Genomic DNA, 144,179 nt, shown 5'->3' with positions numbered 1-144,179 from the left:
GTGTCTGTTTTTATCCTGTAAGAAAGCCAGTAGTCCTATCTGCTTTCTCACGCATGTGATGTTATTGTACTTTACTTTCAGTTCTGGCTCGAGAGATGCTAGACGCTCTTATGCACAGCTCTGAGTATCTGAGCTGGCTAGCAGAGACACACTCTGCATTTACCTATAGTAAATAGTTTAGCCTCATCAATGGCTTGTGTGTGTTGTTCTTCACACTGGGGAACAATCGCATATTGAATGTGCCACCGGTCTCGCGTAGCCGGGAATGTGCAGAAGGCTTTGTTCCAGGTTCGGGGCAGTCTCACAACTGACCCCAGGCGGGACATTTGCCAACAGTCGGTACGGCAAAGTACAGTACAAGGAGAGACTTTGCCTGTGTGGGCAGCCTTGCATAGAGGACCTGTACCACTATTTATTGCAATGCCCGCTATATATAGAACCAAGAGACCGATTTATAAAACCCCTGCTTACAAACGGAACACACTCGAACAGGGCGGAAAGGGTGAAATGGCTGCTGAGTGATACTGATGACTTTGTAACTTATAAAGTAGCACTATATGCATTGGCAGCTAAGAGGATCAGGAGAAAAGAACAAGATAAAATAGTAAGGTAAAGGTAAAGGTACCCCTGACCATTAGGTCCAGTCGCGGACAACTCTGGGGTTGTGGCGGTCATCTCACTTTATGGGCCGAGGGAGCCGGCATACAGCTTCCAGGTCATGTGACCAGCATGACTAAGCTGCTTCTAGCAAACCAGAGCAGCGCACGGAAACGCCATTTACCTTCCCGCCGGAGCGGTACCTATTTATCTACTTGCACTGGTGTGCTAACTGCTAGGTTGGCAGGAGCTGGGACCAAGCAACGGGACCTGACCCCGTCAAGGGGATTCGAACCGCTGACCTTCTGATCGGCAAGCCCTATGCTCTGTGATTTAGACCACAGAGCCATCTGCATCCCAGATAAAATAGTAGTCAATTGCAAAGGTGATTCGGACATTTAAGGTGCCACATTCTATCTGAGAACCCCCTGCTATTCTATTGTATGCAACAAATAATTTCTAGGAGACGTGACCGTGGTTTATTGTATTTGCAGTGCCTGATTTTTTTAATGGTTTTTATGGTCATTGTTGTTTTTCTTTTTGTTTCCTTTGTGAATGATACCATCGCCTTTGGCTAGTGCAATAAAGTTTATGATGATGACAGTGGTACCTAGGTTCTCGAACTTAATCCATTCCAGGAATCTGTTCAACTCCCGAAACTGTTCGAAAACCAAGGTGCGGCTTCCGATTAGCTGCAGGAGCTTCCTGCACTCAAGCGGAAGCCATGTGGGACGTTCGGCTTCCAAAAAACGTTCGCAAACCAGAACACTTACTTCCAGGTTTGCTGCATCCAGGAGGCGATTTGTTCAGCAACTAAGCTGTTCAGGAACCAAGGTTTTACTGTACGCTGAAATGTGTCAGGCCTGAATGAAATCTTTCCTCAAGCAGCTTAGCATCTTTTCCTGTTAGTGCTATCTCCTTGGTTTTCTGGTTGCTTGGGACCATAGTTTCCACCATCCTTGTCTGTTGGCCACGCTGGCTGGGACTGATGCTAGTAGTAAGCTGGAAACATCTGGAGGAGACCCCCATCTCCGCGGAAAATCTTTGAACTTTAATTGCGTTTGAAATTGACTGTAATTGCTCTCAGAAAGAAGCGCAAACAGCCAAAGAGGGAGATTTTTAGCTTAGAAGCTGTCACAATGCACCTAGTGAAGGCAGATATCCTGAGGAATTACAGGTTTATTGTACTTCTGGCTGCATTAGCCGCCCAAAGCCAGTTTGGATATACCAAATATTGCATTTGGCTTCCATGACAACATAAACTTTAGGAGTCCAAACTGCTTGGCTGACATATTTACTGCGATGTTTTTCTTTACTTCTGTTCCCTGCCTTACAAGGTGTCTGTGAATCCTGATTACTGCCAGAGACAGGTTCAGATGACTGCGGTATATTATATTATATTATATTATATTATATTATATTATATTATATTATATTATATTATATTATATTAACCATTGTTTCTCTTGCCCATCATGACTGTATTTGGCCTGGAATATTTTTGCATGAAACTGAAATGGGGAGATGTAATCATAGTGTTCATGTTGTTGTTGTTCAGTCATTCAGTCATGTCTGACTCTCAGTGACCCCATGGACCAGAGCACGCCAGGCACCCCTATCCTCCACTGCCTCCCGCAGTTTGGCCAAACTCATGCCAGTCGCTTCGAGAACACTGTCCAACCATCTCATCCTCTGTCGTCCCCTTCTCCTTGTGCCCTCCATCTTTCCCAACATCAGGGTCTTTTCTAGGGAGTCTTCTCTTCTTATGAGGTGGCCAAAGTACTGGAGCCTCAACTTCAGGATCTGTCCTTCCAGTGAGCACTCAGGGCTGCTTTCTTTAAGGATGGATAAGTTTGATCTTTTTGCAGTCCATGGGACTCTCAAGAGTCTCCTCCAGCACCATAATTCAAAAGCATCAATTCTTCAGCGATCAGTCTTCTTTATGGTCCAGCTCTCACTGTTCATACCACCTTACAATGGAGGGAAAACTCAACTTTGGTTGCATTTCAATGAGAAAGTGGCTAATATGTACTTCTCACCAAATTGCAAACTCCAAAGCAGCTATACTTCATAATTTGCACATCTCTGGGTTTTTCAGTACAGTTTTCCAAGTAAAAAGTGCCTAAAGTTGTATTGGTTAGTGAAAATAGCATACGAAAATATTTGGGGAAATTGCTTCAGATGTTTTCTAAAAGTCAGACAGTTGTTCATTTCCTTGACATCTGATGGGAGGGCGTTCCACAGGGTGGGTGCCACTACCGAGAAGGCCCTCTGCTTGGTTCCCTGTAACCTCACTTCTCACAGTGAGGGTACCGCCAGAAGGCCCTCGGAGATGGACCTCAGTGGGTGGAGATGGAGCTGGACAATGGGGGTGGAGACGCTCCTTCAGGTATACTGGGCCAAGGCTGTTTAGGACTTTAAAGGTCTAAAGGTCTCTTTACGTGAAAGAGAATACCAGAGGGTTATGACAACATCTCTGTAATCTAACTGTTTCTCTGCAACCGGGATAGCTAACATGGTGCCCTTCAAACTACAACTACTCTCCTCCTCCCTGACCATTGACCATAATAATTAAGGCTGCTGGGAGATGGTCTGACAGCCTGTGGAGACCACCACGTTGGCTACCCCTAACAAACACATTATACAGGCAAGCAGCAGAATACCAATCTCTGAAACCCAAAGAACAACAGCAGGTTATTCCCCTTGCAGCCTCCCCAGACGGCTACCAGCTTAACTTAGTCCAGCTAAGAACTCTTGGTTCTCTGCCCCCCCCCCCTCTCTCTCTCTCTCTCTGCATCCCATTCCAAAGGCAGGAGAGAGAGGGAGACATGGAGCCATCAAGGAACCTCCCCGTTCTTTGGTTAGCCGAATTCTGTTAGATGCCCAGCTATAGGCTCATTTGCAGTAATCGAGATAGCGATGCTCCTAAACAATATCTTCATATCATTCTTGCAATCCCTTCGCTCAGGATTTCCAGCTGTGTGGAGTGACACCTAAGTAAGACAGGCAGGTTTGGCTTTAAAGTTCATTCCTGAGGGAAGAATGGCAAATGAAGCTAATGGACTTTATGGAGCTCGCCGAACTGACCGCGAGAATCCGAGACCAGAGGGACGAGAAGGTGTCGCAGGATTGGAAGAAATTTAAGGATTATTTAGTTAAATGTGTAAAATTGAATATTTGAGCAGAATTAGCTAACAGAATCGGCTTTAGTTTGTTTATGTTAGATAAAAGAGTGTAGAAGAAGTTTAGATATGAATGTTATGAATGCTTAAGAGTATCTAAAGATATTGTGTTCAAGTGAGAATCCATATGTGTTTAATTAATTTAAAGTTTATTGAGAGATAAGGTAAAGATTTATGGAAAAAGATACAAAGCTACCCAAATTATATATTAGTCTTGAATGCAGTGGGGGGAACGGGGGAAGTCTTAATGTATGTAAAGAAGATAGAATAAAGAAGATGAATAGGTGTATGTTTAGGTATGTATTTGTGTTTTCTTATGTATATTGTTATTGTTATTGTTATAGTTGTTGTTTATTGTTTATTGTTTATTATGTATTTTTGTATTTTTGTATTTTTCTTTTGTTTATATATGGAAAATAATAAAATCTTTATAAAAAAAAAAATAAAGTTCATTCCTGAGGGTTGGGAGGGGACAAGGTTGACGGTGTGTGGGGGGGGGAGAGAGCAGTTTCCTCTATTCCCCCCACCCCACCCCACCCCATAGATGTCATTACATTCTCACTCCTTGGAGAATTAGCCAATATGGAAATACAGAGGCTAACACACAACACTTGGCCTTCCGTCAGCAATGAACACATACCACAGAGTTCACATTTGCTCAGAAATAATCTGGGCGGGGGGGGGGGGAAGCAGGGTGGAGGAGGGAGAGACGAAGTGGAGCACAACTGCAGATCATCAGTCTGGCTTAACCTTGTCAAGCAGGGATGAAGCAGGAAGTTCCTTGTGACAATGACTGGCAGGTATACAAATGGATGAAGGGAACATGCTGCAAAGCAGAGAGGGTCCCAGACAGTCAGCTGGAGCACAGGAAGAAGACACAGGCAATAGCCAAGATCAGAGGGAACTGACATTGGTAGCAGACATTTCTGCAAAAAGATCTATTCCAGATGCATTTTATTGGGGTTGGGGTTGGGGTTGGGGAACCTTTCCAGCAACGCTGTTTGCTAAGTGGCTGCAGTGAAGATCGAAGAATTTCATGGGTGGGTTGGGGTAGCTTTTTAAAGTATACTGTTACAAACATGGAAATGATAAAATAAATTGTAGGAACCTCAGAAAGAGGAGGGTGGAAGTCGAGGTTGGGACTATTGTTAAACTATATAAAGTAAAATTATAAATAAAATTATTATTTTTAAAAAAAGCATACCGTTACAAAAGTGGGGTGCCTGCCCCTCTCTCTGCCGAGCGGTGGCAAGACCCCACGGAGTCACAGGCACCCACACAAGGTCTGTGTCCCTTTGCAGAATAGAAGACGCAGTGGAGACTGTTGTGGCTTTAAGAAATATGGTTTATTCACCTATTTACACCTTCAGTCTGCATGGAGGGAGTCAAGATCTTATAACATGGTCAATTCAAGAGGCAGCAGCTCAAGCTGCCTGCAGCCAGCCTCCTGCAAAGGTGGATCTCAGCTCTTTTTCCTAATTCTTCTTCCCAGAAACCCTTTTCCTGTCCCCTCAAACATACACCTCATTGCCTTGGTAACATCTCTCTACCTAGTGGCCCACCACCAACTTTTGTCATGTTAACAGGTTTGCTCTTCGTCCAGCCAGGCTGGTTTGCATAAGCCAGCCTAGGAATTCCCTGAATTCCTTGTCCGGCACAGTTCTGCACTTTAATCCATATCCCAGTTAATCAAAACCATGGCATTTATTAATTTCTGGGGGTAAAGGTAAATGACCCCTGAGTATTTAAGTCCAGTCAAAGGTGACTATGGGGTTGCAGTCCTCATCTCACTTTTCAGGCTGAGGGAGCCGGCATTTGTCCACAGACAACTTTCCGATTCATCTGGCCAGCAGGACTAAACACCGTGACAAGTGCCAGAGTACACGAAAACACTGTTCACCTTCCCGCCACAGTGGTACCTATTTATCTATTTGCACTGGTGTGCTTTTGAACTGCTAGGTTGGCAGAAGCTGGAACAGAGCAACGGGAGCTCACCCCATTTGGCGGATTCGAACCGCCAACCTTCCGATCGGCAAGCCCAAGAGGCTCAGTGGTTTAGACCACAGCATCACCCACATCCTCCCCTTAAAGGGATCCTCCCCTTAAATCTATAACATAACATAAACTTTTATTGTGCTAGCCAAAGGCCATGGTATCATCCAAAGAAGGGAAGGGGGGGAGAGAGAGCAGCTGCTACATGTGCAGTAAAACCATGATCAAATCCACTAAAATTCCTTATTGCACAGAATAAAAAGTAATTCTCAGATAAAATGCTCAAGTTAGATCTCCGAGTCCCCTTTGCAACTGACCGCTAGCCCATCCAGTTCTTTCTTCCTAATCTTCCTAGCTGCCAAGGCATCTTATAAGTTAAAGAGTCATCAGTATCACTCAGCAGCCATTTCACCCTCTCTACCCTGGTTAGATTTGTTTCCTTCGTGAGAAGGGGTTTTATCAATCGATTTCTTGGGTCTGCATATTGTAGTAAGTAATGGCAAATGGTTGTTCACACAGAAAGAGTCTCTCTTCATTAGGCATTTTGTTGTATCGTCCATCTAGGTAAAATCTATAACAATGCTTATGCCATTCTTGATGTCATAATCAAGTGACAAAGTTGGTCTCTAAGGTGCTACTAGAAAGAATTTTCGATTTTGTTTTGACTATGGCAGACCAACACGGCTACCCACCTGTAAAGAGAAACAGGCTCATGTTCCTTGTACACACACTGAATTCTATCACCTGAAAAGTCCAGAGCTTCTGAAGGGATGAAATATTCATCAGTCTTCTTCTTTGGTCATCATTCGTAGCCAAGTAAGATTGCCTTCCATGAACACGGTTTTAACAATGAGTCCGTAAGTGACTGCGGAGGCCAATTCTGGACCCACACGTCCTTCCACAGTGGGGACATTGGTTCCCGGGCAGCAGTTGATCATGGTGAGGGTTTGCCAAGCGTGCCTTCCTCTCAACATGTTTCTCCCTTTCGTCCTGAGTTCAAGCATCTTCAAAGCTCATGACACCTTTGGTAAAGGCTGTTCTCCAACTGGAGCACTTGCAGGCCAGTGTTTCCTAGCTGTTGGTGTTTATACTACATTTTTAAAGATTTGCCTTGAGAGAGTCTTTTAACGTCTTTTGTTGACCACCAGCATTATGCTTTCCATTTTTAAGTTCGGAATAGAGTAGTTGCTTTGGAAGACTATAATTAGGCATCTGCACAACATGACCAGTCCAAAGAAGTTGATGTTGAAGAATCATTGCTTCAACACTGGTGATCTTTGCTTCTTCCAGTGCACTGGCATTAGTTTGCCTGTCTTCCCAAGTGATGTGTAACAATTTTCAGAGACACCATTGATAGAACCTTTTGAGGAGTTGGAGATGGTGTTTGTAAGTGGTCCATCTTTCACAAGCATACATCTGAACAGATGAAATATCCATCAGTAGAAGGTGGTTGGTTCAATAAATAACAGCTGGTTCGCACTTGTACATATATCTCTTATTTACCCAACCCCTGATAATTCCCAGTGGAATTTCCATTTTAAAAAAAATATCAGAGCCAGGCAGACTCAGGCAGCAAATAACAGTCCAACACCACAGAAGACACATGCACTCATCATGCCAATTGTAGCTGGACTTCAATAGTCTAGATGGACACATTGCTGGCTGGGTGAAACCCTGAACAAGAAAGTAAATATTGTTAATTTAAGTCCCGCTTTTTCTGACCTAAATTCAGTCTGGTCATTCTTGGCTCCAAGTTGGTCCGAATTCGAGGGCGTGGTCCTTGTTGCGTGCAAAATTGAGTGGCGGAGCTGTGTGACACTGGAAAGCAGCCTTGAGGAGGCTGTGGTTTGGACCGGTGGGGCAGGGAACAGGCATGTCAAATTCAAAATCACCCTCCCCAGGTTGCTCCCCCCCACACACATAGCAGATCCAGATGTGTTTGCTCCGAGGGGCTCTTTAAAATAAGAGCTTTGTGGGCGGGGGAAGGCAAACCGACAGGTGCTCAGGAGCACTGAAGTCAGACAAACATCTGCTGTGGATGTCAGGAACGCACAAAAGCTGCTCTGTGTTGGATAGTGAACCATAGGAGCAAAGGAACAGCTGGAGCAAAGGAAGGAAGGAGCCCGGAAAAAACAACAAGGTATCAGATTAAAAGAAGACAAGCAAGAAAAGCTACTTTAGGGGCCTAGTAAACAGTAGATAGATAGATAGATAGATAGATAGATAGATAGATAGATAGATAGATAGATAGATAGATAGACAGACAGACAGACAGACACAGAGATATTGGAGAAATGTAGCTCTGTGGCTGATCTGGAATTATTTCTTTGTTTATTTGGTTTATTGTAAGGCTGGACAAATCTGTTAAATTCAGTTCTCCACATTGCTAGTGATTTGTGGCTTGCTTGCTTGCTTGCTTGCTTGCTTGCTTGCTTGCTTGTTTAAAAAACTTCATGAAAGTTTGCCAGCATTTTAATGCCGATTTCTCCCAACATACACATTTTTGCAGCAATTCTCCCTAATTTCTGTATGTTACTTTCACTTATACCTGCATTTTTATGCACACCTTTGACGTGTGCATTTTTGTACGCATTGTCTGGTCATTGCAGAATTCAGAGAAGAAGGAATTTCAAGGCATAATTATGTTTCGGTTCTTGCCTTGGTCTGAGAGGTGAGAATTGGGTGGTTTCACGTTCAGCTGGAAACCAGATCAAACTCCTCCCCGGCCATAACTGTAAGTCTCCCAGTGTGTCTTCAAAGAGAAAGACGGGTTGCAAATTGTAGCATAATAAGTAGGTTGGTAGAGCACCTGATCAATTAATACTCTAAGGCAGTAGTCAGTGCTGTCAAGTATCCTGTTTTCCCCGGGATTCTCCCTTATTTCAAGCAGTTTCCCGCTGCTCTCCCTTATTTTTTATTTCCCTTAAATTTCCCGTTTTTAATGGAAGCAGCTCCTCCCCTGCTGGCCAGGGACTGGGTGGGAAGACCTCGCCTACTTGGAGAGAAAAGCCTCAGTCCTCAAAGCAAGTGGGAGACATTTCCCGTGCTTACAGGGGGGTGTATTCCTCCCCCTGCATCAGCCCCTATCCGTTGCCGCCGAGCCCCTCAGCCGGCCAATAGGGTTAGCTGGTGGGTGGAGCCTGGCTGCCTTTGAGCAGCTGCTGCTTCCTGTCCTGTTTTGATGGGATCAGACAAGAAGACGATGGGGCTCCATTGCACGGAGCACATGGCTGCCCTCCTCTTTGCTGGCTGCCTCCTCTTTGCTCCGCTCCAAACCCGAGCCCGCTTGGAGTTTACATTGCTGCTCTACCCACTCTTGCTTCTGGCTCCGCCCACCACTGACATGTGACTGTCCCTGGGATAGGTGAGACTACTGATCCCTTATTTTCAAATCCGAAACTTGACAGCTAAGGCAGTAGTTCCTAATTGGGGGTCTGTGGACCCCCCAAGGGGCCTGCATAATACAGCCAGGGGTCTGTGGCACTACTGCCAAGATATCAACGTTTTCAAATGTAGGGGGTCCATGGCTTGGCTTTTGAAAAACGGGGGGGAGGGTGTCCCGCAGAACTTAGCTAATTGGGAACTTAGGTTCCCAATGAGGAGATGCAGAAGAGAAGTGTATCCTGGCTTCTAACATCAGCCAGGGGATGGAGAGACACTGAGAGACTGCACTCCTCTGCCTCTCAGGAATAAACATCAAGGCAACGGGGAAGCCGACCTGGCTCCATCCATCAGCCAGAGAAGCAGCAGCTGCAGGGAGCTTGCTTTCCCCCTCCATGCCTGAAAGAATGTTCAACTCTAGTTGACTGTTGCAGAAGCCAAGCCGGAGAAAGAGGACACCCAGGCTTAAGGACTGGGGAGAATTTCTACTCTGTTTGCATTGAAAGGAGAGGCTCTCAAATCCACCCTTTCCGACACAATCCGTGAACCAAAACACAGCCCTCTTCCAAAAAAACGCACTCCTCCAATTTTTACAATGCCGTTCTCCGGCCCGGAAATGTACACAAGAATGCACAGCCCAAGAATAAAAATGTGCATCTATTAGTGGGGGGGGGGGACATGGCAGGGGCAAGGGTTTTATTAGAGCCATCCAATACTAATAGAACAACCTGGAATTGCTGACTCGTTTCATGTCAAGGTCCTCCTTGAGGATAAGTTTGATACTATTACGCTGGCTATAGCAGAATTTCTTTCGGAAGCAGTAAAAATAAAATAAAAATCAGTATGTGCAGCCCCTGTTGACTAGCAAGGACGATCTTACACCTTAATAACTGTTGATATATACTATCATTGTACTGTGTATTTTGGGTCTATGGACAGCAATAAAGCTCTGTGTGTGTGTGTGTTAGAGGGACTTTTTAAAAAATAAAATAAAATGGCAAGTTCCATGAGATTCACTCATCCCTCCTCCGACCCCATCCATCATTCAAAGGAGCAAGAGAACACCACCAAGGGAAGACCAGTTTCACCTGAACTGCATTCTTATAAATATTTGATGGAAATGTAAAGAGAAGGAAGGCACTTTCTACCATATGTGGTGGACATGCAAGATAACAAAAGCATACTGAGAAATGATATATAACGAGTTTAAAAAATGTTTAAAATAACTTTTTGTGGGGGGAAAACAGAAGCTTTTTTACTAGGAATTTTAGGGGCAGAAATACCAAAGGAGCAGGAAGGGCTATTTATGTATGTGTCGACAGAGATGGAATGAAGATAAAGTCCCTACATGAGAAGAATGGTTGTTAAAGATGATGGACTATGCCGAGATGGCGAAAAAGACCGGGAAGATTAGAAACCAAGAAGATAAAAACTTTAACAAGGAATGGGGGGAAATTATAAGTTATCTTGGAGAACACTGTAAACAATTAAAAACACTAGCAGGATTGTAATAGCACAAGAACTATGGTAAGAATAGGATTTTGAACGAAAAGTGGAGAACATTATTAGATGCATTTGAATAAGATTAGCAATGGAACCCACGGGGGGGGGGGGAGTCCAGTGATTCAGGGAATCCCATATTTTTATGATTATGGTTTTTATTTAAATGTCAATGTTATTTGTAAAACTGAATAAAAATAAAAATAAAAAATGAACTGCATTCTTACAGATGACCATTTTTATTCCAGCCCTGAAGAACTGATCTCCTTCCTCCACCTTTCCTCTCCTCTCCCCGTTTCAGTGTATGTCTTGCCTTTTTCGTTTGTGATTGATATCGTTCATTGGGACTTTTATTCATTTTGCTATTACGTTACTTTGCTGAACTTTGTTGATTTCTACAAGGGAAGGGAAGGGAAGGGAAGGGAAGGGAAGGGAAGGGAAGGGAAGGGAAGGGAAGGGAAGGGAAGGGAAGGGGAAAAACATTAGAAATAATCAAGACAAAATAAAAAATTCTTTCCAGTAGCACCTTTGTTGTTGTTCAGTCGTTCAGTCATGTCTGACTCTTCGTGACCCCATGGACCAGAGCACGCCAGGCACGCCTATCCTTCACTGCCTCTCGCAGTTTGGCCAAACTCATGTTAGTAGCTTCAAGAACACTGTCCAACCATCTCATCCTCTGTCGTCCCCTTCTCCTTATGCCCTCCATCTTTCCCAACATCAGGGTCTTTTCTAGGGAGTCTTCTCTTCTCATGAGGTGGCCAAAGTACTGGAGCCTCAACTTCAGGATCTGTCCTTAGAGCACCTTAGAGACCAACTAAGTTTGTTCTTGGTATGAGCTTTCGTGTGCATACACACTTCTTCAGATCAGAAATAATAACACACACACACACCTAGTAAGGTTTTCCCTTCCCTCAGCCTCACACTCTAAGAAAATCCCATTCTTGCCTGCCTTCCACCCAGGCCCCCGTCTTCTATCCATCACCTATTTATAATTCCCAGCACATTTCTAACCCCATTGAATTCAATGGAGCCTACTTTGGCCAGCATTGCAGCTTTAGTGTGTGCATATGATAATAAGACAAGGTGGGTGATGAGGCGAGGGAGAGTTGGAAATTGCCCAGAGCGGCAGAAAAGTAGTCATAATCTTGTGCCGGCCCTGATCCTAACCGTGCTTTCAGAGCAAGCTCGCTGCTCCTTTAGCCCCTCCGAAAACAAGTCGGAGGAATGTTCACAAAGTCCAAGGAATACAGGTAAAGCTTTGGGTGAAAAAAAGAAAGATGTTATGCGTGTGAGGGAAATAAAACTCGGGATATTGGGCGTGGTGGAATGCGTCCGGGAGCACAAAAGACCCATTGTTAATGTGGGATGAGCCTTTCCCCGGTAGGGGAGGGAGATGAGAAAGTGAGAGTTTCTAGCAGATCAGGGTAAAAGCGTAAATGCTGTTAATACGGCACACAGCAGATGTATAGAAGGTTTTGGAAGGGTGTGTTTCTTTTTGCTTTTCTGCTTTTCCCATTTTTTATTTTGACAAAGTAATAATCATAAATAAATAAGAATAAAAATGTTCATCCCGCCACTCAGACCATTCCATTGTCACTATCCAACCTCCCAAAATTTCAGCACCCCTTGCGATGGTTTGACCCCTTTCCGTTTTAACAGTACAAATTCTACAAACACCTTCCATATCTCCTCAGAATTATTTCTCCTGCATATTCCCCATCTTGCCTTAATGGTACATGTTAATTTATCATTAATAGCTATATCCCACACCTCTTTATACCATTCTTCCATTTTATATTCTGCTTGCCCCTTCCGGAAGGGTGTATTTGTATGGCCATCCTGAGACATGGGTGCCCAGGTGAGGTAAGGAAGCCACAAAAGTTTGTGGAACACTTAGGAAAGAGCAGAAGGACTCATCTATGGTTAGGACCTTGATTCCAGACCATATAAGAGGGAGCTAGGCTCCATCTTCACCATATACCACTTTAAGCAGCCATGGCTTTCCCCAAAGAATCCTGGGAACTGCAGTTGGTTTAGGAAGCTGAGAGCTGTTAGGAGACCACTGTTCCCCTCATGGTGCTACAATGTTTGGTGGGCAGGGATGATGGGAACTGGAGTCTAAAAACCTCTGAAGGTCATCAGGTTTTCCATCTCTACAGACATATATTCAATGAATGCACTTGGCACAGGCCTCCATGAGGTAGCCAAGCTGACAGAGAGCTACGTTCAGGGGTGTAGCAAGGGGGGGTGTAGAGGGCGGTCTGACCCCTGTTCCATAATGGAGGGGTGACAAATTATCAAGGAACAATTACTGCCCTACTAGGGCGGTTCATAAAAAACTTTTTTTTAAAAAAAAATGCCTGCTCCAAAGGTCTTACCTTACTATACTAGGGATTATATAGCTATATATGAAATTTCATGCATATCGGTTAATATCTTGACCCTCCTCCACCAAAATACCTGTTTACTTGGCTGTTTTCCTATGTCATGAATGCTGAAGTTTCAGTCCAGTGGAGCACTTACTGTTCCCAACCCTAACCCTGTGGAAAGCCATTTAATTAGACTTTAATTTGATTTTGAGATGTTTTTAGGAGGTAATTTAATTATTGTTTGATTTTATACCAATGTTATATATCTGATGTTAGCCACCCTGAGCCTGACTTTGGCCAGGGAGGGCAGGATATAAATAAAAGTTTTATTATTATTATTATTATTATTATTATTATTATTATTATTATTAGCTATTATTCCTTTGTAATAAAATATGAAATAACGTAAAACCATTTTTGCAGGGAGGGAAAATCAATGGGGGGGGGGGGTGGCAAGAAATTTTCCGCACGGGTACCACCTGACCTTCCTACGCCTCTGGCTACGCTAACTTTAGGAACCAAGGAAGAGCCAAATATGCAGCTCAGAAAATAAGTGGGTAGAGTTTAGCACTATGTTCATTGCAGAAATCCACACTGGGCCAATCTCAGCCATCTCGCTTAGCATGACCTTAAGGGTTGCATATCTCAAGTGAAGCCACCAGTCCCCTATCAAACTTTATAGCAGTAAACAGGAGGATCTCACTGAGAAGGGGCTTATGGCCCTGGCTGGGTAATGACCATGGCTCTCTGGAGTAGGAATGCAGGGAGAGAAATCTGATGAGCTTCACATTTAAAGGCGAATCTACCGAAATGGTGCTTTCCAAAATGCTATGCAAACCAAAATGCAGCCAAACTTCTCCAAATTTTGCAGTTTCTGGCCAAGTAATGTGTGTGATCATGCCTATGCTCAAGTGTGCATAAAATGCAAATATTTGTAGAAATAAAATATAACAAATGCATTGCATTAGAGAAGGCGGGTTGGCAAAAATGTGGAGAAATCCACATTAAGCCCGGATGAATTTTCGTGAGGGCTTTGCAAAGAAAATCTCAAACTAGTGTTGAAATGTGGAGGTGTGGATTTAAGGGGGAGGAAAAACAAGAAAAGGAAGGAACCCCAAACTGACAAATTTGTCCACCATGCTATGGCGGAGAGGATGTCAACATTTTCCCCTTCTGCCATTTTGTTCAGTCATTCAGTCGTGTCCGACTCTTTGTGACCCCATGGACCAGAGCACGCCAGGGAGGCCTATCTTTCACTGACTGCCGCAGTTTGGCCAAACTCATGCTAGTCGCTTCAGGAACACTGTCCAACCATCTCATCCTCTGTCGTCCCCTTCTCCTTGTGCCCTCCATCTTTCCCAACATCTGGGTCTTTTCTAGGGAGTCTTCTCTTCTTATGAGGTGGCCAAAGTACTGGAGCCTCAACTTCAGGATCTGTCCTTCCAGTGAGCACTCAGGGCTGATTTCTTTAAGGATGGATAAGTTTGGGCTTTTTGCAGTCCATGGGACTCTCAAGAGTCTCCTCCAGCACCATAATTCAAAGGCATCAATTCTTCGGCAATCAAACATCCCTCTCTGCTCACTCACCTGCTCTTTGCCTTCTTAGTAAGCATCCAGGTACACAGTCACAGATCTCCAATGTCTCTAATTTTTTATCCATGGGTCTGCATATTAGCACATGCCTCCGAATCCTAAGCAGCATGCAGAGATTTTCTGGCAGATGCTCAAAAGCTCCTTCGTGGACAGATCAGTGTGGAAAGTGAGCTGTGAAGTTGGAAAGTTGGAAAGCCATTGACCATGTGGTATAAATGCATTAAGTATTTAGCACTAGCAGCAATGTCTCATGATACAAATATGAGCCAAGCTCCACTTTCGGGGTCTACGTATATCAAACAGCAGCATGGGATGGTGAGAATGACTGCATGTTCAGAATCACTGCATCGCTTGCCATTATTCCTTCTATCGACACCAAGCTATCTCCGAAGACAATAAGATATTGTTCCTAGTACATGCAAAAGGGTTTTGTTCTGGCAGGTAGAGGCTTCCATCCAGCCAGCTTAAAATAGTAGGTTAAAGAGAGGCTTGACTTGTTGAAACTGGGCTGTCAGAGCACTTGATAACAGCAATGATTCACTACTGGCTCGAGCTGTTTTGTGGAAGTATTGCAAACAGAAACCAGACATTGAGTGGAAAAGAGACTATTTTGCAGGGTTGGGGGGGGTGTTCTAACAAGGAAGAATGCCCAAGGTAACAATGGTGTTTCAAAACAAATACCTGCAGATCTTGACGTTACAAAGCTTCCCGACTGTGTGTTTTGAAATTCTCCTGCTTCCAAACGTTTTCCCAAGACTGAATCAAATTAAACTCGGCTCCCAACAAGGAAAAGCGAATGCTGTGCATTCTACAATTTTGCACTAGCAAAAGGGGGAATGTTGCCCTGAATTCAACTGCCGTAGAATCATAGGGTTGTAAAGTTGGAAGGGACTCCAAGGGTCATCAAGTCCAACTTCCTGCAATGCAGGAATCTCAGCGAAAGCATCCATGACAGTTGGCCATCCAAAATCTGCTTTAAAACCTCCAAGAAAGGAGAGCCCACCACCTTCTGAGGGAGACAGTTCCACTGTCGAACAGCTCTTACTGTCAGAAGGTTTTTCCTGGTGTTTAGTCGGAACCTTCTTTCTTGTACTTGAAGCCATTGGTTTGAGTCCTCCCATCCAGAACAGGAGAAAACAAGCTTGTTCCCTCTTCCATGTGATGGTCCTTGAGATATTGGAAGATGGCTATCATATCTCCTCTCAGCCTCCTCTTTTCCAGGCTAATCATAAATCTCATTTCTTTAAAAAAGTTCCTAGTTCTTACTGATATAATGATAGACTTAGAAAAGCATCTGAAATTCTACCGCAAAAATAAATGATGTGCAGCCCTGTTGTATCCTTGTTTATTTGGAAGTCAGTCCTGTTGCTCAAAATGCATCTCACTTCTGATTAAGGCTGTCATCTTACGCATTACTTTGTTGTTTATTTATTTTTTTATTATTATTAGAGATTTTCTAGGTTTACAAGAGTACAGTGTCTCTCGCATTTTTCCATGTAACATTTTTACAGATCAATTTTGGTTGTTGAGACATTAGGCAGAAAAAGGGGGGAGGAGGTGAATGGGATGAGGGGGGGATTGTTGTTGTTCAGTCGTTCAGTCATGTCCGACTCTTCGTGACCCCATGGACCAGAGCACGCCAGGCACGCCTATCCTTCATTGCCTCTCGCAGTTTGGCCAAACTCATGTTAGTAGCTTCGAGAACACTGTCCAACCATCTCATCCTCTGTCATCCCCTTCTCCTTGTGCTCTCCATCTTTCCCAACATCAGGGTCTTTTCTAGGGAGTCTTCTCTTCTCATGAGGTGGCCAAAGTACTGGAGCCTCAACTTCAGGATCTGTCCTTCCAGTGAGCACTCAGGGCTGATTTCTTTAAGGATGGATAAGTTTGATCTTTTTGCAGTCCATGGGACTCTCAAGAGACTCCTCCAGCACCATAATTCAAAAGCATCAATTCTTCAGCAATCAGCCTTCTTGATGGTCCAGCTCTCACTTCCGTACATTACTACTGGGAAAACCATAGCTTTAACTATACGGACCTTTGTCAGCAAGGTGATGTCTTTGCTTTTTAAGATGCAGTCTAGGTTTGTCATTGCTTTTCTCCCAAGAAGCAGGCATCTTCTAATTTCCCTTTTTGTCATTGCTTTTCTCCCAAGAAGCAGGCGTCTTCTAATTTCGTGACTGCTGTCACCATCTGCAGTGATCATGGAACCCAAGAAAGTGAAATCTCTCACTGCCTTACTTATCTCTCACTGCTTTACAATGCATTACTTACTTGGGATTATTGAACTCAGTAGGAATCACATCGGAAGAAATAAGCATAGGATTGGATTGTAAGTGGATGTAACTGCAACTTTAAAATAGCCTCCAGTGGCGGGGTTTTGGGGCCCCATGATGTTCCTTGCTCGTCTTCATGCCGAGCAAAAGGAGAAAAAAAAATGTTTTAAAAGTATATAAAAATTATGCGAAGCAAGCCAAAGGTATGTTGGTCACAGAATTCACCTGTTATTAATAAATACACCTTTATTTAGGCTTAGCGTGCACAGAACCCTGCATATAGCATGTATGTGGAAGTCTTTTTTGGATACTGGTTGTACTGGGAGGAATTCCCCCAAAAAAAGACAAAAATTGAGAAATTCCTCACAGTGCAAATAGCAGCTTCAACGAATGTTTTTCATCAGGACACTAGAAGGCAGGAAAGGGTTAAAGTCCCCCACCCTGCATGCTGTGACCCCATTAATCCTTGCCCTCCTCATTTGCATTAAAAAAAAGCCTATGTATTTAACCCCTCTGTTTGGGTCCCAGTGTAACAGATGCAAGAGACTACATATCACAAAGTCTGAAAGTTTGTGTGTCTCCTTCCACATTCTGCCAGCTGACCTCCTCCTTGACCCGCAAAAGCTTTGCCATTCCTGTCTCCCCTGCCAAGTTATGCGGTGGTTTCGCGATGCGCACAAATAAATGATCAAACTCCCCGGGACATCCGCTCCAACACGTTTGAAGTCAAGTCTGAAGTCAAGTCTGAAGTCAAAGCTTCAGGCGATGCAGACCTTGGCAAGATCAACACTCTGGTATTTGAGGGAAGAACATTGTTTTTTTTTAATCCAGAGTTCGCCAGTCACCTGACAGGGTCACCTGAGAATTGCCAAAGGATTGTACGTGCAAGGCTGCCACGAGGTTGCTCAGAAATTGCCGTTTCAAATATCTAAAGTCTGCAAACGCACACTGGAGTGTTTTGGTTTCTGAAAGTGCAGGTGAAAAGCAGACACTTTTCTCTATTCAGAAACATGTATTTATACAGCGATTTCCTTAAGAGCTCTAGGATCATCTCAGAAATCCTTCCAGACAGGGGCGTAGCAAGGTAAATTGGTACCTGGGGGCAAAAAAAAAAAAAAATTGTCAAACCCCCCCCCCCAGGCATGGGAAGGTTAGGTGGTACCCGGTGGGGAAAATTTCTTGTCAACCCACCCATTGATTCTCCCCCCCCCCAAAAAAAATGGTTTTACGTTATTTCGTATTTTCTTACAAAGGAATAATAACAAGTAATAATAATAATAAACTTTTATTTATATCCCACACTCCCCGGCCGAAGTCGGGCTCAGGGTGGCTAACATCAGATACATAATATTGGTATAAAATCAAACAATAATAAAATTGCCTCCTAAAAACATCTCAAAATCAAATTAAAGTCTAATTAGATGGCTTTCCACGGGGTTAGGGTTGGGGACAGTAAGTGTTCTCTGAAGTGAAATTTCAGCCTTTATGACATAGGAAAACAGCCAAGTGAACAGCTATTTTGGTGGAGGAGGGTGAAAAGATTAACTGATATGCATGAAATTTCATATATAGCTATATAATCCCTAGTATAGTAAGATAAGACCTTTGGAGCAGGCATTTTCAAAAAAAAATCCTTGATAATTTGTCACCCCTCCATTATGGAACAAAGGGCGGCCCACCCCACCCCCGCCCCCCTTGCTATGCCCCTGCTTCCAGCAACCTGTAATGTAGGCCAATATTGCTATCACCGTGTTGCAGACCCAGGGGACTGATGTTGAGAGAAACAGTGGTGGGTTGGGGTTACTTGGGATATACCTGTCATGAACCACCTAGCCAAGTATCCACGATACATCTAAAACAAGCAGGACAAACATTTCACACGGTGTGAATAATGCAGGCACACAGCGTGCAAGTTTATTCTCTTATAAAGTTCACATGCAACTTGTGAAGCAAAGTCATGAAACAGACTGCCTATGCAAGGAGGCATTCAAAAGTTAAACAAATGAAGGGGGGTGACAAACATTCTCCTTGGCTGCCATATTTCAAAAAGTAAAAAACAGGACACCCTGAAAGTTGTTGACAAATCCATGACTATACTGAAGTGGCTCTTGATGCAGACGGTCAGGCCGTGATTCAGAGGTCAGAAAACTTTTTCAGCAGGGGGCCGGTCCACTGTCCCTCAGACCTTGTGGGGGGCTGGACTATATATATTTGGGGGGGAGGGAATGAACAAATTCCTATGCCCCACGAATAACCTAAAGATGCACTTTAAATAAAAGCACACATTCTACTCATGTAAAAACACATTGATTCCCGGACCGTCCGCAGGCCGGATTGAGAAGGCGATTGGGCCACATCCGGCCCCCGGGCCTTAGTTTGCCTATCCATGCGCTATGTTATTCCTGCTTTAGAAATTCCAGGACAAATCTAAATTCCATGCATCTAACTTCAGATGGCTCTGATACAGTATGTCATAAGGGACAATGTGTTAAATAAGGGGTAAGATGCAAGCACATATGAAACGCTCCAAGAACACAGAGCCAGCTGCTATCAAACTGATCCCATTTGCTGACAGGGATCAACAATGGCTGGGCAATCACACATAGAAATAATTTGGATGTTAAGGAGATAAATAACTACAGTATACAACTTTTAGAAGACATCTGAAGGCAGCCCTGTATAGAGAAGTTTTTAATGTTTGATGTTTTCATATGCTTATAAATTTGTTGGAAGCCGCCCAGAGTGCCAAGGTGCAACCTAGTCAGATGGACGGGTACAAATATTTTTATTATTATTATTATTATTATTATTATTATTATTATTATTATTATTATTATTATTAGTTTCCCCTGCCCCTCAGTGCCCAATGATATTTTGTGTTCCAAAATGCACATACACGAAAAGGTAAAGTTTCACAGGAATATAATATCCCTATTTGCCTCACGGAGCAACAATTCTCAGAGAACAGTCAATCCCTGTTCCTAAGGAATTTTGGGAATTGTAGCTCTGTGATGGAAATAGAGGCCTCCTGACAACTCTCAGCAGTCTTCACAAACTATACTTCCCAGGACTCTTTATGAGAAACCAGGGCTTATTTTCCCCCCGCCAGAACTCAGTTCCGGCACCTCTCAGGTGGAACGCCATTTCTGTTACAAAAGAACAAGGTTGGTGTTCATGGAGAACTCTGGCACCTCATATTCTAGAAAAATAGCACGGGGGGGGGGGGAACCGCTGCTGTTTAAAACGGTATGATACTGCTTCAAATGGAGCCCGAGGGGGATTGTCCTCGCAGCTTTTCTTCTTCTTCTCGGGGGTCGTAAATGTAATTTCTAGTCCACACTTTCAAAAATGAGCCACGAATGATCAAGATGCTAAACTTGCATGCTTTTCCTTCTCCTCTCACTGTGCATGGCCGATACAACTCAGCTTGAGAACCCCCAGAATATGGGTCCCTCACTGTTTTATCTGACAATGTGATTGCCTACCAGTGCCGAATTTACGTATAAGCTAAACAAGCTATAGCCCCACTCTCTTGGGGGGGGGGGGCCAAAAAAATTAAAGGGAAAAAAACCTGGATAAAATACACATATTTTGTTATGTGCAAATGGCTTTAGATACCTATTAGGTCCATAAATTGCCATATAGCATATATTCAACACAAAAAACAGCGACAATTTGTTGTTGACAAAGGACAGCTGGACATATAAAGCGCCCCATTACCTTCAGTAGTAACCTAAATCCAGCCCTGTTATCTACCTACTCCAAGGCTGGGAGGTGAAGCAGGTTGTACGCTGCAAACAAGAACATCTGTATTTGTAAACAGGGCTGCCATGCATCCGGAAAATCCCAGACATCGCCAGGATTTTGATCCCAAAATGGCATCTGGGCGGAATTTTTTACTGTTCGTTTCAAATGTTGTATGGCAACCCATTCTGCAAGTTGTTGGGGGGGGGGGGTTGCGAGTTTTCTTTAAACTAGCAGAAAACTTGGTTCAAAAAAGGAAGGAAGGAAGGAAGGAAGGAAAAAAGAAAGGGAGGGAGGGAGGGAGGGAAAAAGAAAGGAAGGAAGGAAGGAAGGAAGGAAGGAAGGAAGGAAGGAAGGAAGGAAGGAAGGAAAAAAGGAAGGGAGGGAGGGAGGGAGGGGGAGGAAAAAAGGAAGGAAGGAAGGAAAAAAGGAAGGGAGGGAGGGAGGGAGGGAGGAAGGGAGGGAGGGAGGAAGGGAGGGAGGGAGGGGGGAAAAAGGAAGTAAGGAAGGAAAAAAGAAAGGAAGGGAGGGAGGGAGGGAGGGAGGGAGGAAGGGAGGAAGGGAGGAAGGAAGGAAGGAAGGAAGGAAGGAAGGGTGAGTGAGTCAACAATGTTTTTGTCTGGATTTTCACTTTCTGAAATGCAACAAAACCTGCTAGGGGATTTCTCAGTAGCTGAAATCCGAAAGCGTCCCACATTGGCTCAATATTTCTCTCCCCACTCGCCCCCCTCCTATTTCCCCGCTCAGTCTGATGACAGTTAGGTGAGAAAAGCTGCCGACAGCTATTGTCAGCGCGGCGTTTCAGCCCTGCGGTAACCTGTGCCATTTCTGCGCTGGTCACATTCCATGCAGGAAGATGGGGTTATAAAAGGGAAAGGCTTTCGACATTCCGCATCCTTCTCTCGTTTGCCAATTCGGAAAACTGCCTCGCAAATAGGTCACTCATTAAATGCTTATATAGCTGGATTCAGGAAGGCCACTTCTCCGGAGAACAACGGAAGAGAGGAAAGTGGTTTATTGAGCCTTCTGGGTGGTCACAACGGTCACGCAGAAAACCCAAGCTTAATGAACTCATTACCCTTCAGGTCCTCATACGGATACTCATTACGCAACTGGTTATTTACCCTGTGTAAATATCTGTGGGCATTTTTTCCCCTTCTCGTCCATGTTCTGTACTCAAGTCAAAAGAGAGGGAGGTGTTTTGTTTTGTTTTGTTTTTGTTTTTTTTAAGTGGCTCCCGATCTTGCAAAGTTCTTCAGTTCCCCTGTGTATCTAATAACTAAAAGAACACTATTAAATTATAGTGGAGTGGCCCGGCCGGAAACGAGAAGGGAAATGATCAGTTCCGACGAAAGGTCACCGTTAGAAAGATTTCCCAATAGGTGAACTTCTAGAACTGCAGGCTTAACAAATGACAGTGCCCAGAATTCTTTGAGGGTTGGGGGAGTGCTTTGAATGTGCTTTAAAACTATAGTGTGTACACAACCAGAAGGGGGAAAGGGTACGTCTGTTTCCAAAATCAGCATCTCGGGTGAGTTTGAAAAGGATTAAAGCAGGATTCCTGCATTGCAGGGGGTTGGACTAGAGAACCCTTGGGGTCCCATCCAACTCTACAATTCTATGATAAGCTTTCTGGGCAGAGGGATACATATAGGGCTGCATCAAACCACAGCCAGAGGCAGAGTAGACCCACTGAAATTTATTCAGTATGGCTTTGTTGTTGTTGTTCAGTCGTTCAGTCGTGTCCGACTCTTCGTGACCCCATGGACCAGAGCACGCCAGGCACGCCTATCCTTCACTGCCTCTCACAGTTTGGCCAAACTCATGTTAGTCGCTTCGAGAACACTGTCCAACCATCTCATCCACTGTCGTCCCCTTCTCCTTGTGCCCTCCATCTTTCCCAACATCAGGGTCTTTTCCAGGGAGTCTTCTCTTCTCATGAGGTGGCCAAAGTACTGGAGCCTCAACTTCAGGATCTGTCCTTCTAGTGAGCACTTAGGGCTGATTTCTTTGAGAATGGACAGGTTTGATCTTCTTGCAGTCCATGGGACTCTCAAGAGTCTCCTCCAGCACCATAATTCAAAAGCATCAATTCTTCGGCGATCAGCCTTCTTGATGGTCCAGCTCTCACTTCCGTACATTACTACTGGGAAAATCATAGCTTTAACTATACGGACCTTTGTCGGCAAGGCGGTGTCTTTGCTTTTTAAGATGCTGTCTATTAATTTGACATGAGGGTACTCCACATAGAAGTCAGTTGGATAAAGCCAAAAGATCCTAAAATGCCAAGGTGCAATGCTGATGAACCAGACAGCACAGCAGAATGCTGCCCTGATGCTCCCCCCCCTCCAGTTGCACAGCTCCCAGGAGGCCATTGGCACGTTGCACAGGTAACTCACAGGCAGAAGCTGCAGGCAGGCCCCATACAGTGGTATCTCGGGTTATGTACGCTTCAGGTATGTGTACTTTTCGGGTTACAAACTCCGCTAACCCGGAAGCGCAACCCGACACGTGTGCGATTTGTGCGTGCGCAGAGCGTTTTTCGCATTTCCCCCCTGTTTTTTCAGGTTTTTTCGGTCTGCGCACGAATTGTTCGGGTTACATCCTTTTTTGGGTTACGTACTGTAACCCAGAACGAATCAAGTACATAACCTGGGGTACCACTGTATTTCTAAGTCTCCAAAGCTCCTTTACCCGCTACAGCAGTGTCTCCCAAACGTGGGTCTCCAGCTATTTCCAGACTACAATTTCCATCATCCCTGACCTGCTAGCTCCGAATGATGGGAGTTGTAGTCCAAAAACAGCTGGAGACCCAAGTTTGGGAAACTCTGCCCTAGAGGGTTGCAATCTCTTTTGCAGGTGGGATTCAACCAAATCCCATTGCAATCTGTTTGTGCAATTAAAGGGATCCGGTGCTCTTTCTTGCACAACAACCTCCTCCCCCCCCCCCCCCCCCCAAAATGAAACATCAAGAGTTTACGCGGTAAGGAAATGAACGGGAAAATACAAGATAATTGCTGGGTGCAATTTGCATAACCTCGCTGCAAAGTAGGAAGGGACGTGCAATCAATAGGTGATCCAGAAGCGACCGGAGAAATTTACTAGGCCCATTAGTGCAAACTGGGCTCAGCCTGCCCGCAGCTGGTCCTCCCTGATCCACCTTCATGTTTGCGGAAAGTCCAGAAAGGGGCTCTGCCAGCAGCTTCTTCCCTCCAGACTCTGAGTGTTGCAATTGAACGCAGCAGGGAGAGGGTTGTCCCATCTCCCAAAGTGAAAATCAGGACAAAGTTGTTGAGCTTCCCCCCCCCCCCCGAACCCACCTGTAACTGGAACTGTTGAGTTTTTGTTTGTTTTTAGTTTTCCCAGTAGTAATGTACGGAAGTGAGAGCTGGACCATAAAGAAGGTTGATCGCCAAAGAATTGATGCTTTTGAATTATGGTGCTGGAGGAGACTCTTGAGAGTCCCATGGACTGCAAGAAGATCAAACCTATCCATTCTTAAGAAATCAGCCCTGAGTGTTCACTGGAAGGACAGATCCTGAAGTTGAGACTCCAGTACCTTGGCATGGCATAGCTCATAGCTTCCCTGAGTTCTTCAAGCCCCTTCGCCATGACAAGGCAGTGATCCAGTATTTGAGGCTCCAGTACTTTGGCCACCTCATGAGAAGAGAAGACTCCCTAGAAAAGAACCTGATGTTGGGAAAGATGGAGGGCACAAGGAGAAGGGGACGACAGAGGATGAGATGGTTGGACGGTGTTCTCGAAGCTACTAACATGAGTTTGGCTAAACTGTGAGAGGCAGTGAAGGATAGGCGTGCCTGGCATCCTCTGGTCCATGGGGTCACGAAGAGTCAGACACGACTGAATGACTGAACAACAAAGGTTATTGATCTGCAGGAAATTTGGAGCTTTGTTTGGGCATTTTCAGCACAATTAATCCCCGTTGCCGGTTTCATGGGACATTTGCCCGACTTCGAGAAAGAATCTAGGGTGCTATTTTCGGAGGTGAATTCCAGGACATGTCCTGGAAAATCAGGACATATGGCAGGGAGGAAGAGAAAAAGACAAACTAGAATCAGTTGGCTGCCTGTCATTGGCTCTGGCTCCCCCTACTGTTCACCTCCCTGCCTTACGCCCTGCCAGTCCCAAATGGGGGACCAGCCGCCCTCCGAAGCCGGCAGAGCTTTCTCTTGCTGCCAATGAAAACCAATAAATGAATGGAAAGAGAACATACCCAAGCTGATGCAAAAACCTCGCGCATGCACTAAGTTTTGAAAAGATTAAGTTACCACCACCCTCTCCCGCTACTTGTCTTCCCCTCCACCTTATACTGACCATCGATGTCTTGCATTGAACCTAACTAATCTATAGAAAAGGCTCCCAGACCTGAAAGAGGACGTTGCACATTCTTTTGCAATCCAGGAAATCTTTACTGATAAACTCGTATCCAAGAAAGAAGAAGGGAGGGAGGGAGGGAGGGAGGGAGGGAGGGAGGAAGAAGGAAGGAAAGAAGGAAGGAAGGAAGGAAGGAAAGGAGGGAGGGAGGGAGGGAAGGAAGGAAGGAAGGAAGGAAGGAAGGAAGGAAGGAAGGAAGGAAGGAAGGAAGGAAGGAAGGAAGACTTTAGAAAAAGCATCACCTCTGTAATTTCTTCGTCAGGCTCTTGTAAAACACCACAGGGAGGGAAGGAGATGACAACCCTCTCCTGGGCCTTGAATAGGACTGACTTCTTTTTTACTTACAGGTAGGTAGCCATGTTGGTCTGCCATTGTCAAACAAAATAAAAAATAATAAAAATCCTTCCTGTAGCACCTTAGAGACCAACTAAGTTTGTTCTTGGTATGAGCTTTCGTGTGCATGCACACTTCTTCAGGTATCTTCAGGTATCTAAGGTGCTACTGGAAGGATTTTTTTATTTTGTTTTTTCTTTTCTCTATCAGGCCTCTTTTGTGCCCTTAAAAACTGCAAGGCCCCTCCAACACTTCTCACACGAAAATAGCGACGTTTTATTCTGCATCAGGAAGTTTCTGCTGCATTTGATCTCGCCGCACACAGAGACGTCATAAACGCATACAATCTGTCTCCTCAAGCCAACGACAGCCTCTCCTCTGAACTTGCCTCGCAGGATTGTTGTACAGAAAAAACAATGTGTGAGGGAAGGGAACACGTGCAATGCCTTCCACAGATAAAGGGAATGAAATTAAATTCAAGCTGCCTCAAGTCACTGTCAGGGAAATAAATAATAATAATAATAATAATAATAATAATAATAATAATAATAATAATAATAGGACATCCCTGTTTTCATCAGAGAAAAGTTGTGAGACTAAACTGTGAGAATAATCAGAAACATACAGAGAGTAAATCCTATTGAACCCTGTGGGACTTAGTTCTGAGTAAAAATGCTTACGACTACAGTGTAAGGCTGCCCAGTGTCAACCCATTTACCTGGGAGTAAGCTCCATTGAATACAGTGGGACTTCCTTCTGAGCAGACAGTGTAAGGCTCCATTGCAAGAAAGGAATCGACACTCCCACCCTTTCCCCCCCCTAAAAAATCGCTAGCTGCTGAAGCATTGCAATTAAAGAATTTAAGGTGGATTGGTGACCTTTTCCGTCAAAATCATAGGAAGGGCTTTGTATGGCAGCTTCACCATTTCCTTCATTTGCCGCAGATATTTTATTTGCAGTATAAATAGGGCTCCATTTTTGCGCACCCACCCCCACTACTTTTATTGTTCTCCACCAATTTCGCCCGGACACTGCTTGTGGCTGCAGTATTCCTGACATATATGGCAACCCTAGGGATGGGGGACTCCAATAGTTTACACTTCTGCCTATCGTAGCAGAGAACAATGCACTTTGGGAACGTACAGAATTGGATGCCACTTAGTTACTGTCTGGGACGTCAACTCTTTATTCAGAGCAAAATAGGAAATTCTTTCCAGTAGCACCTTAGAGACCAACTGAGTTTGTTCTTGGTATGAGCTTTCCTATGCATGCACACTTCTTAAGCTCATACCAAGAACAAACTCAGTTGGTCTCTAAGGTGCTACTGGAAAGAATTTCCTATTTTGCTTCGACTATGGCAGACCAACACGGCTACCCACCTGTAACTCTTTATTCAGAGAAACCAAAACAGCGCAGGCCTCGCTGATCCCATTAACTCTTCCCAGTAGGTCTGTCCCAATGAGGCCGTTGTGAGGAATGAAGGTCATCACCTTCCCACCGCTATCTAAGATACTTTCCCCAGCAACCAGAGGCTCCTTTGCCTGTTTTTTTTATCTTGTCTCCCGTGTTCTGGGAGACCAGGGAGGAGGGCAACTAGACACAGAAGGAGGGGTAGACTCCTTGGCTTCTTCAGCAGCCTGCTCTCTCTCCTCTCCAGTCTCTGCTTCCGCCTAGGAGTCTGGACTGTTCTCTGCCACAGTCACTTCCTGCTCACTAAAGCCTGTTGCCTCTTCAGCTTCCAACACCTCATCCTCCCAGTCTACTCCCCTCTCCCACATGCAGCTGTTGGGTGACCCTTGGCCTAGTCACACTTCTTTGAAGTCTCTCAGCCCCACTCAACTCACAGAGTGTTTGTTGTGGGGGAGGAAGGGAAAGGAGAATGTTAGCCGCTTTGAGACTCCTTCGGGTAGTGATAAAGCAGGATATCAAATCCAAACTACTCCTACTCCTCCTCCTCTTCTTCTCCTCTCTAACCACTCGCCATCATCCCACCACCAATCGCCTGGCTCTTCAGCCTTCTTCCCCAACTGCTGCTCCACAATAAAATACCAAATCTTAAAAGCCAATCCACATTCAGAAGATTTCTCAAACATCCCAATACCCAGAAGCTATGATGGGGCTGATATCTGTCAGGATTTCCCCCAGACATTACTGGGATTTCAAAGGTGCAGCTGGATCTTAGACAAGTCAACTGAAAAAACCCGTGTTTTTTTGTAAAAAAAAAAAAAAACAAACAAAAAAAACAACAACACAACAACACACCTCAACAACTTTTGGGTTTTCCTTAAAAAGCTTTCCCCAAAAGACTTTCGGGGTGTCTTGGCAATCCTAAGCTATGGGCCTACATCTTGTTACATGTGCACAAGTCCCATTCAAGTAACTCTCCCCAATGATGGAGATTCTGTATGGGAGTCAATCCAATGGCAGATTTAAACTCTTCCTATGATACTAGCAGCTTAATATAGATGTAAAAAAAAAAAGCAGAACTTTCTGCCAACATGGCAATAACAAGAGATACAGCCCAAAAACCATAAAATGTTCAGAAGAGATCGTCTTAAGTCCTGTTTATTTGATTTCTCCTCAAATAACTCTTTACAAGAACAATGTCTACTAATCGCTCGGCTTTAATATCTGTCTGAAGCGAGCACCAAATGAACTTGAGATAAGTTCATAGATATCCAGAACTGAAGTCAAAGAACAAAACTTTATGAATGGGCTGTTTAAGGTCCTGCTATTTTGATCTCTGATGCAGAAGGACTTTGGTCCCAGGAACTGTAATGCCTGTTTCAAATGTAAAACAGATTATTTTAAAAATCTGTATTTAATATAGGACGCCTGTTAAACCTCTTTAATTACAGTAAATCTCTTAAAAGCCGTCCATGACCCTCTATTAAAGGCAATTCTACATTAAAAAAAAACCTATTGAGAACAATATCCAAGCATTTGACACTATAGATCAGTGTTTCCAAACTTGGGTCTCCATCGGTATTGGGACTACAAATCCCCGTCTTCCTACAATTCCCATAATCCCTGACCGCTGGTCTACTAGGAATGATGGGAGTTGTAGTCCAAAAACAGCCGGAGACCCAAGTTTGGGAAACCCTGCTATAGATTATGTATTATTGTGGCAAATTAGCATGTTTAAATTTTTTTCCCACTGAAACCAGCGCAGCTATAATAAAAACCCTTGTAAATAATTCAGGTTGTTTTTCTTAATAGAAGAAGGGGAGAAGATGAATTCATAGTCAAAACCCAAGGGACCTAAAGGAATTAGGAGCTTGTACTTTGCTTCCTGTTGAGACAATGTATTGTCCTCTACCAGTCCTTCCCCCTTATGAAACTTCTGAGCTCTTGCATCTTGAAGTATGCATGTTTTTCAATGTCTGTTTATGTGTACAGAGAAACCCAAATAATTCATTTCATTATTACTTGCCCTCCCACTTATAAGGGCTTTGGACTGCACTTGTGGGTAGAATGAAGCTCCTATTTAGCTGAACACTTTCCCATGGAGTATACATGGGGAAAACTGATTCTAAATAATGTCTCATCTATATCTTTCATTTAAAAATAATCCACTCTGGGGCAGGTGTAGGTGTGGAGCAGACACAATAGATTCAAGAACTTAGCCCTACAACCTCATTGTTTTTATTTAAGGGGACTGCAAAGTACATATACACAACAGAAACTTGCAGTGCTTGACTTCTCAGGGAAGAATAACGAATGCAGTCACTTCCGCAGCAAGATCACCCCGAATGAGAAATTCCTTTATTGCCTTGCAGTTTCCAGGCAGGAACCAGTTTCTTATAAACAGGAGCAAACCTAGGAAGCCGCCTTAAAATGAGTTATTCTAGCCATGGGAAATAACTTTCTACTAGTCTCAAATCCCTATATGTTTTCCCTTGTGGGAAAATATCAAATCTCTTTCTTTCTATGTGCACAGTGTTATTTAAAAACAGGACACTGCCACCGGAATGGGGAATCAGGACACTATTCCTTAGTGCCTTACCCCTAATATCTCAATGTTTAAGGACTGGGACATTTGCAGGGAAACCAAAATGCTGTTTACAAAGCTATTGTACTACCAACTGTATGCTTGTGAAACATGGACGACTTATGTCATTTCCAACTCCTCGAAAAATTCCACAACAGTGTCTCTGAAAAATTAACCATCACTTGGGAAGACAGGTGAACTAATGCCAGTGTACTGGAAGAAGTAAAGATCACAGTGTCAAAGCATGATTCTTCAACATCAGCTTTGTTGGACTGGTCATGTTGTTTATCAGATGCCTGATTATCGTCTTCCAAAGCAGCTACTCTATTCACAACTCAAGATTGGAAAGCGTAATGCTGGTGGTCAACAAAAGAGGTTTAAAGACTCTCTCAAGGTAAATCTTAAAATGTAGTATAGACACCGACAATTGGGAAACACTGGCCTGTGACCGTTCCAATCGGAGAACAGCCTTTACCAAAAGGTCATGGGCTTGAAGATGCTTGAACTCGGGACGAATGGGAGAAACATGCTAAGAGGAAGTCATGTTTGGCAAACCTTCACCGTGATCATCTCCCACCCGGAAACCTATGTCCCCACTGTGGAAGGAGGTACGGATCCAGAATTTGCCTCCACAGTCACTTACGGACTCAGCGTTTAAGACTGTGTTCATGGAAGGCAAGCTACTCGGCAACGAGTGATCGCCAAAGCAGCAGCTTTAATCTTAGATAAAAACACCACTCACACAAGTATATTCTATCCTCTCTCTCCACACACACACCCACACGTTCACAAATCATCCGCAAACTTTCACAAATGTATAGAGTTTTTAAAAATGGAACCAAGCAGAAAGCATTCAGATGAACCACTGGACCTGATAGAAACTGTAGCAGGTTTCCTAATGTGCAACACAAAACAGGAGCTTTATTCCAAAACAAAAACTTTTATTCATCTGTCTCTTATGAGAACAAATAATGCAAAAAAGGAAGATAAGATAAATAAGAGAGATTAGAGAGGAGAGAAAATCATAGAAAAAATACTGATGAATTCAGAGAGAAACACATGGGAATTCCCAAGAGAATCTTGTTTTCATGAAAGCAGGTAGTGGGCTTTTTGCTTTCAAACTTCGGCCTTTTTAAAAATTATTAATCCTGAAATATTAAAGAATATAAACCTTATGCATACAATAGATACAAAATTGGATACAGCACTAAATGAGACATATAATTCCTCTACACATTAGTATTAAAAATGCAAGAGTTCAAATTAAGAAACAAACTAAAGAATAAATGTGCATTACCACTCCCAAAATGCAGAGTGATTAGTGATTGGCAGCAACTGAGATGAGAGCTGTTGTGGATGTCTGGGAGATTTTGTCTCCCATCATGCCAGAGTGCAGAGTCCCAGAGATGTTTGGGGAAAAACACATGTGCTTCAACATTTGCCTCCCCATAAAAAGCCCTAGATATATTCCTTTGAACGGGAGGGCCACCATTACTGTGGTGCGGATACCACTGACTGCGAATTGCTTCCATTTTTGCAAGGAAAATGAAAATGTGCCTAATGGAATTGACCTAAACTTAACATCATTCCTGCGAAAGCATGGTGAGTAATCTTTGGGGTTAAGGAACGGCAATTATGGAAATACTTCCACAAAACACAATGAAATGGAAAACTGACACTCCGGCTTAAAGAACTAGGTTGTTCATCCACTGGTGATGTGCAATGTCCGTTCCTTTCAGCTGGAACGGAGCAGGGCTCCTTGACAAATTCACCTAGCAGAGTGGAGGTTGTGCAGTCAGAGTCAGAGAGTGTACAGTCCTGATCTCCAGTTAGAGCCAATGATTGTAGGGCTGGGTGAGAAAGAGGAGTGGGGGTAGAGGTCTACCTACCTAGAAAAAAAGTGCAGGATCAGACTCGCAATTATCTTACGCTAGCCTTTCCAATGAGATGATGAACATGACAGTGAACCGAGTGTAAGATTCCCCCCCCCTGCAGGACTGGGACTCAAAATCCATCAGATTTGTGCCCTTAAGGAAACATCATTGTTCTGATGCACGTCTTAATTTTTGGCTCTGTGCAGATAGTTGCCAAAAGCTTTCTTGCAGGGCTTGACGCTCATAGTTACACAGCCCCAAAGACCCGTATGCACATCAAACTGCTAAGACATTTGAGATGAAGTGATATTGCTAATATTTTGCCATTGTTTGCAATCCGGACACTTCTTTTTGAAGTTTAAGGGCTGGTGGGAATTTTGGGAGGCGCAGCCACTGATCCAACAGGCTCAATCCCATGTTGCTCTGCTAAGGCAGAAATGGAGAGGCCACATAGGGAGAGAGAGCAATCCCATTACTTCCTGATCTGATAACTGAGGCTACTGCCCCCATCTCTCTTCGGTTTCCTAGATCACTAGAACAGCATGGGATGGTGTCACACTTTCCTGTAATATACTGGTAATTATCAGATCAAATATTGAGACTTTATGAACTACAGCACATGCAGTTTTTTTTAATACTTTGTATGCTTACTTTAAGAATCTGTTCAAATTGGGCTTAAAATGGCAGTGATTAAGGCTACTGCTTTTAGGGCCCATATCTATGTGGGGGGGGGGGGGTGGACCCAAATTCACACCAGTGTAAGAGAGGTGCACTAGGGAAACCTTGGTTAGCCCTCAACAGCTTTTCAATGTGTGTTTACAGAAGTACATATCATGTGATAGAGCAGTTTTTATGTGCATAATTGGATGAATGCAATTTACATACTAACAGAGTCTGAGTGGCTTACTGTGAGTCATTCGGTACAAATTACTTGTACTTAATGAAATTCTGTTAAGTAGATAGTACATAATACTGTGAAAACAAGTTACCACTTTAAATCTTCCAGATACAAAACACAAATTAGTCAAGTCTGGCTGTATTCAACTGCTTAGCAGACCATATGCATGGAATTTATTCTTTTTAAAGTTCTTGTTAAATTAGCACATATGCATATGTGCAAGACAAAAGGCAATGCTTAATATAAATATTTAGTGGAATGAACAGAAATGGCACTTAAGCACAGACCACCCTGTCATTCCCTAAGCGGCAAAAAGATCCTGCTTCAGATTTATCTCCTGTCTAGTAGTCGTCTTTCCCTATTCGCTTGGAAGGTTACAGATTGGCTGGAAGTTCACATTGGTATGAGAAAGGAATGTCTGGTCGATGCAGTCTGGGAATAAAAGAAAAGAGCTGTATTTTAGTTAACTAAAAAAATCAGTGGGATAATCAAACAACATGTTTAACAATACTGCATTCTGAAATTTATATGTGTATAGTCCCTTGGGGATATTTCAGTACACGGGAGAATTTTTCACCATTACAAGAAGAACTCCGGTGGAGGCAAATTAGTTTCTGGGCTTAGTTCAAGGTGCTTTAATCTTTAAAACCCCATATGCTTCCCCCTACGATATCTGAGTGAGCATTTCCCCCCTACATTCATCCCCAGGTCTTAAGAAGAAAGCAAGGCTTTTCCTGCAGGTGTAACCACCATCAGAAATGTGACTGGCCACCACCTTGGGGTTGTGGCCAACGACTGTGGAATTCCCTTCCTTCAGAAAAAACCCAAGACTCATTTAGTTGCCCTTTCTAAAGCCCATGGAAACCTCTCTGTTTAGAAACATCTTAGGTTTGTAAACCCTTGGGAGACACAGTTCACAGACTGCTACCTATTCCATGTCAAGAACTGTCAGACATTCAGCTGCTTTTATTGAGAATTTATGCTATGATGTTGTTTTCACCTATGCTTTAAGGGCTCCAGTCAGTTACACATTTTGAAAACAAGCACACAGCTCATTTACATTATTCTGAAGCCATATTAAATTGGTTGGTCGACATTCTTATCTGCATCCCCTGAATTATATTCAGAGAGTGATACAAAGAGTAATTAATACTAGATTATAGTATAGTAGATTATAACAGATAAATACTGAATATTGATAACTATTTAAGTGTGAAGATTGTCTTTGCCTTAAACACAGCCTTACCACACTATATTGGGGGTCCCTTTCCTCATTTTATCACTTCTATGCATCTGCGCATAATAATAAGATAGCTTTTGTGGTCAGTTTAGGGGCATGATACTCTGGGGATGTTAAACTCTGGAAAATGTCATTTATATATAAATTAAACAGTGTGGGAGCTAGGATGCAACCTTGCTTAACTCCCATTGTGGCTGGTACGGATCCTGTGAGCTGCCCATTTGTAGAGCAACACACTTTCAGCACTGTGTTTTTAAATAGACATTTAATCAAGAGCAACAATATTTTATCTATACATGGAAGAGTTCAGCTTATCCCACAGTCTTGCATGAGAGATTGAATCAAATGCAGCTTTCAGATCAATGAAATCTGCACATAGCACACCACCTGGTTTCTTAACATATTTATCTATAAAATGGGCTAGTACAAAGCAATGGTCTATAGTGGATCTGCTTCGTCTAAATCCTGCTTGCTCTTTGGCAAAAATAGCTTCATCGGCTATCCAATCAACTAGCTTACTGTAAAGACGCTTTGAATATAATTTGCTAATTACAGGTAGTAAACTAACTGGTCTATAACTTGCTGGTTCGGATGCAAGGCCCTTTTTGAATATAGGGATGACTACTGTTGTGGCCCAAACTTCAGGAAATAACCCAGATGAATCAATAAATCAGACTATTATGCATTTAAACTACTCTGTCCTTTCCTTTCCCCCTCCCCACCCCATGAAACAGCCTTCCGGAAAGTGAACATTGTGCATGCCACCCCTCTCTTCTTTCAAATCCCTCCTTACAACCCACCTTTTCCACATGGCTTTTTGTTTATCCTCTTAATCCTCATCCAAACTTCAAGTGTTTGTAACAGCATTTGCCCACATTCTTCCCTCTTCTGTTGCCCCCCCCCAACTCTCCCTTTTAGATTTTAAGCTCCTTGGGAAACAGGAACCTATCTACATTGCTGGCATAATTCTGTAAGGCACCACTGCACACTGACCGGTTGCAGTTTAAACATCCTCTTCTTTGTCAAGGGAGATGAGTATGTTTGGAGTCAGTATTGTGATATGAATATTATATTAGGGCCGCAAGTGTTGCAAAGGGAAAGCCTCTAATTCAAATCGCACTTGGGCAATGAACTCGCGAGCTACTTTTATGCACCTTGCTATTTTCTCAGCCCGCATGACACACACTCCAAAACTGAAATATGGTCTAGCTTGCATTTTGTCAGCAGGCCTTGCAAAAGCCTTATGCCAAGCGATCTGAAAAATGAAAAGGGTATGCAAATTCATGGGCAACATTCAATGGGGCCATATTCCATCAGTTAAGGCCTGATATATCTCTTTTCTATAGAATGTGGGTTGAAGTTTAAATGCTCTTTGACTTTGAAGACATACTAGTTAAGCCAGCCAAATGTTTAAAAAGGTGTTATGGGAGTTGATTTATCCTCACTACGTATAGAAGAGCAGACATTTATGTAGAGGCCTACAACATTTAACAAAGTTGGGGAAATCAGATATTAACAGGTCGCTTTCTGTCAGAGGAATGCATGGGATTTGCTGTTGTGTTTTTAAAAAAAAAGAAGGGGGGGGACTAAACCCTGACATTGCAGAAATAGGCTTGAAAAACAAAGGCAACTATCAAGCAATAGAAGGCAATATTTGTGCATGCATACCCAAGTGTGCAAAACTGAGAAAGCAATTTGGCTAAAGGCATTTTCTGTGCCAAGTACTTACCTACGAAAGGAGCGACGGTGCTTACCTCTAGTACAAGAAGAAAAATCTTGTTCTATGAGCAGCTGCCATACTTTCAGACATGTTTCTGACTTTCAGGTAATTAACAAAACCTCGGAAAAATAGGAGGAGCCCTGAAAGCAGAGGTGCAATGTGAAACGTTGATTAAAAGATGCATTCTCATACGAATCGAAAAAGAAGCAAGCTTTCAACAATTTGCCATTTTACACGTACAGTACGTATGCCAGGGAACTTTATAGAATCGCATCAACATACCTTGGCGAGTGCAAGGAAAGAATGCTTTCCTAAGCAGGCTTTCTAAGTAGGAAGTCGGGGACTGTGCAGAGAAGCTAAAAATATACGGCAAGTAGGACGAAAGCCTAACTTTCCTACGCAATCAATCACAGTATCTCCAAAAGGAACCTATATTAAGATTTTGGTGATAAATTACTGAATCAATCAACGGCCTTAATTTTAATTAGACCTGTGTTTACTTCCAAGGTATGTATGGGATATATGGGCATTTATTTGCATCAGTGGTGCATCTACACATTGTCGCTGTTTACATTTACATTATATTTTATTGTTTATGGGCCGTTTCAAGAAAGCTGGCACAGAATTTTAAAATAAAGTGGTAGGAAGAAGCTATAAATAGTTAAGGTGATAGTTACACCACAAGGCAAGATCACCAACTGACCCAAGCCAGTGAGCCAAGCTTCGGACATACAATGGACGCTCAAATACATTTAAAAGCCTTCTTTTCCCCAGCAACCTTCCCTGCAGCTGCCCCAGAAGCCTGAAGCTCAGCAGACAGCTTTTCAAAAGAAAATTGAGGGAACAGAAGCACTGTGTTCAGCAGCATAAAGCCCTTCCCCTTGCCTGAGTGAATAATGATTAATGCACAGTGCATTTCTAAGGCAAAAAGGATACCTCCATGGATTGAATACAAAGTGACAGGCACACTCGCATTCAAAACCATTCATATAGTCCAAGAAAATAATTATAAAAACTAGGTATCTTAAAAGGAAAGCTTATACGTAAACTTTGACCTTATATACTTGAATAGTCTTAGTTCAGTTATGATGCTGTGTTTTAAACATAATGAGATCAATTCAGAAATTCAGAAAGCTTTATCTTATTAAGATTTAGAAAATGTAAAAAAAATTATTCAGAAAAATCTACCCTCTGTCTCTAACAGACTTCTATTTTTCTGATTTTTAAAAAGGAGTGGCGGTAAAACAAAGAATATCAATGAAACCCACAGAGGACGAGAAATATAGACCAGATTGTCAAACAGAACGTTGAGGATAGGAATCACGACGACCCTTTGCATTAGCACGTTTGGGATTTTGCTTTTAAAAGTTAAGTTAGATATTTAATTGTTCAAACTTTATTTATTGAGGACTGGTGCCACATTTAGGTATGAACCGCCTCTTGTGAAAATTGTTTTGTCTGTGAAGAGGCAATAAGGAAATTCTATCTAACGTGCTTGATCTGTGATAAGTTCTACCGCCGCTACAGTAAGCCCTTGATTTCAATGAGCATACATGTGCAAATTTACTGCCAATCTTTCTTAAACCCAGTTAGGATTGACTACTCAGTTATCAAGTTATTTGGAAATTCAAAAAGTTTTTGACTGGGACTTACCAAGTACAAGAAATATCCACCAAAGCCAGTATTGTCCATTGAAATAACCAGTAAAGTAATCGGAGAACTGGAAGGGGAGAAAAGCCCCCAAACATGTTAGCTACATTTCAAATCATGCTTGTAACATATGAGGATTACTGAAAATACATAAGACATTACAGAACATACACAACAAATTTTAAAAAAATCGCAATTGGTGCATTTGGGAAGACAAATATACTCTGTGCGGCTGTAGAATAAAAGAGGAGTGATTTCTTTTACTTTCTTGCAAGCAAAGAAGTCTCAACCAACCTGTGAAAAAATGGTTTATTAAGCATTGCTCATTAGAATCAGACATTCACCATAATAATGGCTGCGTTCGTAAATCCGTCTTCCCCCCTCCCCTGTCTGCCATCTCAAACACATTACAGGAGCCTGCTGCTTCGATATTAACACCAAAAGTCACATTAGTTTAATCTTATCAGATGGGGATGTTTGGCTGACCCACAAAAGGAGAGCTTTTGACCTTCTGTACACCCCCTACTGATAATCGCTGCCAAGAATACCAGTTCCATAAAGACCCCTGATTCATTAAACTCTTTCATTTTCAAACTAGATTCTCCTGCATTCAGTTCCCAGCAGTGAGCTGAACGCAGCTAAATGACCTTGAAGGGCCAATTCAATCGTTCCTGTTAGCGAGCACCGTAGACAGTTTTGTCTTCTCTGTGATGTGGGAATCTGAACAGGCAGCTGGAGGGTAGGGTGCGATGGTTTTGGAGACAGGTATCTGGCCTTCAGCAGACTGCATGCTTCACTGATAAAATGGGTTGAATCAAATGTCTCCAAGAACTCAGCACAGTTACAGCCTGAAACTCAAAGTAACACAGAACGTCCACTGCAACTTTTAGAGGGTGGTAAGAAACAATTTAGTCAAGCAGGGGCTATTCAATCACTTTCTTCTCTGTTGCTACAATTGCCCCCAACTTGCCAATCAACTCTAGGTTGTTTCGTGTCAGTAAATAATTGGCTAATTGGCTAATGCAGTATGTTAAGTCAAACATTTAAAGAAACAAGGCAGGGCCAAATGCTCTTACAAATGATTACATAGCAGAAAAATAAGGCCAGTTTGCACATAATCATTTAAACTGGCTAATGGAGCATTTCCATTATTAAAGCTTGTTAGTGTATTTATGGCATTTGCAAAAAGAAACACAGTAAAAGCAAAAAATACTTCCAACAAGGTCTAACAATACGCATTCACGAAATGCAGAAAAGCTTCCCACACTATTTACAACACATTCACTACACTTTAGTAAGAGATGGCTACGTTATTATAGCTTGGCCAACTATAAATGTCTCATAGGGCCATGAACAACCTGTTCCTGCCAACTGCAACCAAGCAGTACACTTGCCTCTGTTTTTGTGTGGTCCCACCTATTTATATCACCTAGATTTGGCATCATGATGCAACTGCTGTGCAGCAGAGGACACACACTGGAAAGGGCTTAAGCCTGCTGTAAGTCCAAGATTTCCCCAGGCTGTGGGCAAAAAAGTGGGAGCTACAGGAAACCCAAACAGGCCAGCAAGGACGGTTTGTAAAAGCTGTAGGCAGAACAGGTCAAGTATCTGACATCTATTAAAATTCCCATGCCTGAGCAATTTTAAGGGGGGTCTCTGCTGCTGTGTTAACTGCAACAGACTGCCTTTGCTTCACCCCTCCCACTGCTTTCTTTTGGATGTGACCTGCTTGTCTCACCTTTGCACCCTCTCAAAAATGTGTCAGGAGCAGGGAATCTGTGGCATCCTTAAGTAGCTGCTGGTGCCCATGTGCCCTGGGTGTGCCCAGACCCTCACACCTGACCTAGGCCCAAATTTTAACATTAATAGCACTTAGAAAAACTTTTAATGGTTTGGGGCAAAAAGGTACCATATTGTATCATTTATTGGCAGCTTCTGTACCCTGTTCCACAACATCTTACATACAATCAATTAAAAGAGGACACTTCCAGACTTCAGGCCAAAAAATCCAAAATGCATGGCCCAAAATGAAAAAGGGATCTGAAGGGAAGAGGGGGAAAGCTAACTCAGGCACCAATTCTTAAATGTGAATAGTATGTCTTATAATAATGACTAGCTAAAATGGAATACACAAACTACCAAGTTGCTTGATAGACATGTTGTTCCTCTGTAGAAATATCAACATCATAGTTCAATAAAATTAAAGCATTAAAAGATAACCAGTTAAACAAAACAACTATAAAGGCAAAAGTTCCCACGCCATAAAAAAACCACATAACTCAAAATTTGTTGCATTAAACTACAACAAATTCTTGGTCCTTTAAGTAGATTCTTGATCAAAGTGGAAATAATTATCTGCCAATATTCATTTTAAACAAAAAAAAGTAATTTTAAAATTCATTTTAAAATCTGTAATTGAAAGAGACTTACTCGAACAATGAGAATCCATTTGATCAGAGACAGCCCAAATCCACAGATGGCACCATATCTTCCTGCTATGGTGTTCGTTATGCAGAACGATAAGCAAAATCCAATCCAGTTGAAAATGAATGCCACTAAAATGAAACGAACGTCTCGTTAAAACTTAATTGCATTTCTGTTTAGCTGAATTCATATATGTGTGTGCCTGTATGAAAATTGACTTTATCAAGATACTTATTTAAGACTGTTTAAAAGGTAAAATCAAACAATAAAAAAGAAACCGCTAAGAATGGAGAAGCAATGGTGTAGCTTGTAATACTTAGGGTGAACTGGGATGAACCAAACCAAAGTTCTAAGGCGTCACAGACACTCCTGATAAAATGTCCAGAGTGAGCAACTCTGAGGATCTCCCAATAAATAGCAAAAAAACTTGAGTCAAAAAATGTATTATGGACCTATGGACTTCCTCACTTCTAACATAACCAAGTTTCCCCATGAAAGATGGCTTTAAAAAAAGCACTCGTTGTTTTCGCATCCCGGGAGGTCATCCAGAGATTTGGAGCAAGGTGTCACTAACACGCAGATAACATCCAGGTGTACTTTCGCTTTTCATTCAAGACAGGTGAAACTGTAGGGATGCTAAACTGATGCCTGGATCTAGTAAGTGATTCATGAGGGCCAGAAACCTGAAATCCAGTCCAGACAAGATGGGGGTGGTGTTAGGAGGTGGTTTATCTGCTCTAGAAGTTCAACCTGTTCTTGATGGGATTGCATTCTCCTTGTCTTTGGAGCCCTGAGTAGCTTCCACAACACAAAGCAGCTTTCACCAGCTTTGGCTATGCAGCAGCTCTAGCCCCTTCTGGACACAGAGACCCTGGCGATAATTTGTCCATGGTCTATTAACATTCCCGTTGATTATAGTGTACTGTACTGCCTTTAAAAACTCTCAGAAAATGTAGTTGGCAATCTAGCCATTACATTTTGAACTAACTGGGTCTGGTTGAACAAAACATTACACCAGCTTTAAAATGGTGTATCAGTATTGACCTTTAACATGTATTAAGATCTGCCTTAGAGACCCTCCTCCAGGATGTTAGGAAGATAACAATTAGCAATTGGACCTTCTCTATAGCATCATCCTGGCTTTAGAATTCTCTTCCCAAAGATTTTCCAGATACCAAGTTTATCTTTTCAGCATAGGGGGGAAACACTTAACAGGCTTTTTAGGTCACCAATTTCAACTCTATTTTTAGCTGGCTGCTGGCTGCTCCATCTGTGTTTTTCATTGAAGATATTTTACCCTTTCAATGTTTTTAAGGATTTTACATTGCACCCCTCTCTGGAAATTTCTCTGTTAAAAGTGAGGGGCTTCAACTGCTGAGGATGAACACAACCCACTATCCGAAGATTAACAGATTTAATGGTCCTTTTCTTTCTAGAGGTCCAGAAATTGCAGGGAGGGTTTGTGTTCCCCACCCCATTGCTCAATACTGCTACACTGGAAAAGCAGCCTCCACAGTGGTGTGCTAAATATTTAAAGGAGCATCACGTCTTATGCCTTGCGCTAACGAAGTGCACAAACTCACATTGCCATTTACAAGTGGCAAGTTCCATCATGTGGAGCTCTTATTTTTATTAGAGTACTCAGCTTTTCGAGAAGCTACTCCAGTTTCCCAGAAACATTAATCAGTGCTGCCAAAATGTAATTTTACTCTTCCACCAGTTCCTTGTTTACATCTAGATTGCGCAACTTGAAACCCATTGAACTGAACATAGCCTAAAGGCCATATATGGTGACTACCCAGAGCTTGATAAATCTCCTGATTTTGCTGCCTGTGAAAATTAGGGGCGGCAAAACCATTTGGTATTATCATACGTGGGCTCATCTGCTGTGCTTGGGCAGTGCTGACCTGGCTGACATGAATTGAAAGAAGCCCCTGCCCCATTATCCTAATGCAGAGCTTTCCAAACTTTTCATGTTGGTGACACACTTTTTAGGCATGCATCTTTTCACGACACAGTAATTCAGTGTTACTAGCAAACCAGAGGCTTTCCAGCCACTGGAGGAGCGCTGGGAGCGTTCGTGCAACACACCTACGGACTGCAGCTGACAAACTGACGTGTCGCGACACACAGTTTGGAAAGCTCTGCTCTAATGTGCTTTTTTACTTTGCCAACAGCACCCAAAGATATGCTTGTATAACATATCTGTAGTATTCAATTTAAAAAAAACCACAGAATCTCTATGCTAAAGACCTGAGTTATTGCAGGTAATTTCAAGTATCGACATGAATAGTTGCAAAACATTAAACACTTGTTGCATGTAAGTCATGCAATGATAGCAGCTGCAATACAGAGAATTGTCACAGGATGGCAGTCACGTATCATGATCCACAGCAAGGGCAGAAACTAAGTTAACTTCAAAAGTACGTTCAGTGTGTGTGACACACTATGAAACTACTGGACTCGAATTACAATGCTTCAATTACTGTAAATTCAGAACCGGGTGCTTTTAGCATAGCACTGGTCTACTGGGGAGGAGGAAAGGATCTGGGTGAGAAAGATTATTCATCCTACTCCACATAGCAAGAACCCAGCATATGTTATTGATCGTCAGTAAAAACTCTGATATTTCAGAGTACAGATAATCAACCTACACTATGCCTCCACATATCCAGCCTCGGAGGTCAAGTGCAAATATATAACTGGCCACTCATGGTGTTAAATTTGCTCAAACCGTATGTCAATGGCAACTCTTAATAACACAGATCTCTCTCAGGATTCTAACATGCTTTGCAATTTGACGTATACGCCTAAAATCGTAAAACGTGAAGATCAAGGCTGGTTGTGGCTCCTTGTGGCGCACAGGGATCTAGGTCAAACTGCAAATTGCCACTGCCTAACTTGTGGAACAGCCCTCAGAAGAGAGCTAAATTATGAACAAGACTTTAATATATTTATCTATTCTCCATTAGTAAATGCTGCATCTTGTGTGGCTGGGAAGAGAGGATTATTAGAATCATAGAACTGTAGAGCTGGAAGGGACCACAAGGGTCATCTAGTCCAAACCCCTGCAACGCAAGAATCTTTTTGCCTAACATAAGGCTCGAACCCACAATCCTGAGATTAAGAGTCTCATGCTCTACCAACTGAGTGGCATCAAGAATCCTGCTGCATTTACCTTATACCATGGAGGAGGAACCTCTGGCTCAGGGTCTGAGTGTGTCCCCAGGACTCAACCTGGGCCCTGTGCTCCCCCCTCCCTCTACATCCTCCTCTGTCGATTTTACCTGGCTGGAATGTGTCCTTGAACTGTGATGAAACCTTTTGCATGTCTGAATGGAGGATGGCCACACCCACCACTGGTATGCAGCTGTCAGAAAGTTGTTTGCAATGAGAAGTGGCCCTTGGGCTGAAGGGTGTTCCCCACCCATGCCTCAAACAACTGCTGCAAAGATGTGTTACTTACTGAAAAAAGCCAACATGAAGATGCCATCATTGCCCACGCGAAGCTGGTCTGCGTCACTGAAATCATCCCTTGGGGGATACTCTTCTTCCTTTAAGATCATGATGGTGGTGATTAATAAACACACGTTGCATGGAATTAAATTAATACTTTTCAAACTGCTAATTTAAGTGGGAGTAGGTATCTATGTAAAAAAAAACAAGGTGACTTATATATGTACACTTCAGTTGCTTAGATTGCTTGTTCATAATGTTATTTTTATTTATTAAGTGTGCATGGCCACACATCAATAAAATTGTGACTTACAAAATAAAAAATGAAATATTTAAAAACATAATATTCAATAATTAGAAAAGTAATAACTAAGAAATCCCTAGTCCAGTATCATTTATTTTAATATTGTACTGAAGCCAAGCTAAACCTATTTACTGAAAAGTGTTTCTAAATTGCTTCATATTCTAAGATTTCTAAGGACAAACAGAAAAACGGTATCATTAAAAACAAATCTTGTAATGGCAGGGTCGAATCTTATGGGTCTGGGAAAACTTGGGACAAGAAGTTATGTCGTTGTCAGATGTTCAAAGCAACCAATAGAGGACATTTCAGGTGCAGTGGAGGGATGCAGGATGCAGAACACAGGAGCAAGAGCAGAAAATTATGATTTTCCGGTTACTGCTTGAATGGGAAACCTGCAGCCTTCCGATGTTGCTGGACTATGAATTCCACCATCCCTGGCCAAACCACGCTGGCATGGTTTGATGACAGTTGGAGTTCAGCAGCCTCTTTTGTAGGGTGGGGTGTGAGTACAGGACTTTACAGAGGCAAGCAGTCCTTTAGGTAAATAATTTACAGAAGCCCTGTCCAACTGGAACAAGTCCTTGAAAATGACCTGGCAGCTAATTGGCAGCCAGCGTAGTTCTCTCTGTAATATGTCTGCAGCCATGTACTCAACTCAACAACCTGGCTGCGGTGCGGTGTTCTGCACTGGCTACAGCTTGTGGAGCTGTCTCTTGAAAGGCACATTAAGGTAGTCCAATTTGAGATTACCAACACACACACACACACATCAGGCGGCAACGCTATCCTTGCTGAGAAAAAGGCACAATTGGTGAACCAAATTAAGCCAGTAATAGGCATGCTTTGCCATCAATGTTATCCAGACCTCCCTCGGCAAAGATGGACGACAGAGCACACACACACCCCCAAATGACACATCTGGTCTGTCAGAAGAGTGCGGTTCCATACAGACCTGGGAACCGCTCACCAACCAAGTCTCCCTCTTACCAAAGTATAGGCCAGGCTTCCTCAACCTCGGCCCTCCAGATGTTTTGTGACTACAATTCCCATCAACCCTGACCACTGCTCCTGCTAGTTAGGGATCATGGGAGTTGTAGATTCTCACAATCCTCAGCACTTCCTCTCTTTCCCAAGCTAATGGGTTAGGCCCACATTCCTTCCTGGTTGTTCCTTCATCTCCCTCAAGAGTCAACCAAAACAAGCAGCAAAGGGTGGTGGCCTCACTGAACCACATAATTTTATAAAAAAGTTGCGCTCTAAAATTACTTAGTCGCTGAAGTCAGAGAGCCCCTTCACATTGTTGGGTTGCAGTATAACATGCATGACCAAGACACCGGTTAAAAATGCACACACGGGAGGGAGCAGTGACTGGCTGCTCCCCCAAAATGTACTTTTATGGGGAACACTAAAATGTCAACGGGCCACCAGTTTATATATGAATATTTAACACAACACCCTAATGTCTGAAACACCTGTGTGCTTTCTGGTTAACTCAACAGAAAATTCAGGTGTGTGTCTTTCTTCCCTAAGGCTTGCTACAATAATTAAGATTTTAGATTCTGTTGAGTTTGTGTGTTTCAACGAGGAGCCATAGTTACTGAGGGACTGCAGAAAGGTCTAAGTTGGTTCCCCGACTTCTGTACTGAAAAGGAAGTCAGTTTCGAGAAGATTATTTCCGCTGTAGAGACAGATACAATGAAGCTCCACCAAAGCCAAATGTTTAACCTGCTCCCTATGCTTACTGAACCTTGGCCTTCAAGTCTTAACTTCTGACTTCCGCTCCTCAGTAAATAAAGTAGGTGGTCAGAAGGTATCCAGTTGGTATGTCAGGGTTCGATCAAAACACACAAAAGTTTGAACTACAGCTAAGACACTTCAGCAACTTCCAAGGATTCTTGTCATTGTTTTCCTGTTGTCTTAGTGGCACTTTGGGAAGTTTGGAGATTATTTTTGTTAAGGGAACTTTGTCATGAAAGAAGCTGGAGAACCCCTAATTCTACAGCATTCCTGGATTTTATTTTGAAGATGCATGTAGAGCATTATTGAGCATTATTTAAAATGCTGCAGCAGCCCCTGTATAAGTATAGACAGACCTATCAAAATATTTTCTGATTTCTACCCTCAACTATTCACATATATTTTAGTAGTTAGGGACTCTCTCTAAATTCCCACTAAATAATATGAACTTAAATCTCATTGATTTTAGCTACGCAATTGAAATATTCAACATGTGTTCATGTGATTGTGCAATGTAAGACAATAGTTCATCCGCAAGTGTGTAATGAATATTCTAAATCAAAAGCTTTGCTGCTATCAGACAGCAGAGGGTGCTAACATCCTAAAAAATACAACTTCAGTTGAGGTACCATAATTTTGGTGCTCATGCCATTGCAATGTTAAGTGGCAGTATGGTGTCCCTACATTAAAGGGATATTTATTTATGATCTTCCTCTTTTTTTACTTGCTAGTATGTACTATGTAATAGTGAAAATTATACCTATTTTGACTATATGGAGAAACATTATAACAAACATATATTTGTTTCGCATTCTGCCTGGTAACGTTTGGTGGTTGCAGCATGAACAAGTATTTGACAGAAATTAGGACAAACACATCTTCGTTGGTATTTTAGAAATACCAAACAATCATCATTTGGAAACATAAAGGTGCCGCGTAGTAACACCTCACAGAAACTTAATGAACTGAAAGCAAGTGTTGCATTTAATTTCCTTTCATCCTTCCTACTGGATACATTTCCCGCTCCAACCCCCAAATATTGGAAATTGCAACAATATCCAATCCAAAGGCAGAAACCTTGTTCAAAGCAAGATACACTCTAAAATGGGGGGGTGCTCAATTGCCCACACAAAAGATGCTAGTTTGAATGACCATGATCAATGCTCCCCACACTGATGTTATCCAGTTGTTTTGGACTAGAACTCCCATCAATCACAGCCAGTATGGTCAATAGTCAGGGATGATGGGAGCTGTGGTACAATGCACACAGTGAAGGCTCTTCTAGAGCAAGGATGCCGAATTTACCAGGTATTCCTGGTTATTTCCCTCATGTTTTAAAATTTATTTCCACTACTATAGCAGATGAAAGGATATTTTCATAACAGCACAATCTTATGCATGCTTACAAGTAAACGTAAGTCCCAGTGTGCTCCGTAGTTCTTATTTCTATTTAAGTCTTTATAGAAAACTAATGAGAATCTTAATACAGCATTGTGCAATTTGAATCGTGGCAAGTTCACTGAGAGAAGGCATTGAGAAATTCATTTGTTTCTGCTTGGCAGGAAGAACACTCACTGCAAAATCTAAACTTCATAGAACTGTTTCATACCTCTGGTGGGCTCAGGAATATTTCATCAAACAGACTCCTAGACTCCCTAAATTGGCCGTGCTAAGCATGTAAAGAAAATAAGACAGAAGAACTAAAGGAATGTTAAGCCATTCAGTACAAGTCAAACATTCAAGCAATGTTTCTAGCAAACTAAATTATAATTTAAATGTAATGTACCCGTAATATAAAAGAAATTTAAAATACCTCACAGAGAGAGATCCAGTAATTCAAATACTGACAGTGCGCTTCTATACATTCGTATTCAGAAGCAAGCCCCACTGTACAATGGGACTTACTTCTGAGCATAGGATTGTAGCATGGAAATAGATCATTGCTATTTGGTCCGATTAGAAATGAAAAACTCACGAGGAAACAGTCGCACAAAAATGTGTTTTACTACACAGTATGCAACAGCTTTTACAAATGGGCAACTGAGGTCAAAATACAGGCTAAAACAGCTTTCTGTGGTCTTAACATTTACCTGTATCTGAGATAGCATATCACATTGTTACTGTGATGGAAAACATATCACATTGTTACAGTGATGAGCAAGCACTTTCTTATCCGATTTATAAGATTTGAGAGTAGTTTAAAAGGGCAGGAAGTTTCCAATGCTAGCCCCATTTATGTGTAAGAGTGAGTGAGTGAGTGAGTGAGTGAGTTTGTTTTAAGTAAGCAAATGGCTTTTCATTCAGATGAATACAATGTGTTGCATTCAATGTAGAGCTAACCAAAACATTCCATCACTGCAAGGATTTCTCCTTGCACAATAGAGCATTCTTCCCCCTCCTCCTCTACTCCCCCCATGCACCCCCTAAATCAATTTTCGGGATTCCTCCAACCCTGTATAGCAGATTTCGGGTGGTACAAGGTGCATGTAAGGAGGTAGGGAAGGGAAATCCCCTTGTAACAGCACTAATTGTACTAGCACAGGTATTTAGTTGAATACCACCAACAGCCCAGTACAATGACATCAAAGATGGGAAAAACATTTCAAATATTTATGCACTAGTTTTTCATATATATAAATAATACCAGTATTGAACAAGCATGAGAATAAAAACCTGCAAAAATTCCTATGTGCCAGCAAAATTAAGCATGTGCATGCAGCCAGTACCTGCAGTTTTGTACTGTAACATATACTTACTCTCTAGCATTGTAACTGGTGACCCTTCAGGTCTTAACCACTGCATATGGTGGCCCACCAAGAATTCAGTGGAGCTACTCTTGTTGCCTCTCTAGGTCTACAAAGTAGAAAGAACTACTGAGCTCTGGTAGCTGGTGGACTATGCAAGGTATGATTAGTTATGAACTGAGTTCATGAATATTAAGCATGAAATTAAGCTTGAAGCAGTCAACGGGTCAATGGGTCCTTTTCTTTCTTTTTTTTTACTCCATAAAGCGCTACAGAGACATTCTCGATTCTTAAGGTGCTTTGTACAAATAATCAAAACAAACCCCACCTTAATTTAGCTAGCTAATATATCCTTTAACAAGCTAAGCGAGCATCAATGAAGTTTGCTTCAGAAATTGATTTTTATCCAATGTATACCGAAACCAATCCGAAGTTACATATTTCAGAATTGCATGTTTTCAAGCTGCACAGATTGCTCACTCACTCTTTGAGCTGCTGCTGCTTCTGCTGCAACAGCTGCCATTGCTGCAGCTTTGGCCTTCTCCGCTTCATCGTAAGTGGGAAGAGAGGTAGCTACACTGTATGGAGGTGGCACAGGGTAAAAGTCATTAGGCGATTCCATTTCTGTTAAAAAAACACACACACACACATCAACTCATTAGTCAAAACTACAAGTCTATAAAGCCCTTAAGAATGCTGTATTGTTTCTTATAGCTAGAAATACTAAGGGTGGTTTTATATATTTATCAATACAATTGATTCCTCATATCTCTGTCCTGTTAGGATTGTGGTCCAAATTTAATCAAATAAGACATCCTAGCCTTATCATACATAGACAGAAAGGCATCCAAGACAAATCTGTATCAAAAGAACATTAATTTAATCCGGTTATTTGCTCTATTAAGCACAAAGTCATTTGGGTTCCTGTACAAAAAGAAAAGAGCAGATCATATTTTAGAAAGGGCAGCAGAAGGAAGCATGAAGAGATGATGGCACCATATGCTTCTGAAAAGATTATTCAAGCTATATTTACTGCTCCAGCATTGCTAAAAATATCTGAGGTTATATAAATGAAAGGAAATACCTGCTGTTGCAGCTGCTTCTGCAGCAATACTACAGTAAGGTGGAGGTGAAGTATCTTCTTCAGGTAAAGATGCCTCCATTTGAGAGGCTGGTGCAGTTTCTGTAGAGGTGGAAGGTTGTTCAGCCACTGATGATTCTGGAAGATCATCTTCATTGTGAAGCTTTTAAGAAAAACAAATACATTCAGAGAACTGTTTCATCTACTCCAATGCAATTTATTAAGTAACGACTAAAGTGAAACTAGTAACAAGAGTAACTCCTAATCCGGACTTAACCATACTACTCACCTCCCACCTCTCCCAAAAGGTAGCAAGTACGTAAAATGTCCCGTCTCCCCCAAAAAATGTACTACTTACAAGTATTTGCCTATGATAAAAGGCTGAATGGTACTGTAGTGTTTCACCATCACCCTATTGTATGTATTTGGGGGTGTATTTGAGTGTTTTCCTAAAAGAACATAAGGATCAACTAGACTCAGACAAAGTAAATGGGTGAAAATATATGAAACCATTTCATGATATGTAGATAACAATGTGCTATTTAAGAATATCACAGAACATTGTCTAAACTGTCAACTGCACTCTTCCTGACAAATAATTGGGAGCGAAGTCAAACTCATTGCACCTCTGATGTATTGTGACTTATTATGTAGATATGAGTAACTTGTACTAGGCAAGCTTCTAACAACCCTTGATGTTAGGCCCTATAATGTCTAATTACAGTTGATTCAAATACTAGTCCAGAGTGTGAAGCAAGAGTTTCCTATGAACAACAATAACATTTCAGATTTGCCTGAAAATCCTCCAATTATTTCACTGTGTCTACAAAGTCCTAGTTTCAGAATATGAAGTCAGAACGAGACATGATAGTAGAAAATATAGGTTATGCAAACCACTTGTAGCTGCCCAGATTTCAGAAAAATCTACTCAGAAATGGTTGAGATGTAGCCATTTACCATTTCCTCACGAAGTGTAAATTTCACTAATTTGTGACCAAATTGGTGCTTGTTCTCTTTTTCTGTATTCTTGTTATATAGCTCGTTCTATTTGCCAGGTTTCTGATTCAACTGCATTTACATTATGATTCATCGCCATTACATCTACAGGTAGGTACGCTCAAGAGGCTAGTTATAGTTTGCACTTACGTGATATGAACTAAAGAAATAAAAAGAATTGTACTATAACGTGTTCATTATCAGCAGTTACATCACTCGCATTGTGCGAAGTTATTCTACAACAACTAACATCATGTCACACTGGCTGTTTTAAAGTCCTCCTCTTGAACAGGAGTTGAAAAATTCCACCACTCAATCTACAATCAAAAAGGTTATATAACAGCACTCAAAAAGCATTATCCTGTAAGTGAAAGCATTGCAATCCACCTTCTAATTCCTCAAGCCTTTCCCGATGTCCCTTGATGAAAAGGGACCTTATACCAAAAATTAAAAGCTCTGTGAAATCTAACAAACATCCCTGATTTCACAGTTTTGTGAAGGGGTGTTTGTGTACAACAGGGCTGTACAGCCAATGTCTCAAAGCACCCTGAGGTCACATGGCACCACTTGCCCCAACCCCAATGTTCATATGTTCAATGAAAATGTCTTATAGAAAGAAAAGCATATACATACAGATGTATTTACACAAGTTTTACTTTGCAGACATCTAGGCCTAATGCTTAGACATCCAGAGCACTTACATTTCACAACCCTAGATTCACACCCAGATGAATGTCCTCACATTCTTCACAGCATGTGACTTTACACCATGCATGCATTAAAGTGTATAGTATTTCACAATACTGCAGCTTCTCACACACCAGTTTGGTTCTATGGTGTCTGTTCTTTTTAGGTGTTTTATTTCAACCACCATACTTTCTGCTTTGGACATTTGGAGATCAACATGTTGACGTTATGCCTTCTGGGGTTGCACAGAGTGTTAAATGCAAAGACAAATACTAAGCAATGCACTGGATTCATAGTGACCCCAGATACTGTATTCTGTTTCATCATGAAACCCAAATTCCTGTGCCATGAAATGCACAGTTGTGTGAAAAATAAAATTCTGTTCTGAACTTTTAAAAAATGCACTTTTGTAACTTGGGGTGTGTGTGTGGGAATTGTAATATATATGCAAATTGTGGGAAGATGTGGACTGTTACCAGATCTAATGATGTATCTATGCAAGAAACAATTGTGCACCACAGATTTCATTGCAGCAAGCATGATTACTCTGCAAATACTAATACTGCTTTGCTCTGACACAGAGGCTGATCTTATTAAGGGCAGGGCTGGGCTTAAGAGGCACAGCATTAAAGAACACAGGTAGGAAGTTATGCTTAGTCATCACAATATAATTTCCATGCCAGAAAGGAGGCAAAGACAGGTCTCTTGCCAATCGGACCATGCTCTTAGGACACAACTTTTTCTACTTCAAGGAATATATCGTCATGAATATTTATCCAGGGCAGCAGACATCAAAATGTTAAGACAATTTAAAACATCTATAAGCCATCTAAGAACATGAGCACTTTTTCAATAACTGTAAAATAACTCCCAGTAATCTTATCACTGCGAGTTGGTACTTGCTGCGGGGGTTGCCTCAGTTATTTTAACTAACCAGTTAGGTATGTAGTTACATGATTCCTTATGTGTATCGTTTATAGACATGGAATTTCCCTGTGCAGCACAGCTAATATAGGGAGAATATTTGGCTTGAGCCACTCTCTGCTTGGAGAATATTAGGCTGGGGTGATACTTAGATTCAGCTACTGTAACTTCCTCCAGTTTGTTGCAACAGAGCCACACTCATTACTCACAGCCAAGCCAAAACAAACATATTATAGGGCATGTGCAAAGCTGCAGCTGAATTGAGCATTTGGGGAATGGAACTAGATTTAGAGGAAGCTGATAAAAAATATGTAGGAAGCCCACCGCAGAGTCTAATTTCTCCCACTGAACAAAATCTTGCTGCTTGTACAGAGCAAGCTTTGAATGTTTAGCCTGGAAAAGAGGGCACTGAGAGGAGATATTATATCCATCTTCAAATATCTAAAAAGCTGTCACATGAAAGAAGAAGCAAGCTTGTTTTCTCCTGCTCTGGAGGGTGGGCCCTAAACCAATGGATTCAAGTTACAAGAAAGAAGATTCCAACTAAGCATCAGGAAAAACTTACTGACCGAAAGAGCTGTTCGACAGTGGAAAGGACCCCCTCAGAAGGTGATGGATCCTCCTTCCTTGGAGGTTTTTAAGCAGATGTTTTAGTTGTGATTCCTGCATTGCAGGGGGGTGGACTAGATGACCGTTGGGGGTGCCATGCAACTTTATGGTACCATGATTCTAATAAATAAGAGCAGGTTGTGTGGGTGAACTGTAAAAGAGTAGATTTTTTCCAGCTCTACTTTATTACTTCTTGAGTTATTCCTCAAGTTCTACCATTAGTAATGAGGAAGAAGAATTTCCAGAATTCTGGTAAAAAAGTGCTTCAGAAGAAGGAAGAAGAAGAAGAAGAAGAAGAAGAAGAAGAAGAAGAAGAAGAAGAAGAAGAAGAAGAATTTGGACTTGATATTCCGCCTTTCATTCCCCTTAAGGAGTCTCAAAGTGACTAACAATCTCCTTTGCCTTCCTCCCCCAAAACAAACACTCTGTGAAGTGAGTAAAGCTGAGAGACTTCAGAGAAGTGTGACTAGCCCAAGGTCACCCAGCAGCTGCATGTGGAGGAGTGGAGACTCGAACCCGGTTCACCAGATTACGAGTCCACCGCTCTTCACCACTACACCATGCTGGTTTGGCCAACATTAAACTTTTTTTAACCATCCCTGCTTCCTTGAACAGAAAGTCTCTGAATTCACTGGCCGGGGTGGGGGCGGGGGAGGGGGGACAGAAGACCAAGCACTGCCCTCTGAACCACATGCTTCTAAAGGAAGCTGGGAAGCAAGATGAAAATCTTAGCCTGGCAGTTTGAATTACATTTATGTTTCACAGATGGAAACATTGACAACAATAATGATAAGCAATCTTACATTTTTGAGTGATGTGCCTATTCCACACACACACACCAGTGATATGTGATCTGGCCACAAATGAAAGAAAGGCTGTGCTCCTATTCATCCTTATCTGGGAGCAAGTTTCACTGAACTCAGAAGACTTACTTCTCATCAGATTTGGATAGTATTGCATTGGAAGCGATACTCATATGTGTGTGACGGAATGCAGATGGAAATTACAGCAGCTTCCAAAACATCTACTTTCTCAGCAGAAAGAAAGAATAATCTGCAACACTTGTGTGTTGCAGAGAATTCTGCAGTGTTCTAGGATTTATGAGGGTAGGGATGACAGAAGTCTGGTGACTTCTGTTTCAGTGTATCTGAAGAAGTGTACATGCACATGAAAGCTCATACCAATAACAAACTTAGATGGTCTCTAAGGTGCTACTGGAAGGAAGTTTTTTATTTAGCTCCCCCTTGGAATCCTAGCTAACATCTGATGGACTTACTAGTGCCTGGTGGAATTCCTGCTGGAATTCCTGCAAAAATGCCCATCTAAGGGGGACTGAGCAATTTATCCTTGCTGAAAAACTTTACGTACAGATTAAGTTATGCCCAAGTCTTGCTTTGTAAAACCCACATTGGGGGAGCATAAGAATTCTAGTAAAAAAAAAAAGCACAGATGATGCAAAACTGAAGTCAGCCCTGTTCAAGGGCACAAATGAAGGAAGGGCCCTGGGCCAGTCATGCTAGGCACCATGTGAACTGAGAGTGAATCTCAATACCTCTATTGCTACAAACTGAAGGAGAAGATCAGTAGTGTTGCAGAATCTGCCTTACAGAGAAGCTTACAAAACCCTAACAGGCTTCCAAGGAATCACTGGAACAGAGTTCAAAGTCAAACACTATTGCAACAGACAAAGTGAATGATTGTTACTATAAGCTTCAGAAACTGGGAAAGTTGCCAGTTGCGGCTGAATATTGGTGACCCCCTTCACTTGTGGTTTCCTATATTCAGAACAACAACAAAAATCTGTTTTAAAAAAAACAACCCTGTAAATTTCCCACATTCACAGTAATAGACAGAAATACATTATTGATTCTAAGTGTAGCACAAGCCCCTTTCACCAACTCAAGCCTATCAGATTCAGATATACAACCTACAGATTTTCTAGGCTGTTGTTCAAAATTTCACAGTGAGGTTGATCATATCATGTAACATGGACGGAATTATGTCAAAAGTGAGACAGCAGATATCTACTGAATTTTCACTAGTTAGAAGTGAGTTCTGTTCTGAAGCTGGGTGCAGGCTCATAGGCCACATATGGCCCACTAGGACTCCCGATCTGTCCCTCAGGACTCAAGCCAGGCCACACCCCTTTCCCCAGTCCTGCTCCATGCTTTCCTTGAGTGCTTTTACCTGGCTGGAATTTGCTCTCAAACTGTGATAACGCCACTTGCTTTCCTGGATTTAGGTGTGCGAGAGAGAGTGAGACAGATAGAAACAAAGTAGAAACATTTGACTTGTGCAGCAAGAATGCAGCTAACTGTACAAAGGTAGAACTGGAGAGTTGGAAGGGACCCCGAGAGTCATATAGTCAAACCCCCTGCAATGCAGGAATCCTGCCCACAGCCACACCTGGTTAGGCTCAAACCACCAACTTTCTGCTTAACAGCCAGAAACACTGACCCATGGCGCCATTGGTAAGAGTCATATATCTTGTTCCACCCACTTTTGCCACGGTCCCTACCCACGTTTTCACTTTGGCCACCCCCACCACTGCCATAGTGTCTTTCCATGCCAATGCCTACAAGGCAGAGAAGCCCTTGAGCTGAAAAAATGTTCCCCCACCTGCTCTTCTCCCTCTTTTGTTATGTAATAGAAGTAAAGGGAGAAACAGGACATGGTATGCTGCATTTCCTTCCTGTTTTCTAAATAGTTGATCAGCCAGGTTGCTTACAAGGTCCATATAGATTTCACCTGCAGCAGTTGCCTCACTTCCTCAATGCATTTATGAGCAACTGTGATACAAGGAACTTGCTTGAAGTGGAGCAATTGTTAGAATGAAGACACCCCAGGAAGTTATTCATACAAAAATAAGCAAACCTTGCAAAACACTACTGTATAGAAAGAGCTATGCTATCATAGTTATAATCTATTGATGGCTACCATACTCTGCCTCCTGTTATAAGAATTCTAAGGTCTCAAATATAGAATAAATATTAATAAATGCTCACATATCTAAATATATAAACCATTGGCCTAGATGTGCCAATGGTCTGATCCAGCAGGTCTTTATGTTCTTATATAGAATGCTAATTGATGTTCAATCAGTTATCCTTACAGCATTCCTGTAAACTAGGTCAGTAAAATTAATATATTGAAGTCAAGGAATTGAAGTAGAGAAACATTTGGGCCAAGCCAGAGATTTCAATCAGTGACTGTGTAGAAAGCCATCTTGTGAACTACTAATTGGTCATATTCATAATGCGCACAGATACTAAAAGCTGATATACATAACCGGTATACAGAAGGAGGAGCAAACCCAGCATAAATTTCCAGCTTTCCCTATACAGCATAGTAGGAGTTGGGTGGTTTTGTTTTTTAAAGAGAAATGTAATACAAAGGAGGAGTATCTGGAGCCGACTGTAGCAGCAGTGCAATTAGTAGTTAAGGGCGGGAGGAGTGAAGGGAGCAAGGGGAAGAACTAAAGGTTTAAGTGGCAAGTGACAAAATACTTCAAATGGTACATCAATTTTCAGACATACCCCTTGCCGCCTGCCTCCCGCATACACATATGCTGTGGGCAGGCTTTCAGCTTCAAAAAGTCAAAATATCTAGTGAACTGTTCCCTTGCCACTTCCCATTTCAAAAGCTAATGTTTTTGGGGAGAGAAGATTAAACTTTAAATATTGTCATAGGCCAGGGATGGAGAACCTATGGCTCTTCAGCAGTATTAGGATTCCACCTCCCATCAGTTTCATGGCTAATGGGGAGTTACAGTCAATGGGTGGCCACCAATTTCCCATCCCGATATATAGGCCAAATATAGGAAGTGACTTGATTCATAGTCAGCTTCTGCTTGGGGGAGGAGGGGAACAGTTCTTTCTGAGCTTGATTTTCTGAAGAAAGGGCAAGTACAGATCTGCAGCAGTTTCATCACTCAAACTATGCATATCTATGTGCACCCCAAAATACTCCTTACTTCCTCTTCCCAAAATATGCATGAAAGGGTAGTGGTGCCTCGGGTTACAGATGCTTCAGGTTACAGACGCTTCAGGTTACAGACTCCGCTAACCCAGAAATAGTACCGCGGGTTAAGAACTTTGCTTCAGGATAAGAACAGAAATCGTGCGGTGGCAGCGTGGCGGCAGCGGGAGGCCCCATTAGCTAAAGTGGTACCTCAGGTTAAGAACAGTTTCAGGTTAAGACTGGACCTCCAGAACGGATTAACTTCTTAACCCAAGGTACCACTGTACTTTTTTGTATACTGGTCATGAGCAATCAGATTTAAAACCACATCAGCATGTAACCTAAAATCAGAGGCATGGGGGAAGTCTTACAGTACATCATTTCACCAATGCCTATTAAAGTTTCATTTGCAAGCCAAGGGTTATGTTTTTCTGATTTACTTGCTTTAATGACGGGAACATGTCCAATTATACGCCTATTTCTTTGTTTCTTTTTTCCCCTTTAAATTGTTTTAACACCCTTAATTTCTTCTCGCCATGAGCAGTAACAAACAAGCAAAGGAGTTTGCTTTAAGAGTTACCCCATGCCAAAATCGTCTATCATGTGATAAGACAAGGAAGGAACAAGTTAAGTGCTATGTGGTTAGTTCCTTAAGTTCTGCAAGCAGCCAATCCTTAAAGGCACCTATGATGTAACTACAGCTGCCTCCAGCAGAATCAAAAAACCACCCACAGTTTCCCAGCACAAACAAATGCTATTATCTGCTTACAGAAAAGGTTCAGCGGGGGTGAAAAGAAACATTCTAAGAAACATTGAGCTTTACACCACTCTTTCCATTCATAAAATAAGACACAGGGTAAGAGATGCTCCAGTTCTAAATCTTGTATGTGCAAAGATCTGCTTTTAAGCATGTTTTAATGCACATTGTTTGAAGTACACTTTGTATAGAGTCACAGTCCCAGGGGCTGTGTGTATTCAAAGCAAAGAGAAATATGAAGAAATAGCAAAGTCCAAAGTAACTTTTTGCCAAATACTTTTGTTTATAAATTTAAATCCAGCATTCTTACTCAGCAGTTTTCAAAATGGTTTGCAAACAAACCATAATAAAATCACAACGCTGGAATACCTTTTATTCCAAAATATGAGCTCTTCTACTATGTACAAATAAATTTATTTCAGCACAAAATTTTATAGGGTGGAGCTTCGGAAAGTTGAGGCTCACTCATCCTAAATATGGGAAGCTGCCTTATAGTGGTGAGTCCTGCCACTGGTCCATCTAGCTCAGTATTCTCTACACTGAATGGCAGCAGCTTTCCAGCGTTTCAGACGGGACATTTCCAGCCCTGCCTGGATATGCCAAGGATTAAACCTGGGATCTTCTGCATGCAACACAAGTGCTCTACCACTAAGTTCCAGCCCTTCCCTACAAAGAGATGTAAGAATCCAAAGAATTGTACTAATACGGCATGTTAGTTTACAGATAAGGAGTGGTCATTAACATCTAGAATGAGGTAGGCTCTTTTTAATAGTCTAAGTTTCTAGTAAAATGCTTACCCATCATTGGAAAACACCTTAATTATGTAAAAGAAACAGCAAAGAATGGGTAGCATCCAGTTTGGGGATATAGGTTTCACACCTTTTGTCCAATTTGGACCCAATAGCACTCAAACTGACCCCAAAAAGACATCCATGAGGTACTGGCAAAAAAATTGGGAGCATCATTGAAACAATGTGGAAAAATCTGTTATTAATGGCAAGGAACAAATCTCTTTTTTACTTCATTTTTAGATAAAATTGTTCATATAAGCTGAGAAATGATTGGCATTTGGCATATTATATGTATACCAACATTTTCCTCTCTCAGCTTGCTATCTGACATCAAACATCTCTATTAAGATAGTATTCCTGGTATAAAACAATACTCCCCACCCACCACCTTTCAGATGAGTTCCTTCTTTTTGTGGCAATGTCGGTTAAACCACAGAGCCTAGGGGTTGCTGATCAGAAGGTTGGCGGTTCGAATCCCCGCGACGGCATAAGCTCCTGTTGCTCAGTCCCTGCTCTTGCCAACCTAGCAGTTCGAAAGCATGAAGTGCAAGTAGATAAACAGGTACCACTCTGGCAGGAAGGTAAACGGCATCTCCGTGTACTGCTCTGGTTCGCCAGAAGCAGCTTAGTCATGCTGGCCACATGACCCAGAAACTGTACGCTGGCTCCCTCGGCCAGTAAAGCGAGATGAGCGCTGCAAACCCCAGTCGTCCGCGACTGGACCTAACCTAAAGTAGGTAGGATTTGTTCCATTGCCTCTGACCCTAATAAAAGTGTTAGTTATGGTGGCAGTCAATGACAAGTGACTTTCACTAAAAAAAAATATTTGTTTCGGAAATAGGTAGCAAAAATATGAAATATGAAGCAACAAAATGACAAAACTACATGATCATCCTCAATGTGAAATAAAAAGCAATTAGAGGAAAATTAAAGAGAACCTGATTCTATGAGAATGTGTTTTATTATGCCAGTATATTGCCAATACATAAGCCTTTCTTCGGACCACTTATCTCCATTACAAAATGCTCTTTCATATGCAATACAGAAATCACAACAAGCATTGTGCTTGGTTGTTTCTTCATTTAATAAGAGAAATTGTGCGCCTATGGACTTTTCAGTGTTACCAAGCAATATAGGTCTGGGATGCCCTGGAGTGGTATAGGTATGGCATTAAGAATAAGAGCTGGAGCTGGAAACTGCATGTTGTATTACAGGCTTCAAGGTTTTCGCGGGTAATCAGTAAATTTCTTAACTAAGGCTTTGCCTGATTCATTGGTGTAGGCAGTGCTATGAAAGCTAGGAGCTCAGTGGCACCTTAAACCTAGATTATGGGTGCCACAACAGAATGTCTAGGCGCGCTTTTTTATAACAAGGATACAAAGCTGAAAAGGAATGAACAGCAGCTAAAATATTATGTTCATTTTTCACATGCTCTAGTCCTTCCCCTGTCCACCCCCTAATACTCTTAAGAGGGTCTCTTCTCCAGTCTTCAGAGAGTAGCTGGAAGTGGGGAAGCAAAAAAGGTCACTCTGCAGTTTTAATCTGAAATCTTATATGCAGAGCTCAGAAACCACTCGCACTAAGGAAATTCCCTGTCGCAAAACACACCTTGAACAATGGGAGTTTCAAACGCTGGGGGTGTAGGCCATTTTCATTGGCGGCCCTTCGAAAGCAGCACACACGCTTGTTAGGGCGGACTCAAAACGAGGTACTACTGTATGTTTAAAGCTATTGCAGTGCACTTACCCAAACAGGAAGTGACAGCACTGAAGGCTGTCTGTGGTTGCCAAAAGAAAAGCATCATCACCTGCTTATTAAATCATAAAAGTTCCCTCTTGCTCCCTTCTCCAACCAAAGCGGGGCAGAGAAAGGGCTTAAAGTAAAACATTGGGTAGGAACGAAATTCACATGAATCGATTCATTGATGCAACTGTATCCACTGAAAGGCAAGGCAGGTGAGGAATTATTGTTCTGGCTGGAAGCCCTACAAACTCGATCTCACTGTGTTGACGTCCGAAGGGAGCGTGGCAGCATTTAAGCCAACCCAGAGTGGCTGGAGAAACCCAGCCAGATGGGTGGGGTATAGAAAATTTATTATTATTATTATTATTATTATTATTAATTACAGTCCTGCGGTGGAATCAGAGGTAACACTGAGCTCCACCATAGCATAGAAAGGTCTGCTCATGGAAGGCAAGCGTGAATAATAATAATAATAATAATAATAATAATACCTTTATTATTTGTACGCCACCCATCTGATTGGCGTTGCCCCAGCCACCCTACAAAGACACAACAATACATTGTGTATTTCACATCGAGGGTGGTGTGTCATTTTGCGATTTGGAGCGTTCCCTCTTTTCGCTCCCTATTCCCCAACTCCAAGATGTTTTGTTTTGTTTTGTTTTGGGTGAAAGCCACGGCCGTCGAGTGAGACCTCCCGTTTCTAACTCGGGCTGGACTTGATGACCCTCGGAGTCCCCTCGACAGGGGCTCCGAAAAGCTTATCTTTGGGCAGCCAAAAGGGAAAGGGAAGCGCAAGAGGGGTTAAGGGGGGAAAAAGGAGGCCGTTAAGGACGAGGAAGGAGAAGGAAAGGGATGCGAAGAGGCCTCACACCAGATACGCTTTTCCTCAAGTATTATAGAAAGCGGAGGCGCTTTCCGTTCGGCCCCGGAGGCCTGAGGGAATGGAGGGCTCCCCCTCCTCAGCCTCGTCTCCCAAGCTGGCCAGGGGAGGCCTCGAGTTGGCCTGCGGCCTACCCCGCCCCGCCCTGCCGACGCGCTGACAGGACCCCCGCGGCGCGACTCACCACTTGGTACCGGCTGGCGGGCTGCTGCTGGTGGTGCTCCATCCCGGCGACGGAGGCCTCTTCGGGCCTCGACGCTCGGCTCGCTTCTTTCGCCGCCTACGCAGCCTTTCTCTCTCTCTGTGTGTGTCTCTCTCTTTCCCTCCGCCTTCGTCGCTCTCGGGCCGGCTCCTCCCCTCGCGTCGAGGCCGCCCTCTCGGCTCGTCCCCCTTCAGAGGTGGGACGCGCGCGTGACGGGAGGAGGAGGCGGCGGAGGCGGCCTCTTTTCTCCGGCGCTCGCTCCGAAGCACCACGGTAGCGGTGGCTCGACTCCGCTTCTCCAGAGACTCCCCGAATGAAAGCGAAGCGGGGGCCCCCGCCACACACACACACACACACCCCGACGCGTCCGGACTTTCCCGGACCGCCCCGCCGGTTCCGCGCCCGCGTGTCCGGGAGATTCCGGACGTGTGGCGGCCTTTGGGAGAGGCGAGGCTGCATACACGGATATCGGAGCCTTTTTTAAAAAGGGGGGGGCGGGGCTGCCTAAAATGAAAGAACTGTGGAAATGACAAGAGGCCCAAGGGTCATCTAGTCCAACCCCAGTGCAATGCAGGGATGCTCGGGAGTATTCCGAGCGTATGATTCTTAATAGGACAGTCAAATACAAAAAAGATACCCCTGTGTTGCAAACTACAAGCAGTATATGAAAAAAGGGCAACAGATTATCTTCCATAAACACAGTCTTAACAGTGATTGTCAGTGACTCTGGAGGCCAATTCTGAATCCTCGCATCCTTCCACATACAGGTAGGTAGCCATGTTGGTCTTCCATAGTCAAAAATAAATAAAAATTCCTTCCAGTAGCACCTTAGACACCAACTAAGTTTGTCCTTCCACAGTGGGGACATAGGTTTCTGATCACGGTGTGGATTTGCCAAGCGTGCCTTCCTCTTAGCTCGTTTCTCCCTTTCGTCTTGAGTTCGAGCATCTTCAAAGTCCTTGGGTAAAGGCTGTTCTCCAATTGGAGTGCTTGCAGGCCAGTGTTTCCCACTTATCAGTGCTTATGGGTTTGTTTGTTTTTTTAAAAAAAGATTTGCCTTGAGAACATCTTTAAACCTCTTTTGTTGTCCACCGGTATTTCGCTTTCCATTCTTGAGTTGGGAATAGAATAGTTGCTTTGGAAGATGATAATCAGGCATCCGAACAACATGGCCAGTCCAGTGAAGTTGATGTTGAATAATCATTGCTTCGACACTGGTTATCTTTGCTTCTTCCAGCACACTGACATTAATTTGCCTGTCTTCCCAAGTATGTGTAAAAAAAATTCAGAGACACCGTTGATGGAATTTTTCAAGGAGTTGGAGATGGCATTTATAAGTGGACTATGTTTCACAAGCATACAGTAAAGTTGGCAGTGTCCCGGTCCCTCAAACACTTTGCGCTTCACTCAGGAGAAAGCTGCACTCGCAGAGCTCAAGCGATGCTGGATTTCGGCATCAATGTCGGCTCTTGTGGAAAGATAACAGCCCAGGTAGGAAAAGGGATTGACACTTTCTAATGTTAAGCCATTGAGTTGGATTTATAGCGTTGCAAAGGGGTTGTTTTGTATAACCAGCATGACTTTTTATACTGCTGCTTCTGGCATGCACAGCACTTTTATCAAGATATGAACACCAGCATCTCCCCTCACCACCACCAACAAAAAGATACACACCCACCCCACTTTGATGCCCAAAACATGTATCTGATGGTTGGTTCTGATTCCCAGAAAATCATGTCACTATGTATATGTTGGAATTGAATAAATTTTTGACTTTTTGTTGTTCTTGCTGCAACAGAGTAACATAATATTTGAACCGCAATTCTTCAGCTAGGAAAAGTAATCTGGATACTGATACCTGAATATGACACTTCTGGCTTTGCGGATAGTATTAACTTTTTATCAGTTTCTGTCAGTTTTATTACTCTCCAAGCAGGAACCATGGCAAGTGCTCACAAAGTAGGAGCAATGGAGTTACTCTCAAGCTTAGGACCAACACAACTACTGTATTTACTAAAAGGTTCAACATGGGCAGTCTCACAAATTTAATAGTTTCTTAACATACGGAACTGCAACGTGATTCATTATTAAGCTATCTGAGTTATCATTAATAAATGTATTTCCTTACAATGGCTTCATGCTTGGAGGGGATAATGCTTTGCCTTTATATAATATTTCACATGTATTCTCTTAGTATTGCGGACAACAACCGTGTGAGGTTGGCTGATATTATGATCCACATATTGCAGGTGTGGACTGAAACTAGCTTGCCTGAGGCCACCCAGTGAATTAATGGTTTTGATGATATTTGATTGGGGTACTCTATTTTTCCAGTCCATGAGTCAATGCAGGCATTATTCAAGTAAGCTTGTCCATGCAAACAACTGTTCATGCAAGTGGTGTGCTTGAAGGAGTAGTTTAATGTTGAAGGACAAGACTCACAGACAGTTGTGTCTCTTTGGCCATGGGTCAAGGTTGCAATCATGGGAAAGTATGCAGTAACATCTGCAACTTATCTCAGTTACTTTGGCATTCCAGCTTTAAAGATAAAAGTTGGCATCACAAACCCAAGTAAATCTGTTTTTGCAAAAGATAAACACACGCCATGCACAACGGATTACTAGGATCTTGTTATATAGATACAAAACTCTTAGGTTTTAGGAGCTGGACAACATGTTGAGGTAATTATGGAGCTTTATATGGGATCCTGGCTATTAAAATGCAATTTTTGGTCATGCCCTAAGATAGACACGAGGAAACCTGTGGTCCTCCAGCTCCCATCAGACCCTGACAGCATTGTCAGTGATCAAGGATGATGGGAGCTTCTGTCTAACAAAATCTGGAGGACTGCAATTTCCTCTTCCATGCCCTACAGCCATGGGGGTATACCCTCCAACTTTTCTCCGATGGAAATAGGGACATCCTATTCCATTACGACAAGAATTTTATTATTTATTCCCCGTCCATCTGACTGGGTTGCCCCGGCCACTCCGGATGGCTTCCAACATATATAAAAACGTAATAAACACCCTTCCCTATATAGGGCTGCCTTCAGATGGTTCAGGGGTCAAATAACTCCAAACCCTCCAGCATTTCCCCAATGAAAATAGGGACATACTACCATACCCTTCCAACATGAATGAACAGACCAGCATAAAACAAGATATTTGCATTTATAAAAAACAATGTAAAAACAATGTAAAAAATATATGTTTAAATGGGTACTCATTACATGATGAGGGCATATTCAACATATCCAGCCCGACTTAAACCATGTCCTTAAAACCATTGATTAAACATAGATATAACTAGTAAAATTTAGACTCGGGTATCGGTTCTATGAGATAGGCTACTAAAATATAGATCCAACAATATTTTAGGCCACTATTTAAAGTTGATTTACATCACAGACCAACTTTCGACGTATATCTATCAAGGCTGCACAGAATCTGGCGACAGCGTAAGTGATTTCTGGGCTTTCATCCTGTAATAGCAATGAGATATTATGTTGTTCTGAAAGCCCAGGAGACTTATCTAAAATGCGTTGGATAAACCTTGCTCGGACGTCCCTTCCAACATTTCTCCGATGAAAATAGGGACGTCCTAAGGAAAAGTGGGGCATTCTGGAATCAAATCAGAAACTTCTGTGAATCCAGGACTGTCCCTGGAAAATAGGGACACTTGGAGGGGCTGTGGGGGCTGTAAGAGCGGAGTAAGGCTTGTGACTGCTGCATGAATTGTTCCGGTAGCTTGCAGATTAGATTTGTAGTTTCCCTCATTCCTACTGCCTCTGTGAATAGACCCAGAAACTTTAACATTTATGATTGTTAGTTCTTTATATTTAGACATTTCCCTCCCACATTACAAGGTCGGTGGACCTAACACTCCCCATATCACACTTTTTGCAGGAGTTATTTTTTTTTTACACCTCTATAAGGTGGGAAAAGTATCATAGCAACAGAGGTCTTTATTCATGTAGGCAGCTACCCCGCTTATAAGTGCCTAGACATGGTAGGAGGTAATGGGAAATTAAGTTAGGTCCCCTTTAACAGAAAAAAGTTCTCTTGCCACCCTCTCCACTGTCCTGCACATTTGCTTCATTCAAGGTCACCACCAAGTACATTCATTTGGTTATTATAAGCGTAGGCACTGCTATTGTCTCTGGTTGGTCATGACCATGCTAAGATGCTGGCCTTGGTGATACCTGAGTCAGAACACTCGAGATAAATAATACAGATGGCAAGGTTTTGGGGGGTAGAGTAGAGGAAAATAATCTCCATTGTTGTGGAGAATGGCAACGACATCACAATACTCTCAAACCCCTTCAATTTAGGCCCAATACTTAAAATGCTAGTTTTGAAGTGCTCGCTTTTCAATATATACTTGCCAAGTATTATCCAGAGGCAATCCTATTGTTTTGGATACAGAAACGCATAGAAAAAAAGCTGTATACTCTCTAAGGGACGTTTGTGAGAAAGTTGCCATCATACATGTCCTCTTAAGTAGCTAACTGACTCAGCTGATAAAAAAGACCAATAAAATTTATTTGGATTGGATTGGCACCATGCACACAGCCCTAAATCTGCCCTGATCTGGTGCCTCTCCCTCTGTTCCCTCTCAGGGGGCACAAAAGTGCCATCTTCAAGGGGTGACATTTGGAACCTCTACCTGGACCCAGGTGGCGCTGTGTGTTAAACCACAGAGTCTAGGGCTTGCTGATCAGAAGGTCGGCGGTTCAAATCCCTGCCACGGGGTGAGCTCCCGTTGCTTGGTCCCAGCTCCTGCCCACCTAGCAGTTCGAAAGCACATCAAAGTGCAAGTAGATAAATAGGGACCGCTCCAGCGGGAAGGTAAACGGCGTTTCCGTGTGCTGCTCTGGTTCGCCAGAAGCGGCTTTGTCATGCTGGCCACATGACCCGGAAGCTGTCTGTGGACAAACGCCGGCTCAGTAGGCCTATAGAGCGAGATGAGCGCCGCAACCCCAGAGTCTGACACGACTGGACCTGTTGGTCAGGGGTCCCTTTACCTTTACCTTTACCTACAGCCTCAAGCACAAGCCAGAGCAAATCCAGTGGCTTTGGGCTTAGGACTCACCACAGCACTGCAAAAGCGTTAGCTGTGCTTGCTTTACTCAGTCTACCTGTAATTGCGTTTTGCGTTCCCCCACAATGTTTTGCGGCACCTCATTTGCAAATGAGGTGCCGCAAAGCATTGTGGGGGGCACAAAATGCTCACTGTGACTTGAAGGGGTGTGGGGGGATGACAAAAAAAAAACACCGGGTACCATTTGGGCTTGCTACGCCTCTGCGTGGAATTAAGTTGAATCTTACTTCAACACTGGCCATGGGATAGTGTTCTGAATTCCAGTTGCTGTCAACCAAAGGAGGGGAGAGTGCAGTTGCGAAAGGAACGGAACTCCAGCTTGTGTCATAAGCCAAGGGACATCTGTACATGCATCCTGACTGCTGAACTGCATGGCTCAGGGCGATTGCCTCTCTAGCTGCTCACTAGGCCTGAGGCCTTTCCGAATGTTGGTGTCTGCTACATATTAAGAGGAAGCCGGCTATCAAATGAGAGGCAGCTAGCCAGCCAGACCAGGCCACCAGCAAGCAAGCACTGTCGCCACTGGGTTACTAGCTAAGGTGGATGGTGATGACTGGAGGGTATGGGGCTGACCCTAGCCACTCGCTGCATCACAGCCACCTCACTCTGGCAGGAACAAAAAGGAAGCCTCCATATACTGAATCAGACCTTGGGTCCATCTAGCCTAGTACTGGCTACAGGGATTTAGATTCCTATCTGGCGATTCCAGGGATTGAGCCTGGTGCTAAGATTGCAAATTCAATCCCTGTGTGGGGCAGCTGCATCTTCCTGCACTGGGGGGGGGGGTTGGACTAGTTGATCCTTAGGGTCCCTTCCAACTCTATGACTATATGATCTTCTGCATCCAAAACAGATGCTCTAGCACTGGGTTGTGGCTCTTCCCCTCGGACTGGCTCTGGAGCATTCATCAATCTATGTTACAGAAGCATCACTGTAAATAACAAGCCTATGTTGAGTTTTACACATACCAACCAATGCCGGATTTATGTATAAGCTAAACAAGCTATAGCTTAGGGCCCCCATCTTTGGGGCACCCCCCAAAATTTCACTATTAATATACTTTTTAATTGTATTTCAGTCCAACAATTACTTTGATAAAATACATATTTGTTACGTGCAAATGGCTTTAGATACCTATTGGGTCCATAAGTTACCATGTAGCATATATTCAACACAAAAAAGTGGCAATTTGTTGTTGACAAAGGACAGGTGGGCATATAAAGGGCCACATTTCCTTCAGTAGCTTAGGGCCTCATCAAACCTAAATCTGGCCCTGATACCAACACACACCAACAATGAGGCATGCTTACTCATGAAAGTGCTCCTCATTGCAGGCTGCACACTCAATGTGATGCCACAACTCTTGGGTTGGGGCAACTGGCTAAAAGTTTTTTACATGTTCTAAACAGTTCTAATTTTGGTTTCTCTGTTCTGTTTTTGTCGGGTTGATGTTGATTTAATGTTTAGTTGGGAATGGCAGTTATTTTAATTTGGGCATAACTGCAAACTCTTTATCATTGCTATTATGATTATTGCTACTATTGGTTTCTATTGATTTGTTGGTTTGTTTGCTGCTCGTTTAGGATATTTTGTTTTCTACTGTTTGATGCTTTGCTGTGTTTTCATATATGTTGTAAGCCGCCCAGAGTGGCTGGGGAAACCCAGCAAGATAGGCGGGATATAAATTTTAAAAATATTGTTGTTGTTGTTATCATGGCATGGATAAATGTAGCTACTAAACCTTACAAGTGAGTGTTGGGATAATATAACCACCCCTTTGGGTTGGTTGCCAGGATTCTCTGGGCTCTCTGAACATCAGCTCTCCGTTAATAGATGTTACAAGAGACCTGCTTGAGCTCACATCCATGTACCCAAGCAATTGTTAAGATTTCCTTGACAGACAAGCTATAAGCGTCTGATGAGCAAAACCATATCCTGAAACACAACCCGAGAAGGCCCACAGATAGGTAAGGAAGGAAGCCTCCAAACTGGCATCCTGCCCCTCTCATCTCTAAGTAATGGACAAGCCAGCTGGGCTTGCAGTAGGCTAGAAGAAGAAGAAGAAGAAGAAGAAGAAGAAGAAGAAGAAGAGTTTGGATTTGATATCCCGCTTTATCACTACCCGAAGGAGTCTCAAAGCGGCTAACATTCTCCATTCCCTTCCAACCCCCACAACAAACACTCTGTGAGGTGAGTGGGACTAGCCCAAGGTCACCCAGCAGCTGCATGTGGAGGAGCGGAGACACGAACCCAGTTCACCAGATTATGAGTCTACCGCTCTTAACCACTACACCACACTGAAGAGGAAGCAGTAGTCTGCTAGAAACACAGTTGTTTTTAAAAGCATTGCTTATTTTTAATAGCAGTACTGTACTTGCAGGAAACCTCAGGTGGCAGTTCCGTCCTAAAAGAGACACGCTTCATTCACTTACACATAGGAGTGAATGGTCCGTCTAAAGGCTACATGCTGAGCCAAGGGGTGAGGCAAAGGGGTGCTGAACAGTCGCCTGCCCCACCATCGATCCCTACCCCTACAATCTGTCTCCACAGGAGTTTTTTCTTCTTCTTTCTTTCTTCTGGTCAGTCTCCAAGAGCAAATTGAGCCCAACTGGATGACAAGGGCTAGGGGGTAGGGTGGGCAGCAAGAGGAAATGACAGGAGCAGAGGAAGGGTTTGTCACCCTCCAACTGTGCACCCCACTAAATTGCACCCCTACTTTCTGCTTTAGATGAGAATGGAGCAGCCCCATGTCCAGTATTTAAGTTCTGCTGCCGACATGACATGCAGTTTCGACCTTGGATGATGTTTGCAGTGAAATGCACAGACTTGCCATATATACCGGAAAATTCTGGTGATGTCCTGGGGGCGGGGGCTAACACCGGGGGAATTTTTTTAATTTTTTTTAAAAAATAATATTAAATGTCCAGGATTTTGTCTGTTCCTAGGTGGAAGCAGAAACGTCTGCTGATTGCCAAATAATAATAATCTATATATATATATATATATATAAATGTTCCCATTGCGTGTGCATCCGAACCACCCTTGCTCCATAACCGCTGGACCAAATCACATCAAATTAGGACACAGTGTTCCATGACCATCAGGAAAGGATCTGGCATAATAAAAATTAAAAAAAACCACACCTGTCATACCTAAAATAAAGAATAAACGCCAAAAAAATTGTCGCCCCTAATACACGTCACCAGCAAAACATCACCCTCTAGCGACGGCTATACTGGTACTGCAGCCAAAAAAGCTAAACATTGGCACCACAATTAGACGTCACAGGCAAAACTTTGCCCTCTAGCGACGGCTATACTGGTACTGCAGCTAATACAGCTTCCCCCTGGCAGAGCTCCGTTGGCTATTTGCGAGATCGCAAGCCAGTAATTGAAAAGGGGGGGGGGGAGAGAGAAGGGCCAGACAGAGGTTGAACGGGGGGACGGGGACGGAAAAGAGGGTAATTGAAAACGGGGAGGGGGAGAGAAGGGGCAGACGGAAGCTGATCTGGGGGGCAAAAAGAGGGTAATTGAAAACAGGGGGGAAGAGGGTAATTGAAAGCAGGGGGGAAAGAAGGGGCAGACAGAAGTTGAACGGGGGGCCCCTGAAAAGAGGGTAATTAAAAAACGGGGGGGGAGGAGAGAAGGGGCAGATGGAAGTTGAACAGGGGAACTTCTTCAATTTCACAAAATCAGCCGCAGCAATGCATGGCCAGGTCAGCTAGTATGTATGTATGTATGTATGTATGTATGTATGTATGTATGAATAAATAAATAAATAAATAAGCAAGCAAGCAAGCTCAACAACATTTTGGATGATTGTCCAAAGAAAGCTCAGCAACCATTTCTGGATTTTTACTTCTTGAAATATGGCAACCCTAGAATTGCACAACAAAAATAAACAGATGCATGGATTTTTCCGCACTGATTTAGCCAAGGACATAACAGACTGGGAGGTGAAAATCCACACAATAAATGAAAGCAGAAGCTTCTGCCTTTGCCTACTTACTCATAGCCGTAAGCAAGTGAATTCAATGGAACTTACTCCTAACCAAGGATGGCACCCTTTCTTTAAATTAATGACTACAAAGAAATAACAGCCAATCTGTTGGTCAACTGTTATGTTAATTGCATTAAATGAAAAGTGTGGTTCTCAATAGCTAAACGGGCATGCCAGGAATATAGCGAAACTTCTCCTGCGTCCATAATTTGCATATTTCTTTTAAAAGACTTGTTTTGAAAGATCAACATGATGAGCAGAACTTTAAAACCCTGAAAACCCGACGCAGGTTGCTTTCAAACTGGAAGCCTGATATAACACTTGAGCCTAAACAGTGCTTAAGGAAAGAATATCCACTCCCGAGTGTGTACCCACACTAGGATTACATGAAAGGGCAAATTGAACACCCTCAGATCTAGCAGAGCTCTTTGGTTGACAGCAGACAGCTGGGTAGGCATCTGATTACCAGTCAAATCTGTCCCCGAAGCCCACACAGGCTGTTTTCACCAAAACTGAAAAAGAGGAAACAAAATAAAATAAAAAAATTCCTTCCAGTAGCACCTTAGAGACCAACTAAGTTTGTTCTTGGTATGAGCTTTCGTGTGCATGCACACTTCTTCAGATACACTGAAACGGAAGTCACCAGACCCTTAAATATAGTGAGGGAGTGGGGAGGGGTCTCTAAGGTGCTACTGGAAGGAATTTTTTATTTTATTTTGTTTTGACTATGGCAGACCAACACGGCTACCTACCTGTAACTGAAAAAGAGGAGTCTTTCATCTCTACAATCAATGACAGTTTCCGCTAAGGTTAAGCTGAAACTGAACGGGCATTAAGAGGATGTTGGGCGTGTGAAAGGGAAAACTGTAAAAATGGGTGTTTCTTCAATCCCCCAAGGTAAAAGTGAAGTGCCCACTGTCTTGGGTGGAGTGGTTTGGAAGCCGTCTTTTCCAAACATACCGACTTATCCCTGGATCAGGGAAATTTACTGGGGGGAACCAGCAGGATAGCTGCTGTTGGAGTGAGACGTCATGCGGACAACACCACATGAAAAGGAACGCAAACAGCATCGAATGTAGGTGCGGACAAGTCCCATTGTTTACTTCTGTGCATGCAACATTATCTTAGGAGGACTACATTACAGGTCTACTTCTGTGCAAATTGTGCAGCGAATAGTCCACCTGGGGTGTAGTTTTACCCGCAAAGATCTGGGTTGAGGTTAATGTTTTGTTTGTTGATGTTTGTCACCATGTTAGCCCCAAACAGAAGGTTTTGTGCTCTTTGTACACTGTGCCCTGTTTACAGTACACACACAGTTCCTTCTCTTGTGATTAGTGAAGGGTGTCTTGCGTCTGTTTTGAAACTGACCGTGCCAAATCTGCACACACCTGGCTGCTAGTCCCATTCATCCCATACTAAGACATTTCCTGCGGGAATAGGGGAGGGGATGGACCAAGAGATTCAGAAGAATGTGGTGACAATCAAAGTCGGGGGGGGGGAGGAGAGAGAGAGATAATTTTGAAAAGAAGCCCTCTTTGGTGAAAATTTTCAGGAACAGTGAAACATGCAGACTCAGATTTAAAAATATACAGTCCAAACCTCAGAGGAAGATGGAAGAGAACTCATGAGATGAAACGCAGGGTGAAAGAAATTTCAGTACCAAATGCCCTTTGCTAACAAGTCATTTTGTAGCCAGGTCGATATGCCTCTGTTGTGGGGTACTTTTGTTGATGCTGAAAAAGGAAAACCCAAATGGCATTACACTGCAATTCAGGGCATGACAGATGCTGATTGCACAATGGAAAATCAGCATGTGTTGGCATGTCCTATAAGAAACTAAAGGCAGCCAAAATGAAATCTTCCTTATTGTGTCTAACTTGTTAATTGAGCAGCACAATTCCTGCTTTGAGTGTGAGAGATCTTAGGTTCAGTACCCAAACCACTGTCCAAAGCAAGGGTTGCTAACTTGGCAACCTGTCCACTGGTATCGCTGGACAGGTGTCCCAGACTGAGCTTTTATTTTTAAAAAGTGGGGAGGGGGAGAAACAAGCCTTTAGCCAACCCCCCCCCCCAACTGAAAGTTATGGAGCAAAAGGTGCAGGTCCACTCTAAGTGATTTTTGTGAAATGAGAATGAGTGTGTTGTGGCCACCTTGCATATTTTTGCTAGCACTGAGGAATGCTCCCTGTTGCGATTAGACATCGACAGCATCAGTGTGTATCTTCACATTCATGGCCAGCAGGATATAGCTGACACCCCATTTAAGGTGGTCTAAAGTAGCTGTCTCTCTAACGTTATGTCATTGTCCTCGTGGCAGCCAATTTGTGTTGTGCCATGCTGCCCCCTCGCCACTGCAGCTATTTTGTGACTGGTGCCCCCAGCACTCTCTCAACGTTTGAAATGTGCCCACTGGCCCATAAAGGTTGGTGACCACTATACTAGAGGAGCAACGGGACAAAGCTTGGGGACACTGCTCAGTGGCAGATCATCTGCTTCATATGCAGAAGATGTCTGGCATCTCTAGACAGGGGTCAGAAAGAGCCCTGGAGAATTGCTGCCTACCAGAGAAGACAGTACTTACATATGTGAACCAGTTGTCTGATTCATATAAGGTAGCTTCTTACGTTCCTGTCTCTAGCTGAAGACGCGTAGTATTTTTAACGGTGGCGTGTGGAAATGAAGAAAAATCACAAATCATTTTAAAAGATGCAGCATAATTTTCTGAAAACACTCCAATATCTCAAGGTGTCAAGGTATCAGATACCTGGGTTATCTGGCTGTTTATCTACAAAAAGAAGATTAACGATTCCAAGACGCTCACTGTGTGTGTTCCTTCTTCCTGGGAGAGCAACAGCTCTCAGATGAGGAAAGAACAGAATTGCTTGTGAACTCTTAGTTCAGCATAATTCTTAAGCTGGATTTGCATACTCTCTGGTTCGAGGTGTCTGACTGAAATCAGCAGGTGGTTGCAATAATTTTGGAAATGGTACCCCAAGGATCTCACCTTTCCAGAGGCCCCTAAGGCACCAGCTTGTATTCAATGACATTAGCAGACAAGGGCCTAGAGCAGTGTTTCTTGGGTCTCCAGCTTCTTTTGGAATACAGCTCCCATCATTCCTAGCAAGCAGGACAAGCAGTCAGGGGTTGACCCATTCCAAGAGCACCGTACAGTGGCATCCTGTGGGGCGGGCACAGGAGTGGTTGCCCTGGGCGCAAAATTGTTAGGGGCACAACATTTCAACACCAGGTGCTGCCTCAATACAGCTGCACACATCCTTCGCTGGGCTTCATTGAAATCAGCTTCTCCACGCAAACCAGGAAGTGACCTCTCCAGACAACGGAACAACTCTTCTCATCTCTGCGGCTGCAATCTCCTGGATGACACAGACATCTCTATTTTCAGATCATAAAGTCCTTTCCGCAGATCAGCTATGCTCGATGTGAGACTTTAATGTTGTGTACAGTATAAGCAGTGGCGGAGAAAGCTGCTTGGCCGCCCGGGGCGGCAAACGGAGGCACCCCCTGGGGGGCGGGGCCTCCTGACGCTTGCGCCGTGACCTCACGGCGCACGTCAGGACAGACTGCGCATGCACAGTCTTCCATGCTGGCTCTGCTGCTCCCGTGGCGACCTTGCAAGCCGCCGAGCGATCGGCGGCTCATGGGGCTGCCCTATCCGTGCTGCTTTTCGTACTCGGTGTGTGATGGCCTGGGAGTCAGACTCTGATGCTGAACCTGAGGGATCCCAGCCTGCACAGGATTCCCCGCCTCCAGAACCAGCTGAGCCGGGGCCAGGGCTTGAGCCTGAAGGATCCCCACCTGTGCTGGATCCCCAGGTGCAGGCATCAGCAGAGTCTGCTCTGGCTCCTGATGGGAGGGAGGACCCATTGCCTGCAGGTGCTCCACTCTCAGCCCCGTCAGAGGAAGCTGAGGCAGCCCCTGGGTCCAGTAACCCACCAGCCTCTCCTGAGCTGCAGTGGCTCAGGACAGAGAGGCGAAGGGAGCTAAGTGCTTTCAGGAGGAGTGCTCGCCTCCAGGCCCGGAGGAGAGGCGAGTCTCCGGAGGATCGGGGCCGCCCTAAGCATAGGGCCAGATAAAAGCCAGCCAGACCCAGCCCAAGTTGCGTGAGCAACTTAGTTGCAAGCGTATGCTCAACCTGCAACCTCGTGCCTGCATCTGCCTTGGACCTTGACCTGCTCCCTGCCTTGCTCCCTGCCGGACTGACCTCCTTTGGACCCCTAAACCCAGGACTGGACTTGGACCTCGCTTCACGGACAAACCCCTGGGGCCAGCACACGGTGGCTCATAAGGTTGCTGCGGGAGCAGCAGCGCCGGCCCAGATGGCGTGCGCATGTGCGGAATGTCGGGGTGCCGGGCGGCGGAGCTCGGCTTGGGGAGTGGTGGGAGGGGCCGCCGAGTGCCACCCCCTCCCCTGGAACCTGGGGCGCCCCGCCCCCCACCTTCTTACGCCACTGAGTATAAGGTTGGGGGAGAAGAGATGTGGGGGGGGGAGAGGGAAAGGCAGGGTAGCAAACTTTCATTCTTTTTATTTAGACCTTTTATAAGGGAGATGTGGTTGTGGTTTTATGCACTTTGCACATTTTTTGTAGGCAACGAAGCTGATTGAAGTAAGCCGCTATGAACAAGTTTGTATAGTTCTGTGGCTTTAGCAGTACAAACAAGTTCTAAATCAGGGGTTGGCAAACTTTTTCAGCAGGCGGCCAGACCTTGGGGGGGGGGCTATAATTTTTTTTGGGGGGGTGAACAAATTCTTATGCCCCACAAATAACCCAGAGGTTCATTTTAAATAAAAGCACACATTCTGCTCATGTAAAAACACCAGGCAGGCCCCACAAATAACCCAGAGATGCATTTTAAATAAAAGGACACATTCTACTCATGTAAAAACACCAGGCAGGCCCCACAAATAACCCAGAAATGCATTTTAAATAAAAGGACACATTCTACTCACGTAAAAACACACTGATTCCCGGACCGTCCACAGGCTGGATTTAGAAGGTGATTGGGCCAGATCCGGCCCCCGGGCCTTACTTTGTGTACCCATGTTCTAAATGAATCCACAGCTCTGATGCTATGTTTACTCTCAAAGCCTTCTAAGTTGAGCAACAGCCAACCAGGCGTGTTCAAGAATGTATAAACCATGTTGTGATATATTATACGTAGGCTTAAGAAGAATCTTCTGAGACGAGGCTGCAACACTTTTGAAACAACAAGCTCTTGGGCCACAGGATTGAATGCACCAGCATGATGCAACAAAGGAAAGATCTCTTCCATCTGCTGACCCCTACAATATATTATCCCCTAGGGAGCTGCCTAGAAGAGTTGCTTACTCAGAAGCCCTGGAACTAGTTCTGATCTAATAACTATCTGTTATGCTGATCTCATTTTCCCTGCAGCACACTTTCCATGCAACCGATTAGCAAAAGAGATGCATGATAACGAATGAGACTTTCAGGCACAGTCTAGCTCAGCCTTCATCTTTTGATCCTCAGTTATTATCCTCGACAGTCGGCGATAAATTGGGAGGCGCTTTGTGCCGTGCCTGTCTTTGGACTAGAAGCAGGGAACGAATAATGGTAATCGGTCCCTGTTTTTAGTGCTTGCTTATTGTAACTTTGCACCCTGTCGCGAATTAGAAACGGGAGGTGGGATCCTTCAAAAGAAAACATGAGTTTTCTCCCCCACCCCTACCACTCCAGCTGAGGTCTCTATTTGCCTCGGGGCTATCGCTCTTGAAAACAAAACACGACATGTTGAAAGAAAGAAGGTGTCAAAAGGCATATACTGGAATCAAATCTGTAATGTAAGCTGCGAGTACAAAGATACAGGATGTCACAGCAGCATCAGGTATTGCGCTGGAAAAGTTTCATTTAATGTGTGGGTACAAAAAGCAGATATGTTAATCAGTCATAGTGCCACGAAACTACCATCTTAAGGTGGATCCATCCATTTGACAAGTGCTTAGGGAAACACTGGTGTTTAATTCAGCTGGCACATAAGGCCTTGGTTTCGTACATACATGTATGAGCGTGTTTAAACAGTACACCCATGTACACATGCTAAGGAAATCGTAATTTGCCAAGATTCCAAAATCCATGTAAACTGATGTTTAAAAATGATGTCCACAGGTATTTGTTGGAAATGTAAAGAAAAAGGAGGAACTTTGTGTCATATGAGGTGAACTTGCAAATTAGTAAAGGACTTCTGGGAAATGATATATAATGAAATGGGGGGGGGGATTGATGAAGGTATCTTTTAAGAAGAAGCCAGAAGCCCCTTTTAAAGGAACAATAGGGGAGGAGATTCCAAAACATCAAAAGAACTTATTTGTGTATGCTATGATAGCGGCGGGACGCAGGTGGCGCTGTGGGTTAAATCACAGAGCCTAGGGCTTGCTGATCAGAAGGTCGGTGGTTTGAATCCCCGCGACGTCGTAAGCTCCCGCTGCTCGGTCCCAGCTCCTGCCCACCTAGCAGTTCGAAAGCACATCAAAGTGCAAGTAGATAAATAGGTACCGCTCCAGCGGGAAGGTAAACAGAGTTTCTGTGCGCCGCTCTGGTTCGCCAGAAGCAGCTTAGTCATGCTGGCCACATGACCCGGAAGCTGTACACCGGCTCCCTTGGCCAGTAATGTGAGATGAGCGCTGCAACCCCAGAGTCGGACACAACTGGACCTAATGGTCGGGGGTCCCTTACCTATGATAGCGGCACGGATGTTATATGCCCAGAAATGGAAAGAAGGAGTAACTCCGACAAAAGAGGAATGGCAGATGAAACTGTGGGAATATGCTGAACAGTCTGATTTAACAAGCAGAATTCAAGACCAAGAGAAGGAGACGTTTAAGAAAGAATGGGAGAAATTTGTCGAATATATGAAGAATTACTGTAAACACCTTAAAACGCTAGCAGGACTAGAATAATCAGAGCAGAGAAACAAAATAAGGCTGAAGGTGAATATAAAATGGTAAAGGGGCATTTTGGATATGCAGTCGAATAAGGGAAACTTTAATGAACCACGGAAGGTGGGGAAGGGAAGTGGAGGATAATGAGATTACTTTAATAAATATGTATTTGTTGTAAAATTGAAAACTTTAAATAAAATGTGGGGGGAAAGATGTCCACAGGTATGATGATCATACATGTATGTTATGTGTTCACTAAAGGAAACGCTGGTTTAACACCAGTATGGTAAAATGTTTCCATCAGTAAATTGGAAGGGGATCGTACTGTAAATGTAGGGAATAGATTTCCCTCCTTACCCGTTTTGGTTTTAAGGTTGTAAATGTGCCCCAAATGGATTAAACGGGCATATATAGATAAACAATGCAAACTAGTAACTTTGGTAAGCTTATTTGTAAGGTTCACATTTTGCAAAACAGCAACTTTTGTAAGTTTATTTGTATTCTGCGTGCATTGCCATTTTCAGTTAGCAATGAAATTGCATCTTGAATGGGAATTCCACAAACAAAGTAGCTACTTAAATAGGCTTTGTTACTTACTTGTAACGTTTGTGACAGATTTGACTGAAGTGCATCTTTCTCTGCAAGTTACAGGTGGGTAGCTGTGTTGGTCTGCCATAGTCAAAACAAAATAAAAAATTCTTTCCAGTAGCACCTTAGAGACCAACTAAGTTTGTTCTTGGTATGAGCTTTTGTGTGCATTCTGAAGAAGTGTGCATGCACACGAAAGCTCATACCAAGAACGAACTTCGTTGGTCTCTAAGGTGCTACTGGAAGGAATTTTTTATTTTGTTTTTTCTGCAAGATTATTCTAATCTGCATGCATCCTGGTGTATTTATAGCCAATATCATCTCCTTGCAGAACCCTTCAGTCAGGTGGCAATTTCTATATTTAGCTGAACTGCATATTAGTCCACCCTAGGGCAGGAGTTCTGATTTCAGATTTACAATACAGCAAACTTTCCAGTTGTCGGCTCTGATGAACGACATTCATGAATGAGTGCCATTTTACCCTGTGTACCATGTCTGTCTTTATAATATTCAAAAGTTTTGCCTTTGGGTACCTCAAGTGGATCTGGGCGATTGCTAAACAAAATAAAATAAAACCCAAACCACACCAATAGCCCAAATCATTTCAAACTTACTAAAGTCCAGTTCTGTAGACAATGGCTACAAGCATTAGCATTACAAGATCTTTCTCTTTAAACTTATGCGCAAACATTTTGAGATGATTTGAGCCACTTAAAAGGAGAACCATCTATCACGAGTATGTTTCTTATTTCACAGTGATCGAGAGATTCTACCTGAGGGAAGCAAATGTTGCATATAAAACTTTGGGGGTGCAAGAAAGTTGACCCTTGTGGAGTACAGTGAACTGCTGTAACTTAAAAAAAGGACAAAAGAAACATATAGGAGGGAAGGACGTGGGAAGGAAACATCACAATTATATCTAAATACTGATGTCTTGCGCTTTGTTTCTGTACAACTACCACCACAACAAACACTTCTAAGATTACAGAACTTGTCCCGCCTGGAAGATTCCTGAGAGAATCCGAATGAACTGTGTACATACAGTACATTCGTCTGATAAAAGGAAGTCCTTCATAAAGTTGTTTGCAGTTTTATTTATTAAAAAAAGAAAAGAAGCCGTACTGATTTCCCTGCTGCAGAGTAGGTTTTCTGTCTGTATTAGAAATGCTTTTTTTTAACGTATTCAATTGTGTGCAATTGTCTTTCAGATATTCTGTAAATTTAAGTCCAATCTTTGATTAGCAATCTTTGATGAACTGAATACGTCAGTAGGACTGCGAGAAGCTTTGTAGTTTAAATAAAAGGAACGTCATTGTAATATGAATTTTTAGCGAGAAGTTTAAGTATGAGAATTTAAGCAGTGATTGATTTGTGAAATATAGATGTTAGAGATGAATGTTAGGATATCATATCATACCTAAGGGACTGCCTCTCCTGGTATGCCCCAGGTAGGACCTTAAGGTCCTCAAATAATAATTTGTTGGAAGTCCCGAGCCACAAGGATGCTAGGTTGGCTTCAACTAGGGCCAGGGCCTTCTCAGTACTGGCCCCGACTTGGTGGAACAGTCTGGCACAAGAGACCAGGGCCCTGCGGGATTTGGCATCTTTCCGCAGGGCCTGCAAGACGGAGCTGTTCCACCTAGCCTTGGGGTTGGTTTCAGTTTAACCCTGATGTTTCGTTCTTTTGGTGTGATTGGTGGGCAACTTTAAAATGAGGCTGCAGTTTAGATTTAATTTTAAATTGTATTTTAATCTGTATTTCAATGAACTGTTCTATGTTTTTGTTGTGATTTTATTGGTGTTAGCCGCCCTGAGCCCAGTTTGGCGGGGAAGGGCGGGGTATAAATAAAAATTTATTATTATTTATTATTATTATATGTAGGGTTTGATGGAAGTCAAGGCCATAAATGGTCAAAATGTTAAGATTTGGAAAATAATGTGATGGATTTTAATAGTGTACTGTTATAAAATTAATAAAAATTTATATGGCAAAAAAGAAATGCTTTTTAAAAGAAAAACATGTGTATTTGTTAAGGTTGCTGTATCACGTACACATTTGGAAAGATTTAATTTTTAAAAAAGATCGGGAAGAGTTTTCCTTTCTTGCATACCTCTGAACTGTGTATCATTATGGGAGAAATATGGGAATAGTTAAAGCAAACGTATAGGGCAGTGTTTTTCAACCTTTTTTGGGCAAAGGCACACTTGTTTCATGAAAAAAATCAGGAGGCACACCACCATTAGAAAATGTTAAAAAAATTAACTCTGTGCCTATATTGACTATATATAAAGTAATTCTCTTGAATTTTTCAATTTTTCCCACGGCACACCAGGCAACATCTCGCGGCACACTAGTGTGCCGCGGAACAGTGGTTGAAAAACACTGGTATAGGGCAGCCACTTAAGCAGCAGAAGAAACAATGTTTGAGCTCCCTCTGGCGGGACCACAGAAGAAGTACCGCTAAATACTGTACCGGTAGAATAAACTCTGGTCGCTGACAGACTGCCAGTTGTTTTACAGGAGGGAATCAATGGCTTACCAGAAACTCAGGTTTGTGCAATTAAAGAGAACTAAAATGCTGTACTGTTCTGGCCCAACAAATCCACTTGTAAAGGAAAAGAAAGACGCCACTTTGGGGTTAGAAAAGGAATGAGGAAATGCACTTTGAAATGTGGCACAAATAGCCAATTAACAGGAAGATGTATAAGCGGTACTTTTTTTCTGGAGGTACTCAAGGGTAAGCAGTACCAGCACCCTTTTTTCCCCTAGAAGAAAAGCACTGGTTACAAGTGTGGCGCTTCCTGTAAAAACATCATGGTTAGTACTAGCACTGTTTTTTTTTTCTTCTAGAAAAAAAAAAGCGTGGTGTTGAACTACTGTGTAAGCACATCAGGATGAAAAATCTCATTACCGCTTAACTTCACCGCAAGCAAGTCAGAGCAAATGCTCAGCAGAGCCCAGAACTCCTCTAGCCCCCATTTAAGTTTTGCCAGTCCCTTTGTCCTGTGGGACAAAGACCCTGGAAGTCTATTACACCTGTATTTTTTGAAAGTTGCAATAACTCTGTTTCAGGTGACCTTTAGATTGCCCATGTTGTTCAGCTGTGGGAATTTATTTCCTGTTGGTTTTATGAATGATGTATTACAAAATTTGTGATTTATTTGTCCCTTGGGAATTTATTTTGTTTTATTTTGTTAAAGCTGATGTGCGCATATTGAATGAATGCTCCATAAACAGGCCACCTGGAGAACACTTCTCTTTCTAGAGCAGAGATGAGGAACCTGCAGAACTGCAGATTTTGGACTCCCAACTCCTATCCGCCCCTGGCATCAGGGATGATGGGAACTGTTGTCTAACAATATCTGGAGGGTCACAAGTCCCCCGTTCCTGTTCTCAGGTGATCCATGTCATACAAAATGTTTGGCTCTAAAAGCGACTGTTTATATAGGTAAAGGACCCCTGGGTGGTTAAGTCCCGTAAAATTTGACTATGGGGTGCAGCGCTCATCTCCACTTTCAGGCTGAGAGAGCCAGCGTTTGTCCGCAGACAGCTTTCCGGGTCATGTGGCCAGCATGACTAAACCGCTTCTGGCGCAGTAGAACACCATGACGTAAGCCAGAGCACACGGAAACGCCGTTTAGCTTCCCACCGCAGCAGTACCTATTTATCTGCTCGCACTGGCATGCTTTCGAATGGCTAGGTTGGCAGAAGCTGGGACAGAGCAACGGGAGCTCACTCCGTCACAGGGATTTGAACCGCCGACCTTCTGATCGGCAAGCCCAAGAGGCTCGGTGGTTTGGACCACAATGCCACCTGCATCGCTGTTTATATAGAGCAAAATTTATGCCCAACTCCCGGTAATAACAACTCCACTAGGCTAGGTTGACTCCAACAATGCCATCCCATTGGCACAAGGAGTTCTACCTGTGCAATTATACTTCTTCTGCCCCCACATGCCTCCTGCAGATCTTTTATGGGTTTTCCTCCAACCCTGCCAAAGAGATGGAAGGGATGAGATTTCATTGGATACATTTTGAAATCGGAGGGTAAAGACCGTTAGTTTTATTTAGCTTTTTCGTTTTTAAATAAGAAAGGAGATATTTGAAATCTTATGTTATTAGCAGAAGGTTAAAGGATAGAGGAGTAAGTATAGAATTTGATAAGAACAATTCATGAAAATTTATGATGATGTATCATTATGATGATGTATTATTAGTAAAACTAGTATAAGATGAAATATAGACTAAGTTGAGCAAGATGATTGATGTATTTTATATATATTACTGTGTTTAACTTTTAGAAGAAGGGGTTAAAAAATAGATTAAGGATATAAAACCGAAGGTGAAAAGGCAGGGGAAGTCATTGGTCAAGATTCAGAAATAGAAATTTTTTTTTGGAGAGATGTAAATAAGGAAACTTGGCAATGTTTGTATTTGTTTTATGAGTGTATTTGTTTTGTATATGTATAAATGTAGGTGTGGGTGTGGGTATATGTGGTTATAAGCAAAAATGTCAATAAATTCTTATTAAAAAAAAAAGAGATTTCATTGGATACAGCAATTGTTTTGTCATTCACGGTCACTGACATTAAAACCCTCACTCTATGCGCGCACACATACACACAAACTGTAAGGAAAAGGCACCTTTATAACTATTTTGTTTGAAAGGGCTGCCGAGAAAGAAGAAGAAATCCCGACAAAATTAGAATGGATACACAAACTTATGGAATGCACAGAAATGGCAAAGCTTAACGGGGGGGGGGGGGGGAAATCAAGATAACAAACTTTTTATAAAAGAATGGAAATGGTTTTATTGACTATTTACAAACAAACTGTAAACAGATAAGAACATTGGCAGGATTATTGTAGTAACCTGCAGTTTTATAACATTTAAAGTAGATGAATAAATGATTAAGTTAATTTGGAATAAGCAGAAAATATATTTAAAAATTTTTTAATGAACCGCAGAAAGAGGGGGAAGGAAGTTGTGTTTCAAAATTTTTAAATGACTGTAAAATTATTTGTCAGGAAAACCCCCTCCCCGCGACTGCTGGCGTCGCGGGAGCGTTTAGCATACAGGGATCCACGTCCGCTGTTCACAAGCTCCTCCTCCCCCTCCTCAGCCGGAAGCGACCATTGCTCAAGCGGGGAAGGGGAGGTGGAGCCAGGAAGGTGGTGCAGGGGATTGGAAGGGGTCAGAGAGCCTCATCACTGTAGGGAAAGTGGGGAGCGGGGTCAAGTTCCCACGCTCCGAGGTCGGATGCAGGAAGGACGTGGGAGAGGGAGGCGGAGGTTTAGAATCCTGCGGCTGTTTTGCTGGACAAAGAACTGGAAGACCTCATTCCGGGACTCTGTGGAGGATTGAGATGGACGTTTGATGTTTTGCTGCACTGTACATAGCTTTCACAATAAAGAACTTTTAGAAGTACGGAGTCCTGGCGAGTTACTCACAAGCAACCACTGAACGTCCTAACATTATTGAAATGTATAAAATTGAAAATCATAAATAAGAATTAGAGAGAGAGAGAGAGAAAGGGCTGCCAAGGTGTTAATAACTAATGAATATGGTATTGAAACAGAGTCAGATTTAGGGCAGTGTGACCGGTTTCTCCACACCAGGTGCTGAGCCGAGAGGGGTGCTGCAACTAGGACCTGGTGCATGCGCGGAACAGAGAGAGAGGCGACGAGGGGGCACCAAATTTTGGACTCACACAGGGAGCCGCTGAAAAACCAAAGTCCACCCTGGCTGAAAAACTATACTCAGAAGCACTCCACTTATTCAAACAAGGCTAAGTGGCAAGAAAACACTCCCCTTTCCATCATATTGAAAATTATCTTTGCACCTTCCCGCTGCCATGATGGGCCTCGCGGTCTCCTTGGAGCGTGTGACGTGTCATGTTCGCCACTCCCCCCCCAAAAAAAAGTTAGGCGGAGCCAGGTGCCTGTGGCCCCCCCTCCCAACTCATAACAGTATTATTTTGCCCATTATACTGACGGAGAACTGAGGCAAAGCCGTCCCTTGCCTAAAGCCACCTTGCGAGTTCATGGAAGGGGCAAGATTTGAACTGAGGCTCTGCTGATTCGTAACTCCAATCCAACCACTTACCCGGGACTTCTGAAAGGACATGCGCAGGATTGTGGTGGCCGTGTCCTTGCCACTTCGAGAGCTACGGTGTCACAAGCAAGGAAACAGGCGGGGGGCAGGGAGCACAAGAACACAGAGATGAGCCCAGCGGATCGGACCAAAAGCCCAGCATCCTCTTCTCAAGTGGCCAAACAGATGCCTGTGGTAAGCCATACTGCCTCCAACCATGGAGGTAGCACCCAACTAAGACGCTAGTCCTCATGAAGCAAGCATAGAAGACAGTAGGCCTACATTGTCGAGTTTCCTTTTGCCGACTCAGTCGCAGCAAGAAACGGAGGCGAAATTGGTCAAACTGAAGCATTTTTAAAAGTTAGAAATGTTCAAATGTGTACATTCTTATTTTATGTAAGTTTATGAGCATTGCTGTGGAGGTCCATTTTCTAGGAACAGGATTTCCTACGGTCCTCCCTCCCCCGCCCCCCCCAAAAACTACCCAGAATGCCAATATCAACATTCCAATATTTGGAATTAACCGTTTCCCCTCCAGCCTTGAACCTGAAATATTGAGATTTCCATTTGGATTTTCTCGTTCATTCCCCCCCCACCCCCAACATTCCCACCTTACAAAAAGACAACTGCTTTCTAACTCCATGTATATGTATAACACATTGGTATTCTTACATTGCAGTGTTTTTCCCGGACGCCAGCTGTTTTTACTCCGGGGGCGGGCGGGGGGGGGGGGGGCGCAGGGAGCACTATGCTCCTCCTCTGTAAAAAAAAAAAAATCTATCCGAATCAAGGAAGATGCAGTACCTGAGATCCATTCTGCCTGTTTCCTATGCCAGATGGTGAAATTCCCCTTGTGTCAATTTCCATACTTCATGGGCACACAAAATCAGGCCCACAGACTGGAGCGTCAAATCTCATTTTTCGCACGACAGCCATGGGCTTGACAGGCCCACCCCGATGTCACCAAGTTCCATGGACGGTCATTCCATTCTACAAACAATTGTTTAACAGCCAAGAGTCTCCGTGTTGCTAAGGATATTGATGCGTTCCAGGAACATGGAGAATTTCAGCCCGAGACCCTCAGTTCAGGTCCATTCGCGGTATGTAGCATTTTCTGGCTTAAACCCTCAGAGGGCTTTGTCACACTACGGGATTTGAATGGCTTCACGTTTGACGGTTGTAGTCACCTGACGGAATTCGTTTCTATTCCTGCTGTGTTCAGGAGGACGACAAAACTATTTATAATATTTATTATACTGATGACCATAATTGATAATCCCAATAAACATGGAAGGAGTTAGCTGCTTGGAGGCACTTGGAATACATAAATAGCCCAATGGGGAATGGTAAAGAAGCCCGGAAACTTCTATCCTCAAAATGGTCCCTTCCTCTCGTTTTAAAAAAGCAGCCACAAATTGCGTATGCCATACAGTCGTGGGCCTTCATACCCAAGATTTATTGAATCATCAGACAAGACTAGCATTTTCAGGATGCTTTACATATGATTGGCCACATATATCTCATAAAACGTGAACAGAAATGCAGCTAAGGTTGTACAATACTACACCCAGCATGAACATGTTCTATCACGAAGCATGGAGAGTTACAAGTGCGCTGTTCCTCCAGCCTCGAGTCCAGCTAAATCATGAAGTTAATTCTTCTTGATGTAACTGTACTGTACATCACTAATACAGTTTGTTATTCCATATGACTATATTCAAACCCACTTAATGGAGGCGAGATACACTTTAATACACTCCCCACAGCCTGCTATATTCAGTGTTAGGGTAGGCAAAATATGTCAAAATAGCTGTTTCCCCAGTGAATATTTATGAATAGAGTTTCCAATCCACTTTAGCGACTCAGTGCTGACTTTGTGATATAGTAAGAGCTTTGCAAACTTTTCATGTTGCTGACATGCTTTTTTAGACATGCATCATTTTGCAACGCGGTGATTCACTAGCAAAACCAGAGGTTAAACTAACCCCTTTCCAGCCCCGGAAGGAGCATTCGTGCGACACACCTACAGACTGCAGCCGACACACTAATGTGTTGCAATGCACCATTTGGAAAGCTCTGAACTAATCTGCGACATGTGTAAATTAGCTACAACTTCACTGCCCTTTTCTACATGCATCCAAGGCTTCATTTTAGCCCCGGAGTCTGTTTTGAGGGCCAACAATGATGCTGAGATGTGTCCTTATGGTAGCTGCCCGCTGTTTGCGCCTACACTTCTCTGGGAGCAAGTCCCATTGTACAGTACATGCCTAGGATTGCGCTAGAAATCTCTGGCCTCCGAAAAGCACAGGTCACCTGCCAACCGATCTGATACATAATATACCATTCAGATATGCAACCCACTCAGTTGCACGGAGCTGAAATTCTCATGCATTTGAGTTGTTGTGAGCCGTGCTTTCTCCAAATTAAATTCTACTTTTTTTAAAGTATTTGCACGAGAACATGAACTGAGAATGATGCGTTTGTTGCAGTCCTAAGTATGCTACTCACTCAGAAATGGGTCCCATTGAAAGCCACACCATTTAAAATACTTCAGAGTGAACACAGCAAGGGTGGTTGCCCTATATTAGAAATACATGTACATTTTAAAGGTGCCGTTCTGTGTATGTTTACTAATTCTACACTTAGCTAACCCCATTGTGTACCAGGGCACAAAATTCACTAATCTCCAGGAAAGGCTGGAAGACACCCATCACTGAAACCCTGAAGAGCTGTGGCCTGTTAGCAGAGATAATATAAATCTAGATAGATCTATGGTCAATGGCAATTTCCAGCGCTCCCATGATGTATGTGAGTGTGTTTCTGATCTCTTGACCCTTTAACCTGTTGCATTGTTTTTATGGTACTGTTTTACCATGGATTTCAATTTGCTTTGCGTATCTGGCTTTTATATTTTGTAAACCACTTAAAGGTTGGTTTGGGTATTATTTAAGCAGTCGATATTTAAGTGGGTGGCGCTGTGGTCTAAACCACTGAGCCTCTTGGGCTTGCCGATCAGAAGGTCAGCGGTTCGAATCCGCACAACAGGGTGAGCTCCCATTGCTCTGTCCCAGCTCTTGCCTACCTAGCAGTTCGAATGCATGCCAGTGCAAGCAGAAAAATAGCTACCACTGTGGTGGGAAGGTAAACGGCGTTTCCATGCGCTCTGGTTTCTGTCACAGTGTTTAGTTGCACAGAAGTGGTTTAGTCATGCTGGCCACATGACCCGGAAAGCTGTCGGTGGACAAATGCAAGCTCCTTCAGCCTGAAAGCAAAATGAGTGCCGCAACCCCATAGTCACCTTTGACTGGACTTAACCGTCCGGGGTCCTTTACCTTTACCTTTTTTAAAATTGACAATAAAGAAGCATAGATGAGCACTGAAAAGATTGTGCTCCTAACAATCCAATGAAGTGCATCCTGAAAGTGATTCCTGCAGGGTTTGGCAGTACAGTACTTACTGCCAATTAAGTGGGGTGAGCTAAAGGAGAAAAGAAGCACAAGGCATCAGGACAAATTCCAAAGGTGTAGCTTAGTTATATGCCAGATGCAGGAGAATCTTGCAGAACACGGAAAGGCAAGCACATTGTGGCAGAATGGGCTCATTCTAGGCATACAAGAACATTGATATAGAGGGTGGAAATTCCAAACCCTCCAACATTTCTCCAATGGATACTAATAATAATGTTATTATTTATTCCCCGCCCTCCCAAGACTGGGGTGGAATCTACACACATATAAAAAAAAAACGCTGTGAAAATGCTTAAAAAAAAAGTTTTGAAAAAGACATTTAATTTTGCAGAGCTCACTTTCGCCATCTAGCGTCACATTTGTATATTGCACTTTATGTCACATTTAAAACGTTTTCTTTGCAGCTGTGTAGCTGGGTCGCTGCAGCCACTGTGGGCAGCTTTCAACATATAAAAAACATAATAAAAATAAAACACTAAAAAACTTCCCTATACAGGGCTGCCTTCGGATGTCTTCTGAAGGTTGTGTAATTACTTATCTCCCATTGCATATAACTCTATACCGTCCGACCGGCCACGCCCCCCTGCTTTTGAAGGAGATCCCGGCCCTTCTAACCAACAGGGGATGCGCGCGCAGCCTCCTCCTGCTAGTGACGCGCCGCCCCGCCCCGCGCCTGCGCGACAGCTCCCTCTTCCGCCTCCCGCTTTCCTCGCGCGTTCTCCGCAAGCCTCGCGACGCTTCCCAGCCGCCATCTTAGTTGTTCCTTGCGCGAAAGAAGACGAGGAAGGGAAGGGAAGGGGCGGGAAAAGGGGGGGAAAAAAGAAAGAAGGGAGAGAGGCTTTAGCCGGGGCCGCGTCCGCATAAGCATTCCGGAGTCAGAGTCAGGGCCGGGGAGGCTGCCTGGCCGCCTGCCGTTGCCCCTTTCTTTGGCTCGGGCCTCTCTCTCAGCCCGGGGCCCTCGCCGCCAAGCCCTCGTCACCGCTGCCTGAGGAGGCGGGGCTCGGGCCGGCTCTGGATGGTGGCGAGAATGATCATAGAAAACTTCGAGGCGCTGAAATCGTGGCTCAGCAAGACCTTGGAGCCCATGTGAGTAGTAGCTCTGTCGAGGCGGCGCTGGGGGGGGGAAACCCTCCTCCTCGCCGCCCTGGGGAACGTCTGAACGCGCGCGCACACGTGTATTCAGGGCGCCTTCATTCTGCATATGCGTGTGCGGGAGGTGCATAAATACGCACCAGCCAGCCTGGAGCTACGTTGCCCCGCGGAGCCTCTGCAAGCGGGGATTACAAAAATGGACCCATAGTGTCACTGGGGTGGGGGTGGGGTGTCTGGCGTGCAGAAACCTGACTTCTTCTTACTCCCTTGCATCTAGTTCAGTGGTTCCCAATCGCGACGCGTGACTACGTTGCAAGGTTTGGCTGGGGGTGTTGAAAAGCGGGGTCGCCTAGCCCTAACATACGCCTGTCCCCCCCCTCCCCAACCATGAACACGCTATGCCATTTGAGTATCTGAACAGCTTCCAGACGTGAAGCTCTGTACCTCAGAAGCAAACTGGAATGCCAGTGTTAGGAACCGAGCTGGGAAAGCTAGGAGCTCCATGGCACCTTAAACCTAGGTTATGGGCTCCACGGCGTGCTCTTTTATTGTCTTAGCAAGAATACAAAGCTGGAAATGAATGAACAGCAGCTAAATTGTTATGTTTCTTTTGCACATGGCCTGGTCCTTCTTAATATTCTTAAGAGGGCCTCATCTCCAGTCTTTGGAGAGCAGCTGGAAGTGGGGAGGCAGAAAAAGGTCCTCCTTTCCTTCCACACTGCAGTTTTAAGCAGAAATCTCAGGTGCCGTACTGCGCCCAGAGCTCAGAAACAGCTCTCGCTAATGAAATTCCTTGTTGCAAAGCACGCCTCGAATAATGGGAGTTTCGAATGCTGGGTGTAGGCAATTTCAAAGTAGCACACGTGTTATATTCAAAGCTATTGCAATGCACTACCCAGCCTTAAAGGTTAGCAAGAAAACCATCATCACCTTATGATTATTGAATCATAAAAAGTTTTGCACCCTGTTCCTGATTAGGGGTCCGGGGACCCCTGGGGGTCCACAGAATGCACCCAGGGGGTCTGCAACTCCATCCCTTGCCTCTCCCTCAACTATTTTTTTGCCATTTTTGCATGGTAATATCACAAATTTTATTGTCTTGTTTTTTTAGCATACCTAAAATCATTTGCTTATTAGGGACTTGCTTTGCAGAGGTAGCTACTGTAGAGTTATCAAATTTTTCCTTGGATTTTGAAAAATACGGGTTCTTCAGTAATTAGCTAATTGGGAGCCACTGATCTAGTTCACTCTGTGAATGTGTGTTTCTTTTTTGGTGGTGTGGGGGAGGGGGGAACATTGTGTATGGAGGTGCTTTCAACTCATGACAGCCCCTATACCTGCAGTCTGTAGTGGTACAACTCGAAACACAAGTTGGAAATTAGCCCACATAGGTATTGCTGCCTCAAAGTTTGTGGAAGGGCGCTGCTGAGCAAGAGGATGGGTGACTTGACCTTTCCTTTGCTGTACTTGTCTTGAAGGTTTGTTGTGCTTAACTGATCTGCACCTATGGGTTATGTATGCATACTCCTTGATCTGGTACACCTGACTCTTAAATATGTATGTTTCAGACTTTATAGTGTGTAAATAACTGATGCTGTATAGAATTATACTGCCATCATACTGGATGACGTACAAATTGTGCTAGTTTCCTTATGAGAAAGCACACTTAATTACGGTAACAAATGCTTTTTGCACTTCTGTCATAAAGTCGTATGCTTCACAGTTCCTTTTGTGCAAGGAATTAAAGGTTAAAATTAAAAGTAAAAGTTCAGTTGCAAGAAATTTTCAAAATGCCAGCTGCCGTTCCTGCCTCTTTGAGACTCTTGTCTAACAATGTATTAAATTGAATCGTTGCTTCACTCTTTGGAGCTTTGAATTGAATTGTTGACACCAGAGTTTGAGTGTGCAGCGTGTTTTTAATGGATGTTTATTCTTGCCAGCTATTTCTGGGCTGCCACCAATTCAGAGGAAACAAAATATTTAAAAAATCCTTCCAGTAGCACCTTAGAAACCAACTAAGTTTGTTATTGGTATGCGCTTTCGTGTGCATGCACACTTCTTCAGATACACACCAATTCAGAGGGTTTGCATTGTGCAGCCAATATGTAGAAAAACATGTAGGAATTGTGATTTGTGGCAAAGCAGGATATTGGTACAGTGGAAATACTCCTGGAATGAAGAATCAGTACTTCTTTTAACATAACAAAACATTTTAATATAACTTACTGCATAAAAGCAGAATGGACAAAACACAATAGGAAAATTTAATGGCTGTGCTACTCCTTTCCATTATCTCAGAAGTTGAACACTGTAGGTTGATTTCTGGGTTTGTAACTACATTTTGGGATTATAAAATTGTAGAGTTGGAAGGTACCACTCAAAGGGTCTTTTATTCCAGTCCTCTGCAATGCAGGACTCTTTTGCCCAATATGTGGCTCAAACCCACAACTCGTGAGATTAACAATCTCATGCTCTGTGCAGATTAAGCCTCCATAACCAACATGATAAGAAATGGTGTGAAGAGATATCATTGGTTCTCAGTTTGTCCAGTTTTTGGTCACCCCAGGGATTCTTGTATCAAATGCAGAAGTAGGACCTTGGACAGAAATTGCTACATTCTTTGCAAGATCTGATTTGTTTGGCTGAGGATAGTGAGCCCTAGATGGAAATGCAATAGAAGCTTTTTATTTTTTAACACAAAAGTCCCGGAAGAAGCAGGTGACCAGTTAGATTTTAAAGGTGTGATTTTGGGTGCCAAATAAATACTGAAAATGCAAGACGATTTTTTAACTATTATGCCCAGTGAAGTGTGCTGTGTGTGGAAACATTCATGTGTGTATGTGCAAAGAAGGGGAAATCTTGCAATCCTTGGTCAGATATGTATACTTTTGTGCAGTTTTGCAGTTAGGTTTCAGGAGTGGTTGTTCATCCACTACATCTTGTTTGGAAAAGCGGCACTGCATTGTGGTCGCTCTCTGCCTTAAGAGCAGAAGAAAGAGGACATATGTAGCCACTTCATAAAATGGGAAGGGCTGCAGTTCAGAAGCAGAGCATTTTCTTTGCATGGAGGTTCAATCCCTGGCAACTCCAGGTAGGGCTAAGAGAGATTCTTGCTAGAAACCCTGCAGATCCACTGTCAATCTAGACCAGGGGTTCGCAAACTGTGGGCCACAAACATCATTCTGCTGTTCCACAGTGTGCCTGTGAATTCTTTTTACAGGTAGGTAGCCATGTTGGTCTGCCGTAGTCGAAACAAAATATTTTTTTCCCCTTCCAGTAGCACCTTAGAGACCAACTAAGTTTGTTATTGGTATGAACTTTCAAAGTGTGCATGCACACGAAAGCTCATACCAATGACAAACTTAGTTGGTCTCTATGCTGCTACTGGGAGGATTTATTTATTTATTTTGGACTTCAACTTGTAATCAGTGTTGGATAAGAAATAAATGAAGCAGTTAAAATGCAAATAGAAATCACACATCATTTCACATAGTGCATTACAATAGCTACAATAGGCAGCTGGGGTGGGGGTGGGAATCATTAAGTGGCCCTTGGTCTGTTATTTTCAAGTGGTTCATAGAGGGGAAAGTGTTAGGGAATCACGGGTCTAGATCAGGGGTCAGCAGCCTTTTTCAGCTGTGGGCTGGTCCACCGTCCCTCAGACCATGTGGTGGGCCAGACTCTGTTTTGAAAAAAAATATGAACGAATTCCTATGCCCCACAAATAACCCAGGGATGCATTTTGAATAAAAGCACACATTCTACTCATGTAAAACCACCAGGCAGGCCCCACAAATAACCCAGAGATGCATTTCAAATAAAAGGACACATTCTACTCATGTAAAAACACGCTGATTCCCAGACCGTCTGCGGGCCAGATTGAGAATGTGATTGGGCTGCATCCGGCCCACGGGCCTTAGGTTGCCTACCCCTGGTCTAGATAATACAGTACTGAGCTGGGTGGACTGTTGCTTTGACTAAGTGTATGGCCATTTCCTATATTGCATAGTACTTTTCTATTTATTGTGGAGCTGGGAAATGCACCACTGCTGCTGATGCACTCCTAGTGCTCTGTTGTCTAGCCTTCTTAACAAGCAAAAGGTCTTATCTAGGTAGAGTTGAGGGAATAAATACAACCATTGTAACCATTACACTATTTACCTACTTGGGCCATGTAACCATTTCACTATTTACCTACTTGGGGCAGAGTAGCATAGTGCAGTTTGGCCAAACTGCGGGAGGCAGTGGAGCCTGGCGTGCTCTGGTCCATGGGGTCATGAAGAGTCAGACATGACTGAATGACTGAACAACAACAACAACAAGCATAGTGCAGCAGTAGCTGCTTGGGCAGGTTCTCCTTCAACTTTCGGGTAATCTTTGGGAACGATTATTGCCAGCCCTAAGTGAGTAGCAAATTGCATAGTACATTTGCAAGTAATAGTGGCACACCATGGAGAAAGATTCTAGTTCAGCCTTGTTCTTGTTGCATGTCGGGGTTTGGTTGCTGGAGCTCCTCGTGCACGGCCTTAGACTGGTTATGCACGAGGTACCAGTTGCGGGGAAAGTGGCCAGCGTTCCGCGTGCTTTTGAGCACGGTTGCCGGCCAAGCCTCACAGTCTGAAGGATGATGAGTAAGCCAATTGAAGACTCTGGTGGTGTGTGAGTTCCTAATTGCCTTCTTTAATGAAAAGTTGCCTCGTGAAAATAAATATATACCCTGACTCTGAATAGGCGAACCAAATTAAAGAAATTAAAAATTTTACTTTACTCCCCCCTTTAACCCCAAAGGAAGACAGACACCGGTTGTATCTTTAGTGGCTTCGGCAGAACCCGCATAGGCTCGTCCCCTAAGCTAAGTTCCCCTAAGCTTAAAGACCCTGCGCGCCCAATCTTCCGCGAGGCTAACTAAATAAACTAAAACCGAAATATCTTCCGCGGGCCTAACCCTAGGCTAACCTAAAAGAAAACCTAACTAAAACTAAACCGAATGATCTTCCGCGATCTAACTCTAACTAAAGAAAAACCCATCCAACCCGTCCAGCCCGCTCCTAGTCCCTTAAACTAAACTTGACTTCAACTAAAACCCAACTAAAAGAACATGAACGAACTCCTCTGCCTAAGCGGGGTGCCTCTGCCTTTTATTAGGGAACAAACGTGACATCATCATTAGTACTTTAACCAATAAAATCACTGTTGCTGCCCTCCAAAAAGGCGGGAAGCAAGTTTAACGCTCATTAACAACTTTGAACATGACCGGATCTACAAAATAAAGGCGGATTAATCTCATAAGTGAACCACACTATTCATTCATGCTTTCACTTTCGCTTTTACGCACAATTATACCAAAAGTAGACCTCGAAAAACTTATAAAATAACCAAATAAATGTGAATCCATGGCGGATCCGTGAAACGTATTCCGACAGTTGCACTGGATGGGCACACTTTTTTTTTTCTACACCAGAGAGCTTTAAAAAAATGTGATTCATTCCACAGTCTGAAGTGAGATGGTTTGTTTTGCCATTCCCATTCCCATCTCATAGTTCTGCAGTCTGGACCAGGCTATTCTTTGCAGATAAATAAGTGGTAGATTTTCTTAATGGAGAATCTATCTGATAAAAGATGAGTGGCCTCATAAGACAGCAGTGAACACAATCAGTAAATATGGAACGGTTATTGTGAAAATAGTTTTTTTGATTATTATTCTGAACAGTCTTTCTCCCTGTTTTCCTTGTTAATATACTTCTCTCCCTGTTTAAAAGCATCCCTGGAGGTGTTGTCCGTGTAGACTGGGCAAACAACTTCAGTCATTGTTGTTGCCGTGTTGATTCACTGCAGTGCTCCCTGGAGTTTTCAATCATATTTATTTCTCATTTGAACTTGTTTGATTTGGCTTTTTCAGGATATTCAACCTATTGCACTTAAGTTCTCTTGGAATTATACTTTTTGCACAAGTTTACTGTTATCTAACTCAGGTTATTTTGAGAAATCATGGTTAAACATTAGTATTGTACCGAGACGTTGTAGAAGCATAGGCTCATTAAAATGGAAAATGTTCCTTCTGCTTGTTAAATGCCCTGGGATTTTGTTGCTGTAATTCATTATGACGGGAATACAATCAAGGAGATGGTTTAAATGCAGTTCATGGTTTTATTATTACTTTTGTTTCCCATCTTTTATAGTAAATAAGCGGTGTGTAGGAGAAATCTTTGGGCAGGAAAAGGAAGAGGCCTGCAAGTCCCCAACAGGAGGCAAAGCCTCAAAATGATGCTTAGTGCAGACATTTATTGGAACAGTAAACTGAAATTCATTGTATACCGTGTTTCTCCTAAAATAAGACACCGTCTTATATTTCCCCCCCCTCAACAAAACACAGTGGCTTATTTTCAGGGGATGTCTTATTTTAACCATGTCACATTGGTACACTGCGTAGCCACGCCTCTCCAGGCTGTTTTAATGGGAGGTGCCGCGTCACTATGGCTTATTTTTGGGGTATGGCTTATTTTCGGGGAATGGCTTATATTTCACAAATGCATAGAAATCCTGCTATGGCTTATTTTATGGCTATGTCTTATTTTAGGAGAAACACGGTACATTTCCCAGACAGAGGAATTTCTATTGCATTTACGTTGTCTGAATAAATGATAAAATGGCTTGACTGAATTGTCACAATGTGGAATAGAAATTTTTTCTTAAAGAAGGAGATCACTTATTTACTCAAGTCTAATACGCCATTGAATCTAATACGCACCTCAAATTTCAGAACCTTGAAACCAAAAAAGTATTTGCCGGCAAATGTAAATGTGCCATAGAATCTAAGGCACACCTTTCGCAGAGTCATTTGGCCCAAAAAAGGTGAGCATTAGATTCCAGTAAATACAGCATGATGGACATGCTTTATTTTGTAATGAATTTCTGCACTTGCCTGTTTTGGGACTTAAAGTCCTCCTTTCTTTCTTTTTTTAACTTCCTGAGAGGATTTGTTTTCTTCCTATATTCTAAAAGTTTTTGGTCTCCTGTTTTCTTAGATTTTCTCACATTTTTCATGTCATTTGTATTCTTTATACATAGTTCATCGTTTACTGTATGAGCAAGTTGCATGGATGACCCATTCATAAAAAAAATAACCTGCATTTTGCTCCCAGGGAACAGCACTAAAAACTATTATGTTTGGGAAATAATGATGTTGCAGTTAAGCTACTAGTAGTTGGATTTGTTTGCACCACTTTTATATAATGTTATCCAAAAGAATACAAAGTTAAAGTGTGTGTACAACTGAATGTTGCTGAGTGGGCAGAGTTTGTAGCTCAGAACTGGGGTATACATCTAGATTTTTCATTTGGCTTCTGAAACTTGATTTCTGGAAATAATTTGCTCAGATGGCTAAACAAATTATGATGCTATGCCATATTGGCAGCAAGATTCTTATCAACGAGTCAGTTAAAAATGGGAAATGTATGTCAATAGTTTGAATGAGTTTGTGAACTATATAAAAACTGGAAGAATGTCTGTAATTTACAAGAGAGCTAAACTTCCATTTTTTAATGACTTCTTTTTTAAAGGTTTTAAATCTTGTACAGTGTAATTGTATAAACTCTCCAGCCTTGAAAGGTTTGCTGAGTAACCACAAAATACAATGATTTTTAACAAGTGTGTGTTGCAGTCTAGCATGGTTTTGAAACATTTGAAACAGATGTAAGCTTGTGAACTTGATGCATGCAGTAGAAACATGACACGGGAAGCTTCATATGGTAAAGGTTTTAAAGGGTACACAGCAAGGGACATCATCATGGCAACCAGCCCCTACAAGGTCTTTTGTTATCATTCCAACACCATTGTTGGCTTACCTTCCTCTTTACTTGACATGATTTTCATGCTTGAGTCAGACTGTTGAACTTCTGAGAAGCCCACATTTTTAAAATTAATCTTTAAAATTTCCTATGCACCCTTCATTGTAAGGTCCCAGGATGGGTTACAACAATAAAATGAAAAATTATAAAAACAGATAAAGCAATTGCAATGATAATGTATGTAAAGCTGTTCCACACAGAAGAGAACAATGTAAATTCAACAGAGGAGGTGGTTTCTAGAAGATAAAACAGTGGAACAGGCTCCCATGAGAGATGGTTCCTTGGAGGTTTTTATGCAGAGTATGATTTAGTTGAGAGTCCAGCATTGCTGGGGGTTGGACTAAATGACCCTTAGGGTCCCTTCCAGCTCTACAATTCTGTGGTTCTATGAAACATTAATTCAGTAGACATTTACTGTGCAGAATAAATATTAGATGTATGAACTCCTGAAATGCTTAGAAATTTTAATATAATACTTTAAGGCAGAGGTTTTCAACCTTTTTGAGTCCACAGCTCCCTTGACCAACTCCATTTTTCTGCGGCACCCCTGTGGGGCTCAGGAGCCCAGTTATGTCACCCCTTTCTCACAGAACTGGCAGCCTCTCACCCTTTCCCGAACATCCTCCCTTGTGGAGTGTTCTCCTCACACTGCCTCACAGGGGCCTGGGAAGAGGATGCCCCCAGCCTTGGTGGCCCAATAGAGACTGGCCAAAGGTGAATGAGGCCAGAGCCTTACTCACCTTGGGAGGCAGCAGTAGCAGCAGCGGATGCTGCTGGGTCTGCATGGTGGAAAGGCTCCCTTTCAGAACCGGATACTCAGCTCCTAGGCAGGCCTTGCACACAGCAAGCACAAGAAAGGCCAGCAAGCACAGTGCCTGTCTGCCTACCTCCCCGGCCTCCCACTTGTCTGTCCATTCCCAACAGCAAGGACCTGGCAGACTGGCTCGCTGAGCTCCCTCTCACGCTTGCTTGCTTGCTCCGTGGCTGCCTCAGCTCCTGGCAACCAGCACCCCCTGACCAGTCCTTGAGACACCATTTGCCTGGGGAGCTTGTAGCCAGGGCTGCTGCAACAAACAGCTGTCCAAGCCTTTGGGAGGCAGACACATGAGAGGGCATCAGAGGAGGAAAGAGGGACTGAGGCCAGTGTTGCTTGTGGCACCCCTGACCTTCATTTAAGTCACCCTAGGGTGACACGGCACTCTGGTTGAAAACCACTGCTTTAAGGTGTCCTATACCATATTTCACAAACTTCAGTTACTTGGTACTCAATCACTGTATTATTATTATTTTTAAGTGCCTCAAAATGGTGGGTTGTAGCCAGCTAAGTTGTACTTGGTAGACCCATTGAAATTCAATGTACCTATTAATTTCAGTGGTTCTATTCTGTGTAGAACAACAACAACAACAAATTCTATTATTTGTATGCCACCCATCTGATTGGGTTGTCACAGCCACTGGGTGGCAAGATACACCTGTGTATCTTGTTTTTAAGAATGGGAAGTGCTTATGTTGAATATCATGTTCGGTGACCGACTGTTTTGTCTTGAAGAACACGATGGATGAGGAATATTTAAAATAGTGTAAAGTTAATTTTTAATTTAAAAGAACATCCAGTCTCGCAAAGACCGTTGATGCTTTCAGGTGTTCCCAGTTTCTTTGAACCATCTCTTTAAGGCTACTTTGATCATGACAGTCAGAGAACATTACTTGTTTATATGGAATATCACACTCCTCCACAGAGACTGAAATTAGTCTCCTTTAGAAAGATGCACCATGATGAAACAAGTTAGTAAAGTTTAACTGAACCCTGTGCCAGTCGTGTATCACACCTACACCTTAAGCATACTCTAGTTGGATAAGTAAATTTGAAGATGACACTATGAGCATATGGAAAAGCCTAGATCCCCCTTTATCTGGAACTGTAAAGCAATTTGGTGGTAAACGTGTGGAATGTTATTGATCATGCCCTGATACCATTTGTGGTGGTGTTAAGGGAAGTGAATGTCTTGGGATCATGTTGACTTCTTGGATTTTTGTACAGCTTTTATGGTTTCTCAGTTACTACAGTAGTGGCAGATGGTTTCTCAGTTACTACAGTAGTGGCAGAATTGACATCAAAAGCTGTAAAAGTAAAAACCTCCATAATTTAGTCCTCACAGAAACAACCTATGGCAATTTATACTTCACCATAGTGCTTTTTTAAAATACAACTTTATTATAACAAACTAAATACATACAGATATCAATATATAACAGTATTCCATAACCTTTCATCATTGGGGACTATTTACAACATGGAATTGTGGAAGAACCCAAAAGTTTTATGAATGTTTTTTTCAGTGCCATTGGGGTGCATTTAACCCCACTTGTCAGTGGATGGTTAAGAAATAAGTGATGATGTGATTGTCCTTGAGCCAACTTTTGGTTAACCATGAAATGCTTTTATGTTTAGTATTAGCCGGTTCTCTTTTTCTCTGTGTGATACCGCATCAGCTAATTACATATACCGGTAGTCTGCAGAACAGTAACTAATGGTTAGAAGCCCAATAATTATCATTGATAAAATGAACATCACAATGGTAAAACTATTCCATTGAAACGTCACCCACCTTTTAAAAAATAAGTAAGAACAGCGGGAGGCAGTGGAGGATAGGGGTGCCTGGCGTGCTCTGGTCCATGGGGTCACAAAGAGTCGGACACGACTGAACAACTGAACAACAACAACAAAAGAACAGCAGAAGCCACAATTCCTTTACTAACTAGCAAAATGTTATAGGTGGTGACCATATTGCGTGGGGTTTCTGTTCCTGCCCCCTGTACATGTTGGCGGAGCATATATTAGCCAGTCCTGTTCTGCCCCGCCCCCATTCCGGATCCAAAAGCACCCGAGTGTTGGCAATTACACATCAGTTGGTCACTCCTAAAATGGTTATGCCTGTATTTTAATGATTGGGTCAAAGGGGATTTAATACTTTGCAGAAAGGGTACACAATGCCCAGCATTTTGGGTCAACCGTACGCATTTTGACCCTGTCACTGAAGGCTGGGTAACCCTTGTTCAGGGATGAGAACAGCCATGAGCACAACAGTGGTCCAAAATGCAGTGCAGCAAAACAAATTAATGAAACTCATAGACTGGCTTTTTCAGTAGACGTTGACACTTGATTCATTTTATATGACACACATCAATGCAAAATGAAAGTTTAAAGATGCAGAACACACTGGGCATACTGCACCAGCTCGAGTTAACTTTTTAGGGTATCTTCATTACTGACAGCAATCTTGTTTTGCTCCTTTTACAGATGTGATGCAGACCCATCAGCTCTAGCTAAGTATGTTCTTGCTTTGGTAAAGAAGGATAAAAGTGAGAAAGAACTGAAGGCATTATGTGTTGATCAGTTGGATGTGTTTCTTCAAAAGGGTAAGCTCTTGTAAATATATCATTGACTTATTCTGAATTCTGACTCCATCTTGAATTAATTGTATATGATTATTATTGTATCCTGGGCTGAATGGCTCTGCATTAAATAAAACAAAAAAGTATGCAACCCAACAGATTTGTTGAGTCATAGAAATAAAGTAGTGTATAACATCTAAGAGACATTACACATACTCAAATGCTGTTGTAGCAAATAAATGCATCATATGTTTCACTCTTGGAAGCTCTGAATCCTTTTGAGTGGTTATTGGATCATCATCTAGAATTAAGTATTAGAAATACTAAGAATTAAATAGTAGATGCCTTAGATATACAGGTGAAACTCGAAAAATTAGAATATCTTGGAAAAGTCCATTTATGTAAGCGATTGTTTTCATTAGCTACTGGAGTTTAATATATGAGATAGACTCATGACATGCAAAGTGAGACATGTCAAGCCTTTGTTTGTTGTAATTGTGATGATTATGGCGTACAGTTGATGAAAACCCCAAAGTTGAAATTGTTAATTTGGGGTTCTCATCAGCTGTACGCCATAATCATCACAATTACTGTATAACAAATAAAGGCTTGACATATCTCGCTTTGCATGTTATGAGTCTATCTCATATATTAGTTGTACCTTTTAAGTTGAATTACTGAAAGAAACCAACCGTTCCACGATATTCTAATTTTTCGAGTTTCACCTGTATAATAAAAGCCGTCGTACCTCTGAAGTCAAATGGAATCCGTTCCGGAATTCCGTTTGACTTCCAAAACATTCGGAAACCAAGCTCGGGCTCCTGATTGGCTGCAGGAAGGTCGTTCGGGTTCCAGAGAACGTTCACAAACTGGAACACTCGCTTCTGGGTTTGCGGCGTTCGGGACCCAAATATTTGACTCACAAAACATTTGACTTCCGAGGTATGACTGTAAATACAATAAATCTTCAATTACAGAGCACTTGGCACTCCCCAGGCATTTTTAGAAACCCAAACATTTTGTGATTATTAAATGAGTAGTGCAATTTGTGAGTTTGTATCTGTCACACCAAAAATTGGATGTAGTCAACCCAAAGTTGTGTTTTAGTCTACCATCTTGATTCAAAATGGCTCCTGGTATCCAAACATTGATGAAGACTACCGCCCCCACCTTGGGCATTCTTCTACCAAGTTTGGTGACGGTATATCAAGAGGCAACCTATAGAGAACAGATGAACAAAACATTCCAAAGTGCATAGTAGATATACTTCTCTACTCTCTGCTCTGTGCTCTGCTTGCCAGAACTGCTCTTCTTTTCCCATGTACAGTCTGAAAAGAGTGTGCCAACAGTTGAGAAGGCAGATGAATGCCTGATGCTGCTTTTCTCAAGATTGAAAGCTCCAGGGATGGGTGTCAAGGGTAGCACTGTGCCAGGGATGGGAAAGGGTTGGTGAAAGGGTTGCTGTTGGTCTTCTCTACTGCCTACAGTTGTCATGTAGCCCAAACAAACAGGATAATGACCATTTGCTCAACCGATGCAAAATGGCTAATTGAATTCTGAGTAATACTAGCCATAGAAATTGTTTGTCAAGTGCTACCTTTGGATCTTGTTTTAGAGACCCAGATATTCGTAGAAAAACTTTTTGATGCTGTGAATACAAAGAGCTACCTACCTCCACCAGAGCAGCCGACATCGGGAAGCCTGAAATCAGACTTTTTTCAGCATCAAGAAAAAGAAACAAAGAAGGAAGAGGTAGGGATCAGTCATGCATCCTCTTCTTAATGCGTATCTTGCAATTTGGGTTTGTACATTTAATCTGTTTTCAGTTACAATGCATTTAAATGCCAGTTTCTTAAAGCTCAATACTTTTGATAGGTAATCGTTGAGGATAAGCTTCACTTGGTGACTCTTAACTATATGACAGAGATAGTGAACCTTAGAGAATGAAGCTATGGGTGTTACTATTGGATCGAGGGTGTGAGACAGGTGCAATATTTGTTTGGAGAACCCAGAGCAAGAGTGGATTATCACATATATGTCTAAAAACCCTTATTCATTGTATTACTCATTATTATTATGTTTATTAAATTTCTACACTGCCCTTCATCCAAGGTTACAGAGCGATTTACAATATAAGAACACAAAAGGGCATACCATAGTAACAAACAAAAGCAATACCCCCCAGTTTAAAAGGCAATTGATTGTTTAATTAACCAAAGGCATGGGAGAAGTGCAATTTTTTGCCTGATGCCTCTTCTAAACTGCAAATTCTCATGTCAAAGAATCTTCTTTGTTACAAAGATGTGCAGTACTGAGGGCTGAGGTTGGAGTAGAATTCTCGAGAAGGATTTTGAAATGGTTCTATTTTGTTTGGTTGCTGGATGTTTCTCTAGGTGCTGTACTCTTGTCTGATTTTCATTTTCCTTCTTTATCAAGGTCATTAAAGAGGAAGAACGAGAGAAAAAGTTTTCTAGAAGACTAAACCATAGTCCCCCTCAGTCAAGTTCACGCTATCGAGAAACCAGGTGATCATATATTCTGTCTCTTGTAGTAAAAACCAGGAGAGGTCATTTAATAAAGTTCTCATTTTTTTTACTGGCTTTGCCTTCCTTTTTCATGTACTGTATAAATGTTTTGAGGTGGAATTAGTTACATTGTTTGCTGTCACAGCAATTTGAAACAAATTATATGGTAAGGATGCAAAGGTATAAATGAGCAAGTCTCCATGCATAATACATACAGAGCACAATCAAAATTTTGTAGTTTTTATAGATACATAAGGGAGTGTGCTTTCAAACTGCTATCTCCTTCCACCAGACAGTTTTGAAGTTAAAGAACACCTTGTGAATTTTGTATTAGAAAATTGTCAACCTCTGAATTTTCCTACAACAACTCTGCAACATCAGTGTTTTTTTCACCCACTTAAATGGATGGTGATTGTCTTGAGTCAATATACATTTCATATGATATATTGGGAAAAACACTTGCATCTGCAAGAAAACACCCAACTATGCACAAATTATTGCATTTGAATTAGTATGCATCCATTTTTCATGGAAGCAAATCCTGTCGTGGCTACCGCTTAGAATGTCTGAGCTCATGGTCTAGTGGAAATATAAGCCACTTTACAATACATTGCTAGGTTATTTGAAGTATTCCTCCCCCTTTCATTTGCTTTGTTTTCTTCTCTGCTCCTGTGTTTCCAATGAGAGGAGGAGGGTGGCTTCTGTGCAGCTCGAAACCTGCGTTGTTATAGGTGCATTTTGCGACATGGAAAGTCATTAGCATGAGCAACTTCTGAGCTCTGGGCGCAGTACTGCACCTGAGATTTCAGATTAAAACTGCAGAATGGAAGGAAAGGAGGACTTTTTTTCTGCCTCCCCACTTCCAGCTACTCTCTGAAGACCGGAGAAGAGACCTGTGAAAAATGAGCATAATATTTTAGCTGCAGTTCATTCATTTGCAGCTTTGTATTCCTGCTATAAAACAGCGCACTGAGACATTCCATTGATGAACTAGGTTTATGGTGTCATGAAGCTCCTAGCTTTCCTATCTCAGTTTCTAACACTGGCACTGTGCTAATGGTATTCCAGTTTGCTTCTAATATACAGTAACAGAGCTTCATGTCCTTGAGCTCAGAAACTCAAATGGCATAGCATGTTCCTGCATCCAAAGGGGAGTTCGTGGTGAGGGCGGAATAGGAATGTAGGTTAAGGCTGGGCGATACCGCATTTCAACATCACAATGTATCACCAGCCAAACATTACATTATAGTAGTGCATTGCGATGTTGAAAAGTGGAGGGGGGGGGACAAGCTACATCGACCCCCAACGTTCTGGGTGCTGGCAGCAGAGAGACTCCAGAGTGGTGGTGGTTTCACTCATGATATACCACTCAGAAAGATGCCATTGTGCTTTGGCCCTCAGACCAGTCCTGGGCGATGTATCAATACCTGAAGAAGCCCCAAAACCAGGGCTTTTTTTCAGCTGGAACTCACCGGAACTTAGTTCCGCCACATCTCTGGTGGGCGCCATTGCCATTATAAGCGAACAAGGAAGGTGTTCCTGGTGAGTTCCAGCACCTCTCTTTCTAGAAATATAGCACTGCCCCAAACTATATAACTTTTAAAATGGCCTGGGGTTGGTGATAACTGGTGCGTGTTCAAAGTTTGTTTTTGCCCAGAATTGGCACTGAAAATAGTGTGTGTGTTCATTTTAAAAATATTTTCACTGATTCTGATACAAATGGTTACACTCTTATATTGGGTGTGAATTGTAGGTTCCTCTTCAGTTTAGAGCATAGAATTTATTTCTGTATATCAATCCAAAATATTTAGAAGCAGGGATGAAAGAAAGAAAGAGGAGCGTTCTCGCAAGAGAGACTACGACCGGAATCCCCCACGAAGAGAGTCCTATAGAGACCGCTACAACAGAAGAAGGGGGCGGAGCCGGAGCTACAGCAGGAGTCGCAGTAGAAGCTGGAGCAAGGAGAGGCTGCGGGATCGAGACCGCGACAGGAGCAGGAGTCGAAGTAGAAGTAGAACAAGGAGCAGAGGTGAGCAAAGCTCTGCACATGCTGACTGGCAGCATTGCAATTCTTTTTGTAAACGGCTTTAAAGTTTTTCCCACACTCTGTACACTAGAGGTGCAAAGGAGCAATTGAACTGAGAAAAACTGTATATCTTTGAATGGTCTTTCTTCTGGTTCACTTGCCTGTTTCTTCCCGTGGTGAGGTTATTGGGGAAGAAGAGCACACACTTGAGGCCTCCTCCAGATCTTTCTTTGGGTGAAATCTGATGAAATGACGTCACAACAAGTTCTTGGGTTTGATACTTCATTTGTCCCACAGTAAAGGACCTTTTTTATGTGTTTCAGGATTTAAGATGCTTAGCCAATTGTATTTTGTAAATGTGATTTGAGATTGCCATTGGCTGTGCTGTATGCTTTCAGATTGATAAACCAGCTGGGATTGGGAGTTTAGTTTTAAAAATGTTCATCAGTTTGCGTAGTACTTGTCTTACTGACATAATGTGGATGCCTTGTTCTTCTTTGCAGAAAGGGATATAGGGAAACCAAAATATGACTTGGACAGAACAGAGCCATTAGAAAACAACTATACTCCTGTTTCTTCTGTAACAAACATTTCATCCAGCCATTACCCTGCCCCTACACTAAGTAGCACTATAACGGTTATCGCTCCTGCTCACCATGGAAATAATACTACTGAAAGTTGGTCAGATTTTCATGAAGAACAATTAGACCACAATTCCTATGGGAGACCTCCACTGCCAAAGAAACGTTGCAGAGACTATGATGGTAAGAACAAAAAACAAATTAGCCTATTGCCCTGCTGAGCATTCATGACAGTAACCATTATATCTTCCAGACATTTTAAATCTTTTCTTCTAAACTATTTCTTATCCTCAGTATTTTGTATTTAATTTTATTGTTTTACAAGTGAAACATAAAAACTAAAATGGGTGGAGCTTTCTTTGCGATTGGAGGTTTGTAAACTCTATTCCGAAACTGAATGGAAAACTATTAATTTGCACTGCTCAGAACACTGCAAACTTTTCCTGGTAACATACTGTTTTAACTTTTCAGAAAAGGGTTTCTGTATGAGGGGAGATATGTGTCCATTTGATCATGGAAGCGACCCTGTAGTTGTAGAAGATGTGAACCTTCCAGGCATACTGCCTTTTCCAGCGCAGCCCCCGGTTGTTGAAGGACCACCCCCTCCAGGACTTCCTCCACCGCCTCCTATTCTTACTCCTCCTCCTGTAAATCTTAGACCGCCTGTTCCACCTCCAGGCCCTTTGCCACCCAGCCTTCCACCTGTTACAGGTAGGATGTACCTTTTAAATTTCAAAATAACTTACTGTACTATGTTGAAACCCATTAAAACACTGTTCAGATACAATGTTTCTAAACCAAATCGGGGGAAATTCCTGTTTTCTTAAAAATGAGGAGGAAGACAAGAAAATAACCTGGGGCATGGAGTTCCATAACTGGATTTCCATAGGTTTTGCAGCAACTTAATACATCTTGAAGCGTAAGGGCCTCAGCAAAACAAGCGCAGAAGGTCTCGCTGCCTGGGAGAGGGAATCTACAGAAAGTAGTGCTCTTTTAGGTATACATGATGCAGATCTCGTAAGCTTTAAAGGTCAAAATTGGCACATTTATTAAATTTGCATTCAAACCAACTTTATCTCTAAGGATGAGTGTTTATATTGTCTCTATTACCTGTTGCATTTAAAATTCTGGTGGCCGAAGTTTGAACTAATTGTGGTTCAGGCACCAAGCTGAAATCTGTAATCAAACCAAGCACTACTCCTCTTTCCTTTTACGCCTCACCTTACACGAATAGGGAACAGCATGCTACTATTTTTACAGTGAACCTGCATAGTACGGCAAGTAGCTTCCCTGGTGACTGTACACTTGTTAAATATTGGTTAAAACAACCAGGACCTTTATTTACATACAGAGGATAGCCTTAATTAAACAGCCAGAAGCTAAACAGCAAGTTATTATATCCCTATGTCTGCATTTATGCTGCTGTCTGCCTCTGAAGATCCATAATGCTGTCAATGGTCAGGATATTATATTTTGTGCTGTATGTGGTTGCTTTTTTCTTTTCACTTTTGGTATTAAATTATTTCTGGTTTTCGCAGGACCACCACCTCCTCTCCCACCTTTGCAACCCTCTGGTATGGATGCTCCCCCAAATTCTGCAACTAGTTCCGTTCCTACAGTTGTAACAACCGGTATTCATCACCAGCCACTGCCTGCTCCACCCCCCCTTTTTACAGGTGCAGTACTAGAATATTTACTCACGATAAAGAAAGTCTTATTATCCTTAGACGGATGCAATGGACAATTGGAGTGTAACAGATTTTATCATCTGGTAGAAACATGTCATTGTCAAAGAATAAAACGGTAGGATGTAGTTTTACACTTGATGACAGGATCAAAAGCATAGCAAAATTAGTTCTGAGCCCCATGGAACATGAAATGTATTTTTTGCAAGCAGCCAACTTCCTGCAGCAAACTACTTTTGAAACTCATGGGGCTTAAGCAGTTTGTAAATATATATATATTTATTTCTTTGCAAATTTATGAATGCTTCATAGCCTGAAGCCATCCAAGTGGTGTACAACAGGATAAAAATAAGATAAAAATCTACAAAATACGAAATATGTCATGGGGATCAGATGTTCAAATTCAAAACAGAATTATTATTATTTTTAATCCACTGAGCTAGTTCAGGCTCCTCACAGGAACCAAAGCAGCTCTTTGGATCCTGACAAAGATTGTCCAGAGGAAAGGAAGGTTTTGATCTGTCCTCTACAGGTAGTTTTAGCTTCATAGCTATGGAGAGTGTTGTATAGACTGCCTTGTTTGAATTTGGAGCTATTTTAATCCTTTCTGTATTGTAGTGTAACTAGACAACTTCTTCTTTAACAGAAACATATGACACAGATGGCTATAATCCTGAAGCACCAAGTATAACTATCACTTCAAGGCCCATGTATAGACACAGAGTGCATGCCCAAAGACCAAATTTGATAGGACTTACATCAGGCGATATGGACCTGCCACCAAGAGGTATCGTGAAAGATTTATTGATCTATGTTCTCAAGACTCATCTTAACATTGTTTTATTATACAGTACTAGGAATAATTGCCCTGAGAGGGGTGGGTTATGTTTTCTGCCATTTTGACATCTGCTAGGAGCAAGATTTCCAAGCTCTGCTGCCTAACCAGCTTGTGACGTTAGAATAAAACATATTGATAATACAGGGCTTGTTTGGCAGCAACATGCTCATTATGGAACCCTCTGTTCATAGAATGTTGGTTTAATGCTATTGTGATTTTTTTATTGTATGTATGGGTTTTACCTATTTTATTGATGCTTTTGTATTAGTAAGATGTCTTGGGGCCTCCCATGCTGCCCAAAGGCAGATTTTAAAAGCTTGCTTAATATATCATTTGAACGTACCTTTTTGCTATGTCACATCTTTTATCTGATTTAAGGACGTATTTATGTAGTCATGAAATGTTAAGAATATCTTCTCCGAAGCAGAGAGGATTTTGTGTGTGTGTGTGTGTGTGTGTGTGTGTGTTTTTAATTGGTACTCTACTGTGGAGAAGCTAATCCCATACTGTTCTGCACATGTACATAAATCATCCAAAATAATAGATGTGTTTGCATTGATAAAAGTGGACAAGTCCCAGTTTACAAGTTCATTATCTGATTTTAAAAATGCACTGAAAAAGTAAAAGAAAAATTAAATGGTTGGTGGGGAGGGGGAAAGGTATCAGCTAATGCATGACGAGACCTGGGCTTCTGATCATTGCCATGAAACATATTGTGTGTTTTGGAAAATTTGGAATAGTCAGTACTTAGGGCACTAGAAATGGTATAGCTGTTTCAGGATACTATAAAACGGCTATGTTACATATATGATTGGTGCAGATGATGTTCTATCTTCATCTTGCTTTAGTATAAAGTGGCTTGAAGAGTTGTGGGGAACTAAAGCGAGTTGGTTAACTTTGCAATACACCACACAGTACAGGATGGTACTCCTTTAATTCTTTCTCTGCATTCCAAAACTCCTCATTTTTCTGGTGCACTGGTTTGATTCGCTGGGGGAGTCTGACCAGTAGAAGCTTAAGGGATCTGGCTTGCTGCTTGAATCAGCTGAGGCCAGGGCAGTTTGCTCAGAAAGATGTTTAGGGGAACTCTACTTTTACCAGTTGGGTGCTAACAAGACTTGCCTAAACTCAGGGTATCAACGGAAGGCATGGTTGGATCTGAAAAGGGAAGGATAAATTTGGGTGGGAGGAAGGGAGATAAAGTTTGCAAAGCTGCAAGGCTCTCCTGAACTACCCATGTTATATTTGTACTGTGCGTCTACGACAGCCCCCCATCTCTTGTCTAGCATCTTTCTCAAAAATATTGGAAAATATCAAAGGCATCCCTTTCGGGCTCAAGTCATAAGCCATCTGCTAAATATCTAAGAGTTGAAAAGAAATCTTGCTTTCTGGGCAATGTATTCTATAGTTGCCCTGTGGGGTTTCTTGCACTTCCTTTTGAAGCATCTGGTTTTGGTATCTGTTGGAGACCAATGCTGAACCAAAGGGACCTTGGGTTTGAAGAAGTATAGCACTTAGTATGTTCCAAAAATGCAGTAAGTCAGCTGATGGTAATAAGGAGAGAAAATCCTACTATAAAATGCACAGACAAACATCTTTTAAAAATTAATCAGTGTACTCTTTTCTTCCGCAAAGAAAAACCTCCTAATAAAAGCAGCATGAGGATAGTGGTGGATTCTGAGTCCCGAAAAAGAACTATTGGTTCAGGTGATGGAATTCCAGCAAAGAAGAATTGGTTTGACAAGTGAGTAGTTGCTAGATGTGTTAACTGCATACTAATGCCTGAACTATGAAATGTGTTTCAAGTTTGCTTTTCCAGTGCTCAAATTTCCAAACCATTCAAGATATTCCAATTAAAATTTCTGTTTTTGGTTTGGAGTATCCCCCTCTCCGTGATATGGTTGTTTTGTTTCTCACAGGTTGTTTTGTGTAATAGTCAACACTTAACTTGTCCGTACACCTGTACAATCAGGTGTTTAAATTGTGTTAGTTCCCCATCACTATTTATGTGTTTTTAGATTATGGGGGAGAGGACTTTCATCCTTTTAAGTCTTGAGCATTTGGTTTCCATGATTAAGTCTGGTTCTACATGGCATGACATGGTAGTAAATTTGTATATGCAAACCCTGGTTGGCCTATGAGGGAGTCACACTGCTCTGAATGCAAATTATAGAGGCACAAATGAATGGATACCTACAGCTTGTAGCAGGAAGGACAACATATGTACATATCTGCAAATTAAGGAAATTCAGACATTTTTAACCTTAAAATCTAAAGTGGACAAAGCTTGTGATCTTAAGAGGCTTTCGGTGTTGGATTACTGACAATTTCAGAGCACCCTCCCTCCCATCATTGCATTTCCAAATTACTTGCCCAGATCTGGTGAGTTGATGCAAGTGTTTTAAAGGGGATCAGCTCCCAGAATAACTGGTGTTTCTTCTCCCTCCCTATGTGGCCAAGGGAACATAGGTTTGCTACCTTGGGTAGTTGTTTGGTGTCAATATGTGCGCTCCTTCCACTCCTGTGTTTTATTTTTTATTTTTTGCATTTCTAAACACCCCTTCTCAGGGCAGTTAACAAAATAGTAAGAATTGCAGAACAGCGATTAAAAACATATGTAAGCATTTGTTCAGCTGCAACAATTTCCTTATCTCAGCAGACCAAATGCCTTGTTAGACTCCACATCTGTCTCCCAAAAGCCCGAAGGAACAGGAGCATCTTCAGTTGACACCAGAACATTTCCTAAAATGTAGCTTTAGACTTGTTTTCACTGAAATTCCACATCTTACCTGTCTGTCCCGTTGCAAATTAACGTACTACTAGTAGCTCAAGACAGTCCCCAACTCATTGTTTTATTGCAGGCAAAACTTTAATAGAACAAGCAGTCCTGCTTTCCAGAAGAAGGTGCAGTTTGGAAATGAAAATACTAAACTTGAATTGAGGAAAGTTCCTCCAGAGCTTAACAATATCAGCAAACTAAATGAGCACTTCAGCAAATTTGGAAATTTAGTAAATTTGCAGGTAGGTGGTATCTTTGACTTTTTCATTGCTCCTTATTAGAGCCTAGATCATGAGGGTGCTTTTTCTAACAGGGTGGCAACCTTTGGCCTTCCAGATGTTGTTAGACTCTCATCAGACCTCACCTGTGTAGTCAGTGGTCAAGGATGATAAAAACTGTAGTCTAGCAACATCAGGTGGGCTGTAGCTTAGCAACCCCTGCTTTATAAGGATGAGCTGAAAATTATTTGATTTATTCCACTTTACCGTCAATATAACAGCCAAGTATAAATGGTTATGCTTTCTGCACTCATCCCACTTCCTTAGCCCTGTTGCCTTTGTCTCCTGCTGTAGTTTGTCTCCTTACTTCCGGCCACTCCCATCCCTTAAAGCAAAGGTCTTTGTGATTGTGCAGAGACATGAAGCATGATTGGTCTAGGGATGCTGATGTCACAAAACAGCCATGTCTTACATATTCAGATAGCCTTGCAGTGGTTTTCTACACTGCTGTTCCTAAAAGAAAGGAGCTCTGCACACATGAAATCATTATATAGGATGTGCGGAGGCAAGTGTGACCATGTTGTTTTCACCCTCTGGAAAATAATGTTCTGCCATCCCTTCCACCAATATATAGTAGAAAAAGAGGGCCTGAAATTAGAAAGAAAGGCTACTATTTATAAAGTACTAATGCACGTTTTGGACAATGTTTGTACATTTGGAAATGGTGTTCCAAGTGCATTACAGTCAAACCTTGGTTGTCGAACGTAATCCATTCTGGAAGCCTGCTCGGCTTCCGAAATGTTTGACAACCGAAGCGCTGCTTCTGATTGGTTGCAGGGATGTCCTGCACTCAAGCGGAAGCCGCATTGGACATTTGGCTTCCGAAAAACTATTGAAACCTGGAACACTTCTGGGTTTTCGGCTTTCGAGAGCTGAAGCGTTCCAAAACGGAGGCGCTTGGGAACCGAGGTTTGACTGTATTAATAGTTATTCTTCTATCTCTGTTCTCTCTTGCTACTTAGTCCCCCTTTCCCTGTCCAGTTCCTGTTGACGGCTTAGATTATAGCTGTAGGTGGCAGGACACATTTTGCTTCTGAATGTCTAGCACGCTGGCGGTTTGGGGTTACCTTTCCCAGTTTTCCCAAGTGATGTGGCTGAATCGGGACAGCAAGCCTGTGTGTTATTATTTCTGCTCTTATTCTTGGTTTTTCTTGAAAACCATAGGTTGCTTATCAGGGAGATCCAGAAGGTGCCCTTATCCAGTTTGCTACCCATGAGGAGGCAAAGAAAGCTATATCGAGCACAGAAGCAGTATTAAATAATCGCTTCATCAAAGTCTATTGGCATAGAGAAGGCAGTGCTCCACCAATGTCAACTTCAGTACAGAAGGTAAAGGGGTAGAAGAAACCTGGTTTAAATTTTGTTTTTGTTTTTTAATCCACATAAATATTAGTTTTCATGCACATACACATTTATGTATGCTTGTGTTTATTTATACAGAAACACCCTACCCTTGAGGAGGCCTCAGGGGTAATGTTGGAAGGTTAGCCGTGGTAATTCATTTAATATCTGATGTGCTACAAACACAAGAAAGCAGCCTGGCTTAGATGTAATTTACTGACTGCATTTGCACATAACTCCAAGCCATGGTTTGCTCAGCAACCCCGAGTTATCTCATAGATGAACAAATGAGCCATGGCTTGCTTGCTTTTCCACCTGCTTTTGCTTTGTTCTTTTGTAGCCTGGCAAGCACCTGGGGTAGAGTAGCTAACTAAATCATGGTTAAGCAAGGCTGTTCAGGCATAATACCAAACCATAGTTAAAACAATCCAACAAAAAACCATGGCTTCACATCAGGGCTTGTTGCTAGAAGACAAACCATGATTAGCCTACAGGACTGGGTTCAGTTCAAACGTTCAAACACTATTTAAACAAACAATGGCTTAGCATTATGTTCTAAAGAGTCCAGTGTTTCAGAAATTAGTCTGCATGAGCCTTAGGTTTGCATGCTTCTTCATGAAAGGAGAATATTTTTAACCTTATGCTTTAGAACTACACTTCCTAGTGACACCGGAATGAAGAATTCTGATTTATTCCAACAATGGTTAGTAAAAACAAACTGTCATACTGTTTAAACTTTGAAGTAATTCATTTTTAGACTTAGAATTTACTCTAGTACTGTAGCCTTGTAAACAATTGCACTGAAATATAAATGCTCCTGCAAAAGTATTTGAGGCTTAGCTTAGGAAATTTCTTCAGCAGATGAATACTTGCAGTTTAGAAAGCAATGGAAGAATGAGAACATCTGCACTTAAACATTTAAAAATGGTGTTGGGGGTGAAAAGTTCATTTTGGAATGCTCATGTGCTGCTATAAAGATCTGCTCTTCTTTTTAAGGTAATGCAGCCTTTAGCTCAACAGCCCATTTTACCTGTTGTGAAGCAGTCTGTCAAGGAACGATTAGGTCCAGTACCTGCCAGTAACATTGAGCCTGCTGAAGCTCAGAGTGCCAGTACAGAAGCTGTTCAGGTGGGTATAATATTTGTTTTCCAAAATATTAAGAGATCAGTAAAACTAAACTGAAATTTTCTCTTTGATAAAGGGTTCTGTTTTGCAGAAATTGGTGGCCTTTATTTAATAAATATACTGAAGTTTATAGATGGTTTCCCCCCCGAATACTGACAACTGGGGAAAAAATCATGTTTCAGTTTGTGGACCAGGTTATAGGCTCTTTAAAAAAAAACTCCCTTTCACAGCCCTAGATGATAACTGACATAATACCCCTGTGATACACTATTTTGTCAAAGATGCAATATCTGTCTTTTATGCTGCTGGTTGGGTAATACTAAAAGTCTTGGTACAAAATACACATCATACCAATATTGGAAAATGTCAATTATTTCACAAGCAGAACCTATACACTTACCGTATTTTTCGCCCCATAAGGCGCACCTGACCATAAGGCGCACCTAGATTTTAGAGGAGGAAAACAAGGGGGGGAAAATATTCTGAATCAAATGTTTTAATGAGTTAGGCATCAGGGACTGCAACCGTTTTGGATAACAAGGAGATGCAGGGAACCGAAGCTTATATACAGAGGGTATCCCAGAATATACTGCATCATAATGAAAGTGTCAGGTCCAGAGCAACTGACCACCACTATAAAGATTTAGAGAAAGAATGTAGTATTGCAAACAGGTAAGGATCAGGCCCACCACCAGTCCCAGACCCTTACAGACACATCACAGCAAGGGCAGGCACAGGAGCCGCGGTTGGGAGAGGCGCTGCGCTACACCTCTCCGAACTGCAGATCCTATGCCTGCTCTTGAGAGCGGTGGCAGGGGGACGAGTTTGGGCTGCTCGTCCCCGCCCCGCCCCTTTGCCGCTGCGGCTGCGGAGGAGGAACGAGCAGCCCAAAGCTGACAAGAGTCATGGCTCCAGCGGCAGAGGCATCCCTCCGCTTGCGACTTCAGTGGCAGCCGAGGGATCCTGCTGCCGTCCAGTGCCTTCACTCCATAAGACGCACAGACATTTCCCCTTCCTTTTTAGGAGGGAAAATGTGTGTCTTACGGAGCGAAAAATACGGTAAACAAAGTTCTTTATGTGGAAAAATATGGGCAAAGCAATTTTTATTTTCTTTTTTTAATGAAAAACTATGGAAAACAATGTCATTTTGTCACATGTTTTTGGGAGATTGAGGTAATGACGTGACACTGCTATTTTTTTGTGTGGTATCTGTGTGCTTCCCATAACTCCCAATTCCAGTATAAGATTATCTAATGGTTTGCCCTCTAAAGAAAATACAGAGAGCACGCTGTTGAGTTGTATTCATGTTTGTTAAATTGGTTTGCAGTCTGTCTTCATGCAGTTCTTGGTGTATTATCCAAACGAGAACTACTGCACAGCTTCAGCCTGGGTGTGGAAACCATATGACCTTAATTGAAGGAAAGGGGGTTGGTTCATCGATGCCCTGATGTGTTCTTCATCCTAGCCTCTCCACAGCCCCTTTTGCAAGCTTTGGTGCTGTATCTCATTGGCCTGCTCTTCCCAAGCATTTTGTAGCATGGCTTCCAAACTGCTGACATCTCTCTGCCAACCCTCAAGGTCCTGCAAAGCTTACAGAGTCTTGTGATAATGGTGCTCTGACAACTTTTCACTACCTTGAGCTCCTTGTTGCTGGGATAGGCACCTGCCATGCCAGCAGTGGAGCTCCTGAATCCTACCACATCCAGCAATAGGTGGGGGGACAGATTCTTACCTGTTGGCCATGACTGCTAAAGTGGTGCTCCTTACTTTCGTATGCATCACCTTTTCTTGCAACCTCCTGGAGGCTGTACTAGATCCATCTCTCCAGCTTACCTACCAACCAGGCCAGCCTTTCTAACTGAACTTTTAAAAGAATATTTGAAAATTCAGAAGCTTAAGAAATAATAGCTTTGCTTATAGCTTCAGTTAAAGTGAGAAATGCCTGTGTTTAGTTTAAAAATACATGATCAGAAACTTTTTTTTAAATAAAAATATACATATATTCTGTTTTTCCTAGAATGTAACAAAACTATCTGTGAAGGAAAGGCTGGGCTTTGTACCTAAACCACATGCTCCAACCACTGAAAAGGTAAGGAAATAATAGTGCCCTTGAACTGTCACATAGCAATAATATCACATGCACACTTAGCATAGGTGCTTCTAATGTCCATTAAACATGTGAATGCAAAATGATTGCATGCTTCTCCTCCTTCTCCTTCTCCTTCTCCTTCTCCTTCCAATGAATAGAACTCTGCAGTGAATTGATTGAACACAACTAAACCTTGCTGACAAAGTTAAGATGAAATAAAGTTTTCAGTATATATAAGCGTCTTCATGAAACCTAAATGGTTGTGGTTTGGGCAGGCGCTTGCATGACAGGGTTATTATTTGTAATACTAAATTGAGATTGGGCCCGTGAATGAAGAGTAGACAAAATTATGGTCCATTGGAAATGGCCTCTGAGATCCGGTGACAGGCATCCCTTACCGTGATTCTACTTCTTTGGAGGTCTAGGATATTCAGTAAGAGTTGGAACTGCATGGGTGAGCTGCCTTCTTCCTTAAAACTCTGAATGTTCTTAGTGAGTGAGCGGTGGCCTCTGCTGAGATCTGCTTTTTGCTTTCGGTGTTGCATTTGCTTTTGCTGTTGCCTTACTGCTTGCCCAGTCTGCTTGGGTACGTGACCTGCATTCCACAGGATTGAGATGCCGCTCCCTTCTAGAGCTCTTCTGTTCTGCTTGGTGAAAACTGCATGATAGAAAGGGGAAAGAGAGGTTGTCTGGAGTGGGTGCAGCATCTTCATCTATTGCTGCCCTTGGATTGTGGACTTAGCTTCTTGCCTTGATGAATCAATATACATGAAATGTGCTTCAGGGTCATTTGACTTGGATAAAAATTGCTCACACTTAGTGCTATAAGCTTTTTAAAGGCTAGTTGGAAGTCATGTTTTATGTCTTTCTTGTATGTTGGACATAAAAGCATGTAGAACAAGGAGCAGGGCTATGCTTTTAGGCCTGCCCACAGCATTGTGTGTTTTTCCTTCTCCCCACAAATGTATCGCTATGTGTGGTTGTGTTAACAGAAGGCCCAATGTGCAGACTCTTGCTCACAAGTAGTGGCTCCACATGAACAGGGCACCCACGTGATCAGGTTTCCTGGTTGAGTGCAGCAGGAACTCAACATGTTGGGCTTTTTGTTCATACAACATTTGATGGTTTTTGAGGAGTGGGGAAAGACTCAGGTCATGCTAAGAACACAGCCCAGCTACTTGTTCTAAATACTTATGCCCTACTTGCAAGTAACATGTGAATAGGGTCAGTGTTGCAGAAAAGGGGGTGGGAAAGTAACCTTAAACTGAGGTCTTGCGTGTTTGTGAATGCTTAAAATAGATTTAACAGCCTAGAATTCATTTCTAGTGACTGTTAAAGGAATATTTTGAAAATGGTTTCCTTCTATAGGTGTTATCTACTTCTACTTTGACATAGCTTCAATATACATATAAACAAACTGCTTGACTTGGTAGCGTTGGTTCTGTATTTGTGGCACACAATACAAAATAAGACTGATTTTGATATTTTTATTTGTGAATACTTTTGTTTGTGACACAGTGTGAGGCAAGAGAGTTGACACCTTTTCCCCATTTATTTATTTTTCCTGCGTGTGGGTGGGGTGACAAATAAGATCTGTGCTAAGTTTACGGAGTGTATTTCTGAGACTTGTTTCTTAGACCGTGATATTCAGTACTGCATAGCAAAACTCTATTGAAACCGAGAAATGTTTAAAAGCAATTTTGTATGGCAGGGTGGCGATCTGCTGTTCAAAGTCAGCAACCCCACTGGACATCCTTAGACGTTAAGCAACAACCATTTGGGGGGTGAGCGGGTAGGGATCGGCAAAGAATCTGCTTCTAGGTTTTACTGTGCTAGGAACTTCTGAGAAGAACATTAATCTCTGTATAGTTTGTGTTTTTCAACGAAAGACTTTTTAGCGATATAGAAATTCTTAAGCAGATATCTCCCTTGGCTATAGAGCTACTATATCCTAGGGTTCTGTAGTCAGAATAGTACTTATGTGTCTTGGTTTGTATACTTGGGTGTAAGTGACCAACTTGTTCCACAGTGGGAATGAATCTCTCCCCAAGTCAATTTTACTGAGTTGTTGTGTTTTATCTTACAATACTGCATAATGCTTGGCTTGCATGCAGCTTGGCTTGCTTGTTTATTTATATGAGCTATATGTTTTTTAACCAACCATATTCCATGTTGGATATAATGCTTCTTTCTAGGATGTTAGGGACATACAAACATCTTGGGCAACCGCTGGCAGCTGGGAATTGATCTTATTAGCTATACACCAGCTGTGGAATTCTATGACTTTGTAACTACATCACTTGCCAGCACTTGAAATACTCACTCCAAAATAAGTGAAGAAATTGGAACTGCCATCTCTTCATTAATTGATTATATTGCATCGCCTGATTCATATAGAAACTGCCAGGCACAATTTTCCTGCTGAAACAGAGGCACATGTTGATAAAGCTCAAGTAGATTGTTTTCTACAACATATGGAAAACAATTCTGGAATTCTGACTTTAGAAGCAGTCCTAGTCTTGTCTTTCAATTGACATGAGTCTGTTTACTCCATTTTTTATGTTCATGCCATCTTTGCAATCACAGCAACAAACATCTGTCTTGGAGTAATACACTTTGAATCCTATATTTACGAATTCTTTATTTACTAGCAAAATAAAATGGTTTCCTTCTGTAGGTGTTGTCTACTTCTACTGGCTTGACAAAAACAGTGTATAACCCAGCTGCTTTGAAAGCAGCGCAGAAAATGTTGCCTGTTGTTAACAGTTCCATGCTAGATTCTAGTGAAGCACAGAAGAAAAAACAGGTAAATTGAACTCTGCTTATTTATAAAACAGCAATAATTTATTTAGAAATTTGCAACATCTAGAACATAGTTGGTCATGATTGCTTATTCCTGAAGAAGCTGGATACTGTGCCTTAGCCAGAATCTCTGTCAAGTTCTGAAAATTATTTCAAAAGTTGCAGTTTGAGATGTTTTGTTGATGCACCTTCCCAGTAAAGGATAAACCTGAATCTGCTTTCATGGACACATTTTAGGAAGAGGGGTAATTTTCTCCTTGCTACCTAAGGCAGTGGGGTTGTTAGATGCTATTTGATTATCTTACTTGGCTTCTAGGGTCGCAGAAGATTTGTTATACAGTACTCAGGCCAATTGTTAGAATTTATTTATGTGAATTATTTTTCTATTTGAATGTAAGAAAAACCATCAAAGTGATTTACTGCAGTTGTGATTGTAGGTGAAGGATGCCTTTCTTACAGTGGGTCAGGCCAGATGCACCCTAAAGCTTTCTGATCATCTAACAAGGATTAGATTGAAGATGCCCCCTTCTCTGCGTCTTCCCCTCTTTTTAACAGATTCCCTCCCCTTCCAGTTTTTGAGCTAACTGTGCTGTAATTGCCTGTCCTCACTAGTGTGCTTGCTAAAAACGCTTACCTCCAAATCAGTTGCAGCCAACGTTAGTGGTGGGTTTGTAAATTGAAGGTTCATCAGTTCATGGCTAGTGGAAATGCAGGTGCAGATTTAGTGCTACATAAGCATTATAAAGCAAAATGGAAGGAGGATTTATGTGCAGAAGGAAAGGAGAATGTAGGGGAAGTTACATATGAGTTACTCATATCTTGTGACTTTCATTAGACTTGGTTTGGTGCCTAACTTCTGATACTGAGTGCCTATATAGAAATAATACCATCATGAATTATGTCTGGCCTGCTAAATCCCTGTACTGTGGACAAAAGAACACAAACGGTGACCTCTACATGATAAAAGCACAATGAGCTATAAAAATATCTTACACTCAAAAACATGAAAGAAACATCTTCAGTACCAAGTAGCAGTTTAATCTTGTGTTGATCTTAAGGACAGAACTTTGTTTTATGTTACATTTTACAGTAGTATGTATTTTCTGCTGCTGTTCTTCCTGCATAGCTTTCTGAGCCGTCACTTTTCACAACATAGTGGACCAGTTTTCTTCTTATCCTTTTTACCAATGCACTTCATCTTTTGGTGTATTCATCTCCCTTTTCTAGAGTTAAATAATCCCGAACAATCTCTGCCTTGAGCGGCTGCCTCTCTTCTCTTAATGCCTTACATTTTCTCATTATCCTTGGAGAGGAGACTGGTTTCTTTTTTTACTTGATTTGGACAAGCTTAAAATGTTTTATCGACATTTTCCTTTCAGGGCTGTAAGTTTCCAACATCAGATTTGCAGTATTCTGCACAGTATTTCGCTGAACAAACCCTAGATTGTGCACATTCCCTTTCAGAATGTCAAACCATTTTTCATTAGTTGACAGTTTTTATCAGTGTATAGTTAGGGGAAGGTGATTAGTATTTGAACTTTGCTATGGGCATGAGAATTTATTTGAATGCTGGGGTAGGTGATAAGATCTTCATAACAGGGATGCAGCTGGTAAAATTTACCAGGAGATGCAGACTCTGGTATTATTTATATATGTAGCACCTAGTGGTAGAAACCATTTGACATTCTGCATACTTCATTTTGCAATAAGATAAATAAACTTGGTAAATTTACTTCCTTAATGTCCCAAGATTAACAACACATCTATGTTATCTAAGCAAATCAGATAATTCACCAATTGAAACTCTTGCATTATCCAGTATAGTCACCAAAAATAACAGTTTGGAATCATCTATTGACCTTTGCATTTCTCTGGATTATTTGGGGAAAGGCCTTGAGTGATATTCAGCTAAGTTTTACTTAGAGTAGACCTCTTGGAATTAATAGCGCTTAGTCATGTTCATTAATTTAAATGGGTCTACTATGTATAAGTTGAATAGCACCCCTTCAGTTTGGTGCCCAGCTTTGGTTAAGAGATGCCACATTGGGCTAACATGTGCAATATATCTGAAAACATTGACACCTAATTCTAATGTTTTAGAATTTTTATGCATATGTTCTAATAAAAGGGCATGAGATCCATAGTTACTTGCTTTCAGAAACAAGTTTGATTTCTTACAAATCTGGTATTCCTATTAGTCACTTTAGAAAGTTGTCATGATAAAAGAGTTTCTTTCACTTCTCTTGCAAGTTCAGATTTGTTTCAGCTACTACAGAAAAGTCAATAAAATAAAATCCATTTGATCAAATATTTTGGAAGGGGTCTCTTATTGCATCACATTTTCTTCAATTATAATTCAGACATGAATGGGATTCACCTCCATTTGAAAATGACTGGATTACTCAGTAGTCCATTTAATGTAGCAGTTCTGTAAGCTGGTTTCTTCACTTGCAGAGACCAAATATTCAGATTTCTTTCTTAGAGGCCATTGACTCAGAATAACCCATATTTGTGTTGCGCATCTTTTTGTATTTAATCATTGGGAAAAGTAATTCCTCTAATTTCCTTGCATATTAATCATATTTGTCACAGAAATTGAGTTTCTGGGTATCTTGCTCTGAAAGTCATGATGCAGGTGGGTCAATGCTTTAAGAAATTGTTTTTGAGGAGAACATTCTGGTTTTGGAATAGCAAAATAGGCTACATAGGGTTATGGCGATAATTATTTCCTTAATTTAGAATCATACATGCTTTGTGACAAATTATCTCTGTTAAACTGTTTTGAATTTCACTTTGTTGAAGTTATGTCTTGCCTCAAAATGGAAAACTTTTCTGCTAATATGTTGTTGTTGTTTTTTAAAAAAACAACCCATATAAATGCACAGTTACAATTTCTGTTAACATAAAACAGCTTCATTTGCAATTCCTTATTCAAAGAGTCATGGAAAGTTCAAACAGAAAGGAAACAAGGAATTCAGAATTATTTACTGAAGCAGTCTTAAGAATGTACCGTATTCCAGATTTAATGAATTGCATTTCCTTGCTATGTGTAGCTATTTTTCTGTAGCCTCTTAATGCATATTTGTTGGAAATCCAATATATTTTCTATATTTCTGTTAATTTAGCTACTAGAAAGGTGCAGTTTAGCTGTAAAAGTTATGCAGATCCCTAACTTTAGAAATACTCCCAACAAATCCTCCTGCAAACAGCACAGAATTAGTAATCTTGGAATTCCAGAATGGCACCTGTGACAAAAAGGAATGCACAAAAAGCTCTAAATATATAAATGGTGCAATCGTGCAGCATTCCCATAGCAAAGTGTGGAACCTTGCACTTCTTAATCCTGAAGATAGTAAGGGAGTGTACAAGTGTCCAGAGGAGCAGATATAACACAAGCATTTGGTCCAAAAATATCGGTTGTTAAATGATGTACCTGCGTATACTGCAGTTCTGTCTCAATTATAAATATAGGAAGAGATGATGTCACATAGCCATTCAAGGCGAGATTCCATGTATTGTTAGCTCAAGACGTTTGAGAACTGACATTGCGCAAGTGGTAGCATGCAGAGTTTAATAATAGTAGTTGCACTAGGGGCTGAAGATGATCTTTCACAAATGCAAAATACCCATTGGATTCTGCTGTTGTGCTACACTAAGACATAGGCACCCGTTAGCGGTATGGCTACCATTGTTGGAGATCACCTTCACCTTGCTCATGCTCAGTCACATCAGTTCTTTCCACATTATTGGTTTATTCTAATAGGACAGGATATATGGGTAAAATGGGCGGAGGGGGGGAATTGCGCAGTTACTCATCAGCTTATGTTTAACAATGGGTGATAATAATTGTGTTTTTATGCTTCCAGGAGGCACTAAGACTTCAGCAAGACGTGAGAAAGAAAAAGCAAGAGATTTTAGAAAAGCACATTGAAACACAAAAGGTAAATATATACATTTATGCAATTGGACTACTGTTGAATAATATTAATAATCATTGATGTATTGTAAGATAGTGCTACTCAAAGTGATGGTCCATGGACTGATGTTGGTCCACAAGCCATCAGTTGCTGGTCCATGACCCCATCACAGCCCAGGTTGAGTAGGATACTTCAGGAACCAAATATTGGCGTATTGTGGGTTGGTTGTTGATCCACCACATCAACATAGTTTGAAAAGCACTGTTGTAAGATACAGTGCTCGCTTCATCACCGTAAAATCCTATGCTGTAAAGGTTGCTAAGCGGTGATTCAGGTAAAACACAAATCTTATCCTTTCAGGGCTCATAGGGGTCCCACTAGAATTAATGAACCTGGGGCGTTGTGAGCTTGTGTACACAGAGATGAACATTTGCAAGTAAAGCAGAAAGTGGTGATGGAATTAATGGAGTGGAAGCCTGTGCCTCCGTATCCTAGGTATTGGTCTGTGTTCTTTGAGTGGAATTCCTCTTGGATCACCAACCAAAAATCCACTCTGGAAGGTCCAAGGACACTCAAACTGTGTGAGGTGATTGATGCCATAGGGCTGAAGGGAGGACTAGTGAAGAATCACCCTCTCACTTTCATTCATGGAACCCCCTGTGGAAGGTAAAACACTCCTTCCAAGAATGAAGTAACTTCTTCCGTTGACAGAACCTTTTGGATCTGTCTCATGAAAAAGTAATTCCAGATTCTCAGCTGAAGCAGTCCATGCTATTCTTCACAGCTGGTGCTATTGCCAAGCTAGTAGCACTTTATAAATAGAGATTTTAACAACGTAAAAGATCTTCCGAAGTCAAGTTGTGGAGAGTTTCTACAAATTCAGTACAACTCTGCCAAATGCTGCCAAGCTATTCTACGAGTTGTCCTAGCCATTCTTTCCCAGCTCTTCACAGAGGAGAGCACAGTTTACAAATTTTGTAGAAGAGTTTCAATAATGACTAGTGGGATTCTGTATTGTAGAGTTCTCAATGCATCTTTCTAAATGCACTAAGTTTGGTGTCAAGACTGTAGTTCCTACATCAGAATCTAAGGGTTGTTTAATTCCTCTCTCCTGTTGCAGCTGTTTTCTATGGATGTTGGTGCCATTTTGGATATTTGGCGGCTTTCCTTATTATGTATGGATAATTATTATATATATTTTTAAAAGAAACTTGTGTTTTCAGGAATGGTGGGAAGCTTAGATAAACTTCCTTTGAAGAAGAAAAATGACCCACTTGTAAAGGATTCCTGTTAGTAATATGTGTAATTTCAATAGATGCTGATTTCAAAACTGGAGAAGAATAAAACGATGAAATCGGAGGACAAAGCTGAAATCATGAAAACTCTGGAGACCTTGACTAACAGCATTACCAAGTTAAAGGATGAATTGAAAGGGGTCTCCACTCCAGCAAGCACTCCACTGAAAAACATGAAAACAAAAACACAGGTATCTGTGTTTTGTCCTCATTGGATGCTTTTAATCTTTCTTTTCTTTAAATCGTTTTCTTTTGATTTATAAGTTTGCTGAAGAAAGCTGGGAGCAAATGCATTGATCACATTTGTGTTTTGCTTATCCTCCAAGATAACATATATAGGAATCTCCCTTTCCCACCACCACAATCCCATGAAATAGATTAGACTGAGAAGTAGTGACTTGCTTAAAGCCACCAAGTGACCTTTATGGCTGACTAGAAGTTTGAATCCATTCACCTGTCACTGGTGGGTCATTACAACGCACCAGGGTTATGCTAAATCCTAAGGTAGTTTTCAGTGTGGGAGAGGAGGAGACAATTTTTGAAATTTGAGAAAAATAAAACTGCATTACCCTCCTGACATTATACCCCATTAAAAAAGGGGGCCCTTATACTAACCTAGCAATCATCTTTCCTGTGGATGTCAGCTAATGTCTCTTTTGAAGACGTTCTCCCTGAAACTTGAAACATTGTAAATCTGGCTATTGGAGTCTGACTATTTACTGCCACGTTTTCTGCATGAGTTAAGAAATGCATACTAAATTGTTTAGTATCCCTTAGATGCAAAAAGAACTACTGGACACTGAATTGGACTTGTATAAGAAGATGCAAGCAGGCGAAGAAGTCACTGAACTAAGACGAAAGTACACAGAACTGCAGCTTGAAGTAAGTTTATTTCATTTTTGATGGTAAACACGTATGGTCAACATATGTATCCCCCCTTCAGTTAATTTGTGTAACAGGAAAAAAAATAGATTCTCAAAGCATATGACAACATCATACGCATAAAATAAAATATCCCACCCTAACCCAGAAGATGAAGTTTAGGCAATATATCCAAGGTAATGGTAAAGGGACCCCTGACAATTAGGTCCAGTCGCGAATGACTCTGGGGTTGCGGCGCTCATCTCACTTTACAGGCCGAGGGAGCCGGCGTTTGTCCACTTCCGCAGACAGTTTTTCCGGGTCATGTGGCCAGCATGACTAAGCCGCTTCTTGCGAAACCAGAGCAGGGCACGGAAACGCTGTTCACCTTCCCGCCGGAGCGGTACCTATTTATCTACTTGCACTGCGTGCTTTCGAACTGCTAGGTTGGCAGGAGCTGGGACCGAACAACGGGAGCTCACCCTATCACGGGGATTCGAACTGCTGACCTTTCGATCTGCAAGCCCAAGTGGCACAGTGGTTTAACCCACAGCGCCATAACATCCAAATAACTTAACTTTGGGAGCAGTATGCATTTTCAAAATGTTCCCCTAGGTGGTGCTGTTGGTGTTTGGAACTGGTAAGCAGTTACTGAAATGCCTTGTTTTCGATTCACTGCCTTTTAAAGAGCGTGAGCGCATTGACAACAATGCATTACCCTAAAATGATTGTATCTTAAGCCCAGACTTCTAGAGTGAAGTGAAATGAATGGCAGAAGGTCACCTGATGCAAAGTTAGTTCTCTTTCTCTTTGAAACTGTATTTTGCTAATTATTGCTTCCCGATTCTTAATCGGTTTGCAAAGCCTATTAAAATGATCAGCATTCTTTCATATTTCATTTCTTTGGAAGTGCCTTTACCAGGCCTAAACTTCATACATTGGCATTTGCTGCCCTGTTAGGTGACTTGCTGCACCACATATACTATATTTTTTCGTCTATAAGACGCCCCCATGTATAAGACGCCCCCAATTTTTTGGGACTCCGATTTAAGAAATGGGGGGAGATGGCCGCCATGTATCAGATGCCCCCAAATTTTGGACATTATTTTTTAGGGGAAAAACCTAGTCTTATACATGGAAAATACGGTATATTGCTGTCATGTTGTCCCCAAGTATACGAAAATAAGTGGCAAACTTCAAGGATCTTTCCATCTGTGTGTTCCTCTGCCTGCCTTGCATCTCTGACTCAGTGCAGCGTACCCATGGGGAGAGAGCCTATAATCCCATCATGCACATAGTATTTCCTAAATGGGGCAGACATGAATTTGGCCCAGGACAAAACAGACACCACCACCACATATTAGAGAGATAAGAAAATGAATGGGTGGATGTAAGCATGAACAAATGAACAAGGAATGAACAAATGTCTTTGGGAGTCCTAGGATCTGTGCAAGTTGTCGCGTGTAATTGCTCTGGGTGTGTTTCAAGAGGTTTGCTCTGCAAGGAAACTTGGTGTGGTGTTGCAAAGGGAGTAAGCTGTCAATTGACAAGCCCCTGGCTCTAATCTTACCTCTGCCATAATTTGTGTTTGCCAACAGTTTTTGGACTACAACTCCCACCATCCCTAGCTAGCAAGACCAGTGGTCAGGGATGAAGGGAATTGCAGTCTGAAAACAGTTTGGGAAACACTGCAATTAGACAATCGCCCCTGAGTCCCCAATTGCAATGTGGAAATCATAACAATACTGGTATATCATTGAGATGTTTTAAGGTTTACAGTAGCATAACACATATAGATAAGTTTGGCTTGTATTAGATGTTGTTGTTATTACATGTTAGGCTGCGAAACGAGGAATTTTGTCCTCGGGTCGTGGGAGAGGAATTCATACACGAGGTCGCGGTGCGTCTCGCGGCAGAGGCAGGGGAGGACGAGGCCGGGGTCGGGGAAGAGGTGCTCCTATCCATGCCGTGGTGGATCACCGTCCAAGGGCACTTGAAATCTCTGCTTTTACAGAGAACGACCGAGAATATCTCCTTCCTCATTTTGCGGTAAGTACCCGCCCCACTGCCTTCCTGATCTCAGTGTGATAATATGTCTTAGAAACCTAACGTTCTATTGCAGTGTGATTGTGATCAGTGAAAATCAGCAAAGTGTTGTAAATCAAATATGCACCTCTAACTTCCGGAGGAAGGCCTTAGGCTAGGCAGGCACTATAATAATGTTCTGTCAAGTATGTGAAATTAAGTGCAATGGACAGCGATGGTTGGTTCTTAGAGTCATGACTGCAAGTTTGTTTTGATACCTTTCCTAACTTGTCCATCCGTGCTGGCAAACAGTCATTCAGAGAGAAGACGAATAGGCACCTGTCACAGATGTTGGCTTTTCTGCACAGTAATTGTCTCAAGAGTGTGCTGCTGCATAATTTGAAGTATGTTGCAACTGTTTGTTTCTACTGTGAATAAATTAATTAGAAAGGCAACAGTCATTCCCTGACCTGTGTAAAACACTTGATGCCTATGTTTTTTTTTCTACATGGAATTTATTTCACATACTCATATGAAGCTACCCTTAGCGGAACTAAGAACTGAAAATAACTCTTGATCCAAAGTCAAAAGCAAGCAAAGTTTCAGGTCAAACTTCATGCACATCCGACATAATAAATTATTGGGCTGCTCTTTAGAATAATAAAAGTTATCAATAGTGACTTATTTATAAATTGAATATCTGTTTTCCCTGATATTTAAATTTGCTTAAGTTTCATTTTTCAGTTTCCTTTTCTTCCATTTTTAAAAATTTTAGGGGATGGTTTATTTTACAACTATCTTAGAAGATTTGGGACCATTAGGTTGTGTTCAATCCAGAACTGTTAACAGCCCTTGCATGTTATGTGTGTAGCATTTGCATCGAGGAGAGATTATTTCAGTAAGGTGACAATTTTCCTCCTCTTAAAAAGCAATATGGTGAAATTGAAGACTGCCAGATAGATGACTCTTCTCTCCATGCAGTGATTACTTTCAAGACGAGAGCAGAAGCCGAGGCAGTAAGTATATCCTCCTTTTTTGTTTTCATGTTAGGCGGCAAGGTTGAGTTTAACTGTATTTAACTATTGTACAGTCGTACCTCGGGTTACGTACGCTCCGGGTTGTGTACTTTACGGGTTACGAATTCCGCTAACCTGGAAGCGCAACCCGGCGCGCGTGCGATTTGCGCATGCGCAGAGCGTTTCTCGCGGTTTTTTCCAGGGGTTTTCGGTCTGCGCATGTGCACAACGAATTGTTCGGGTTATGTCCTTTTCGGGTTACGTACTGTAACCCGGAACGGATTAAGTACATAACCTGGGGTACCTCTGTATAGAGCTTCTGTGTTCCTCCCCTTTCCTATTATCTGTAGTACATGCGTTGTGTATTAGCATACACTTTGGCTTCAGTTACTTAATTAAATAATGAAGACCAAACCATTGAAATAAAGTGAGTGTGTACAGAGGTTTTGCTCTCAATTTTCCCATTTCAATCTAAGATGTTGGAGGATGGAGGACTGCTGGGGAGTTTCTATAATGAAGTGTGTCTGGCAATGTAATCTTAAGCACATTGGATTGGATTCAGCTAAGGAGTACCGTTAATGGAAGGATTTCTGCTAGTGCTGCAGGGATATTCCCTCCCCACCCCACCCCAGGCCACCGCACAGACAACCAATTCGCTCTGGGAGCGTTGAGAGAACCTCCACAACAGCATGCAGAATGTGGAGAGGAGTTCGTTCCAAACATCACACAGAAATGCTTGTGTCTAGGGAATGATTGCCATAGCAATTCTTCCCTTCAGGGTTGGGTGTGTGTGGGTGTGGGTGTGAATACAGTTTGAAAGGCTGACCTCTGTTCTATTTATCAGCTTTTGTCATATTGGCGTTTTCTTTGGTTGTAGTTCTCTTTCTCAGCTTTTAGTTGAAGAATCAAGAGAAAATGTGCTTTATGAAAGCTAGAAAGAGCTACGGCCTAAATTCCTTGTAGCACTTTTGTTTTCCACGCTTGTGAGCACAGGGATCGTCAGCTAGGATTCTCTTTAACACCTTGCAGCTTCTAACAGTATTTCATCACTAAATGGCGAAGCAAAGTTTTGCGCAAAATTACTTTGGAAAGATTAAGGCCCCAAAGATGCACTCCAAAACCCTGAGTACCTGGAAGAGGGGTCCTCTATACACATTGCGAATGGAACAACACATTGGTGTTTTCTCTAAAACTTTGAATCTGATTGTGCTATGGATATGAATATTTTCTCGAATACAAGCAGAGGAACTTGATTAGCTGTAAAACTAACCCCCCCCCCCCCAAAAGTTCATAGTGTATAAATCAAATACCTGCATGTTAAGTTTCTACTTGTTAGCAAATCAATATATTTTAAATAATAATTGGTAGTAGAAGTTAATCTTCAAAGTAGTTATAGCTTTCTCTGAAGGAATGGTAGCTAATATTTTACTGTCTTGAATGAAAGAGGTTTAAGTTTTATGGCCGTGTGCATTTGAGCTTGGAAGGGTGAGGAGGATTCCCTAGTCGTAAAATGTTGCATTTTTATGTTGCAGTAATTTCTTTCAAAGATTACAAGTTGTTTCTGAACCCAAATGTCATATATAAGTATTCTTTAAAAATTCCAGTTTGTGACATTGTGATGAGACCATGGACAAAAAACCCACTCCTGTGGTGCATTTTAATAGGCATGGAATCTTTTAAAATTGATCATAAATTTATATGTACAGATTTAAAATTTATACCTGGGGACCTTAATATCACACAATTCATGTTCAGATGTCATCAAACATGTAATTGTTTCCACATTTCACATTATGCTGTACTTTCGGATTGTACTATAAATCTTTTGTGACTGTGGCAGTTATTTCGGAATGTTGCTAACACTGATTTATGCTAGTTCATGTTACTTTAATTTGAACATACTATTTCCAAAGCAGCCACTTAATGCAGCTGGTACTTAAGAAGGCATGAATATCCCATAGGTTAATTTTTTTTTTTTTAACATTTCAATTACCAAGCCTTTACAGAAAATGGAATGCTTTTCGGCAGAATAAGTTATATTCTTTAAGTTTATTTAAAAAAAAAAATCAACTCAGTTTTATTTTCAGGATGCCCTGTTTTGGGCAGTAGTAATAATGTATGAAGATTAAAAATTATCAATATTTCAAAAGCAAAACACCAATGAGGAGATTGTTCAGTAGCAGTTGGTTTCTCTGAACAGTATGCTACCTGCATGTGGAAATAATTCAGGACTTTAAAAAAATCATTTTTCTTCATTGCCTTGTGTATGTGTAGGCACCAAAAGAAATCTGAAAAGGCTTGCATGCACGTTTACCTTTGAAATAGGAATCTGCAATAGAATACTAAGACTACTGTATACCTAGTGTGCCCTTGTAGGGTTTGCTAACACCTGCATTGAAACCTAGGCTTAAAGTTTGCCGAAGGACTTGGGGATGCCCACTGGGGTGTGGCTATGTTCTTTGAACAACAGCCCCCCCCCAAAAAAAAAAACCCCACCCCCAATGCTATATCATAACCTACTTTTGTTAGTACACACAGATTCCAAAGTGATTTGCCATGTGGCGTAGTGAAATACTGTCCTAAAAACACAAGTCCTGAGATTTGGGACAATTACTTTGATTGCAGCCTTGTTACGCAGAGGCACATGCACTTTATCCAGGTTGCAGCCCTGGTACTTGTTGCCGTTGGACCGTTTCCCCCAGAGGACATGTTTCATGTAAAAGATAATATTGCTGTTTTCTTTAGGCTGCTATCCACGGATCTCGATTCAAAGGGCAGGACCTGAAGTTGGCCTGGAACAAGCCAGTCGCAAATATCTCAACCATGGAAACAGAGGAGACCGAACCAGATGAAGAGGAAGTAAGTTTGCGTCGTCTCCTCCTTCTTTACAAACAGACGAAGGAATAGAAAGCTTGTTACTGTTGCTGTTTAACAAAGATAGCCTTTGCTGATTCATAACAGCTCTGGTAATTTCGTAACACTAATACCACTTGTTTTCTCTGGGGGAACGTTGTTTTTTTTGGTAACAGAAATATTAGCAGAAAACTCGAAAACAATTATTGAAAAGAGGATGTCAATATAATGCTCTTAGGATAGTATGCAACCAAATCATACTCAGAGTTGACCTACTAAAGTAGGTCAATTTATTTTTTATTAATAAAATGTAAAATTATATATTAATAAGTTTCCATTATTTCATTGAGTCTACTCTGAATATGACTTGATCAGATACCATCCATAGACTATGATTCAAAAGTTGAGTGGGTAGTTCATATATACGCTTTTGTCTTAATATCCCTACAGTTTCGTTGAATTTCCATGTATTGCGCATTGGAGCAACTTTTTATATTGATTACATTTTGTTTTCTGTTCCCCCTTTCAAGTAGTTTAGGGGTCATGTTATCATATTTTCCCTTACACCAGCTGTGTGAGAGAGTGAGTTGCCAATAGCTATCCAGATTGCTTTGTGCCTAAGCAGAAATTTAAAACAGACTTCTGGTTCTATCTATAGCATCAAACTAGTGCATTCAAAATAGCATGCTCAGATAATAATTTTCATGCAGAACTATTGCAAGTGGTTGATATTCAGATCATACTTGCTGTATATGCTGAATGTAAAAATACTGCAAACTCTCTCTTGCTATCTTCTTGTGATGCAATTGGGAATCCTTAGTTTTCCCTGAATTTGTGTACTTTGCATTTGTAATAGTTTTGGTGCAGCACGCACCTATATTTTTCTTTACTAGCTCATAGTCTTAATACTGTATACATTCTGTTACTTCAGTCATGTTTTCTGTCCTGTATGCATTGGCCTTTTTCTGGTTTACTTAACCAGGTTATATTAATTTATGTTTTCTTCCACTATTACAGAACCAGTCCCCTCTTTTCTTCAATAAATTCCCATACATAATGGATTTCCAATCAAAGTTCCCTCAAGCATTTTGTATTTCTTAAATGTCAGCTTTTCCTAAGATAGAATTTCATGAGTGCTTCTAGCACAGACACCAAGGGGCATTGAAATAGAATATTTGTAATCACCAGGTCCTGGATGTATCAGCTGTAGAGTAAATTATGAGTGAGAACCTACATTGCTTTCACTATAAATTTTGTCAGAGTTGCTGTTCCAATGTCAGGATATTTTCTGTTATTTATGGGTTTTGGCTCTGACCTTTGCCTAAGCACCTCCTAGAAAACGCATACTCCATTTATGAAAAATTAGTTTCATAGCTTCTCACTGGAATGGATTATCTCTCGTTCTGAACTAGTAGTATGTGTTGATTGCAAAAATATTATATTTATTTAAATAAACATTAAGTAATTATCTGTGTTCAATAAATAATAAGTTACTTTTTGTGAGAGGAGAATTTTGGCGCAGTAGTGGATAGATCAAGCTTGTGTTCTCCTTACTCGGGTTCAACCCTATCCAAAATGCTCAGGATGAAAGTAAAATATATGTGCATTACTAGATAGCAAGGTTTGTTTAGGGCTTATATCTTGTAGATTGCTTGGAGGGAAAGAGACCACAAGTCCAGGGTTGGCTATAATGACCAGCCAAATCATGGTTTGTTTCCCAGCAGTACAGCAGGAAGGGGGCAGGGGGAGTGTTTTAGCTTGTGATTTCAGCACATGTACCAGGACAATGCATGTTTACATTAAAAAGTTTATTTTAGCTATGTTTTAATGTGGCATGCAAACCAAAACTGAATATGCATCTGCTGTCTTGCTGAGTGTTCAGAGCACAGGACTTCAACCCTGGTGAGCCCTGTGGGGGCTGGTCCATAATAACAAGAGCAGCTGGGTTTGGATGTAAAATAAATGAACAAATAACTCATGCTCTCCCCTGTAGCCCTCTGGTGCAGTTGCAATAAGGAGATTGGAAACTTTCTTTTCCATTTGTAGCTAGCCATGATTTGCTGTTACATGCACACTGAAGTGTGGTTAAACAGTGGTTTGCCAAAACTAGCCAGGAACATTAATCACATTTTGAAGTTGGCTTGTCCAGGCAAGACCTACAACTGTTATCCATACCTCATGTCACTTACATAATAAATCAGTGATGTTTAGAATTTATTAGATAGCTTTTCAAAGTGTTGTACGGTTTGCAGCAGCATAACGGCTTAACATAAATAAATGAATCCCAGCATGAGATGTATATCTCATGATCTATAGAATTTCCCTCCATTTGTTAATCTTCATAAGCAACACTTGGCGTGGAGGATGCTAACATTCTGATTTTCACAGGTATTGTGTTTTTCCCATTCTTTCAAATTGCAGAAGTAATTTGCATAGTCCTAAAAAGTGCCTGAATGCCACACACCCCTTTTCGTTCGGAATTTCATCTCTTCAGTGCTCCCGACAGGGTCTTACGAAACATTTATTTTTCAGTTTCAGGAAGAATCCCTGGTAGATGACTCATTGCTTCAAGATGATGATGAAGAAGACGACGACAATGAATCTCGTTCTTGGAGAAGATGATTCAGAGGATTACTGAGAATGCTAGAACTGTTCCTGTGTTGCATTAGCATTTTCTAATGTACTTTTGCATATTTGTACTTCGAGGAGTTTGGGTGAAAGTGGTGAATTTGGATTTCAGATAAGACTCAAGCAGCTGATTGGTCCCGTCTTTTGAGTGATTGACGTTCGAGTTGCATTTACATTTCGGTAAATGATTGCTAAAGACATCATATTAGGAACATATGCAATGTTTTTATTACTCCTACAGAAACATTACGGAATTCTTTGGGTTCTTTGTAATTTAAAGAATTGGTCACACAACCAGATGAGCAAGAGTTGTTATAACATAAGATTTTTGTTTTGTTTTGTTCCAAGTATGGAATGGAAATTTGCATTTAAGATCTTTGTGAATGTTTTCAGAAATAATAATAGATACCATTACTAAACTGAAGTCTCTAAAGTTACGTATTCATAATATTGCATAGTAGTATACTTAGGCTTTACTATGTACTAGCCTTTTGTTGGATTTGTGTACGTATTTTACGTATGAGTTTTAATGATACAGTGTATGACTGCTTTGCATATATCTCCTTATCACTTTAAGATGTTTAAAAAAATAAAGAGATGGAATGGTCTTGGGGAAAAAAGCAAAAAAAAAAAAAAAGAGCAATAATGACGTTATACTATGGCCCATGATAACAAAGAAAAAAAAATTGAAAAAAGAGAGACCATTCCACGTGGCTACCCCCACCCCCCCATATTCACGAAAAGAGCTGAATCACTATCACTGTTTCAACCTTATAAACAATAAAACAATTTGGCCTTTGAAGCCAAATGCCGGAAATCCTTTTACACGCAATTGAAATTGCCAGCCGGCTACCTAACTTCAGAACCAGGCTTTCAAAGGGAGTTCTTGCTTCAGGAACAGCATGGCTGCACTCACGTTTGAGAAACTTGGGTTTTTCTTATGCGGCGGAAGCTCACGTTTAAAGAAATGCGGCAAAGTGACTTGACCGGTAGGTACTAATTTTATTTATTCTTCGTTAAGCTCTCAGTATTGCGCACAGAATAAAAATTGAGGTTATCAAAATGGGTTATGCTCTAATATGGGCATCCCCAACCTTCGGCCCTCCAGATGTTTTGGACTACAGTTCCCATCATCCCTGACCACTGGTCCTGTTAGCTAGGGATGATGGGAGTCGTAGGCCAAAACATCTGGAGGGCCGCAGGTTGGGGATGCCTGCTCTAATAGACAAGGCATAAGGGACAACAAGGGAGGAAAAAACAAGAACATTCAGAAATCTGGTCCAATCACTTTACAAATGATAGTGTAGACTGGTCCCTGATAGGTTCTTTCCTGGGAGGGAGGAACCCAGAAGTAGCCAGACCAGTCATGCCTCCTTGCCCCTTCCATCTACCCTATAGATACAATTTTGCACCAGATTATAATGTGTCTATTTTGTCCTTTCAGCTTTGGGCATCCATTATTCTCCAGTGTTATGTATTATTTTTAAACCCCACCGCCTATTCTACTTCATCACTCCACGAGGCCTCTTCCTAGGTTGTTCTGACTACTATCAGCTTTAAATTACTTAATTTTAAATCCATTAAGCCAGTTAAATATTGAATTGATTGCTGTTATAATTCCTTCTAAAGTTTGCTTTCCATCCTTTAGATTTTATCACCCGTTGAACAGTTGTTCTGATGATTTCCTTTTTTCATTTCAGGCAGATGGTTTGAAAAACAACAAAGAAAGCTGTAACTGTTGGTCTTTCTTTCCTGTCTTTAGTTTTGATTTGTTCTTTGTATCACAACTGTACTGTCTACATTCCTTATTGGTAAAGGCATGTAAGCAGGAAACCTAAGAGAAGTTAACTCTTGCAAACTAATGGAGTTGCTGTGGACCCCAGCAGCTGTTTCAAAATATTGTCAAATATTTTTTAGCACCCTAAAGCACTTCATACTCCCCTGACTGGCCTTGTGGGGTCTGATTACCCATATTGAAATGAATGAGAAGATGAAACTACAAAATTCTTAAGCTTGCTGGGGTCTGTTCTGTCTCCCAAAAACATCTCAAATAGGCTAGGGAAAATAACTTAGTGTTTTGCCTTAACATTTTTATTTTTTTTAAGAGTGTGCTTATACAACTTAGAGAATGCTGGAGGAGATTTTTTAAATTTTTGGTAAACCTTTGCCTGTACATTCCTGTGTATACAAAAAAACAAAAAAAACCCCACTCTGAACCCATTACAAAGCAGTGCAGGGGGTTGTTGAAACTCGAGAGTGAATTTTACCCTGGGGCAGAGGTCTCCAATGTCGCAGGTAGAGCTGGGCAATGTATTGGCTGGGCAATGTATGGGCCTTTGAGGAAGCCCCCCTCCCAGCTTGTGTGAGCCGGAACATTATTGGGGTTCACTCAGCTCCCCCCCCCCCAGCGGAGCAATTCAAGGAAGCCTCTGCCTCTCCGGCTCCTGTGAGCTGGAGCGATAGTGGGGCTTGCTCAGTAGGGCTGGACGATGAATCTTGACTGCTTCTTCCTCCCGGTGGGAGATACATTCCAGACTTTGTCAGCATATCGCGGTAGCTTGAAAAACAGATATTGTCCAGGCCTTGCAGCAGGGACACAGGCACTGCAGAACGCACCTTGCTAAAAATAGGCTTGAAAAACATACTCTTTTGTAGCTGATAGAAGAGGTTGTGCCCATGACAGTGTCTCTACTTTACAAATTTGCCCACCAGCCTAAAAAGTTTGGTGAAGCAGGTCCTGGGGCTTAATTTTGCTACTAATTTTATCGTGACATAGGAGTTAACATTCTCCTTAGTGCGAACTTGTACCACTGATTTCTTTCTTGCATTGTTGATTTGGGGGCCAGGGGACCCTATTTGTCTATTGGGGTACATTGAGCTCCTGCCACTTACTAAGAACCCAGTATTTCACCTAGGTAATTATTTGTCTTCTGATTTATTTTCTCTTTTGCTATGAACCCCACACCCCATTATTTAACTTCCAAATTTCTGTTTCTTCCTCCAAGATTTCATGATAGCCCAAGGAGGAATTTTAAGTTAATAATCCGAGATCCAACGTACCCCAATAAATTATGTGTCGTGTTATGTTTTTGAAACATGGTACCAATAAAATCTTTTTAAAAAATGAAAACTGGAGTTACTTTGAAATCAATTCTGTATTTCCAAGCTAGGGCTTCAAAGAGATCGGTTGGAGCTCAATGCAGATACTGGTTGTTGTTTTTTAAAGAAGAGGTGAGAAGCTTAAGGAAGTTATGTGAATGAAAGTGTTGACCCCGTTCTTCTCTCTTCAGGCAAGTATGGCCCTAAAGGAAAGTTGAAGGACTCTTCTGAACAATATGTGATGGGGCACAGGGACCCCTAAGGGGGGGGGATTGCCCAATATCAGGCTTGGATCAGATATGTTATTCTATGAACTATCTTTGAATTCAAGCTGTTGAGTTGTATGCTGGAAATGTAGTTTCTAGACAGCCAGGGCTATTACTGGAACGCAAAGCAAACGTGTTGAAGCTAAGCAGGTCTGGATCTGGTTAGTGCTTGGACTGGAGACTTCCTTTGAGTTCTCTTAAAGGCAGGCTTTAAACGCAATAATTAAAAATATAGTCACAGATGCAGAGTTATTGGTTTATATATGTCACTAGAAAATGTCATAGGGGTGTAGTAAATGATTTCTTGCAAGAGATCTAGTTTTACGTCCATTGTGCAAATGTTAAGCTCCAATGCAGTGAAAAATGAAGAATGTACTAAGTTCTCAATGTATAATTGTTCTTCTGATGACTGACTTTTAATGGCGTTTATAATCTATCTACTTATTAGCTTCAAACCATGTGTTAGTGATAACCAACTTTTTTTTTTACATGTAGTTTACATGTAGCTTCATGGAAGGCTTGGATCATTCTGACATGTGTTGATTTTAGCACAGTTGGGTACTCCACCAGAAGCAATGTTAGAAACTTGGATATATAAACTAGGTGCCAAATGGCTCCTTAAACCAAGGTTACAGTCTCCAAAATGGAATGTCTAGTTGCCATTTTGGGGCAAGATGGCTCTAGAGTCTTATTTTTCAAATGATGGACTGACTGTGATTGATTCTCAGTTAAACCTTTGGCTAGTTCAGATGACCACCTTGAGCTAGGTTAAGAACTTGGAGAACTTAAAGAAGAAAAGTCTCTTCTCCCTCTCCCTCTCCCCCCCCCCTCCCTCTTGGCCTATCTAGGGTTGCCATACGCCTGGGAAATCCCAGACATGTCTTCTTTTGGGGGTCTACATGCCCACCCAGGGGCAAATGTTCAGGTTTCTGGGGGTTTTTTAATATAAAAAAAAATGTGCAGGCAGCTCTGGCACGGGCGGCTGGACAACACAAGCAGGAGAGACACAGCTAGTAGAGCTGATGGGGCAGGAAAATTACCGGGGGGGGGGGGGAGAGAGAGAGAGAGAGAGAGAGTCAATATGTCAGGATTTTTACTTCTTGAAATGTGGCAGCCCTATTCTTACCTCTTTCTTAATGGTGACTGCTCCTGCTCAGGCTGCACAGAAGAAGCATTTTGGTTCCAGAAATTCATTTCGATTGTGCAGATAAAATATAACTCATAGAATTCTACAGGAGGGCGTCTTAGTGGGCAATAACGGTCCAGATCCAATGATCCCCAGGCATGCACCTCCAGGTTCTGGAGGCGTCAGGAGCCATCCTGGCACCCAAGTGGTTGAAACACAGTCGCAAGGGGTCGGAAACGGTGTCCAAAATGTGCCTGGCTAATTTCAAACACTGATCTGAAGCGGGAAGTGTGGTAGGATTCTTCTTGCCTCTTCACAAGGCAATACTGATGGACTTGCTTTCAAAGCGGTTACACACACGCTTTGAATTACTTGCAGGAAAATTGCAATATGAATCCCCTCCGTGTTTTGTTTCCTGCGGCGACACTGGCTGCTTGCATAACCTGCATCAGTTGCATTGCGTTGCCAATAAATAAGAAATGAATGAGGCATCTCAGAAAATATCCACATCCCCCTGTCATGGCTTTCTCCTCCGGTAACCCCAAGTGATATGCATTCAACTGCAAGCATTTTGACATAACTTGGATTTCCCTGTTAAGATGGGGAAATGGGGAGACCTCTGTTGGTCACCATGTCGTCAGGGAGTTAACTGAGCCAGGTTTCCTTGCAAGATGGAAAATGAGATTTTATAATCGTTACACAAATGAAGTGTCACACAAATCTTTGCCCCTGGAAAATGAATTGGGAAGGTGGCTGTAATTTTTAATTAAACAGGTATGTATGATTGCTGAACAAGTCGATTTTCTCAAAAGTTCCTTGGGATTTCTCGGAAAGGAAGATGAAATCGAAACAGCTGCTGGGATTGTATTGTGTATGCTCCATTCACATCTTCAGCACACTAGAAAATGTATCATGAGCCACAAGTTTATCGCAAACTTGCCTATCTCATTAAATGGATGCACTACAAGCCAGGGACTGAGATAAGAATGAGTCCCCTTTTCGCAGCTGGAGTCACAGCCATCTGTGATGAACAAGATCTTTGTATTGCTAGATCCAAATAACTAAATCATAGCTCTTGGCTTTTTAAACGCATGATCTGTAAAAACTGGCATTGTTAAAATATACAGTATTTTAAAGATTAATTCAAAAATACAATCCGTACATGTGTATCTCTACAAAACCCGAGGCCTGGAGTTTTAAGCTCAGATTTTTATTGTGCCTTCAAGAGGTTGCTTCTAAGAGGTTGATACGTTACCCAGCTATTGCTCTAGCTCTTGCCATTGTTTTTTTTTTTTTCCTATTCTAGGACAGCTGCTAAAAGTAATGACTAGATACTGTTAGTTAAGTATTGAAAACAACAAAATAGGAAAAAAAACACATTAGGGTTAGAAGCAGTTTACCGTATATACCCGAGTATAAGCCGGCCCAAATATAAACCGAGGCACCTAATTTTCCTACAAAAACCTGGGAAAGCTTATTGACTCAAGTATAAGCCAATTCACCTTTGCCGCTGTGGAGGAGGAGGAGGAACAAGCAGCCCGAAAGCAGCCCTTTGGGCTGCTCCTTCCTCTTCCTCCTTTGCCAAGTTTGCATTTATGCGAGCAGTTCAGGAATGGAACAAGCTGCCTGGGGAGAGTAAAGAACCGCTGTTCTTGTACACTTCTTAAGGAATGGTTGACAGGGGACAGCGGGTGACGGCACGAGCGGAGAGAAAGGGCTTCTTTCTCACCGCCCCCACCGCCCGCCTCACTCAAGTATAAGCCGAGGGCAGCTTTTTCAGCACAAAAAATGTGCTGAAAAACTAGGCTTATACTCAAGTATATAGGTACTTAAGAAGAAAGGTGTATACAGCCAAATATTACTGGAGAATTTATCATACTAGCATTAAAGAGACACGGCTTATCCTCAAACGAACTTCCTTGTTTTACAGAACTTTGCCAAGCTTCAATGCAACATCTCAAAATCATATCCTGGATTCAACAGAACCAGCCGGATACCAATGCAGCAAGGACCAGCCTCCAAAAATAAGCAATCAAGGGTTTTGCTGATGTTTTAGTAAGTTGCTCGTTGCTTTCTGTTGCCTTAACTGGTCCATTTTAAATTAATGAAACAACTTTTGCATCTTCTGTAATCTGTCAACATAAAATCAAACCCTTCCCAATTTTTTCCTTTTCACATTTCCAAAATGGATGAACTAGATAAACATAACACTTCAACAACAGCCATCATTATTGAAGGTATTTCCCCCCAATTTGTATTTTATAAAGTACCACCTATTTTTTAAAAAATCTATTGGAAATCTGCTTTCGGGTTTATATCTATTAAGGTATTAAAAGTATTTTTTAATATTCATTGCCAAATGCATTATGGCATTGGAGTCCCTAGATGCTTCCCACATTCTGAGTGTTTTTGTATTATATAAAAAGTAATCGCTAAATCTTCCATATCATTGTTACTCTGTATTAGATGCTTAATTTTTTGTCAGGCCTCTAACTGGACTGTATTTTCCTTTCAGCACCATAACAGAATGTCAAATCTGGAAATATTGAAATGAACATGGCTCATCTGCTCTCATTTTGGCTTTGATCTGTTAAGTGACAAAATTTACTTGATCAAAAAGGGCCCTTTATGTAAACCAATTTCCCCACAAAAATGAGTGGCTCGCTATAGCTTGTTATCAGATTTGTTGATTAATATCTTGTGAAGGGGGACATTTCAGAATTTTAATGTTCATTTACATTCTACATTGTTAAAGAGACTTGACGAGGATTGCATGTTAAATTATTTCAGTACTTGCTTGGTTAGAAAATGCAGCATATCATTTGATCAGTGGTACACAGGTTGTTGTCTCAAATAATTATTTTCTCCTTGCATTTTTCAAACTATTGTCAGTCTGTATTCTTGATAATTCTGAGCCTAGATTGTAGGAAACTACTGAGCCACCCTGAAACAAAACCATTTGTGACACTCAAAGGAGATTTTTTTGCCTACAAAATCTAAATGTATTTTTCCAATTATAATCCCATGCCTTTATGCATGATGTTGAGAGAGTGGTTAGAGTTTCCTCCTCCCTTTCAATATCTATCTATCTATCTAAATAGTCTTAAGGTTTATAGAGACAAACACAAAGCTTAATATCTTCCCCCCTTTTTAAACCAAACCAAGACTTCTATCTAGATACAATAAAAAAACCACAAAAGGGGGGGGGAGGAGAAAGAAAGAAAAAGAGAAAAGAGATTAAAAGAGAAAGTTAGAAAAATAAGATTCAGAAAGTAAAGAGCTTCTGATTCTACATCTGTCCGCTACATAAAAACAATATTCACTTTGTCCAATCCAACTCCCAACACCCAACAAAGTCGCTTTCTATATCAACAAACATTAACTTCAATCCTCCAATCCAGGTAATCATTATACCATTTTCCGTTTCACGCAACAAAGTCCATGAGAGGTTTCCAGTCTTTAACAAATGGTTAAACATGCCAATTTCAACATCTCAGCTAAGTCTCTATCTAGGGCTGCAACATGTCCAGGATTTCAAAGGCGGAATCAACATGGGGGGGGGGGGTTTCCAAAAGGCGGCGCTTCGCCCTGTATCTTAGGCAAGTCAATCGAAAAACCATGAGTGGGGTTTTGTTTTGTTGTTTTTTGCGTTTTTGGAAGAAAGAAAAGTTCAACAACTTTGGTGTTTTCCTAAGAAAAGCTCGACAGTTTGGGAGGTTTTCATAAAATAGCCCAACAATTTTGGGGTCTTCCTAAAAATGACTCTACAACTTTCGGGGTGTGCTGGTTTTTACTTTTTGAAATATAACAGCTGTTCTTCCATTTTTGGTAATAAGGGGTCCTTTCCTATAATTCTTGGGGGGTAAAACCCAACAAAACTTGTGAGTAAGGAGATGTCGGACTGACAAAGGGAAGTACTTTGCACAGGACATAATTCTGTTTGTGGATTTCACCGCCAGGAGTTCATAGTGTTGCCCTCGAGCTTAGATGACTCTAAAAGGGGCTTGGACAAATTAATGGAGGGAAAGTCTTATCGGCTACTAGGCATGATAGCTGAGTGTTGAATATAGATCCAAATGTGGTTTGTCTCTGAGTGCTGTCAAGCAAGAACAGGAGAGGGCTGTTGCTTGGCCTTGTGTCCTGCTCCTGAATGCTTTAGTTTAGATTCCTGCATTGCAGGGCGTTGGACGAAATGACCCTTGATTTGCATGTGTGCTTTTGAAATCCCTGCAGATCCGTGCTTTTTCCGTCTGAAAGCTTTCCTCACCTGTTAATGCCCCTCCTTTTTATGTAGCAAGGATGTTAGAAGGCCACCAATCTGCCTGAAGACCAGATTTTGAGAACACCCATGCTTTGCAGGTCGTTGCCAAGTTTGAGGGAAGGTTGTTTCCTTATTATAGCAAAAGCTACGCTTTCCGTCCAGATATTCTGAAAACGAAGGAGAAACATGTCGATGGTGATGTTATGTACATGGTTTTTTGTTTGTTTGTTGAAGGCTAGGGGGCAGTCTGTCTCCGTAAGTGAAACCAAATTCATTTTCTCGCACTTGCCGGCTCCTCTTCAGTCAGTTCCCCCTCTCTTGGGCCTTTCCCATCGAATGAATGAATGAATGAATGAATGTTTGTGTCCAGTATTTTGCGTCGAGGTTACACATTCTTACAAAGGCCCCACTTGAAAACTGGTTCCGTCAAAAGTTCAGAGTTTAGTCTGCTCTGCTTTGAGAGCCACTGAGATAATGTGATTTGTGATTTGTTAACCTTGTAAGTCACCACATGGCTTCTCATCAAATGTATAGTTGGTGATGATTTTGTGACCTGGAAGGTGATTCCCAATCGTAAGGTATATTATTGTCTCTATCTGCCTGTGTCGCCTGCCCTTCCTACAGGTTGCTGCTGAAGCATAGCATAGCAAGTCGGAAAAGAAATAGAGAATCCTACAGAGAGACTCCACAGCTGCACATTTTTTTGCTTTATTTTCCAGCTGCTGTTATAGTTCTGTCTTCTCTTCCGATAATCTCCAGACGGTCACAATGATGTCTTCCTAGCTAGCCAGCTGCTCCAAAGGCGTAAGCCACAGGAAAAGGTTCTGTGTATTCTTGATGTGCCAGAATAATCGCCAGCACATGGATCATGGGGCTACGTAAACGATAATTTGTAACGTGAAAGGCGGGGAGGAATGAACTTTGAACTCGCCAGGTGAGGAAAAAAGACACAATTTTTAAAAGGTTCAGGTGTCTTTCTAGCATTTTCCTGAGCAATTTGCATTTCCACTCCTTGTAAACATAGGAAAGTTGCATGTTTGCCAAAACTCAGCAATAAAGTCAACTGAACGCTCATTATGTTGTGGTAGTTTTAAAATAGTCTTAAAAGAAATACTAATGCACAACTTTCTTCTTCAAGACCGCAAAAGAAGATATTTTTAATGTGTTCAGATATTAGAAAATTTCTTTCATGGTTCCCAGTATCCTACTTAGGGGTAGTAATGCTTTGGACAGATTGGTCTAATGTTTTTCAGTTCCTGGCATATGCTTAGATCAGCAGCTTGAATGGGTCGTTTGCCCACAATCTGGTGAACAGAAGCTCAGCACAGACATGTCGAGTAACCTTTCCATTCCTTTCTTTCTCTTATTTTTCTCTCCAGCGACTTCCCACAATTCCTGCACATCATTAATGTATACGGAGGCGCCAACTTCTTGGGATGATTGAGGGGGCCCTACACGACACCCTCTTCTCACACGCACGAAAGGGGACGAAGCCAAACACCTTCTGAACATAAGACGAGTCCTGCCTTCTTCAATTAAAAGAAACGGGGGGGGGGGGTGCCTTGGCCCCTAGGAGCTGGTGCCTATGAACATATACCATTGGTGGGGAACCTTTTTCAGCCGCATACGGGCTGCATACGGGCCGCTTATTATGATTGCAAAGTCCAGGTCTGTTTATGTGGGGAGAGGCGGTCTGTGACATCTTGTGACATCTTTGTCTCTAGAAGAAGAAGAGTTTGGATTTGATATCCTGCTTTATCACTACCTGAAGGAGTCTCAAAGCGGCTAACATTCTCCTTTCCCTTCCTCCCCCACAACAAACACTGTGAGGTGAGTGGGGCTGAGAGACTTCAAAGAAGTGTGACTAGCCCAGGGTCACCCAGCAGCTGCATGTGAAGGAGCGGAGACGCGAACCCGGTTCCCCAGATTACGAGTCTACCGCTCTTAACCACTACACCATACTGGATTTCTTTCCTCTGCGGCTACAAGTGCCTTTCCCAGCTTGTCTAGGCAAGCGAGAGATATTGTCAAAATTCAAGGCTACGTAAAGACCCCCAAGGAAGTTGTGTCAGGGTGAGGGGTATTATTCCAAAGGGTCCCTTATACTTCCACCTTTCTCCCTATTTCCTCATCTTATCCTATTACAGTGGTACCTCGCAAAACGAATGCCTCGCGCAACGAAAAACTCGCTAGACGAAAGGGTTTTGCGATTTTTTTAGGTGACTCGCAAGGCGAATTTTTCTATGGCCGTGCTTCGCAAGACGAAAATTTCAATGCATTCCTATGGGAATTAAATGTCAATGCATTCCTATGGGAAACTGTGCTTCGCAAGACGAATTTTTCGCAATACGAAACAATTTGCGGAACGAATTAATTTCGTCTTGCGAGGCACCACTGTAATCTTTCCACAATCCGTTTTCTTCTTTCCTTTTTCAAATACTAGTCCTGCAGGTTGATGATACCCTTCTGGTCGCTGGGAGAGGTAGCTAACCCTTCTCACTGGGAAGCTTATCCCCTGAATATTGGTGGTGGTGGTGGTGAAAGTATTGGTTGAGACAGTAAACGGAAGGAAGAAAGGAAAAGAAGACGGATGAGCAAGTGGCAGTTAGATTACTTGGAGCATAAATTCATAAGACTTTAACCAATTTATACCAGCCGCTATTCAGATTTTTCAGGCTAAAGTGTCGTCCCAGCTACTTTTGGGGATCCCAGTATGGATACAAGCACATCACAGTGATTTAGATAAGATACACGTGAGTTTCTTGAGACATATCCTGGGCCTGCCAAGTTCAATCAGGTATGAGACGATGTGAGGAAGCAAAAAATTAGCTACAACCAATCATTGTGGCAGCAACCATAGCTTGTGACATTGAAATTCTCGTTTCTGTGGTGGCTTGGTTTTTCCTTTGAACGTAACTAGCTCTGTTTCCCATCTGTTTGCGAAGGAAGGAATTTAAAATGGGGAGGTTTGCTTGGCGCAGTTCAACCAAAGTTTGCAATGCAGAAACACCAATAGTTCCGGCATGTTAGCTGAGGTCCCTTTCTCTGATTTCATTTGCCAGTATTAAGACCTCTTTGTTTAAAGGAGATGACTTGTGGCGAGACGGATCCCAGTCTGAGTAGCGTTCTTCAACTCGGCTATGCAGATCACTAGATAGCTCTGGTCTGATCAACTCTGCCTTACTTTACATATAGAGGGTGAGGTTAGCATATTATACTTTGCTTCTGGGTGCAGAATGGAATACAAATGTTATAAATTCTCTTGTTGTGAGTTAGGCCTCCGGTAGAAAAAAATATTTGAATTCTGATTTTAAAAGATGGACTTCTATGTGCATGCATAAGGCAGCCAGTATAATGGCCTGGGATTCGGACTCGGATGCTGAACATGAGGGATCCCAGCCTGCACAGGATTCCCCGCCTCCAACCTGTGCTGGATCCTCAGGTGCAGGCACCAGCGGAGTCTGCTCTGGCTCCTGATGTGATGGAGGACCCATTGCCTGCAGGTACTCCACTCTCAGCCCCGTCAGGGGAAGCTGAGGCTGCCCCTGGGTCCAGTAACCCACCAGCCTCTCCTGAGCTGCGGAGGCTCAGGGCAGAGAGGCGAAGGGAACTAAGTTCCTGCAGGAGGAGTGCTCACCTCCAGGCCAGAAGGAGAGGCGAGTCACCGGAGGATCGGGGCCGCCCTATGCCTCGGGGCAGATAAAGGCTGGCCAGCCCCAATAATAATAATAATAATAATAATATTTATTATTTGTACCCCCGCCCATTACTAACGTATGCCTGCCTGTGTCCTCGTGCTTGTTCCTGACCTGTACCTTGCCCTGCTTCCTGCCTTGCTCCTTGCCGGACTGACCTCCTGTTGGACTCCTGGACCTCGCACTGGACTTTGACCCTGCTTTGCGGATGAACCCCTGGTGTGTTCTTGACCTCTGACTACCTGGCTAAACCCACGGACTGTTACCTGACCTTGCTGCCGCCCCGCCCCTGGACTTGGTTGCCTCGCTGGACCTACCGCTGTTGTCCGGGACTGCTGACCATGCCCCGCTCAGCCCCGGGTGAGTTTCTGGTCTTCCCACCCGGTGTCTTCTGGGCTGGGGACCCCCGGGGCCAGCACAGCCTGTAGTGTCGTTCATTATTTGTTACATTGCTAACTACTCAAATACTCATCTCAGCTGTGAGCCCTGGAAGAGCTGCTCCCTGCCTTGCAAGACCTTTTCCACCTGAC

At 42.2% G+C, this 144,179-nt stretch overlaps 2 protein-coding genes across 5 annotated transcripts; one reads left to right on the top strand and one right to left on the bottom strand.

Annotated features, from left to right (window-relative positions):
* Nucleotides 1–31,865: 31,865 nt before the first annotated feature.
* NDFIP2 (Nedd4 family interacting protein 2) lies at nucleotides 31,866–83,685 on the bottom strand. 3 transcript variants are annotated; one of them, XM_033147867.1, is made up of 9 exons: nucleotides 83,541–83,685; nucleotides 48,485–48,644; nucleotides 47,885–48,024; nucleotides 46,266–46,325; nucleotides 42,626–42,713; nucleotides 39,166–39,290; nucleotides 36,739–36,805; nucleotides 35,120–35,225; nucleotides 31,866–32,557 (listed from the first exon to the last, which is right to left on the bottom strand). In XM_033147867.1, exons 1-8 carry the CDS (start codon nucleotides 83,601–83,603, stop codon nucleotides 35,122–35,124), a joined length of 807 nt encoding a protein of 268 aa, XP_033003758.1. In that variant the 5' UTR covers nucleotides 83,604–83,685; the 3' UTR covers nucleotides 31,866–32,557; nucleotides 35,120–35,121. The 3 variants fall into 3 exon arrangements, with proteins under 3 accessions (XP_033003758.1, XP_033003759.1, XP_033003760.1); XM_033147868.1 differs by lacking the exon at nucleotides 83,541–83,685 and adding an exon at nucleotides 60,016–60,124; XM_033147869.1 differs by lacking the exon at nucleotides 46,266–46,325 and having other exon boundaries at nucleotides 83,541–83,683.
* A 3,377-nt stretch (nucleotides 83,686–87,062) lies between these two features.
* On the top strand, nucleotides 87,063–131,841 carry RBM26 (RNA binding motif protein 26). 2 transcript variants are annotated; one of them, XM_033147865.1, is made up of 22 exons: nucleotides 87,063–87,289; nucleotides 98,444–98,562; nucleotides 100,154–100,290; nucleotides 100,975–101,063; nucleotides 102,875–103,092; nucleotides 103,593–103,853; nucleotides 104,142–104,381; nucleotides 105,209–105,346; nucleotides 106,002–106,142; nucleotides 107,829–107,937; nucleotides 109,055–109,214; nucleotides 110,415–110,579; nucleotides 111,588–111,719; nucleotides 113,734–113,805; nucleotides 116,483–116,611; nucleotides 120,474–120,548; nucleotides 121,840–122,010; nucleotides 122,597–122,701; nucleotides 124,520–124,729; nucleotides 125,635–125,721; nucleotides 128,467–128,580; nucleotides 131,107–131,841. In XM_033147865.1, the coding sequence occupies exons 1-22, from the start codon at nucleotides 87,219–87,221 to the stop codon at nucleotides 131,194–131,196; spliced, it is 3,033 nt and encodes a 1,010-aa protein (XP_033003756.1). In that variant the 5' UTR covers nucleotides 87,063–87,218; the 3' UTR covers nucleotides 131,197–131,841. The 2 variants fall into 2 exon arrangements, with proteins under 2 accessions (XP_033003756.1, XP_033003757.1); XM_033147866.1 differs by lacking the exon at nucleotides 116,483–116,611.
* The last annotated feature ends 12,338 nt before the right edge of the window (nucleotides 131,842–144,179 follow it).

Source organism: Lacerta agilis, chromosome 4 (assembly GCF_009819535.1).
Source record: "Lacerta agilis isolate rLacAgi1 chromosome 4, rLacAgi1.pri, whole genome shotgun sequence".
NCBI lineage: Eukaryota > Metazoa > Chordata > Lepidosauria > Squamata > Lacertidae > Lacerta > Lacerta agilis.
The sequence above is the reverse complement of the archived record's forward strand: the minus strand, read 5'-3'. Positions and strand labels throughout refer to the sequence as shown.

Coding starts and splice junctions, on each gene's coding strand:
- NDFIP2 (XM_033147867.1), bottom strand. CDS start 83,603: ATGGAAATTGACACAAGGGGAATTTCACCATCTGGCATAGGAAACAGG. Junction 46,326..47,884: donor AAGCAGCAGCAGCTCAAAGA/GTGAGTGAGCAA, acceptor TTACATGCTTAG/CACGGCCAATTTAGGGAGTC. Junction 36,806..39,165: donor AATGGATTCTCATTGTTCGA/GTAAGTCTCTTT, acceptor CTCCCCTTCCAG/TTCTCCGATTACTTTACTGG.
- RBM26 (XM_033147865.1), top strand. CDS start 87,219: ATGGTGGCGAGAATGATCATAGAAAACTTCGAGGCGCTGAAATCGTGG. Junction 100,291..100,974: donor AAGAAACAAAGAAGGAAGAG/GTAGGGATCAGT, acceptor TTCTTTATCAAG/GTCATTAAAGAGGAAGAACG. Junction 120,549..121,839: donor AGCACATTGAAACACAAAAG/GTAAATATATAC, acceptor TAATTTCAATAG/ATGCTGATTTCAAAACTGGA.